Source organism: Crinia signifera, chromosome 4, assembly GCF_055691185.1.
Source record: "Crinia signifera chromosome 4, ASM5569118v1, whole genome shotgun sequence".
NCBI lineage: Eukaryota > Metazoa > Chordata > Amphibia > Anura > Myobatrachidae > Crinia > Crinia signifera.
In genome coordinates, this window is record NC_139220.1 from 81,443,178 (window position 1) to 81,587,356 (window position 144,179).

Sequence of the window (144,179 nt, forward strand, 5' to 3'; positions counted from 1 at the left end):
TACTGACAGCCATGTGAGGTAACATGTACCTTCCAGTATATTAAAACAACAAAAATTGTTTACAACATATCCTTGTGTCATGCTATGGTTAATGCAATGCAGTGAGCAGTCACCACCCACTTTTGATGACCTCATCTCTGTGTGCCTTTAAAACTGTCCTATTCTTATGACACACAGAGTTTTGCAGGAAAAATCTGGCTTCTGTGTGAAAGGGGTCAACACGGGAAATACCCGGGTTTTTGCTCCGGTGTGAAAGGGGGTCAGCCCCTTGCTGCCTAGTTGTACCCGGGTTTTTGTATCCAGGAAATACCTTTACACTCTGTTCTTTAGTTGCAGGATTTAAAACACTTCTGTTAATTGTCTTTACTTACAAAAACAGTTTGCATCCCCTATGCTAGGAACATGAAAGGGCTGCATTATAGCATATAGTTATGCCAAAGATAAGCCAATATATTAGTGTATTATGATGAAATAAACAAATACATCTAATGTTTAGTGATATTTAAAATGATACATTAAACAGTTTACACTGTTACTTGTAATACTTATTGTAACAGTTACTGTTTTATAATAACAGACTGCAACAGTTATTTCTTATTAGCAAGATCTGACATCCAGACACTCTTATTGATAAGACACAATGGGGCAGATGTATGAAAGATCGTTATGGGGGAGAAGGGGTATAAGCACACGTTATGTGCACTGATACAGCTTCTCCCCCATGTATGATGGAGCCATCATAATACACTTCAACGTATTTAACTGTTAATATATTGGCTTATCTGTGGCATAACTATATGCTATAATGCAGCCCTTTCATGTTCCCAGCATAGGGGATGCAAACTGTTTTTTAAGTAAAGACAATAAACAGAAGTGTTTTAAATCCTGCACCTAAAGAACAGAGTGTAATGCATTGTTACTGAACTTACTGGAGCATTCAGTAAAGAGTTTGTTGGACATTAGAAGACACATAGGTGCACTATTCTATTAAAGGCAAACAAAAGGGATTTACCCTGTTTTTTTTTTTCCCACCAAGTTTCTTTTCCTGATCACATCAATTACAGAGCATCCCCCCCCCCCCCCCCCAAAAAAAAAAACACGTTCCGGAGAAAACACCATATTCACAATTGAAACCATTTATCAGGGATTTTTCACTTTGCAGTAGGACAAGCTTGTACTCTCTTTCACTAAGCTAAAGTATATTAATAATCCACTCTAAGACATCATGACATAATTATAACTAGATCGGAGCATCTTCATAGTTTTCATCAATTTCACCCAAAAAATGAAACTTCAGGCCTCTTGCCAGAACAGAAGATGTTGACTCAGATCAAAAAGCTTTTGCACGTTTCACAACTTTCCCATACTAGCCGATTTTGAATTTCTCAATTCCAGTTTTTTCACTCCGCCCTAATGTACATGCACACGAGATCCTCCATAGGATCGCATGTTGCATACACTCCCACAATCGGGCTGCAGCTTGTTGCAATGGCAATGTGAAAGGGTGCAAAATTTATGGTTTGCAGGAGGGCGCCAAACACCCTAGCACCGGTCCTGATTTGGGTGGGATGTATTTAAACTGAAATATAAAGCAGTGGACAAATAGAGCAGTCCGCATTTATACTGCACAGAAACAAAATAACTTACCCAAATCCAGGGGCTGGCTGGCAACTTTCAGCCTGGGGGGCAACACAAGCAAGTGGCCCACCACCATCGTTTCACCACCCTACCCTCTCCCCTCTATGTAGTATGCAGCAATTATTAAACAATCATTCCCCTACACACACAACCCCGAAACAGGGACAGAGCGCGCCGGAGGCGCGCTGCAAAATTTTACACTGTAATGCCTATTACACATAAACAATGCCCATTACACATAATGCCAACATGGATATGCCCATTACACATATTGCCGCACACCGTAATGCCTATTACACATAATGCCAATTACACATAATGCCACATACCGTAATGCCCATTCCACATAAAGACAACACCGCAATGCCCATTAAGCATAATACCAATTAATCAATGCCCATTACACATAATGCCAACACCGCAATGCCCATTACACATATTGCCACACACCATAATGCCCATTACACATAATGCCAACAACGTAATGTCCATTACACATAATGCCACACACGGTCATGCCCATTCCACATAAAGACAACACCGCAATGCCCATTAAGCATAATGCCAATTAATCAATGCCCATTACACATAATGCCAGCACCGCAATGTCCATTACACATATTGCCACACACCGTAATGCCTATTACACATAATGCCAACAACGTAATGCCCATTACACATATTGCCACACACCATAATTCCCATTACACATAATGCCACACACCATAATGCCCAATAGACATATATTTGCCGGCTTTAACCTGTGGAGTGGCACGGTTTGTTCATTACTGATATATATATATATCTCCACATACATATATACACATATATATACACACACACACACACACACACACATTCACACCATGTCAAAGTCTAGGCAGAACAATGTACTTACAGTACAGGCAGTTTTTTCTAGCAGGGTCAGCTTGAGCTCAGCCTCCATGAGCTCCTCCAGGGCCCCCTCACTACATGCAGCATGAAGAGTTCCATGTACCTGCCTGGAGCAGGGCCACCCACGCTCCCGCCGGCGGCCTCCGCAGGTACACTGCAACCCCCCCTCCCTCCTCCTCTCGGCAGCGCAGCCTAAGTAAATGCTGGGGTAACGGGTTCCTTTTAAACAGCGCGCCAGCGCTACCCGAAGCCGCACTTCCGGGTAGCGCTGGCCGCGGCGTGCTGTCAGTGTCATCCTCTGACAGACACTAGAGGTACAGCAGTACCTCTAGTGTCTGTCTCCTCCTAGGCGGCAGCCATTTTTGGAGGGGCCGTCGCCATGGAGGAAGCCTGTGTGCGGCACTGCAGCAGGACCCGACGAGACTGCGGCAGCGTAAGTGAACACAGCCGGCCCCGGCCCAGACCCAGCCACTACATACCGGCCCGGGGGGCATGTGGCATCCTGCCCCCCGGCCCAGCCCGCCCCTGCCCAAATCTAACTCTCTCTGCACATGGCTTTGCCCATTAGGGGAAGATCTTGCTTTTGAGATCCTAACTAAAAAAAACAATATGCAGAAGTAAAACACACACAATTTACAATTGAATGTAAGTTTGCAGACATATCTTTTTACACTGCCCATGTGTGAAGGTCGCTGGGTTTGCAATGAGGTCAGATCTGTCTTTAAAATGACAAAATGCAGTATTGTACCCCTGCATTCTCTAGATTCTGGATCACACAGCACAAACTTAATATATTTTACACAGCATGCAATGTACTGCACAATGTAACAATGGTAACTATCTCTTATATAATAGCTCAGAACAGTCAATCTGTGAGTCTGTGTATAATGCTGGGCGGAGTCACTCTATGACTCCGCCCAGCAACAGTCACAGATTGACACTCGCTTCCCCCAAACATTAGAGAGTGGCTCCCCCTCCAGCAGCCTAACCCTAAACCTCCCCTCCCGCAGCCTAACTTACTCCTCCTGCAGCCTAACCCTAACCTCCCCTCCTGCAGCCTGACCCTAACCTCCCTTCCTGCAGCCTGACCCTAACCTCCCCTAATGCAGCCTGACCCTAACCTCCCCTAACCCTAAGCTTCCCTCCCACAGCCTGACCCTAACCTCCCCTAACCCTAAACCTCCCCTCCCACAGCCTAACTTACTCCTCCTGCAGCCTAACCCTAACCTCCCCTCCTGCAGCCTGACCCTAACCTAGCATAACACAGTCTGACCCTAACCTCCCTTCCTGCAGCCTGACCCTCACCTCCCCTAATGCAGCCTGACCCTAACCTCCCTTCCTGCAGCCTGACCCTAACCTCCCCTAATGCAGCCTGACCCTAACCTCCCCTAACCTTAAGCTTCCCTCCTACAGCCTGACTCTAACCTCCCCTAAGGCAGCCTAATTCTAACCTGCCCTCCAGCAGGCTAACTTTAACCTCCTGCAGCCTAACTTACTCCTCCTGCAGCCTGACCCTAACCTCCCCTCCCGCAGCCTGACCCTAACCTCCACTAACACAGCCTAACCTCCCCTAATGCAGCCTAACCCTAACCTCCCCTCCCACAGCCTAACTTTAAAATCCTGCAGCCTAACTTACTCCTCCTGCAGCCTAACCTTAATCTCCCCTAACGCAGCCTGACCCTAACCTCCCCTAACGCAGCCTGACCCTAACCTCCCCTAATGCAGCCTGACCAGTGCCAGATTAAGACTTCGGGGGGCCCGGGGTACTTTAGACAGGGGGGCACCCTTGCACTTGTCATTACTGGCCGCAAACTGCACGGGAGAATATTATACTGTCAAAACACAGAGTAAAGGAAGAATAAACATGGTCAATGGTTAACTGCAGGGGATATATATCTATATATATCTATATATATATAGATATATCTATATATATCTATATCTATATACATTATATATATATATATATATATATCTAGGCAGAAAAGAGGAACAGAGGGGCGCTCCATAGTGCATAAAACAATTTAATATTTAAAAGGCACACAGCACAAAGTACAAGTCATAGGAAATGCTCGTACCAAATAATACATCGGCAGTGGGCTGGATACCACAAGATTTTAGAAATGTTACCAGGCAAGTTCAGCACACCATCCGGAGCACAGTCAGGATACACGCGGCCCACGCGGCTTCTCTTTGAGGGATAAACAGCGTGCCGGGTCCTTCTGCGTCGCAGTCAATCGGCGGTTGACTGCGACGCAGAAGGACCCGGCACGCTGTTTATCCCTCAAAGAGAAGCCGCGTGGGCCGCGTGTATCCTGACTGTGCTCCGGATGGTGTGCTGAACTTGCCTGGTAACATTTCTAAAATCTTGTGGTATCCAGCCCACTGCCGATGTATTATTTGGTACGAGCATTTCCTATGACTTGTACTTTGTGCTGTGTGCCTTTTAAATATTAAATTGTTTTATGCACTATGGAGCGCCCCTCTGTTCCTCTTTTCTGCCTAGATATCCATTGCTCCTGAGGATCCCGGGAGTCTCCTTTCTGAGGGTGCTGCAGTCCAAATATTCAGGGACTTGGTGAACTTTATGACCCATTGAACTTTTTGGTCAATTATATTGCTGGACTGAGACATATTTGTAGCGCTGATATCCTTTATATATCTATATATATATATATATATATATATATATATATATATATATATATAGACACACACATACATACCACATGAAAAGCCTGTGTTTGTCCCTCTGCCCCTTACTCTGTAGGAGACCTCACAGTCCTAGTGCTGCCTCTGATTAAAAACCCTCCCATGACTAAGCTGCTGCTGTTCTCCATGGACCTGAGAAGCATGTAATGAGCTCCACCAATCAGAGCTCAGCACAAACCTCTCAGCCGCTGCCCACTGGTGCAAAGTGTCATGGGACTTAGTCAACTCCCAGTAATACACAGCACACTTGTGCAATCAGTGTGCATTGGCTCCCAATGCTCAGCACCATTAATCATTGTCACATTGGCAGATAGGTGAAGCTGCAGCACTACCCCCACTCCCATGCACAATACTTTTAGCTAAAAAAAAAAAAAAAATACATGCCAACCACAGGGGGCCCCTAGCTAGAGGGGGGCCCAGGGGCACTGACCCCTTGTGCCTCCATTATAATCCGGCCCTGAGCCTGACCCTAACCTTCCCTAACGCCGCTTGACCCTAACCTCCCCTAATGCAGCCTAACTCTAACCTGCCCTCCAGCAGCCTAACGCTAACCTCCCGCAGCCTAACTTACTCCTCCCACAGCCTGACCCTAACCTCCCCTCCTGCAGCCTGATCCTAACCTCCCCTCCTGCAGCCTGATCCTAACCTCCCCTAACACAGCCTAACCCTAACCTCCCCTAATGCAGCCTAACCCTAACCTGCTCTCCAGCAGCCTAACCCTAAACCTCCTCTCCCACAGCCTAACTCTAACCTCCTGCAGCCTAACTTACTCCTCCTGCAGCCTTATCCTAACCTCCCCTCCCGCAGCCTGACCCTAACCTCCCATAACGCAGCCTAACCCTAACCTCCTCTCCCACAGCCTGACCCTAACCTCCCCTAATGCAGCCTGACCCTACCTAACCTCCTCTAACCCTAAGCTTCCCTCCCACAGCCTGACCCTAACCTCCCCTAATGCAGCCTGACCCTACCTAACCTCCTCTAACCCTAAGCTTCCCTCCCACAGCCTGACCCTAACTTCCCCTAATGCAGCCTGATCCTACCTAACCTCCTCTAACCCTAAGCTTCCCTCCCACAGCTTGACTCTAAACCTCCCTTAAGGCAGCCTAACTCTAACCTGCCCTCCAGCAGGCTAAGTCTACTGCAGCCTAACTTACTCCTCCCGCAGCCTGACCCTCCCCTCCCGCAGCCTGACTCTAACCTCCCCTAACGCAGCTTAACCTCCCCTAATGCAGCCTAACCCTAACCTCCCCTCGTGCAGCCTAACTTTAACCTCCTTCAGCCTAACCCTAACCTCCCGCAGCCTGACCCTAACCTCCACTAACGCAGCCTGACAATAAACTCTCCTAACCTTAACCTGCACCCACCGCTCTCCCACTCGCCCTACTAATGCACTCACCCACGGCACCCCCGCACCCAGACCTCCTCAACCCACAGTACCCCCCAACCCAGACAAAGCAACACCGCACCCACCCATCACCCATTCATAGTACATACGCCCCCATACCTACCCCACCACACCATCATTGTTACCGCACCAAAAGCACCCCCTCAACTGCCCCTTTACTCAACTGGTGCAACCCACACGAGGCACACCCACCCCAGCAACTAAAAGGCCCACAGTATCCCTGCACCCACAGTATCCCTGCACCCACCATTCTCCCACCCTCACCACCCCCAATCAACCTCCCCCACCCACGGCACCCTTGAACCCAACCCTCACCCACCCACGTCACCACCGCAACAGTCAATCCACCCACCAAAGCCCCACCACATCCACCTGTCGAAACACCACACCTGCCCCTCCCGCACCCACACTACTTCCCCACCTGCCCCTCCTGCACCTCCCACACAAACCATAGTTTATGCAATAAAGGCATTCACAGGTTAAGGGGGCACAGTATACCAGACCCACCCCTCCCGCACAAACCATACTGTATTTCATGCAATAAATATGCTCACAGGTTAAGGGGGCGGAGACTCTTACGATGGTGTGAAGAGCGCCAGTAGGGTGTGTTGAATCACCTAGTACACAATATATACTGTACACACACTAAATCATACCATCATGCAATGCTGTTTTTGGCATGGAATTAAGAATATGACAGTCCATCGCTTACGTGTCCTGACAGTGAACGTACTGCTGATAGGGAAGGTGCAGATAGATATTTACTTGTGTCACTAAGGTGCAGTTAATTCTGAGAATCGCAGCCACATGACCATGGTCTCAGTATGCTGGTATAGGATGAATAGGCGATCTGTCATCCCACATCTGTTGGGTGTACAAAACACACAAAGTCTGCGTATGCATCACATCAGTATGCCACAGGATATGAAGGAATGGATAAAGACCCAACCACATAAAGGAGAAAAGCGGAGATCACATTGAAACATCAGAGTACACCAAAAAGAAATCACAGAAATATATAAAATGCAAAGAAGGCACTAAAACTCCATGCTATATATAACATTCTGAGATGAACATCTCACAAAAAGTATCCCAGTTTAAAGTCTTCATTGAGTCCATGGTGTGCTAAGCAATTCAATTTATAAATCCATTCAAGCTCACACTGGCATAATAATTTCTTGTTATCTCCCCCTCTTCTGAAGTGGCATATGATCTAAGAAAGTCTAAGATCTAAGAGTTGACCCATGGTGTGTCTTTTCACCATAAAATGTCTCGCCACAGGTGAATTCTTTAAAACCAATTGATCACTACTGGAGAATAGAGCTTTCTTAATGGAGGACCGGTGCTGTCCAATCCTTTCTTTCAGCATCCTAGTATTTTTTGCCCCCATACAGCATGTCATTACACATTATGCCACACAATTGTAATGCCCATTACATATACCACACACCGTAATGCCTATTACATATTATGCCATATAAGTGCTGCTTACCTACATGGTAATTGATAGTGGTTTCTTGCTCGATGCCAGGGCCTTCATGCTCGTTGCCATGGGGGAGTTCAAATGCCTATTGCCAAGGGGGAGAGCAAATTCCTATTGCCAAGGGGGGAATGTAATCAATGCTTGTTGCCAAGGGGGAATTTAATGTTCGTTGCCAAGGGGGAATTTAATGTTCGTTGCCAAGGGGGAATTTAATTAATGCTCGGTGCAAAGGGGGAGTTTAATTAATGCTTGTTGCCAAGGTGAGTTTTAAGCAGACGGCAGGCCGCAAGCCACAAACCAGCAGGGCAACCTCTATCAGGCTATCTCAGAGGCAGAGCACTGCCCGGGATACAGGAGAGATTGCCGCAGACCTGGCTGCTTGCTGGCTATTTCAAATATCATAAAAGTATTCAGCCTGAGGTGGGACAGGATAAATGATCACATATGATGGCAGTAGGGGTGTCTCACTTGTTCGTAGAAGTTCTCTCCCAGATTGGGAATGTCGTAACCTCCAACTAGTAATCAATGGAAACTGGGATGGCGGGTGTCTATATACCTGCTGGAGATGTTGGGACCTGATCCAAAGTAGGAAGGATCCTGGGTTTCAGTCCTTAGTAGAATTGCTCCAGATGAAATGGCAGGTGGTGGTGTCCCTTAGAATGTCCAGTAAACGTCCAACAGTTGGAAGTGTGGGGAGGTGGAGAGTTGGTCCAAGTGAGAGTTCCTTTTTGCAATCCCAATGTATCGGGCTGTACACGCTTGACCTGACGCGTTTCGTCGTCCACAGACAACTTTTTCAAAGGAATCTAACATACCTTTGAAAAAGGTAAATTAGTATATAAAATATTTGTAATACCCAATTGGTCATACGTATATATTTTGTGTTAGCGCTCCACCATCTGTTTTGTCTTCTTCCATTTCCATTTTCAGGGAGTTGACCTCCCCACGGTGTGAGCAGCTTTAGCCAAACGACTCACCTCAAAGTGCCTGTATATACTGTTCCACCAAGGTGGTCCAATATATCAATTCTGTTGTTTGGCTACTGGACCGCGAGCTGGCATGATATTTGAAATACAAGAGCCACCACTCCCGATTGGCTGCTATTGCAATAGTCGACAATAAGCCAGGTCTGTGCAGTGGCTACCTCCCATGTCCCGGCGCATCTCCTCACCTCAGCATGGCAACGTGGTTCCCGGACATTGTATAATCTGGGAACGCCACCCGTCCAGACACCTGGCTTAATTACCGGACTGCCTGGAGTAATCCCTCTCTGAGTAATCCCTCTTGGAGTAACCTCTCTCTGCACATGTTACATCTGCCCCACCTGCAGTGCACATGGTTTTGTCCATTAAAGAAGGAGTTTGCTTTTGCGAGTGAACCAGAATCCGGCCCATTGTGTATTACAGAGGCATATTTATGAACAGAGGAGCTTGTGTTACACATTGTGCAATATTGAGGCATATGTGTTAAGGTTTGTAAATGTACAAAGGCATTTGTGTTACACATTGCGCATCAGAGAGGTGTATGTGATAAACTGAGAATGTAGAGAGACATTTGAGTTACAAGTTGTGCATTACAGACACACTTGTATGAGCAGAGGCACTTGTGGTACACATTGTGCATTACAGAGGTACTAGTATAAAACGATGCGCTTGTGTTACACATTGGCCCTTATTCAGGCTTGCGAGTCCACCAGTCGTCGCCCACCACACGCACAGCCGCCCGCCCCCCTCGCACGCAACTATTACCTGCAAGCATGCAAATGGATGATTTGTATACTCATCCATTCACAGCCTTGTGTTAAGACACAAAATCATTCGATGGTCGCGGACCATCGAATGATTTTTGAAGCGCTCTTCAAGCACCTCTTTGGTGTCTTACATCTGCGAGTGCCTGTACAGGGGGGATTGGGAAATTACCATGATAACACCCAGCGGTTTCATGGGAACGCCCATGAAACGTTGGGCATTCCCATGTGCGAATCCCCGGGCCCGCAAACCCACACCCCCCACCCACACTGATGTGTGCCAGCGCCAGCAAATAATCTATTCGCCGGGGCAGCTCGCACACGGGATACGGTCACTAGGTCTGCAAGCATTAGGTCGACACCACTAGATGGACATGACTGAAGGTCAACATGCAGAAAGGTTGACATGCAGGAAGGTTTGACATGCAGGAAGGTTGACATGCAGGAAGGTCGACATGACTGAAGGTCGAAATGGGTTAGGTTGACTGGGTCAATAGGGTGACATGTATTAGGTCGACACGAGGAAGGTTGACAGTCAAATGATCAACATGGGGTTTTTCCACTTTTTTTTGTCCCGAATGCACATGTCGACTCAAAAAAAAAAGTGAAGCACCCCATGTTGAACTTTTGACTGTTGACCTAGCCCATGTCAACCTAATGCATGTGTCAATGTACATTGACCTAACCCCATGTCGATCTTCATGCATTTCCACCTTCAGTGGCCGACACAATGCATGTCGTATTCCCATAGCAATAGGGGCTTTATGTAGTAGCTTCCCAGTTATTAAATTAAGATATGGTAACACCATATTCCAAAAGTGATTCATCTTGTAAAAGAGGCTGTGTTGTGTTTGCGCCTCACTTTCCAGTCTCGGTTGGCACCATAGGCGTGCGCACGGGGGGTGCCGGGGGTGCACAGGCACCTCCTAATGACCTGACCGGTCAAGCACTGCATACAGGCGTGGATTGGTCTGCCGAAAATCCGGGCTACATTCCAGGCGGCCGTTCCATAAAACATTGGAACCGGCCGCTCTGCGCTCTCCTCCCCCTGATTGGGCTGCAGTGCGGACTGCGCGGCTGCGGCTCCAGCTTTTTGCCTATATCCAAAAAAGCCATGGGAGGTAACAGGAGGGCTGCTGCAGCCGCGCACAGCTCCCCCCATGGTCCTTTGCGGCTCTGCCTTCCTCCCTCTGATCCCCGGCAGGCAGCGGCAGCGCAGCAGTGTTCGCGCACTAGCCTCCCAGAGGCTGAACGGCGCAGATGCCAGCTGTGACTCACCACCACCTTCCCCGGCCGTGACCCATCGCCAGCTCCCTTTGCAGTAAGTTACCTGTCTCCAGCTTCCCTGGCCGTGACCCTTCGTCAGCTCCTCCTTGCTGAGTCTCTTTATATCTGCCTGCCAGTGCTTGTCTCCCTCAGCTTAGCTCTCGCCACCAGCTCCCTCAGACCTATTTAGGCTCCTCACCACTGAATCTCACGTTTATCTTCCTTCCAGCGTCCAGCTCCCTCGATTTGTTCCTCCCTCTCAGCAGCAAGTTAGTTAGTTTATATTATATTACTGTATATTGTATTTTACAGAATTTGCTAGCATTAAAAAATTGATTCTTATGCAACCAGTGGCATAATAATGGGCCCGCAGACCCAGCAGCGGTTTGGGGGAGCCATTTGAGGTGGAGTCTGCCAGAGCGCAAGGTCAGGAATGCTGCTGCGCTAACTGGTATACTTCATGCATTGCAAATGATTATGATGGCTGTACAGTGGGTCCCACTTAGTCGCTGGCTGCAGAGTGGACAGCCATTACACCCACTCCCTGCCCGCCCACCCTGTGGCGTCACAGATGGTGGACCTTCGCAATAGGCAGCTGCACAGCGGATGCGGACCTCCATTTTCACCTTCCCTACCCGGTGGGTGCACTGCTGATGACCCTCTGCAACCCTCTCCCCAACCGCCAACTTGGACCTGCATACCCCTTTCCCTAGCATCAAGCTTCAAACCCCTCTACTGACCCACCATGACTGACCTCCATTCTCCACTCGCCAGGCTGAACTTCCATACCCCTCTCCCCACTTGCCAACTACAGAGCTTTTGGCCTCCATTACAGTTTGTCATAATCTGTAATGGGCATTAATGTGTGTGGCATGGTCTGTAAGGGCATTACGGTGTGTGGCATATATGTAATGGGCATTACGGTATGTGACATATGTGTAATGGGTATTACAGTGTGTGGCATATTCTGTAATGGGCTTTACGGTGGGTGGCATATAATATATACAGTATATATATATATAGATATGGTATTGCAGTGTGTCATATTCTGTAACGGGCTTTACGGTGTGAGACATATATATATATATAATGGGTATTGCGCTGTGTGGCATAATCTGTAAGGGATTACAGTGTGGCATAATCTGTAAGGGGCATTATGCTGTGTGGCATATTGTCCAATGAGCATTACAGTGTGTGACAAGGCCACATGCCTTGCAGTAATGCCACTTAGCCTTTTCGTAATGGACGTTTCATAGGTTTGTGCAAATTCTCTAGTACAGCCCAGAAATTGCCCTGTTTGTTTTACCAAAATGTCATGGGGAGAGGGGCGCCAAAAACCCTTTTTGGCAGGGGGAGCAAAATTTTGAGATACGCCACTGTATTCAACTGCAAAGTCAAAACGTGTGGACAGGTTGTAAGTTAAAATCGAGAATTCATGTTAGCTCAACTCTAAATCAGTGTTAATATAAATCTGCCAAGGGGCTTGGCCTTACCACAGTGCTGAGCAGGAGTATGTTGCAGGCAGTCACCTGATACAACTAGTCCGACTCAGCCGAGTTCTTCTTTCAATCTGAACTGCATTTTTGCATCTAAATATGTACCCTCCAATCTCTCTGTAGGTATGCAGTTAGTTTCCCAGCGGACGGGATTCTGTCAGTCAAAATACTGACACTGGTATCCTGACTCCCAGCCAAAAGATCAACGCCAGAGGACCGACATCACTGGACAAGCTGATGCCAGAATTCCAGGTGCCAGCATCCTGATCCTAATTTTGGAGAGGTGTGATAGTGTAGGCTGGGGCGAGGGAGTGTTAGATTAGGCTCTAGGGTACTGTTAGGGTGCTGGGAGGGGGTCCCCAGAAGGTTAGGTTTAGGCTGTAGGAAGGGTTAAGCTCCATACACACAGTGCAATTTGGTCGCTGATGAAAACAGTCACTGAAGGAGAAAGCCGCTGGTCAATGGAGCATGCCCTATTCATATACACACACCTGTATCCTAATCCTATACACACATACACACACACACACACACCCTAACCCTATTCATTCACCCCCCTGGCCTGCAGCATAACTGTGGTGGGGAAATCTTGTGAGGGGTCGTGGTCAGCCGGAGAGTATCCCCTCCCCCTTGGCAGACCACGCCCCCTCAAGAGATCCCACCCTCCATTAGGGCTGCTTTTTGAAATTTCCCAGGGTGGTTTAAAATCCCTATCCGCCCCTGACTGCATATATTTTTTTTATAGAGCCCGGCACTCTGAAAGCACTTGCTCACACACCAGTCTGACCGCGTGCACAGCAAGTGCTAGCAAGAGCCGAGACAGGGGGTCTCGGCTCCTGCAGCCTGCTAGCGCTTCCTGTGTGCTGTCAGGTCCACCGCCGGCTCCAGAGTCCCGCCTCTCCTGAGAGCCTGGAAGCCACAACCCCCTCACAGTCCACGCCTGGCCTGTGATCCACAGTAGGGATGGCTGCTGTACGCAGAGGACGCAGTCCAGGGCAAGTGGTGATGTCAGTAGAAGCTCTGTCTCCGCTGGATACTCATGAATCATCTGTCCCCTGCCTGCGGCTGCTAGCTAGAGCAGGTAATGCATACACAGGTCAGTGGTGTGGCATGGGTGCTTGGAGGGGATTGTACAAATATCAGAGCCATGACATTTGTCACACCAACCTGGCTGAGAAGCACATCCATTTAATAGATATTTAATAGATGTGCATCTCAGGCAGGCTGGAGTGACAGATGTCATGCAGGGGACACAGTGATATCAATGGGTAGGCGAGAGAGGAGCATGTTCCTGCTGTGTGTCATTACTCAGAGACAAGTACAATGCCTGTCCTCTGTATACACTGGGGCCCAGTGACCACACATATGCGCTATAGTGCCTATTTTACTTTAAGTTGCAGACAAGAGACCCACTTTTACAAAATGAGTGTGTCCCGGGGACACGCTCTGCCGGACATTTGCAGTGGCGGAGTAGAGAGGGAGATGGAGACTTGCAGGGGTGTTGGGGAGCCCTGCGAGCCAATGCTAGTAAAAGAAAGAGACATGCCTCCTATCACTAGCCTCTCCTCTTCCCCCTCTCACCCCACATCACCTCATCCCCTTTTGCCCTGTCACCTCTCACCTGCCAGAATGCATAACGTCAACAGACCTCCTCTCGCCCCGTCACCTCAAACCCCCTGTCACCATACTACCCCCATCACCATACCTGTTCTCACCCCCCCCCGAACACCACACCCACTCTCACCCCCGTTTATTTAGTCCTTAGGGGACCCCTGTGTGATGGGCATAATGTGTAATGAGCATTATGTTGGGTGGCACTATGTGGAATGGGCATTACTGTGTGGCACTATGTGTGACGGGCATTACTGCATGTGGCATTATGTGTAATGAGCATTACAGTGTAAATTTTTGCGGCACTGTCCCTGTTTATTTGTGTGTAGGTGGTGGTGGGGGTTTGATTCATTCTGAGGTGCCTATACATCAATAAGTCACCTTCTATTTAGTTTGCATTGATGCCCAATAGGAGTTGATAGACACGCCCAGTAGGCGGTGATGGAAACGCCCAGTAGGCGGTGATGGACACGCCCCTCCCATGGTGCACCCCCTAATAAAATGGGCTGCGCACACCTATGGTTGGCACAAATGGTCTTTGTGAAGGGGAGATATATGTTCGGTTTAGTACCTTGATGGCTAACCTTGACACTCCAGCTGTTGTTGAACTACACATCCCAGCATGTTCTGCTTCAGTTTTTGCTATTTGGCCATGCTAAATCTGATGCAGGGCATGTTGAGATGTGTAGTTCAACAACAGCTGGAGTGTCAATGTTAGCCATCAAAGGTTTAGTACATCTGTCTCAATATGTTTCTACACCTGTGTGCTAGTCTTTGTACATGTATGAGAATATGGTGTTATAAGAGGCTGCTCTTATGAGCGCACTGTATGCATGCTGACAGCTGTAGTGTAAGCATATAGGGGTGCGCATCCCAATAACATTAACACGTGAGGTCACATCACCAGCATAAGCTCCTGCTGCGCCCCCCATATCACTGACATCTGGCACAGAGCACCCAGCACAGCTCCGGCTGCCGCCACGCAGGGACACCCCATAGGGCTGGCATGACGCGGGCGGTGTGGCCGGGGGCTGTCAGTCAGAGCAGCAGTGGGTATATAAGAGGGAGAGGTCCCGGCAGCAACTACAGGTGGAGTGTGGAAGCGGCTCCGGAGATGGAGAGCCGGGCGCACGCCAATGCCAGCAGCAGCACCACGAACAGCTCCCTGCCCGGGCTGACGCTGGGCGCCGGCGGGCTGCAGCCTCTGGACTTCGGGGAGTGGACGTTCCTGATGCCCGCCGCGCTGCTGCTCATCTGCCTGCTGGGGCTGGCGGGGAACCTGTGCGTGGCCGCCGCCATCCTCCTGCAGAAGGCGCCGCCGTCCCCCGGCTGCTCCCCGCTGCTCAGCCTGAGTGCCGCGGACCTGCTGCTGCTGCTCTTCTCCCTGCCGCTCCGGGCCGCCGCCTACTCCGGCTCCGCGCTGCCCGGGGGCTGGCTGCTGTGCAGGACGGCGGGCTGGTTCGCTCACTGCTGCATGTCCGCTAAGAGCATCAGCCTGGCCCTGGCCGCCAGAGCCTGCGTCCCGCAGCAGCCGCCTCCTCCCCCCGGGGGGCGGCTGGCCATGTGCGCGGTGACCGGGGGCACCTGGCTGCTGGCCGCCCTCCTGCCCCTGCCCGAATTGTACTTCACCCGAGCCGGCCTCACCGGGGGCGCGCCTGTCTGCCTGGTGCGGGTGCCGGCCCGGGCGCGGACGCTGATGGCGGGCTATATGACGGTGTACCCGGTGCTGGTGTACTGCGCCCCGCTCTCCGCCGCCGCCATCTACCTGTGGAGGGCACATGGGCAGTGCCGGGGCAGCAAGACGCAGAACCTGCGGCAGGAGATCCGCTCCAGGCGGCTGCGGGTGGCGCTGCTGGGCGTGTGCGGAGCCTGCGCCGTGCTGTGGCTGCCGGAGTGGGTGTGCTGGATGTGGTTCTGGCACCGTGCCCCGGGGGCGCCCCCACCCCCCGCAGCGCTGCTGGCCGCGGCCCAGGTGCTCATGTCCTCCCTGTCCGCCGTCTGCCCCCTCCTGCTGCTGCTCATCCCGGACCAGTTCCAAGAAGCTCTGAGAGACGCCTGGGGCCGCCTGACCCCCGCTCTGGGGCCACCCCTAGCCGCAGCGCCGGAGGTGCAGAGCTCGGAGGCCCTGCCGGGATCCAGCACCCCATCCCCGGCCCCCGATCCCGCCCCGCAGTTGGCCGGCTTCCTGCAGCAGTCGCCCTCCCATCAGCAGTTCGGGAGCCAGGACAGCAAGGAGAACCCGGTGCTGCCAGATGTGGAGCAGTTCTGGCATGAGAGGGAAGCGCAGCCGTCCGAGCCCGGCAGTGACCCCATTCCCTGGGAGCACCCTGACCCGCCGGGCTCCAGCATGTAATGGCCCCATGTGCAGCAATCGCTGCTTCCCCGGGAGAGGGGACCAGTCCGGGGAGAACATGATGAACATGGGCTCTGGATTGCTGTGACCCGGCCTCTCCAATTCAGGAGGCATCACTGTTGTGCTCACCATAGACAACCTGACTCTGGCACATTGTTCTGTCCCGTGTACACGTGTAGATGACGAACATGTTTCCAGTATGTGATGGAGGAGTACAGGATCAATCAGGCTGCTGCTCCTGCCACTATATTACAGGTCCCCCCAAACAGGTCGTGAACTTGTGGATTTATTTAGGCATGCACAGGTGACCTATGTTGCAATGACCACCCCAGTTGTTCCAGACCGGAATCCTCACAGCATGATATACTGGGGATAGTGAGGGTTGTGATCATTATTTATGGCTACATTGTATTGTGTCTAGTACAAGTTACACTAATCAGATGAGGAATGGGAAGAACATACAGCAGGTAGGAAAGTATTTGTGAAGAGGAGCTGGTCACTGTGGCTGAAGTTCTGTGTTTTCATTTTAACAGTCTCATGTTATATTTGTAAGTTATTTTAAATGCTATTTAATTATACAGTGTACAGCATTATTCATTACTTTATACCACTTGTTAGAACTGTTGTATTACGTTATTGTCCTCACTGCCAGACAGATGCCACCATGGCTGCTTCCCAAACAGCAACTATATGTACCACAAAATACTCAGTCTACATATAACAAAACAAAAACCATTCTATACGGACACTGCCTTTAATTTATACAAGGTGTAAATGTCTTCAGTTATTATACAACACTTCCCAAAGTATCACATGATTGTAAAAAAATAAATGATACACTAAACAAAATGCCAGGATGTAGTAAGTGTGACACATTTCAAATTGTTATGTATTTACGAATTGAAAATAATTTGGAAAGTCTGATTCAAGTTTACAAAATCTGGTAATGAGCTATTTCTATACACATTTGAGCTGTAATCTGTAATCAAGTTCCTGATCTTCATGACAAATAAGTATGGAGAACTTATCATTCATTGGGCTGGGTACTCTAATAACAGCGGCAGCACATCTGCGGCATTCGCATTGTTAATAATCACATATGCACTAGCACAGGGATAGCCAACTCTAGTCCTCGAGAGCTACCAACAGTTAACGTTTTCCAGGTCTCCTCACAGAATCACAAGTGAAGTAATTAGCTCTACCTGTGGATCACTTATAATGTGTCAGTGAGTAATGAGTGCACCTGTTCCCCAGCTAGGTGATCTAGAAAATGTGAACTGTTGGTAGCCCTCGAGGACTGGAGTTGGCTACCACTGCACTAGCATATGCAATTATTAACACTAAGAACAGCTCTTGCATTAAGAGCTGTCTTTTGTGTTGTGGCCGGCGATTTGCAGCGGGTCCCCCATCCCTCCCTGGACCCTTACCTGGCTGACAGGGCTTCACTTCCTCCTCCCTGCACCCATAAGAGGTGCCGGGAGGAGCAGGTCACTGGTCCGGGCAGCACAGCAGAAGACTGCCCGGACACAGGGGGGTGCACGAGGCAGTGGGGAATGCGAAGGGAAGCCCATAGACATCTATGGGGTTACGCCATCTAGAACTGGAGCAACCCCCCCCCCTGCAGCGAAGCACCGGCGGTGGGGCTTTGCTGCATATGAAAATGCACTCAGTTGTGTGTATTATAGTACTTACTATCCTGTAATCCAGGCATCCCCAACCACAGTCCTCAAGGCACACCAACAGTGCAGGTTTTAGTGATATCCAGGCTTCAGCACAGATGGTTTAATCAGAATCACTCAGGTACTAATTAAGTCACCTGTGCTCAAGCCTGGATATCTACAAAACCTGCACTGTTGGTGTGCCTTGAGGACCGTGGTTGGGAATGCCTGCTGTAATCATTGCACTAGAACACACTAAATAATAAAAAAAAAAACAGCAAGTAGCAGTTGTAAAGTTTGCTTCAATTCCTGAATGTTACCTGCCTTCTTGCCAAGAGACAATAAAGCCCCATACACACTAGGCCAGTGGTTCTCAAACTCTGTCCTCAGGACCCCAAACAGTTCACGTTTTCCAGGTCACCCAGCAGGTACACTCATTACTGATTGACACATTTGAAAAGATCCACAGGTGGAGCTAATTATTTCACTTGATTCTGTGGGGAAACCTGCAAAACATGCACTGTGTGGTCATGAAGACCAACTTTGAGAACCAGTGCACTAGGCGATATTGTTCACAATAGCTCATAAAGGGCTTTTTGAGGGATATTGTTTACAATATTGCCTAGTGTATACACTCGATATAGTTAATCATGCACGCCGTTACCGACACTTTCCCTCGTCTGAACATCTACAGACAAGGAAGTCCTCCTTAACGACAGTCATGCCACAACGTAACTCACTGCACACCGTCGCTCCCTTTTCCCCCGTGCATCGGAAAGTGTGTGTATGCACTTGCTGATGCTCGCACCCAGCCACCGCCAATATCGGTCTCGTCGGGTACTTGTTTAATGTCTATGGGGCTTAAAACCATTGCAAAATAATTTTTGTGCTGATTCTTGAATTCAGAGAGAATAAGAATAATGATTCAGGATTTTGTGTCACAAATCAGGATGATCTTGGAAACTTTACTGACATATTGTCTGTATCTACTGTATTTGTACAAAGGGCCTGACTCAGAGACAGCACAATGAAGGGATTTGTTGTCACTACGCACGTGCCACAATGGTGATGTCACAGTGTGGAATTAGTAATTTATTGTCAGGAATCGTCTGTGGGCAGTAATATGGAGATAGCCACCCAAACTCAGCATTTTTGGCTGGTGCCTGCAATCATGTACATAGATAAAATACTGTAGCTCTGGATTCATACTTCTGACTTCTGGTTACTCAGAAGCTCAATTATTGATGAATACTACGTCATACAAAAATAGCAGCTCTATGGGCATCTCTGAATCAGGCCCAAAGCTGTTATATGTAATGTGCTGTGTATTTCTCACATGTGTGACTTCTGGCCTTTGTACCTGCACCCTGGCGAAGATCATGGTTTTGTTTACTGGCTTCCTGGACATTTTGTTACACAAGTGAAACCTGTACATACTGTAAGACGAGAACTTGTGCTATGCTGCATTTGCCCAGGCCTGTTATGAATAAACTATATATAAACAGTCAAGTTTTTACATGATATTGTCATACTTCCTTTGTAAAGGCATATATAAGCATATATATAAGCTCATTCTTTCTATTTATTTGGCCTGACAATGTAAATATACAAATGGTCTTGGTGCAGATCTTCCAGCTTCGAAAACTGTATTCTAACACTGAATGTCAGCAATGCCCAGGCCCTCCTATCAGCCTGAGGGGCCCATTTATCATATAATATTTGCGGCTAATTCCCCCCAAACTTCCATTTTCAGGGATTAGCTGCAAATATTAAGTATCACCCGAATGTGTGTAGGATGGACAGCAGCAGAAATCTCCCTCCTGCCATGCCCGCAGCCACTTCTCCCATACGTTGCTATGGGGGATGCAATGCTGTCCGATGTATCAACATCAGGCAGCAAGGCAATGGGTCCCTGGGCTACTGCCATTCTGAGATGGCTGTAGTCCATGGTGGCTGGCGGTAGCCTACAGGCTACAGACCACACTGCCAGTGAGGTCAGCACTAACCACACAGGCACAGACCCCCCTGGCACCTGGCTAAGCAGAGCGCAGGGATGGGCTCCCCTGTCCCTGTGTCTTCTTGCCGTTCCCATGGGCGACACCCGTCCCAGCCGCCGCATGCCCCCGGGCCACACCACTCCGTGCGAATGACTCGGTGACTATGCAAGTTGCCATAGTCGTTTATGCAGGGACCCTGTACATCCGCATAAACTATTATGTGCATGTGCAGTACAAAAACAGTGGTCCCCCGTGCGAAGCAAATCCGTCTGAATAACCCCCTCATTCTTGATTTATTCTTGTTATTTTACCTAACTGTAAAGCACAAATATCAATAGTCATACAACACCATTAATTTAATGTAATAGTTAAGCTCACAATCACATAGAATTAATTCCCACTACACCATTAACTTAATAACACAGCTCTCCGTCTCATTAAACTAGTAATCCCCACCATATCATTAAATTAATGACCCATTACATTACCTCCAACAACTAAATAGGCTTCTTGCCTATTGTTAGCCTCTATGATGGTTGCACTGATAACAGTAAAAATGCATACACACATGTTTTTGCCCATCATGTATGCACAGTGATGAAGGGGAAAATAGCTGGGCTGAAAAAAATCGCTTTGTGCATACACACTGAGCAATTTGTCCAGAGGTGGATGGCTTTTCATAGCAGAACGCTATGAAAAGCCATCCACCCTGCCACTCATCTGCTGGTAATACCAGCAGGTGAGCGGTGGAGACCGGTGATGATGGGGTAACGATCCCACATCTAAATATAGGTACAGGGTGAAAAAGGATACAAAAACAAACCAAAAAGTACAACTACCAAAGACCTAGAAAAAAATAACAAAAATAAGAGTGAATTTACATTAGTAGGATAAGAGAGATAATATCACCATCAGATATATTCCTAAATATAGCAATTAAGAGACTGAAATTAATTAAGACCATTGGCAGACACGCTATAGTATATTGCGATTCTCGTCTCTCCAAATTGGTGGAATGTGATCGATGGGCATAAAGTGGAAGTCAGTGTTTCGCAACAGGAGGAGTGTTGGAGTCAGGGGCGCAACTAGAGCTTTGTGGGCCCCATGGCAAAATCTTGAAAGCCCCCCCCCCCCCCCCCCATGAAAAAAAAACCCCATAGGCCTCCACATTAAAATTAATAAATAAAACATACTCCGCACTGCAGTCACCCCTTTACCACTATACTGTGGTGCAGTACCAGTTTTTATCTGCTGGAGGGGACAGAGAGATGTAGGACAATAGGGAGGAGATAAATGATAAGTGGTAGGGAGGGGATAGAGAGATACAGGGCGGTAGGGAGGGGATAGAGAGATGTAGGGAGGGGACAGACGCAGAGTGGTAGGGAGGGGACAGACGTAGGGGCGATAGGGAGGGGACAGAGATGCAGGGCGGTAGGGAAGGGACAGATGTAGGGAGGTGACAGTGAGACGCAGGGCGATAGGGAGGTGACAGAGACGCAGGGCGGTAAGGAGGGGATAGAGAGACGCAGGGCAGAATGGAGGGGACAGAGACACACTGGGTGGTGGGGAGGGGATAGTAAGATGGTAGACAGTGGGGAGGGGATAGTCAGACGCCTGGCGGCAGTTACGTTCTAGCAACCAATATCAACAATCCCCAATTTCATATATACATATGATAAATTAATTGAAATGACATACACAGTACAAGTGTGGTAATTACATAGCCATAAACATTTACTCACCTCAACCTGTAGCTGCTATTCTGAAACCGCCTGGCTGTCAGGCTCTCTCTGGTAGTGCTGGCAGACAAGGAGAGCATTACCACCTCAGCCTGCCATTTTCAGATACTGTGTGACCCAGATGGGCCATGGTCACCTCAACTGTCTCCCTGTAGAATACCCTGCCTCCGCTGGCCAGTGGCCACCCGGACACCCCCCCCCCCCATGTGCGCCACTACTCGGCATCACATGGCCCTCCCACCGGCTGGTGCCTGACATCAGCGCTGCGGTCCCCCGCTGGCCGGCATCAGTCCACACAGGTCACAGCCGGGCATCAGTCACCTGGATCCTCCCCCCTCACAGGCCACAGCCCGGCATCAGCGTCAGCCGAACCGACCACCTTGCACAGGCTGCTGCCAGTGGTCAGCATCAGTTTACAGTCACCCGGACCCCACACACATCTACTGAGAGCATCATAGTCTGCGCCGCAGTGACAGGAACCTCCTGCAGGCCGCTACCTGCTGTGAGTGCCAGTGGTCGCCCGCCCGCCCCTGCTAGCGTGCACTGCTCTCTCACAGGCCACAAGATAATTATATATATATATATATATATATATATATATATTTATTATATACATTACCGTTGTTGTAAAGTTTCAGTTATTAAATAAGAGCAATTCACACATCCTTGAAACTTAAACACACCATTCTATGTATGTAACCAAGATTTAGATCTATTTATGATAGGTCCTGTATCCGACTTGCCCAAGTTGTCCTTAAGGTTATTACTCCTCTTATAACAAAAAAAAAAAAAAGAGGCATTTTTTTCATAAGACGTCCAATGGTGTCACCAGATGACATAATATGCCAATGTTTAGCTACCGTGTTGCGGATTAATTTAGATGCAATGGAATAGGTGGTTGAAAAAATTTATCTATCACCCTCCTCTCTTCGATCCTTCTAAATAAAGGTGTTCTTTCTGGGTAAATCCAAGCAGTGTTATTGCGTTATCAATTTAAATTTTACTATACCCTCTCTATTTAAAACGTGAGCCCATTTCTTGAAGTACTAATGGAAGTTTGTCCTTGTCTAATGTTATCTGAACCACTCAAAGAGTGTTTTTATCCATCTCTATTCTATAGATACTAATGCCCAAATGGTCAGCCTTTTTGAATACACAAACGTCCAAATAGCTAATAGAAAGATTGCTAAAACAAAGTAAATCTATTTAGAGAATAAAAAAACAGTGAAATCAGTGAGCAGGACAGCCCCCCCCCCCCCCAGTCCACACCATAAACAAGTAATCAATATAACGAACATAAAAATGAATATAACATGAGAACAAAGGATGTTACAATGTGTTGTTTCTCATACATTTGCATTAAGCGCCGAGGCTGTGGTGGTGCTTGCAGGATCCCTATTGTTGCTTTCACACCGCAAAAACAGCAAGGACCCGGTATTTTAAAACGTTTCTAAAAACAGGTAAGACAGCTAAAACCCCTTTCACACCGGTATTTCAATGCAGTTTTTTATCCTTAAACGGTATTTCAATGCCTTTTTTCCCCCCCTTCACAACATTGAACCTGTTTAAACCCATAAAAAACAGTGGATGAAAAAAAAACGGTTTAAAAAACTGAAAAACCTTGGGGGAAAAAGTGCGGTCTGAAAGGGGCATTTCTGTTTTCACAATCTATTTTAATCTTCTTAAAGTTTTCTCATTTTTCTAATCATGGATTCAATAGATGCCATGTGGCTAGAAGTTAAATCAGAGGGCTCCTTAAATAGAAATAAGTGAATAGAACTTTTTTGAAGCAGAATACCGATCATTCTCTAAAGCAGGGGTTCTCAAATTCGGTCCCCAGGACCTCACACAGTTCATCTTTTCCAGGTCACCTGGCAGGTGCACAGGTGCATTCATTACTCACTGACACATATTAAAAGATCCACAGGTGGAGCTAATTATTTCCCTTGTGATTCTGTGAGGAGACCTACAAAATATGCACTGCGTGGGGTCCTGAGGACAGAATTTGAGAACATGTGGTCTGTGGTCTCTAGACTGTAAACTCCTTGGAGAAGGGCCCTCCTTCCCTCCTTGGAGAAGGGCCCTCTTCCCTCCCCCCCTATACCCACATCTCTTCTCACTTGCATTCATTCATTACTACCACTGACAACCTACTCCTGGTAACACGCAGACCACTTCTCTGCTTCCCTACATCTCAGCTGTATTGTGTACTAAAGCTGTGTACACACAGGGGCGATAGGGGCTGAAATCGCTGGGAATATGGTCGCAGGCGACCATATTGCCAGTGATGGGAGTGTGCCCCGGCGATAAATTGCCGGGTGTGCGCTCCCGTTTTCAGCCCCATTCTAATCACTGGTCGCAGGATCTTTAAGGCATACTTACCTGTCCCCTGGTGGTGTCCCGAAGGTCCCCCGGCGTCAGTGGCGTAGCTACGTTTTGGGCGCCCCCCCCCAGTCACCGCCCCGCCAAGCACCCCTCCCCCGCCGCCCATGCAAACCCCCCCTCAATCCCCCACAGCCTTACCTATCGCGCTGGTCCCGGCGGCTCCGTTCTTCTGCTATGGACCACCAGAAAATGGCCGCCCCCATACAGCAGATAGTTTCAGAGAACAGTGTGCTATATGGGGGCGGCCATTTTGTGGTGGTCCTCAGCAGAAGAACGGAGCCGCCGGGACCAGTGCGATAGGTAAGTCTGCAGGGGATTGAGGGGGGGGTTAACTATAGCACCGCAGCCCCCGGCGCCCCCACATGCACAGCGCCCCCCCACGGTGGCGGGGGCTGCGGTGCTATAGTTACGCCACTGCCCGGCGTCCATGGCAGGCCTTCAGCACCGTATGCGGCGTCTCCAGCGGTCCCAGGAGTGCATTGCGCGAGTTCCCAGGCGCGCCAATGACGTCACGTGCACTCCTGGGACCGCTGGAGATGCCGGAGAAGATGCTGAAGGCCTGCTGTGGATGCCAGGGGACTTGATAAGTATAAAAAAAAGGTTTAGGGGAAAAAAATTTTTTTGAATTGTTCCAAAAAACCACAGTTTTTGGAATAATTCGGATACGGGATACTGTACCTGTATAATGATACTTATTCCCAGTGACCAAAATTGCTCTGCCAGGAGTACCATAATTTGATTTTGTGAATACTGAAATGCAACAGACCTTAAGCAGTGATCGCGAAACCACCCAAAAATAGTGGGTCCCTGGGACCCCTCACTTACAAAAATTGGGGTCCTACCTGACCTTTTCTGGGTCCCAATGGAATAAAGCCTCCTCTCCCCTTCCCCCCAGCATGGCACATACAGAAGCCTCCTCCTCTACCCCACATGGCATATACCCTGAGCTGAGGGCCGATTTACGCAAATACAGATTTGGGTGCCTCTCACTGTGGCTATTGTGGGTCGGGGGGCACTCACATAAAGCAAGATAGACAGATTTATAGTAGAAAATACATACTGCGCCAGCTAGAGCCAGTTGAATACACTGCAACAGGATTACACACACCATAATGCCCATTATTTATTCATATTCAGCTACTTATATAGCCCAGCAGATTCCGGTGCACTTTACAATTGGAAACAACAGTGATTAAACAAACTGGGTAGAAACAAAGTGACAGAGGTAGGATATGCCACACATCGATATGCCCATTACGTAAAATGCAACACACCGATATGCCCAATAAGTATGCCACACACCGTTATGCCCTGTACACAACATGCCATACACTATAATGCCCAGTACATATTATGCCACCCACCGTAATTCCCCAGTACTCTTAAGGCCCCAATACATCGAGGCGATTTGGTCCGATTTCGGCCGATTGTGACCAATCGGCCCGTTAAATTGGACCAAATCGCCTATCCCTGACATGCCGTCGGGTCCGATGTGCGGTTCCGTGTGCATTGGACCCGACTAGGTGGTCGGACCAGCAGGCAATCCGACCACCCGTTCCTCCAGGCGGCGAGGTGGGCGGGAAGCAGGGACGTATGCGATCCATCATAACGGATCGCATGCGTCCCTCCCGCCGGGAAGGTCCCGGCGGCTCGCACTCTGTCGGGTGTCCGTACACTGCTGCAAGATGTCGCAGGCAGTGTATGGGCACCATTACCTGCTGGGATGTGTAGTCCCACAGGGTTCCTGTGTCTGAGCTATACCAGGGCAAACCCAGAGGACTGGGATAAAACTAGTAATGCACCCCCTTTCCCCCAAAAAATGCCAGTCTGGTCTCTTACCATCAACTGTGCTGGTGGGTGTACTCCAGGGTCCTAAGGTAGTGCAGGAGCTTGCCCAGCTGCTGGTTCACATCCCTGTGGTCCTGGCTGCTGCTGCCGCCAGGATTGGGCAGGGGACTGGCTGATGTCTCCTTGGCTGGCCGCCTTCCCCAGTGTTCATGAAGCAGGTGCTGCAGTGGAGGCCAGACACCTGGGACCTGGGAATGAGATGCGGGACCTGCAAAGAGGCTGGGAATCCGGGGGATGGGGGCCGTAAGCTGCGGGGACAGGCTGACTGCAAGGAAGCGCAGCTCATTCCTGGGTGCTGCTGTGGCAGCAGAGGCCAGGCACCCGGAGGTGAGAGCCGGCAGCTGAAGGGAGGCTGATTGGCTGCGGGCTGGGAGCACAGCTCATCCCCGGGTGCTGCGGTGGCAGCGGAGGCCAGGCACCCGGAGGTGAGAGCCGGCAGCTGCAGGGAGGCTGACTGGCTGCGTGTGAGGAGCACAGCACGTCCCCGGGTGCTGCCGTGGCAGCGGAGGTCAGCCACTCGTGGGATGGGGGCCGGGAGCTGCAGGGAATCCTTCTGGAGCATTACTGTATCACAGCACATTATTTCCTCTTCAGCTCCCGGACCCCCTTTCACCCCAGTGCTTCTGTGTTCCCGCCATCATCCTGCTGCCGCTGCGCAGATCTACAGTAACTGTCCCGCCCAGGAGCCCGTGTCCATCCTGACACACTGCCCGCCAACCTATCCGGAATCCGCGCTGACCGCGTCCCAGGGGACCCGTCTATTTTAAAAAAGTGAGTCCCTGGCCGGGGTTTGCGGGTAAAATACGCGCTATAGCGCGTATTTGCGAACCCTGCTTAAGTGAAAATGTCCATCAACCATGGTCAACCTGAAATGTCAGGGACAGCTCGTCCAGATGAAAACATGGAGGTATGCATCTTAAATATTCAATGTGTTTTACTTTTTTCATACCATTGCCACTTTCAAAACATCTTAAGCTTTTTCATTTTAACATTGGACCAACTGGTCTGGTTTCTGTACCAAGTAATGGTTCAGTAGAACCAGACCTTTCTTATTGTTTTGGAACAATGACTCCAGAAGGTACACCAAACAATTCTCACTAGAATTTTACGTTTTAAGAATTTGGTATTTAGGTGGAAGAGAAAATATAACCCCTTCCTGATGAAACCTACCAGCCAGTGGTGGATAACATCTGCTGGTGCCCCACTACAAGAGAGTAATCCAGGGGAGAACAGACCTGGTCATACAGATTGTGGTTTCAAAATAGCATAAAAATAATGTAACCCCCTCCTCAGTGCTTACCTTTCCGAGGACCTCTTTCTCACCTGGAAAGGTTCTGGTCTGATTTCCTTTAATGGAAACGGGGACCCATAAACTCTGGGCAGGTTTAGCAGTATAGAGTCAGATGTACCTAATGTATCAACAGCATTAAATCTTGAACATAATTTATATCTAAATCTATTATCACAATTGAATTTTTTTTTTTCATAGATCAGATCCATGAGGTTCTCAAAACTGTGGCAAACTCCCAAGGGGCTAAGATCCGAATTCAGCCTCTGCCCCGATGGTCAGAGTTTGTGCATGCAAAAACCCTAACAGCAAACAGTTCCACAGTCAACACACAAAAACAAAAGTTCCAGTGTCACCAGGCCGTTCACAGCGGGATGGGAGGGTTGGAGGCATAGACAAGGATCAGCCAGCATTTTATGGGCTTTTCCATGCCTGCTGGGGGCGGGTGGCTGACATCATAAGGCATCAGCTGCATGCCCTGTCTTTGGACAGGTACAGGCAATTAAAATTCAGTTCAGACTGACTTATTTGCGGCAGGAGAAATCATATAATGGTCGGTGTCTTTGTTACACATCGCCTCGTACCCAGCGGCAGCCGTGGGGGGCCTCAATTTGCCGGGTGTACTCTATACCTTCACAGCTTACATAGCCAACTAGAATCAGGCCCTAAGTCTCAACTATTTGTTAAGGCTGTGAAGGAGCCAGAAACAAAGTACCCATTAAACTGTTAAAAAGGAAAGTTTTGCAGTTCACTTCCCTTTGACAGTCAGCTTACACTATGGCAATCTCATGGAGTATGCACCAGCACTTTCAGCCAAGGCAGCTCCATAGCATCAGACTGGTCCCAATCCAGATGGAGGCAGCAGTGGGTCCCAGAAACACAATCCATACACAAGGCTTCCAGACTCCAAACAACCCCAACACTATCTAAATACACTATATGGACATAAGTATTTGCCACACCTGTTTATTATTGCATTCGGGTATTTTAGACCCGTTGCCACAGGTGTATAATAAAAATCATGTAGCCATGTAGTCCCCATTTGCTATACAAAATGAGTCAGTCATTCGGAAGAGCTAATATGAGGTAAGTATCCTTACATAGTTACATAGTAGGTGAGGTTGAATAAAGACTTGCGTCCATCTAGTTCAACCTATGTTTATAGTAGCTTATCGATTGTTGTATAGTATGTTATGATATTTTAAAGACAGATTTTGTTACTTATTCGTACCCATGGATGTTTTTAACCAATAAATGTTTATCCAACCTTATTTTAAACATATTTATAGTGTCTGCCGACACCACTTCTTCAGGAAGAGAGTTCCAAAGTTTGACTGTAAAGAAATTTTTTCTTATAGATGAACAAAATATTTTTTCTTCTAATCTAAACTCATGCCCTTGCGTCCTAGATTCCTTTCTAGTAGAAAAAAGGGTGTTAGACAGATCCTTATATTGGCCCCTAATATATTTATACATGTTGAGCATATCCCCCCTTAAACGTCTTTTCTCTAGTGTAGATAGTCCCAAATTGTTCAATCTTTCCTCATAGCTTAAATTCTCCATTCCCCCAATAAGCTTTGTTGCTCTTCTTTGGATTTTTTTCTAATTCTATAATGTCCTTTTTATAGTGAGGGGCCCAGAACTGCACTGCATATTCAAGGTGCGGTCTAACCAATGATTTGTACAGAGGCATAATTACTTTTGAGTCCCTAGTTTCCATGCCCCTTTTAATACATGCGAGAATTTTGTTGGCCTTTTTTGTTGCTATATTACATTGAGCACTACACCCCAGTTTGTTGTCTATTTGGACTCCTAGATCCTTTTCGAGTACTGATTTACCCAATTCATCCCCACTTAGGTAATAACTAGCACACTGGTTATGTCTCCCAAGGTGCATGACCTTGCATTTGTTCACATTGAACCTCATCTTCCACTTTTTTGCACACTCATCTAGATTGTCAAGATCATTTTGAAGCGTGGTGACATCTTCTGATGATTCAATAACTTAGCTCAAAGATGGTTACATTGCTGAGTAACCCCATCCCAATATCGTTAATAAAAATGTTAAATAAAATGGGCCCAAGGACCGAACCCTGTGGCACTCCACTTAGTACTGGTATCATATTAGATATGGCACTGTTCACGACCACTCTTTGTTCTCTATTACACAGCCAGTTCCATACCCATCTACAGATATTTGCCCCCTAATCCCATGTCCTCCATTTTATTTATCAACCTCTTGTGTGGTACTGTGTCGAAGGCTTTAGCAAAATCTAGGAAAATCACATCTACAGCATTTCCATTATCAAGGTTTTTGCTAACCTCTTCATAGAAACCAAGTAGATTAGTTTGGCATGAACGATTTTTAACGAACCCATGCTGGTTATTACGGAGTAAACTATGAAGGTCTAAATATTCCTGGATACCATCTCTTAAAAATCCTTTAAATAGTTTACCCACTATTGATGTTAAACTAACAGGTCTGTAATTAGCGGGATCCTCCTTTTTTGAATAATGGCACTACCTCTGCTATTCTCCAGTCTTTTGGTACCTTTCCTGATGATAGTGAATTATCAAAGATATAATGTAGAGGGGAAGCTAATTCCTCCCTTAATTCCATTAGTACCCTAGGATGAATCCCATCTGGCCCAGGTAATTTATTTGTTTTGATTTTGCTGAGCCTCAATATTATTTCCTTAGTAGAGAATTAAATATTGAGGTCCGGCTTGTTCATCCCATTTGTGGTATGTGTGCGTTCCACAGTCTGCTCTCCCTTAGTAAACACTGATGAGAAGAACTCATTTAACAGTTCTGCTTTTCCCTTGTCCTCCGTAAAACTTTTTCCATTGATATCGGTTAGTGGGCCTATGTTGTCCTTAATTATACGTTTACTATTTATGTATTTGAAAAACTTCTTGGGGTTAATTTTACTTTCAGTGGCTATGCGCTCTTCAGAATCCCTTTTAGCTACTTTGATTGCCTCTTTGCAAATTTTGTTTGATTCTTTGTATTTGGCAAAAGCCTCCTCATTTAAGTTATTTTTATAGAATTTAAATGCTGACCTAATTTTTTTGTCCAACCATGGTGGCTTTTTTTTAATTGAATTTACCCTTAGTTACTTTAGGAATGTATTTAAAAGTTAATGATTCGAGTATATTTTTTAGAGTATCCCACATTTCCTCAGCATTTATCCCCTCAAAAACGGTTTCCCACACACCTCTTTTTAGGGCTTCTCTGAATAATTCGAAGTTAGCTTTTCTGAAGTTTAGTATTTTTGTCGATCCTTTATGATGTAATTTACTGAAGTTGATTTCCAGTGAAACCATATTGTGGTCACTGTTCCCTAGGTGTTCAATTACTTTTGTGTTTGAAACTAAATCTATATTATTTGTTGAAACCAAATCCAATAATGCCTTATTACGAGTTGGAGCTTCTACCGTTTGTGTGATAAACTGGTCTTTAAGTAAGCTTAGGAACCCACTGCTTCTTGCTGTTTTACAGGTTTCATTTTTCCAATCAATATCAGGTAAATTAAAATCACCCATAATTAATATCTGACCCTGATCTGATGATTGTTTGATTTGGTTTAAAAGAATAGACTCATCCCCTCCGTTTATGTTCGGTGGTCTATAGCATACCCCTATTAAAATTCTTGTTATTAGGTTTTTTTGTTATTGTTGGTTATCTCTGCCCACACGGCCTCCGTGTAGTCTTCCTCTGTGCCTGTGCTCATTTCTTTCTCACACAATGTTAAGTTATTTTTTACATATAGGCACACCCCCCCGCCCTTTCTATTTTCCCTGTCTTTTCTGTAGAGTGTTTATCCCTCTATGCATAATGCCCAATTGTGCGACTCGTTACACCATGTTTCTGTAATACCAATAATGTCATAATCATCTCTAGTGACCACAGTTTTAAGTTCCCCTATTTTACCTGCTAAGCTTCTTGCATTAGCCAGTAAGCATTTTAATTTATGTTTATTTTTATTTGCGTCTCTAACATTGTGTTGAATTTCTCCACCGGACTTATTTGTATTCCTTCCTAACTTCCTCGTACCCACCTCCCTCTTAGTAGACTCTCTACAGGCCTCCCCACCATTCCCACTGTCCGACCTATTTACAGTTTTGAAACTTCTTCCTATGTCAACTCCTTCCCATACCCTAAGGTCATCTGTACTTAAGAGCTGTAATGAGGTAAGATTACTGTTATTACATAACATATTACATATTCCTAGAGCACCCCTTGAATTACCCACAATATTACCCTTATTAGTCCCCCGGACATTGCCTGTAACTATGTCCTCCCCTCCTCCTCCTCCCCAAATTGATTCTTGACCCCAATCCTACTATTCTCACTATGTGTCCCATAGTATCTAGCTATCCCCCCCCCCCCATCGCCTAGTTTAAAATCTCCTCCAACCCTCTAACCATCCTTCCCCCCAGCACCGCAGCCCCCTCCTCGTTCAGGTGCAATCCATCACAACAAAAAAGATGGCGCCTGACCGAGAAGTCCGCCCAGTGTTCCATGAACACAAATCCCTCCTTTCTACACCAATCCTTTAGCCACACATTTACCTCCCTGATCTCACTCTGCCTCCCTGGGCAAGCTTGTGGCACTGGTAATAATTCTGAGAATATTACCCTAGATGTCCTCGCCTTTAATTTCATACCTAATTCCCTAAACTCTTTCTTGAGGACATCCCACCTACCATTAACTTTGTCGTTGGTACCGATGTGTACTAAGACAGCCGGGTTGCTCCCAGCCCCTCCCAACAATCTGTCTACTCCGTCCGCGATGTGCCGTACCCGAGCACCCGGGAGACAACAGACTGTACGGCGATCACGGTCCCGATAGCAGATTGCCCTGTCTGTTCTCCTGATGATAGAATCCCCTACCACCACTATCTGTCATCCCGTTTGAGCTAGAGGGACCGCTCCTCTGGTTGCTAGAGGGAACAGTCTCCTCCAGCGCCATCATTTCGTCTCTATCCTCCGCCGAAACATCGTCCAACCGGGCAAATTTATTCGGGTGAGAGAGATCCGAGATGTCGTGCCTGTCCCTCGTCCCCCCTTCTGACCGTGACCCAGCTGGCTACCTGATCCTCCTCATCTACCGGTGGCCCCAACTGCAACTCCTCCACCGTTCTATCCAGGCTTTGCTCAAGATTGGAAATTTCTCTCAGTCGCTGAACGGCCCGCTCTAGATCAGTGACCTGGGCTTCCAGGGCTGACGTTCGCTCACATCTCTTGCAGATGTATTCGCACTGGGACTTTTGCTCCAGGTGCACATACATTTTCCACGACATGCACTGAGTGAGATTCTCAATCTGGGCCCCACCCATTTTATCTACCTCCCTGCGACTAACCCCTTAGTGTACAATAAAAAATTTAATTACAATGCAATTACACACTACAAGTTAATTTCTATCAGAATATAAGAAAGTTGATACTTATCTGTTCCTGCAGCTGTGTCACACTCCTGGTGTCCTCACACCTGATGTGTCTGCAGCAGCGACAGTAGGGCTCTTATCTTATCCTCTGGTCTCCTGCTGTTACCGGCTGTCTTGTAGTCTGCTGACACACCACTCTGTATCCTTGATGTCTATGGATGCAAAAAAACCTACTTCCTGGCCTCCATAGTGCTGTTACAAAGCGAAGAGACTCCCATCTTGAACTTTGCCTCAAAACATAAAAAGGTTTAACTTCTTTAGAAACAGGATAGGACAAAAGTATCAGTTTCTCCAATAGGAAGGGTCTTCAGATTCAGGATAGGACAAAAGTACAGATTTTTCCAATTAGAAGTGAAGAAAACCTCTAGACCTGAAAGAAATGTACTGCTTCCAGGAGGGCACACAGTTTTTTCATCACTCTTCTACCCCAAGATCTGGCCAGACAATGTGGCATGGAACAGTTCAAGGCCAGAATGTCCCACTTGACCACAATGCCATGACTGATTGATTCATAGGAGGTGGGGCCTCATAACTGAAAAGGAACCATAACTGATTTAATGAGCCATTCACAGTTTCACTGTACCGGCCGTGTATAGTTACACATGCAACCAGGTAGTTCTCGGTTGGGGAAGACAGTTAGGCCACCAGGTTGTCATGCAGAGGGCATGTCTGTGGGCTTTGTGACACACTGGCAGGTAGCAGTGGCACGCCTGCATAACTGAACTTACCTCAAAAGGACTGGAAAGTCCATTGACATGGAGGCCGAAATGAATGAATCCTAGGAACCTTTGTCTTGGGAATAGAAACTGGAAGGTAAATGCTCTTACAAATATCTCCTTACAGGTTACTCAGAGTTAAGTTCTAATCCAAACACAAAATCTCCCTCAAAAGTAAGGTATCACTGAGGTATGCTTTGATTCTGGATGAGCATTCCAAGACTGAAGCCAGATGAGCCTCCAGGCCAAAACGACCAATGTGGAAACCCTGGCCAGCACAGACACCACGTCCAACAAGGTATCACCTAAATAAAACCAGGGCTTCCCAAATCTGCTCTGCCCATATAACCAGATTTCAGAGTTTGTATCTTCAGAAAGGAGACAATAAATGATCTGTACTAACTAGATCTCAATAGCACAAGTTCTGGCCATGACATACCAAAGAGAAATTCCTGCAACGCTAAACAGATTTTAGGACAGCATCAGTATTCCTACACATGTGCTCTTTTAAAGTGCACAGTGGTAATCATGGTAACCTCCCAAGGTTTAGTGTCCTCATTGGCATATGGAGGCTTGAAATTGTGTGCTGGGTTTTAGCCAAGCATCTTTCATTTATCCAAAATGATAAAATGCAGAAAACACTAACATCTCGCCTTCTTATATTTAAAGAAAGGCAGGGTCTAACAGGCTAATGTCAAGTAAATGACCAACTCCTGAAAAAGTAGGGAAATCATCCTCCAAATCAACAGCAGGAGGAGTCTGCCGATTAGAGTTCTCAGGGAAATTAATGCACACATTGTAAATATACAATGTGTGCACCCAGCAACATCTAGCATGAGGGGTCGGCATTAGAAAGTACATACACACTTGCTGATGCGCACAGCAACAATCAACATCTGTATATGCAGGACAACCAACATTGTTAATGTATCATAGTGCACGTGTCAAATTGTACAGTGCGTACACACATTACACCATATGCACGATAATATAGTTAATGATTGATTGGCTTTGATAGCCTTATCCAGCTTCACTGACATACTGTTACCAAACTGGGCAAATATAAATATATAACTGCATGCCTTATTCCTCAATAAGAGTCTAGTACAATACAACACTTGGAGCATGACTAAAGTGGCACCTAAGTAAGCCAAAACGCCTGCTTCAGGCCAAACCGCTGCATATTAAAGCCCACATGCAGTGCAGTAGTGATGGAATTGCTCCAAGATAGCCGTCAATGGCAGGAAGAGTAGTGGTGCAACGGACAATGAACAAAGCAGCTTAGAGTACATCAAATAGCCTGAAAAAGGGTAATAGAAACTTAGAATTTGACAGCAGTTAAGAACCACTTGGCCTGTCTAGTCTGCCCCTTTCTTAAAAATGTTCCATCGCTACCAAAGTAGCCTGTGACTGCACTTACCAAACCCAGATCCTCTGTAGTTGAAGATCCCGACATGGAGGTATCCCTAGACCAGCAAAAGCTGGTTCAGTGACCTCCAAATGCAGGTGATCTAGAGAAAGATAATACCCAAACACCACTGAATCTCCTGTAAAAAAGGTGCTTAAGCAGTTAAAAAAAAAAACAACCTAAGCCTATAGAAAAAAATGCGGACCCCTGTTTGCACTAAAGAAAAACAGATGATATGGTGGAGGTGGGAAGGGTTGGTGGGGTAAAACTTAAGTAGAAAAGTGACAAATCTCCTAAACCAAGACCTCTATCCCCATTAAGCTAATGCAGTGCCAGGAGGGTCTGAAGCTTGTCCTCTGGCAGGAAAACCCTTTGAAGGTTGGAATCCAGGAGAGCACCCAGATGGACCATCTGCTGAGCTGGAAGGAGGGCAGATTTGGACCAATTGATAATCCAGCAGTGCCTCTGCAGGAGGAACACTGTCTGCTGGATGTGATCCCGGAGTACCTCCAGAGACTGAGCCAGCAGAAGGAGGCTCTCTAAGTAAGAGAGGATCCTGATCCCCTGTCACCTGAGATCTGCTGCCATGATCTTCGAGAACACAGGAGGAGCAGTCACGAGACCAAAAGGCAATGCAGAAAACTTAAAAGTGCTCGCCCAGTAGAGCAAAGCGCAGGAACCGCTGATGGGCCGGACAAATGGAAACATGAAGGTCGGCATCTTGGATATCCTGGGATGCCAGAAAGTCTCCCGGTTCCAAGGCCAGAATGATGGAACATAAGGATTCAATCTGAAACCTTGAAACCCAGAGGAACAGTTTGAGGTTGAGTATCGACCAATATGCCCCACTGGGTTTCCGAACCAGGAATTGTGCAGGGAGAACCTGGACTGCAGGAGGGACTGAATGAATTCTCTGTGGGCCCTTGCTTTGATGGGATCCCTGGGTAGAGGGATGGAAAAGAATTGAGAGGTGGGCCGATGGCAAAATATGAGGGCATAACCTTGCCTGACTACATTGCAGACCCAACAGTCTGTTGTGTCCAGCCATGCGGCGGAAAATCTCAGCAGACGATCTCAAACTCTGGGGTCCCCCAGGTGATAGTCCGCCCATCAGGCTTGTCAGACTATTTGGGCTCTGGACAATGAGTAGACCAAGATGGTCTCCCACATTGCCTAGGAGGTTTGAGACTGATCAAGGAAAGGACTGTCCACGCGCCTTACTCTGTGGGCGAAACAAACGAAAGGAAGCAAGCTTAAGTCTAGGCCCCGCTGTAAAGGGTAGAAAGGCTCTTTTAGATGCCGCCAACTATTTTGTCAAATTCTGGACCAAAGAGGATCATCCCTGTAAAAGGCAATGCCTCTAGCACTCTTAGAGTCCACAGAAGCAGAAATCTTCGAAGCAAGAACCCCTGCATCCAAGGCAGCTTCCCAAATAAGGGGCAGCCTGTTGTACGCTACTTGCTAAGGGCAGCAATTCCTCTCGGAGGGACAATCCCAATTAAGGAGTCCACCCACTCAGTCAGAGCCCATGCTACAGCCAAAGTAGGGCTGGCAATTGCATAAATAATGTTTAGAAAGATCTCCAACTTCCTGTCCATAGGTTCCTTTAAGGAAGCAGTATTCGGTATGGGCAAAGTAGAGGCCCTCACTAAGCAAGCTACATGCACATCCACAGGGGGAGGAATTTTCCATTTAACCCAAGCCTCCTGGGGGGAGGGCATAAAGAGGGGAAAACTGCCTGGGAAGCTGAAATCTACGATTAGGGGTAGCCCTGGAATCTCCTCTAATTGGTCTGACTTAGGGAAAAATTAGCAAATTTTATTTTTACGTTTAAAGACTGGGGCCTTGGGTACCGGTACATAGTCCCTGTCCAAAACTTCCCTGACTGCTCGGACCAGAGCCTCTACATTAACACTAGGTGAGGAATCCTGAGAATCTGCAGGGAGGTCAACCTCAGCGGGTTCAGGGTCCAACTGCTCCTGATCTGTGTCCCCAAGGAGCGGAGATGGATCATGCCAGACGTTTGGATGGCTTCTTGCTCAAGAATTGTTGTAGGCCCTGAACAGACGCGGCCAAGGAGCTAACCCAACGGGGCAAGCTTGCCTGGACCGAGGCAGAGGGAGCCACTGGTAAAGCAGGCTGTGCAGGGGGAGCAGACGTATGGCAGTCCACCAACTGCGTCATGACCTGAGTGAGGGAAGAGGCTCACACCAGCTCAGTAGTAGATGAAGCGGCCGCTACCTCTTGCAGACGAGTATGACAGCATGCGCATAGGTCGCCATATACTTAATCATGAGGGGACAGACCCGCGACACAAGGTGCAAGTGCCAGCATAGGAGCTCCCGTCTCCTTAGGTGCTTTACCCCTGGACATATTTATTTACCTCCCACTAATGACTCAACACCCTGCACCCTAAGGTGGTGTGAGATATAGGCTGAGCGATGTGCTGCAAGTGCAGAGAGGGACTGAAGCAGCAGCAAACACCCACACAGCAGCCCCAGCACACAGCAGTACATACAATGCCAGAAAAATAATAAATGCAGCAGCAGGAGGCAGCAAGTATAGTCTGTCCCGTGGAGGAGAGGTATACTGGGGACAGCCCAAGTTCTCCAGCGATGCAGCATTAAGTGTGGACCTGGCAGCAGTGGGCATTCTGCGTGCAGTGCAGGGAGGAAGAAGGGAGGAGAAAGCCTGCGGAGCGAAAATTTCAGTAGTTTGGGGCCAGCGGAGATAGCAGCGCAGGTGTCCCTGAAACACACAGCGCTACTAGCCCAGTGTAAAAAAATATATAAATAAATAAAAGAAAGGTGCTGCTCCTGCCGCACCAAACAAAAACACTGGTGGCCTGAGGTGGGTTATAGAAGGGGAGTAGCCCGGTTCCTGGAGGCAGAAGAGTTTTTAACCAGTTTGCCTGCCAGGTCCACACCACCTATACCCAGCGTAGCCTTTGTTTCCGGAGGACTCGAAGAAGAAATGTTTTTCACACTTTTTTTATTTGAATGTGTGTGATGCTGACATTTTTTGTGGCTATGTTGCGCATCCCTGCCAAACTTTTTATTCTGCAGTGTCTAGTGTACTTCATAGTCTGCCGTGTGTGTGTTTAAGTGAATGAGGAATATCCAGTCCAGGGTACAGAGCAGCAGCTTGACTGGTTAGATCCAGTCCAACCTGTATGCTGACTGCTACCAATATAGAAACAGACTTGCAGACCTGGATACATGGACCATGCTTATATACCATATTCTGACCACCTTAATGCTGCAACAGCAGCCAACATTTGCCAGACCGCTCAAGGTTTTAGTTTTCCGCTGTCAAATTGTGTTGCGCCTGTGTCTATTGTAGCTTCTGCCTAATAGCCTTAGCTGATGGGAGTGGAACACATTTTGGCTCTGCTGTTGTAGATCTTCCACTGCAAGGTTAAACATGGTGTGTTCATAGATGTGTTTTTTTACCACTGTTATGGCACATTGGGGCAGATTTATTAAGCCTTAACAAGAGATAAATGCAAGGGTGATAAAGAGAGATAAACGTCCAGCCAATCACCTGCTTACTGCCATGTTACAGGCTGTGTTTGAAAAAAGTCAGTAAGGAGCTGATTGGCTGGACGTTTAGCTCTCCTTATTACCCTTGCATTTATCTCTTGTTAAGGCTTAATACATCTGCCCCATTGTTATTTGATTTATGGTGTCTGCCCTTTCACATTGAAGCACATGACTGGTTGATTAGCTATTTTCATTAATGAGCAAATATAGTTAATAAGGTGGCCTCAGGCTAAGATATACCAAATTTGGTTTAAATGCATCTAATTCCCATTAAGAAATAAAAAAAAAACACTAGTACCATAGCAAATTTGGAGAATACATTCATACAAGCATTAACATTTATATTATATATCTTAAAAAAAAAAGTTTATTGTACTTCAAATACATTAAACTGAGCAAATCCAACGTTTCAAAATTAAAACTTTAGAAATAAAGTTTAATGAGAATAAGAATTACTTTGATGAGTAATTCTCCAATCTATTGCAAATAAAATAAAGATCAGACCATGGTTAAAAAAAAAAAATTATAAAAGAAAAAAAAAAAAATTGAAAGAACATTTATACAACAAAGCTTACTACCAGATCTGTTTCATAGCAACAGATGAAGGCCTCAAATCTAAAATGTGACATTTTCTGGAGTAAACAAAAACCTACCAAGAACCGAATAACTCCACAGTTGGGATGCCAGCAATGTATTGCCTGTTCCCCCATTTGACATGAAAAAGGGGAATAATTATGCAATAAAATACTGCGGGACTGGAGTCACTCCAGAGTATTAAGGAGAAAGAACCTGAAGAAGCAAGATGGTAAATGACATGACAGGAATCATTATGCTAATCAAGCAAATATGACAGCTGTAATACATAAACACTAGGTTACATTTCTAGAGTGTTGTACAGATAACCATTTTGTAGCACAAATGCTGCTTCTGCTCTTCATACTTCTCCCTCCTTGAGTTCGTGAAATCTATTCTGTGTTTGCCGACAGTAGTTGGTTTCAGTAGAATGACCTGATATAAACCTTGCAGGTGGCTCATGCAACTGTTATGAACGGACATATACTTGTCTCTGCAATATCCTATTATTTAGTTGATCTTCGCGCAGGCTCTGAGGCTGTTGGTGGCGGTGGGGGGCCACGCCTGTCAAGATCGTCTACATAGGATACAATAAGTTTACGCCTCTCTTCGGGAATGCAGTCAAGTACTAGATAGCGTTTGTCATTTTGCAGAATTTTTTCAACATCCTTCAGATACTGGTCAGATTCTTGAACTAATTTTTTTGATCTGTTATGGAAAGAGATAAAAGAAAGTTAATGGTCCATTGACTAAAAAAAAAGACCAGGAAATAAAAATAATAAAAGATGAGAATGCAAAATCTCAATTGAAGATTAAAAACAAATTGAACCATCACAAACCTGTATGTGATAAATTTTGTCTCCTTTAAGAGAGTCCTGAAGTCAGCTTTGGCAGTAATGTGTTTATCTCTGATATATTCTTCAAATTCCCGCTGTCTCTTCTGTGGATACAAACAAAAACATTCACTGCATTTAAAAAAAAAAAATCCTAACTGCTTAAAAAAAATATTTTCAGTTTTTTTTTTTTTTTTTTTAAGTACATCTATATTTTGTAGTTAAAGACACTTTTGTGCTGCATGTAGACTGGTGTGTTAATGCATGAAAAACAGATAGAAAATCAAACCAACTAAACTCCCTTGGAACTGGGTGCCAGAACAATGAAACCCCCAGCCAGCCAGGGGAGTAACGGTGGGTACCCAGCATCCCCTAATAGGCAGAAAGCTCCAGTGCTGAAATGACCAAAAGGCACCTCAGCAGAAGAGATTGTATCAAAACTGTAAAATGTGATCAATGTATGGGCAGATGGCTGCCTTACAGAACTGCGAAAGAACTAAGAAACATTCAGCCTCCTGAACCTGATCACTGAGCAGCTCTGTACAGCACAGGACACCACTACTCAACCTATATGGCAGCACCCCTAACAGCACCCCACCCCTGGACTTATACAGCAGAAGTACTGAAACACCCCCACCACTGCACCGGCAGACAGCTCCTTCCACTACCCCGTCCAATGCTGGAGTGAAAATGGCACTGATCAGCAGGGACTTCGATAGGACCCAAAACCAATGAATAACAGACAGTGGGATGACAACGTTTTGCCTCAATCTGGTATCAGAGTCTGGTGGGAAAACCCAGGCCGGACTCTGATCCTGGCTCGGATCATGATGATTTTAACCATGCATCTGACGGCATGTCCCAAGTGTGGACCAGTCCTGGAATGCCTCAGGCTTGTCAGCTGGTTTAGGAACTTGGTGGGTGACTGAAAAGGCCTGTTGACCTTTGAACTTGGGACTTTTGGAGGAAGAGTGCCAAACTCACACCTTTCCATGTTGTCAATAGTACGCCTTTGATTCTCATAGCCACTGAAGGAATAAATGCCATTTTAGATGCCGTTACTGTGGCAATGAACTTATCCAGTTAAGGGCCTTTCTGGAATTGCAGTCCACTCTTCATGTGCAAAACCTTCTAGCTGCCACAGATGAAGTGGAGAACTTATAGAAGATGTATCAATCAATGGCATCCTTTACACAATAAGCACCAACCTCAGTGTAATGTAGGAACTTTAATATCAGAATCATCTTTATTGGCCAGGTATACTTGCGTATGCTTGGAATTTTTTGTGGTAACAGTGCAGCATCAATCAGGGAACACAAAGGGGGTGGAAAGAGGCGCAGCTATATAAATAGGCAGCTGGCGATAGGGGTCGCATAGGGACTCCGTGAGCCCTCTCCACTGCGAAATGTGTAGATAACACCTCCAAGCCAAAGGTATCCAAATGCGGTGTTTCAAGAAATTTCTCAGGTGCAGTCCCAGTCCCTTCCTCTCTAAGGCAGGCCAACAAAACTGACATTGTATCTACCAAGGCATCCTTCAAGATCTCTTGGGTGCATCACCAATGCATTGTTATTGGCCGTGAGCATCAACATTTAACTGTTGGTTTACTCATTATTTCTTGAATAATTTATCATAATTCAGACAAATACTGTGTTGCATCAACAGCCTCCTGTTTCCAATATATTTCAAGATCAGTTAAGGCCCATGATAGTTTGGTGGTAGAGCACTGGATTCTGCTACTTACTCCATGCATGCATGCATGCATGCATACATACATGCTAGTTACCAGCCATTCAAAATGATGAAACATATCAGTCAAGTCTGTGCCATCATCACTTGTTCCCTTGGGTGGATCTAGTGCAGAGCTGGGCATTTGCGGCCCTCCAGATGTTGATGAACTACACATCCCAGAATGCCTTGCATCAGTTTCAGCATGGCCACATAGCAAAACTAATGCAAAGCATCCTGGGATGTGTAGTTCATCAACATCTGGAGGGCCGCAATTGCCCAGCCCTGATCTAGTGACTGCTGGCATGCAATACACTCGAACACCCCACACACAGGTGGAGAGTAGTGCTAGTCTTTTATTATAGAAGATAAACACACACACAGACAGACACATACAGATATAGATAGAGGTCTCACCCGGTCACTGGAAGAGAACTTAATGAAACGAGGGTCTTCTTTAATTACTTTCTTTACTTCTTTCCAAGTTGATGTTAAAGTAATCTGAAAACAGACATCATAAACCATTGGTATCAGCTAGTACAATACATGTAAACATAGTGATCTATGGAAATAGGTTTGGGGTTTAAAGAAGAGAAACCTTGAATTGCTTATAGGAAAATAACACCCCAAAACTGACACCAATGTAACAAAATAAAAGACATTTGCTTTATGCGAGGGGAATAAAACATAAGTTGTGTACATGTATCTATTTACTTTCGATTCGGCCTTTGCTTTTACATTCGATCTGCACTTTTACATTCAATATCTATTTCAATTTACATTCAAGGCAGTGTACACATTCGATTTACTTGATCGAATTCTATATGTCCTTGCCTGCACAGTCTATTTATCTTTTCGATATAGAGAAAATGGGAGCGCGCATCGAATCGATTTGCAGATCGAAAGCATCTTAAAAACCATTCGATTTTGCTTCTATAAGCAAAATCGAATCAAAAACCTGTCAAAATCGAAGCGTGTACACACCCCTATGGACTGATCAGGTATGACAGCTCTGGCATTGGGAATAATCCAGCAAGGACATTGTAGAGGAGACTCACAGTGTAGGTTTCATCGAGGAGCTGTCGGAAATTTTCTCGCTTCTTCTTAGTAAGCGCATCAATGTGTTCATTGAAAAGTTTTTCCTTTTCTTCCCTTTCCAACAATGACCCGGACTCCCATCTGTGATCTTTTCTCAGAGTCCTCCTGGTATCAGACCATGAAACGTCTGCCGAACGTACCTGTAACAGAATAAAGCCGGTTGGAAGATTATGGGGTACTTGTGGAGTATCACGGCTCCCACGATGTGCATCGCATAGCAAAAAACCGCATCGCATGCATTTAACAGAAAAGCATCCAAATGCATTGAAATTAGTATCAAACATGTTCAATGGCCCCCAAATGTAATTTTTGAGGCTGTACCACCCCCACTATCAATGCGAACCCGAAGCGTGGCGAGCCCGCGAGGGGCGTCGGTATGCGTCCTACGACCTTTTCATACCCCCACTATCCACATCGGCGTGGAGTTGAGAATAGAAAGTGTGGCGAGCCACTGAGTCCGAAGCGCAGCGAGCCCCGCGAGGGGACACGAATACCTTCACAGGTATACGCGTCCACTCGCGGGCTTCACAGGTGTCCACTGCGCTCGCCACGCTTCGGGCTCGGTGGCTCGCATGCGATTTTGTAAAAAAATTGTAAAAAACTGCAAAAATCGCATGCCACTATATATGGCATGCGATGGGAGCCGTGATACTCCACAAGTACAGATTATGGTGACATTCTCTCAGGCTGTGAAGACGGATTTTTGTTCTTATATTACAGGACACTAGTTATGTTCTTTGTTTACTCTATTCTCATAATACAGGTATAAGCAGCATTATATAAGTATATAGCAGTATAAAAGGGCATATAGCATATAGGGTATATAGCAGTATAAAAGGGCATTCACATAATATTAATTCAAGTGGAAGCTGCTCAGACCAATAAATGTGTTAATTACCATATCAGACAGCAGAGCTTTAAAATTCTGTATCGCTTCCTCTCGCTTGTGCTGCTCGCGCTCCCTGTCAATCTCCTTGGTTTGCTCAGATCGGGCTTTCTGCACCTCCCGCTCTCGTTCCCGTAAACTGGCCTCAATACGAGCTTGTCTCTCAAGTTCCTTCTCTTTTTCCGTATCTAAATTCTAGAAGAAAAGTGCACAGATTAACTTACTTCCAACAAGCAAAACATAAAAAAAAAAAAAATCCTTAAAATTCCCTCTCCCTGTAAACACTTCCATTTATGTCCAATTTTGTTGATTACTTTTTAGCAGTTTATACCACTTTCACATCGCAGACACGTTTTAAAAACCGGTATTTTAAAACGGTAATTAAAACGGGTCAGAGCCTTAATAGTGACCCAGATTACCGTTTTAAATACCGGTTAAGTGTCATTCACATAGCAGTTGAAACGTTTCATCCAGAACACGTTTCAAGGCAGAGTGTGACGATTGCCTGTCATTATGTGTCTGCAGAGAAAGCTGTGCATGTGCTGGGCTGGGGATGGGACACCTTCCCCTTACAATGCCCTGTACTAGGAGAGAGTTGCCCTTCAGCACATACTCAGAACAGGGAACAGACACAGTATTGATGGTGGTGCCCCCTTCCTACACACAAACAGGCACCTCGCGCCGCCCCCCCCCCCCCGGAGAATGTACTAGGCGGACGGGGATGGCAGTTCGCGGTACAGCTGAGACAGTTTTCTGCCTGCCTCGCCGCTCCTGGCCACAGTGATCAGATAGGCTGTCTGATCACTGTGGCCAGGAACAGCGCGGCTGGTGGAAAACTGAGCTGTCAGCACGGACGCGGTAAGCAGGGAGACGGGGGAGAGGAGAAGAGAGATCTCCAAGCCCCAGCGCTCACCTCCGCTGGCTATTATCCCCCGACAAGCTACCGTGTGTGTCACACGTATCAGCGTCCAGCCTACCCCGCTCGATCCCCGGTGCCTGCTGACATATAGGAGGGGAGGGGGCGCCACAAATTTTTTGGACAGGGGCCGCAAGTTACACCACTGCTGTGCCCCCCTGACCACAGGACAGCACATGGCTACACCGGTATGTTGGACTGACCCCTGATGTACCTCTACTAGTGCAGGCTTGACTGTAGGAAAATGCTTTTGTTTGTAGTTGTAGCCTATCAGTGCTTGTGTTGTTTGCCTGAAATACCGTTTCAGACAAACTGTACACATTCACATTGCAGAAAAAACGGCAAGGAACCGTGTAGGACTCTGCTTTTTACACGGTTCGAAATGCCAGTTAACTTGAAACGGTAAATCGGCTGTGGTGCATTCACAGTGCAGGCTTAAACGTTTTAAAAAGGGAAAAAAACGGCAATATACCGTTTTAAAAGTGCGATGTGAAAGGGGTATTACTTGGATAATTGGAGTGTGCACAAAGCCATAAACCCAACATATTGGATGATAGGACCAGACCTGCTGTATGTATACATATTATAGTGGCCAACAATTGAAATGTGTGTGACATTGAGGCTGACTGCTTATTCATTACCTCACTTAAGACTTTATTTTAGGACACAGAGAGAAACAAAAACTCTAGTGTAAACTCAACACTCTCAGACATTCATATTTGTACGTAGCATGAGGCTTCATGAGTAATGAGATGCTAGGGCAGACAAGGAAATTATAATTTAAAGTGATAAGTAGTTAAAAGCTACAAGTCTACGCCTTCAGAAATTGATCTTTTCAGACTTAATATATCCTGGAACTGCAAGCAAAGTCTACTTAATCATGTTGACAGAACTACGTACTTTTACTACTTTCTCAATGTAATGTTTAAAAAGTTCTTCCCGGGCAGACGAGCTTTCTACAGCTTTGTATCGGGGATCACCCTCTATTTTGTCTTTTACTTTGCTCCAACGAGACTGTGCATCCAAATGGTGATTCGACAACAAGTCAAAGAAGTCAAGTTTCACCTTCCCAAAGAAAAAAAATCCACATTAGAACCAAAAAAGAAAGAATAAAAAATTCATAAATTATATTAAATATTACAAACGTGCTGAAAAACTAGATGTTATGTTTATGGATTTTACTGTTTTATTTACACACACACACATATATATATACTGGTAAGTATCAACTGATACAATGCGGCGGCACTCAACGGGTTAATTGCGAGTTGATGAGCGCTTATTATTAACTCGCAACTAACCCGTTGAGTGCCGCTGCATTGTATCAGTTGATACTTACCAGTGTGTATATACCTGGCTGTATTTCACTATTTGAGTACATACATGTACACACACACACATATTTACACAAATACACACAGTTCGACATGGTATAGATTAGCAATAAAACACCAAGTCTGGGTGCCGTGGTATACCTCCAAAGTTTGCCTGTCTGCTGAGGAGGTTGTGGATTGTGCAGAAAACTAATTTGATGCCAGCTCGACTGAAACTTAACAGCCAGAATTCAATGTTTACAGCAGTCGAGTGCCGGCAAAACTGCCGCGGATTGTTGAAAACCGGCGATGATTTTTGACAATCCGCTGCCATTTTCACAGATCCGACTTAGTTGGATCTGTTTTGTCTGAATTGGTCTTCAATACTGTCGGAAACAGCAGCATTGAATAGGCGGTGGCCACTATTACCCCCGGTAGAAACAGCGGACGACATTGAATACACCCCTCTTACACTAGTAAGATTTGGGACGATTCCACGCTATAAGGCCAAGAAAATCTGCCACATCGGATGTGTTTAACATACCCTCAGAGCCGATGTGCTGATCTTATGTGCATCGGACCCTACAGATTGATCCTGCTGCAGGTTTAATCTATCGGATCCATCAGCGGCACATCACGGGTGCTTTAGCACCCACGATGTGTTGGGTCCAGTGAGCCTGTTAAATGTAACAGCTATGAACTGCACATGTGCATAAAAGCAATTGAGAAAGACAATTCGGTTCTTTAAAGTAGTTGCACTTCTCACATAGCTGTATGTTATTCATGTTTTCTTAAATGGAGTTCCTCTTACTCCATCTTGGGGACACTGCACTTCCATCCTTTGTTGTACACAATTCTCTCTCTCAGATTCTGGTAGGACTGCTTAGTCTTTTATGGGCTTTGTATAAACCTGCTTGGTTGTAGACTGGAGGGCTTAGCTACAACCTTTTATATTTGATGTGCCATGGATGCGATTTTTACATTGGAATCAATGTAAAATGGTCCCTGAGACCCGATTTAACATTGACCCCAATGTTAAATGGCCCCCAGACCACGATCAATGCCAACCCGAAGCGTGGCGAGCGCAGCGAGCCTGCGAGGGGCGGCGGTACCCGTCCTCCGACCTTTTCATACCCCCACTATCCACGTCGGCGTTGAGTTGATATAGCGTGGTGAGTGCAGCGAGCCACCGAGCCCGAAGAGCAGCGCATTACTTCACAGGTATTACGCATTCCCTTACACGTCGCCTCGCTGCGCTCGCCACACTATATAAAATCAACTCCACGCCGACGAGGATAGTGGGGGTATGAAAAGGTCGGAGGACGTGTACCGCCACCGCTCTTCAGGTTGCTGTTCATCGTGGGGTGGCGTTAACAATGGGGGGGGGGGGGGGGGGGGGGGGCATTTCTCATGTAAAATACCCATAAGGGTGGGTATACAATGAAAAATCGGGTCCATTGGCCCATTTAACATTGTTCCCTATGTAAAATCGCGTTCCATCGCATGACTTGACTTAAGGCATGCGATTTTTTTATTGTGGGAAAAAAAGGCTAAAAATAGCCCTAAAATAGCGGCGGTCGCTTCAATCGCATACCTTAACTTAAGGTATGCGATCACCTACGATGGGCACCGTGCTAGGAAACAAGTACCGAAAAAAGTAACACGGACTTAATAGCTTCCTGACCAAAAGATGGCACCCCAAGAATAAATGCATCCATTTATATATCGACAAGACACCATAGTCTCTCATGTCCTCAGCAAAAACAAACAAATTGGAAACAAAATGTCAGCGTATACAAAACAAATGTGTTCCGGGTGATAAAGCAGTCTAGCCAGACAGACAATTATTAAGACTTTCTAGGAATTACAGCTACACAGGAGCTGGGGGAGATTCCCCCCCTTGTAGCAGAATGGGTCTGCACTTGCTGCAGTAGATTAGAATATCTCCAATGGTGATCTCTGCTTCCCACCGATGACTTCTTATTTAGGTGACATTTAAGCACATTCATTTTTCATGCATGACCTTTTGCTCAGATGAGCAGTAATTTATACAGTTCTGTTTAAATTTATGTTTACCAAAAAGATCACATACAGGCTTCTTAAAAAAAAAAAAAAAAGGGTACCAAGAGAATACTGGAAACCGTTTCAGAGGGTTTTTTTTTTTTTTTTTTTTTACAGAGCTGTTTTCTATTACAGCTGTCAGTAAATCAGCAGGACCTACTTTATCACTACAGGTGAAGGAACATTAGGTCTCAATCCAAAATCAATGCATTTCTGGGGGCACACAAACTGACAGCAAAAGAAACAAGAATTCCTACAAGGGGCACTCTGGACTGACATATGTGAATTTGATCAACATATGTTCCATATTTTGTGTTTCCAGTGTCCCAAGAAAATTTTAAAACTTAACTTTTATTTATTCTACTGTTAAGAACTGCGAAATATTAAAATAAAGTGAAAAAAGTGTATTAAAGTGATCAAAAAATTAAAATAGAGCTGTCCGTCTCCAATGTGTCTTAATGTTTTTAAGTCAAGTGACTTATTGGCTCTATTGCTGTACCGCAAGAAGGCAGAAATCAGTTATAATTATTCCTTTGATGGTATGAGATCTCTCACGTTAGTTACTATGTGGAGAGGATTCCTTGACACTATATGTATTAGATGGAAATGAATTTCTATAGTGTGGTCGTCTGTCATTCACTGGGTACCTTATAACTACTCTTATAGTATACTATAGAGTGAGTTTAGGTGTAATTGTGGGTTGATTTACCCTTTTATGTTAGCATATCACCTCAGTATATGATTAAATATTCACCCAATGATGTTACCTGATGAGTGTATGGCACCTTAAATTAGCAGTATAAGTGCCTGCAATTTATCACCGAAAGTGATTTTATATGAGTGTGTGCCATTTAACAGGGTTGGGTATTAAGAACTGAGACAGTAGTCCCTATTTAGTGATGACTGTCTTCCACACTCCGCTGGAAATCAGTGGTTTAGTAAAATTAATATTGCAATGGAGGATGTATTATTTGCCAGTCCTCCATCAACTATATAGTAGGTTGACAAAGATGTCCTTGTTACAATATCAGGTTGATACAATAAGTGTCAAGGCATCCACATAGTCGTATCCTCTGGTGAGTATATAGCAATAATTTGGCAGTCTAAATATCTGCAGTTTGTCACTGGACATTAATTTTATAGTCCCATATATTACTCATCAGGGTTAGAAGTTAAGATTGAGAGAAATATCCTTTTATGATAACTGATAGCTGCAGTACATATTAGACATTCCACCTATTTTTTATATATATTTTGTCTCTCCGGTCAGTTTTAATAACTATAATTAGCGGTGTAAATACCCGCAATTATTTACTGACAGTCGGTTTGATAATCAAGTGCACAAAGTGCCGAATAGGTGGATGTGGGTGGTATAAATATCAATTCTATATGTATTCTATCCTCCACTTATCACAAAGAATTTCTGGATATGTAATATTAACCATAATTAGCGGTACAAATATCCGCGGTTTTTTAACAAACCAGGTAATGTGGATTAGGATACTATTATAATCAATATGTACTGTTATTAATTTATCACAGATAAAAGGGTGCTGTTCATGTTTATTATATCACTTGAATAAATTCATTTGCCAAGCCTATGCAATATTAAACACTGTGTTTTAATGGTTTCTAAAATGTGGCTGTGCTGTCCTGATCAATTAATTATTGTCAGGGATATCACACAGATCGCAAATCCATTCCCATTCACAGGATAAATGTCAGACAGTGATTAGCAATGTGGTTACAATGTCTATGACTAATAGAGAGTCATTTGTCACATTGTACTAATATGTATCCATTTATTTCATTTGGGAGCGCTCACAAATCTCTGCTTTATAGTATCAGCGTTTCCCTATATTGCAGGCTGGTTCATACATAAATTTTAAACATGAAGGCAATTAATTTAAGACTCTGCAAACATTTACACAGTAGTTTTAATTGGCAGCGGGCCACGTGTATTGAGCCCGCTGTGCACACATAGTATATTCTGTGTATTATTAACAAGCGCGGTACAGCGCAAATAGCCTTTGATTAACAGCGTGTGCTGTAGCACATTTCACCGGCGGACAGACTCTAACAGGGCGGGTCGGTCACATATACATCAGTGCCGTATCCCCCCTGTATCTACTCCTAACGTACGTTTCGCACAAGGCTTACTCATAGGACCAACACGACTGTCGGGCTGGACGGGGTTTTTATTAGCAGGAGCCGCCAATCAATTGGCTTCTTCCTGAGTGACATGTTAATTGTCCAATAGTGGTTTGGCTTTATTTCTCAGTCTCCCATTCGATGGGTAGTTTGTCAGTGATTAATGATTGACGGATTTACTAGCCTATGAAGTTTTTTCCTTTTTTCCGATCTTGCTGAACAGTTATTTATCAGCCAAGTACATGTGCAACAGTAGTCCAATGGATTAATCATTTTAAAATTAATTTTTAAATTTGTAAATAATCAGGATGTGACTTCCCATCATAGTCGAATATTATTGATTTTTATAATAATTATTTATAAATGTGCTAAAGAATGCCTATATTTTATGCATTGTTTTTTATCCATTTATTTGTTTATTGTTTATTAATTATTATTAGTTTTCATTATATATAGCTACTGTGGTTATTAATTATTTCTTATGGATTATAATTATTACAAATATTTGTCTCCTTTTCATGGAGATGTTAAACATGATAAAGGTGATATTCTTAAAATTATATATATTTTGAGTTCATATTATCATGTAGATATTATCAATTTCATTATGATTTAGAAAGTTTTTTATTTATTGTATCTGATTCCTCCCCCACATATTCCAGTGGTTATTCTTCTGATGGGTGGTATATGGAACTATTTTCTCTATATATGTTTGTGAAATATAAGGCTATTTATCTATATTTTCATTGATTTGAAGTGATAAATGTACTGGTGATTGGTAATAAATGTGTAAAGAATTAAATAAAAAAATGTGCACCAATAAGTGATCAATGCACTAATAGTTTGCACTGATAAGTGATAGATGCACTAGTAATTTGATAATAATAGTGCATTGTGGATTAAGTTGATTGTGTATTAGTAGGTGATCAAGATATACAAACATGATCCATAAATGTTGACCATGTCCATAGTGTTTGGAAATAGATAAGTGAATTATCGAATTGTATCTATATAGTCCACACATAGTGGATTAGTGATAAAATAGTGCTAAAAAGTAATCATAAACAGAACAATATTTATTAAATATTAAATATTATAAGATAGGTATCAATTATGTCATCTTATATGACAGGAGGGAGTGTAAAGTGTGTGGTGACAAAAGTAAAGTCCAAAAACAAAAAGTGATAAACTAGTGAGATAACATAGGAAAAAAGGGACAGTATACATTAAGTATTAATTATTATTATTAACATATATAGTGCCTTTTACCACCACTTCATTTTCTTATGTACGTGTTATTATTTCGAGAGAAATCTGAATTTCCGATTAGTGATTGGTCTTTATATCATGGGAGTAGCACATCATTCGTTCTCCATATAGTTGGTCTGTTGCCAGTGGTACAAGTTAGATACTATATATCTGTGTTGGTTCAGGATTTTGCAGTTTAAGATTGGATGTTTATAAAAAGGCACCATAGTTAATGTGTTCATTCATCCCTGAGGGTTGTAATCCCCCCAGGATGAATGTCCAGTAACTCTCTCTTTTCAGCAGTTCTTGGTTGATATTACCTCCTCGTATTCCTAAGTGGATTTGTTCAATCCCAAAGGCTTGCAGTAGTTGGGAATCACCCTGATGGTAATCATGAAAGTGTTTGGCCACTGTCGTCAGTTGTTTAAATTTACCAATATCAGTTTTGGAGTTCCTCACCGTGCCGACATGCTCCAGGATCCTCTGCTTTAGAGGCCTAGTGGTCATACCGACATAACGTCGGTTACAAGGGCACAGAACACAGTACACCACTCCTGTGGATTTACAGTTAATGTAATCTCTTATTGGGTGGATTTTGTTGTACTTATCTGTAATTTCTGTGGTCTTAATCATGTGGTGGCACGCCTTGCATCCACCACATCTATATGACCCTTGTATTGTGGTTTTCTTGTTCCTGGAATGTTGGAAGTGGCTATGGACAATCTTGTCTTTCAGATTGGAAGAACTTCTACAACTGATATTGGCTCTTGTTCCCAGACTTATGGCCAGATCCGGATCTATACTTAAGATGTTCCAGTGCTTATTGATTATATCCTGAATCTCTTTCCACTCAGAACAAAAATCTCCCACCAGTCTGATGACTTCTGGTTCTGATGGTTTGTTCTGGTTGTTGTATAGGAGGGAATTCCTATCCTTTCGTTTGGCTTCATATTTAGCTCGTTTCACTGCCCTTTTGCTATATCCCCTGATAAGTAGCCTAGATGTTAATTCTTCAGCTCTGATGTTAAATTGGCTGGGATTTGAGCAGTTTCTTTTCAATCTAAGAAACTCGCCATATGGAATTCCCCTCAAAACTGGTGGGAAGTGGGCACTGGATCGGTGTAGAACACTGTTGGTAGCGGTCTTTTTCCTATATAGATCAGTTTGGATGTGTCCACCTGGGTCCCTTTGGATTTTGAGATCCAGGAAGGTTACTTCCTTGTCGCTCGTCTCATAAGTTAATTTTAAATTCATATCATTGTCATTCAAGATATTAATGAATTCAATGAATCGAGCTACTGGGCCATCCCACACAATCAACAAATCGTCTATGTAGCGTAGCCACATTAGGGCGTGTTGGGTGTACTGTTCGTGTTCTTCACAGAATACCATGGTTTCCTCCCACCATCCTAGATACATATTTGCGTAAGTGGGGGCACAAGCCGCCCCCATAGCTGTGCCCCGCACTTGTAAGTAGAATTTGTCATTGAAGACAAAGACATTTTTATTCAAAACAAAAGTCATAAGTTCCACCAGGAAATCTGCATAGCATGAATTGGTTTCATTTCTTAAAAAATGTCTTAAAGCTTTTATACCATTTGGATGTTGAATACTGGTATATAGCGATTCTACATCGCAAGTTATTAGGAGTACACCATCATCTATGTGGATCTCATCCAATTTCCTCAGGACATCACTGGTGTCTTGTACATAAGATGGTACACTGGTGGCATATTTTCGCAAATGTGTATCCAGGTATTTGCTGGCTTGTTCAGTGAGGCAGCCGTTCCCAGATATTATGGGACGGCCTGGAGGAGTGGTCTCACTCTTATGAATCTTCGGCAACATGTAAAATGTTGGTATCTTGGGGTCCTCAGTTGCCAAAAATTGATGTTCTGATTTTGTAATTGTGCCTTGATCATAAGCATTCTGGATAATAAGGTTATATTGTCTTTTATAATCTTGTATTGGATTAAACAATAGACATGTATAGCATGTGTGATCCGTCAGTTGGTTCATGGCTTCCCTGATATATTCATGTTTGGGCCAAATAACGACGTTCCCTCCCTTATCGGAAGTTTTAATTTCGACGTCGTCCCAAGTTTGGATGTCTTTGAGTGCTCTACGCTCCTCTGATGTTAGGTTGTCATGAATTGTGGTGGTTTTTGTGGTCCAGAGTGTGTCTAAATCTCTGGACACTAATTCGACAAAAGTCCCAACTACTGGACACACATTTGTGGGAGGATAGAAGGTTCCTTTCTTTCTGCAAATGGGCCTTGAAGATGACTGGGGTCCTTCACCCGTCATCAATTCTTCCAAAATTTCGACCGCTGCTTCATCGTTAAACTGCACACAAACTGATACAGAACTGGTAAGATTATACAACCATCGGTAATTAATGTGAACATAGATATTTATCAGCAGAAAACCATTATTTATGGATTCCATGACTTTATATGAAAGATAGATTGTGTTGTAAAAAATAAAAAATTCTATATTATACTAAAAACATTCATGTTTATGCAATTCATGTTAAACCCCTAAAATAAAGGTTTGCGGGCGAATGGGGACTAAAGGGTGACTATTTATTTTTAGGAATTAAAGTCTCATTTACAATTAGTCTGTAATACAGGTTTACCTTTTCGCCTTTGTTTTTAGAATCTTCTTTTTCTTTCTTCCGTGCAGCAACCATGAATTCATTAAATAAGGTTTCACGGTCCTTCATTTTCTCAATGGATTTGAACCGTGGATCCCTGGCATGTTTCGCAGCAAACTCACTGAAAGTAGTTCTGAATAAAGGAATAGTACATTAGTCTCCATGGAACATGAGGTGCACCGTCTCGCAACACACAAAAAAACCCAGGGATGGCACTCTCCGGACTTGTTTTTTTGACTGCCGTAACTTAAAGGTCTGCATTGCCCACACTGGAACAGCGCTGGGGCCATCGATCACAGACATCACTGAGTGCCAATCCAATTCGCACACTACCATATATACACACATACATATGTATATAAAAAAAAAAGTAGCTGCCCTGGTGCCTTCCTTAAACGTAATATACATACAGGGATTCCTGTGTGAGGTGTGTTTATAATCCAGACACACGGTCCATGCAATCAGGAACGAGGCGGCACGCTCTGGTCAATGGTAGATGGATGCAATACATGCATGACAACACTAAATAGCATCCATCTACCAGAGTGCCACCACGTTCCTGATTGCAAGGGTCTGGATTATACACATACTGTACCTCACACACTAAATATTCCTCCCCTCTATCGGGTGGAGTACCGCCAGTGACCGCCAGAAGACACTGGACAAACAAAAGCACTTCTTAACTGAAAGTGAAAGCAAAACTATATTTTTAAAGCTTGTTGGATATGGAGAGGGAGCTATGAAAAAGCATATCATACAGTAGCTGCTGTAGATTCTTGTTATCCACATCTGATTAGTCTAACTTTTAATAAGTACAATGTAGCCATGGTTTTGAACCTCAACCCACGTTTTTCCAACGCAAAATACTGTGAACATTTCTGTCTGTTGAAGCTGGTGGGACAATCACCCAGCAAAATGCATTACCTAACCAGTGCATGACCAAACACTTGTACCCCTTTCACATCGCATCTCGGAACGGGTTATTGACAGGTTACGGACGTGTTGACCCAGGTTATAAGAAAAGTTAATGTGAAAGCGCCAGACCCAGGATTGGTTTTGCAATCTAAAAGCTGTATTGGTGGTGTATGAAAACTGGAGCCTAAAACCACTGATCTAGATATGAACTGGTCCAGAGGTAGGGCAAATTGTAGCACACCTAAATTGTGGCAAAGAATGCTGGGATATGTAGTTCCACAGCAGATAGAGTTGCCTACCCCGAACCGAACAATAATACCAATAAGTATTTGCTTTTACGGTTGCTTAGGCCACAATTTCGACCGATTTCAAATCCTGCGGAGATTGTTACTCCATGAAAAATGAAAATACACCAGGCAGAGACAGCCTAAAGCAAAAAACAAACTGCCATTTGTAACTGTCACTTTGGCAAACAACCATAATCCAAACAGGCAACCCATACACGGCAAAAGCAGTGTCTGCCATGGAATTGGATAAATGCATTGTACTAGAAAATATCCTTATTTCTTCTTCACCCAATAGTAGACACTGGAGAATGCAGCTCCTGAGACGGAGCATGCTGTGGCTACACAAAGCACCTGGCCCAAAACTACCCTCATTGGACCAGTGTACTCTCTAGGCTTTATTTTTCAGGAAGTTTGCCCAGCAGGAAATTCCCCAGGATAGAATAGGATGCTGTGACTTCAGCACCACAGTATATCTCACAGCTTGGAGCCACCCTCACCAAGAGGAGAACGCTGGCCTCCTCAAACCACTCTGTAGGAGCTGCTCTTTGAGGATTATGGCTGCCACTTCCACTCCAGCCAAACAGTACTGTAACTGTGTACACCCTGTCCGATGTAGCCTATTTTTCTATTAGATTTTGCTTATATAAAAGCAAAATCAAATCAAAAGCATGTGATTCGATTGTCATGTGTGGCATTAAAATCTAATAAAAAAATAAGACTTTGCAGGCAAGACAGTATATAACAGATATGTACTATATAGTCTAAATTGAATATGTACACAGCGCTGTGCGATTCAATTCGGGATTGACTATAAAAGTAAATTGCACCATTTGTACACTACTTATGTCAGATTCCGTCCCCTTGCAACGTGACAAACAGGAAGACGTCGTTTATGGGTGACCACATTCCATTTTCTGGGTGTCGCAAAAAACACAGTTGTTTTCAGGGACGTCAGCTCCGGTTTTGATGAGCCTGTCTGTCACACACTTGTGGATAGGTCAAGTTTACGCACAGACTGCACACATTGGATAAAACTAATTAGATGGTGAGTGAGCGGTGTATTGATTTACACCTGGATGTCTGTATCATCATAAGCTATTAGCAGTTTAACACGGGGGTTCCACGCTGTCTGGGCAGTGACACGCAAGCACCCACTAGGGAAAGAGAAGAGACAGTTGCACTTTGGGCCCATCAGGTGCAGTTACCCAAATGTCAGAGATACCTTACCAGAGGCAGCCAGCTAATCAGGAGTGAGGAGGGCTGAAAATAACTAATGAAATGGCTTCCCAGGAATCTCCTACTATAGGCTGATAAGGGTTTTATGTTGACAGACCCTACTTATCACTAAAAGTGGGCACTACCCCGTGGCAGGTCCACAGAAGGCGCCCATATAGGTCAGGTGGGCTATAGAGGGGAGGAATTATTATAATTAATTTAAACCAGACTGAATTGAACTGCAAAAAGTTAGAGTACACGGTTTATTTGGCATCACAGCTGGTACAGGGTAACAGCGGCAAACAGTGGGTTAGTGAACAGTAATAAGAGGAGAATGAAAGCCTGGAGAAAGCAGGTTCTGCTGGGCATTGTAGTGTTTGGAGCAGAAGGTGCCCCCAGGCTATCCACTTACAGTACCTGTGGGGCTAGTGTAGTGCTTGGGCTACTAAATGGTGGTAAGTGAAGATTGATAGCCCATGTGGCTGTTGAAGCGTCTGAGGAGTTTGGGTTTGCACATTTATATGTAGATTTTCTATTATACTTTGTATTAGTTTCTATATAACCTATAATGCTAGGTTGCTTAGTTGCAGTCTAAAACAGCGTGGCATCGCCGTGCATCCGCAGCAACGCATTTAGGAGGACGGACATACTGTAAGATGGCTGTTGGACCAGAGGTAAGGCGGCCTGAGAGTACTTGGTCATTTCCCCTGCTCTTACTATGGTGGCAGCAGACGTGCACTGAGCCCATTACGATAACTGCTCTAACACCAGAAACAACAAGGGGGCCCAGGCCTGAATAATTAGACCTAGGTATCACAGATAAGTCATGCAATTTATAGACAGACTAGGAGTTTAAAAGGGCTCAGAAGCATCATGCTCACTATATGATCTGGCGTTCTAAGGGAACACTTATAAGAACATGGAACACAGTGCTTACACTCTGCTAAAGCCAAGGCAAAGGGAGAGTTTGGCCTATGCTGCAATTAGTGGTTTTAATGTAATTTTTGGAACACTTGCTCTCGCTTTGTGGCTCTTTCAACGCCATATTAAAGTGACGTGCACATAAAAACTAAACATGGTCACTCTGTATTTATGGTTAGGATTAATCTTCTGTAACATGTATGACCAGTGCACAGCTTTTCAAAAAATGGGACAAACCTTGCATTAATCTTCCCTTCCTCCACCATTTTCTTGAAGTCTTCCTTTGATTGCATAATCTTGTTTTTCTTTTCTCTCCTCTCCTCCTCCGCCCTAGTTTTCACATACTGATCAAACACCTATGGATATGGAAATTGGCATCACTGTGAGAGGATTTATGTAACAGTAGGCAAAAGAGATCAGTGACTAAATATGAACAATTACTGTAAAATTCAGATAATTATGCTGGGAGGGTGTTACAAAACAAGACTACAAGTTGTTTACTACAAGTACCAAATGACCTAATTATTTTATCCATAGGATAGCTGTCAAGTAACAAAACAACAGGTATCACCAAACTAATCAGATGCCAACTAAACAGTTATGGGTGGGTTATTCACATGTGCATACAGGTACCTATGCATGCAGCCAGTGTAATACAGCAAAAGCCATTGTTTTCTAAATATATACAATCTTTGTAGGGGTTAATGATTTTACGACACAACAGACTACATCAAAAAGGATATGAAATACCAGGAAATCATTAAAGCACAGGGGGACTATATTAGTAAACAATTTGCTTCAGATAATTGATGAGAAAACATTTTCATATCTGACAAAAATCAGATAATCTATGGTAATACAATTCGTTACTGTATTTTGGTTTTGTGGGGCTTCTAAAACCTGCAACGTTTGTCCAACAACTAGCTCCTCTTCCCAAGATGCTGTGTTATTTTACCTGTTTTCTTTCCTTGGGATTGAGGAGTAAATAGCGAGGGTCAAACACAATCTTGTGGAGCTCCTTTTCCCAAGTGGAAAACGCAGATACCTTTATAAAGAAACGGTATAAAAGACAAGAGCCAAAGCATTAAGATTGATTTATACACTAAACCATAAACTAGGAGCATCAGTGTGTGGGGTTGGGATGTAAACCTACATGACATCTGTGGAAGGAGGACAGAGCAGAGAGCGTTTACATCTTCATCACTAATAAATGATGACCAGTGGGAGGTTAGGATGGCAAATTTCCAACACTAATTGGCTTTGAACACTCTATAATTATACAGAGGTAACAAACCGCTAATAACTCATTAAAATAACCACTACTGAGCGACATTTAAAAAGCAATCCTTGAAGTTGAAATAATGTGCCTGGTGAGGGCTGAAGACACATAACCCTTTCATTGCCCATAAAGCCAGAGCTGTAAGGCTATTCATTGCGGGTCTCTCCTGGCTGGGCAGTACAAAAGTACATTTGCACTACAAACACATGCCAAAACTAGCTTTTAAGGCTAAACCCAATTAAACTTTTCATTTTATTTAAATGGCTATCGTGTAGGCATCATTAACATTTTAAAATGGAGTGTTCCTTACAAACAGAAGCTTTTCAGCTACATTACAAAGTGTGTACTTGGCTGGAGACCACAACATGAGCTAATATGGATGAACTAGATAAGAGAAAAGGTCTTCAGCGCCATGCTCCCAAACGCCTCCGTTACCGCACTTCTTTTGCATTAGGAATGTCATGAAATGGAACAGATGGGGAGGATACATTCAACACCTTTTCTATTAAAGCTCATACTGTATGTTATTTTACTTCACGTTCAAAGTTACATATGATGCAAGGAAATAGTGTCTTAATACATAGAATCTCTCACCCATTGTAAAATGTTAATGTATAAATCAGGAAAATGCATGTCACAAATCTATATGCAAAGTTAAATTAATATTAAGCTTGTGCTGTTTAGGACTACAATGTTAAAATCTCTCTCTATATATGATCAACTTCTTCTAAACTATCATTTTCAAACCAAACAAGACCTTGGCCTGTTTTCATTCTTCGGGACTGCAAAACAATGTCCAGCCTGCTGATCAGCGAAAAAGGGGTGTGATCATGTAAATGGCCGCGGATTGTCAAGACCCACCCTTGAGTGCCAAGTGAATTTGTCAAAATAGGTGTAAAAATTGCCAAGCAAACAGTTTATTTATCATAATAACCTGTAAAGTTTACCTTATTTAGGAATTTATTTTTTTACACAATATTGATTTTAATTTATATAACAAATGTGAGGGACTACCGGATATTTTTAACATCTCTCACAAATGTTGGCCCTCAAAAAGGTTGATCCTATTATACCCGTTGGGTGTGGATGATTTGCAAATCATTAAGTCACTGGGCACACTTTATGGTGAGCCGAATTCGCTGAAAAGTGCTCACACATCCATAGTGGTGCGAGTAATTCTCAGTGAGTTCGGCCCTGCGTTAGGGTTAAATCAGGTGCAGTTTTCAGTGTTAAAACGGCACATGAATGGCAACTCGCACCCTTCGGGTGTAATAGGATCGACCCCAAAGGGTTAATGAAAATGGTATCTGTTCTCATAGACCAACTGATAATGTAACGGTGTTGCAAAGGTTAATGAACACTGGCAGAGAATGAATCTTATGCTGTTAAAGTAGTGTTACAAAATTATGAAATTAAAAAAACTTACAGGACTTGAAAGGAACACTACAGCTAATGTACAAATGACCATGACAAAAAGTAGATTGGGGGAAGATGTATCAAAATCTAGCCTGAATCTGGTCTCCAGGTCATGGACTTCTCATTCAACCAATTGAAAAAATGTTTCACCTGTGTCAGTACTCAGCACTATATGCTAAATCTGTGGCAAGAAGCAGAGTTACGCATACAGACTTTCCTTTGCAGCTTACCGGATAAGACATCTACAATGAATTTCACGGGAGAACAGAGTTGTGAGTCTCCCTGGACTGGAATTTACACCTAGACTTACTAACGTTACCATCTGACTGAACTTCTTCTAACAAAATCGAGTTTTTGAAAGCTGACAAATTAAAATGAGAGTCTGCATCTTCCATTACTCTGGACTAAAGATGCACTTTTTTGATGGGCTTGTAGTCTCATAGTTAACAAATTTACATATGTTTAAAAGATTGTCATGAATGATGCATTGCATTTTGTTCTAAACTGGTATATTTCTATCAATTATTTAAATGCAACAATATGATTGTGATGGGAGTGTGAATTTTATATATAACATTATACATATTATTGCATAGTCTACAGGTTAATTTGTACCATCAAGTGCTGTGTGTGGTGTTTACCATAAAGCTACATACAGCGTATCTGAATTCAATTGATAATCCAATGTGAATAATCCAACTACAAACTCCAAATAAGCCCTACAGTATGCTAAACATTACTTCTTGTACATATGTCAAACTACATTTCATATCTGCTGCGTGGTTTCTCATAACAGCTGCACACATTCATGACAACTCCTAAAAAATACTGTACAGTTATTATCTTCTTAAATATGGAGTGGATGGAGAAGGGAAATTCCTAAGGTGATCACAAGGAAGGAATTGGTTACCTTGGAAAGAAAACCCTGTTGTAACTAAGGATTTAGTGACTCGTGTGTGCAAAAATCAGAAAAGATTTATATACATCTCAAAAGATGGTTTTCTAACCCCTCTCTCCAGCAACATATCTCTAAATTGTTTCATTCGGGCATCCAGGGGAACGATGGCTCGCTCACGAGCTGCTTTAATTTCAGCCTCCATAGTGGTCTCCTTATCAGACTCTGTCTCTTCTTTCCTGTTCAAATAAAAACCAATATATAAATTGGGTACATACAGTATGTAAATATATATATGCACATATTGGATCATTTGATCTACAATTCGTTTTTACGGTACTTGTTTCCTAGCGCGGCGCCCATCGGATACCTTAAGTTAAGGTATGCGATAGGACCCGACCGACGCGATTTCAGGCTTTTTTTAACCTTTCCCGACAATTAGAAAACTGGGTCCATCGCATGCCATTATAATGGCATGCGATGCGACCGACGCGATTTAACATTGTATGCATTGTACTCAATGTTAAATTCCTATGTAAAATCGGGTCCATTGTATCCCATTATAATGGCATACAATGCGACCAATGCGATGGACCAGATTTTACATAGGGAACAATGTAAAAATGGCCCACCATACCCGATCTTTGATTGCATACCGACCCTGATGGGTAATTTGAATGTGAAATGCCCCCCCCCCCCATTGTTAACGCCAACCCGAAGCGTGGCGAGGGCCGGCGGTACGCATCCTTTCGACCTTTTCATACCCCCCACTATCCACGTTGGCGTGGAGTTTATTTTATATAGTGTGGCGAGCGCAGCGAGCCACCGATACCGAAGCACGGCAAGCGCAGCAAGCCCCGCGAGTAATGTGAAGTAATGCGCGGGGCTCTCTGCGCTCGCCACACTATATTGCTGTTTTAACCCTTTGAGTGCCAACATCTGAAAGATGTTCAGGATATCCACCAAAAATGCCAGAAATTTGTTATAGAAATTCAAATAAAAATTTGTGTGTATAAAAAGGATTAGATTTCCTATATAAAAAGGTAAGAATTACAGGAAATTATGATGAATAAAAATCATTGCTTGGCAAATTTGACACCTATTTTGACAAATTCACTTGCCACTCAAAAGGTTAATTACTGACAGAGCCAATACTGTAATGATCAGGTTATTTTACTTACCTTGGTCAGCACAATTACTTTCTATTCTCCTTACCCCTAATACATGAAGAAATGATATGCACACAGCATAGTTACTTCTTCAATAGCCTGCATATTTACTCACTGCACAATATCAAGCGTGTGTAGGCGTATGCTACATTTTTCGCAATAAACTTGTCAAATACAGGATTCCTAACATGGCCCTGGAAGGTGGCTGAGTGGGCTGGCCAAGTTGGACCAGGGCAGGGTGATAGCCGCGTCATTTCATTTACAGATTACCGCAGATCTCTCCATTCACATTGTCCCCCACTGTCTGGGAGCCATTGGTGGGGAAGGTACATACATTGAGCTCAGGATATTATTTGGAGAAGAATAATAAATTACATTTTTTAACCTGGAGTTGGTACCCTTCTACTGGCGCAAGTCTAAATTGTATCCAGCTCAGACTCAACATACCTTAACAAACTAGGTGTGAAAATGGCCCAGCTAACATTTTTACTCAATATAATGAACTGTAATGTATACCTTACATAGGAATTATAATTTTTTTTACATTTTTTTTATTTGAATTTATATAACAAATGTGAGTGGCACTGGTATTTTCAGGAGAGATTTTGCACGTCTCAGATGTTGGCACTCAAAAGGGTTGACAAGTGTTGCAAAAAAGGCAAACAAAAACCGGTCGGCTTTAATTATGCAGACAATAGTACTTACTTCCGCTTTTTGGCTTTTATAGGCTCGTCATCATTAACATCTTCTGAGGATTCATGATCTTCTTTAACTAACAAATTGGGGAAAAAAACAATTAGACTGATAAAAACAATCCAGTCAGGAAACATTTCCCCCTGTATATAAAACATTCTGGAAAAAAATATAACAGCACCCAAGTTTATAAAGCTATAAATCAGGAATACGATAAGGGTTATTTAATTTTGAATATAAAACCTTTATATTGAAAAAAGAAAGAAACCTACATTAATATACAAACTTAAGGCCCCTATACACAGGTCTGATTTAATCAGATTCTGACGGATCGGGCAGACATATCGGATGAATTTGGGCCAAATCGGATGTGTTTTACATTGGGTTCAATCGGATGTGCATTCCCGTGCGCATTGGATCGGATACTGTATATTATATAGTAATACTGTATATATTAGAATAGGTACATCACAAATGTACATATGTTGCAACCATAATGGTTCTGCCATGTAAATGATTGTCACTTACAAACTACTACACCATGAAAATGACAGCCTGAGGCAATACAGCTTATGTTAATTTGTTATACCTCATACCATCTAGTCACATTATTAAACTTCTGCATTTATTTAACTTACAATATTTCTTGTCATCGTCTAATCCTCTTTTATGTGGAGGCTCCTGAATGATTTTGTCAACATCAGCTCTTCCAATCAGATCTTCTGGTCTGTCCCACATAGAGAGGCGTGTAGTTGGATTGTAGAAAAAGACACGCTCGTCCCCGGTCCACACCACACACCTAATGGTGGAAAAGCAGAACGTAAGAAAGCAATAAAAGACACAAAGAACCCATCTGCTGGTGGATAAATGGATTTAATTTCCGCAGTTAACATTTTTGGGCAAGCATCTCAGATTATGTTTAATGTGGTAACGGTAAAACAAAACCAATTGGCCACGCTTACAGTCACAGATCAAAATTCAATATGCATGTATCCAAGTATGTACGATGTATTTAGACAGCATTATGGTGAAACAGGAGATCTATTCATACCATTCATTGTGTTTACTATATGATAATCACACAAAACCAAGATATTATTGCTTCTAATAAAATATACAACAAAAATAGTTTTGGGATTGGGAACAGACAAATGTATGTCATTGTAATATACTAAATAACAGTATTTTTTTTGTCATTGTAATATACTAAATAACAGTATTTTTTTTTCCTTGAATGAAATACCTTTCTCTGAATAAAATGAAAACATTGGTATAGAGCTTCGCTTCCCAACTCCAATCCTCAGGAAACTCTAATACTGAGTAAAAACTTGAACAATCTATCGTCCGGCAGACAATATAACGGTACACACCTGACAGGGCTTGATGGAGGAACCCGGCCGGGTCCCTGGTCTGACCACCCCCCTCCCGGACAGCAGCACACCTACAGCATGTGCTGTGCTGACACCAGGCAGCATGAGCATATCACTGACCGTGTGAGAGCTCATGCTGAGCCTGCTGTCAGCACAGCACATGCTGCAGTTAGGTGTGTGCTGCTGCTGAGGGGGGGGGGGGGGGGGGCGCATTAACACTACCCCTCTACTTGAGTGTTTTTTCACCTCCCCTAAACATTTGGGGGCGTGGCCTATTTGTGGCAGGTGGCCACGCCTCCCACGATTAGGCCATGCCCCAAAATATTCCCAGGGCCTGGCATACCTCACGGCGGCCCTGCTGATATGTCTGAACTAGGTTGTTCAAGAACTGCCGACAATGGGGGGTTATTCAATCTCTGACAACATTTCCCTATGGAGCAGAGTCCGTATTGTCGGAAACTGTTGCGGTTTGTCGAATTTGCAGCCATTTTTCAACAAAACATCAAAGTTTTCACTGATCCATAGACTTTGACACCCAGAACATTGAATACCAACTGTTGAAATCAAGTCAAAAGTGGGATTTGGGGGAGTCACTATCTGAGGCATTAAGACAGGCTCACCTACCAGTTCCAGTCTCACACACCACACAAAGCAGGGGCATCAACTAACAGAAGGTAAAGGTGCCCACACACTAGAAAGATCTGCGATCTTAAGATGTGTGCATAAATTAGCCTTCAAATCTTTTATCCGATCTGGACAAAAGATTTCAGGCAAGCGCACATCTTTACCAAAGATTGTTCTTAAGATCCCGTGTGCGTTCCTATGGATCTTTTGTTAAATCTTCTGATCTTTTGTGCAGCACGTAAGATCAGAAGATTTAGCAAAAGATCCACGGGAGCGAGCATCGGACGATTTTCGACCGATTATCGGTAAATATCGGCCGATATATATCGAAAATCGGCCAATCGGCCCAAAAATCGTTCTAGTGTGTGGGCACCTTTAGACCGCCGTTGAGGCGGCTGATATAAAGCTATTCTAACGATGCCATAGACAGCACAGTGTCAACACTCCAGCAAGCAACTTGGAGAAATGTGTTCACAGAAAGATAGGGTAATGGAATGATTAAATTGGGGGGGGGGGGGGGGGGGGGGGGCGGTGCTGTAAAACCTGTAGATGAACAGGTTTACAGAAACTTCATTTATTCTGTCCAGATTGGTCATATACAACAGGGAAATGCGTAATAACCAATACAACTCCCAAAACAGAGTTTCTTAAATTTATAACCCTTACAGACATACGCAAAAATCCCAGGTTTTTTCACATGCACAATCTCTGGACCAGCGTATGTCTGAAAGGGTCAACCTGGGACCTGTGCACCTGCAATTGACCTGGGATTTTCAAAAACCTGAGATTTAACCAGCTTCAAAATACCAGGTAGTAAGTCTGAAAGGGGTATTATTAGGTGGTAAAGGAAATTTATAGTGAGGGCAACTTTATCTAAAAATACATTCTTTAGACCAGGGATGGGGAACCTTCGGGCCTCCAGCTATTGTTGGACTATACATCCCAGCATGCCTTGCTCAAGTTTTGCTATTTGGCCATGCTAAAACTGTTGCAGCGCATGCTGGGATGTGTAGTTCAACAGCTGGGAGTGCCAAAGGTTCCCCAACCATGCTTTAGGCTGTCCATCAAGTATAATAAATACTTCATAAAAACATGTCTGTCCTGTGAATATGAGGATTCCGTATTTCTGTGGAAATATATAACCCAGCAGAGAAAACAAGCTTCTTACCAAACACAAGCAAATAATGTAATAAAATGAAAGCCCTTGCCTGTATAGATGTAAAATCCAGGACTAACACAAAAGTCCCTGCAAACATTGGCAAGAAAACAGGCTTTGGGTCATAAGTACCATGGAGTGCCAGGTATTGGTGTGGTAGCCACCGGCCTGGCTTTTTGGGCAGCTTTTTCCTCCTCCGTCATTTCCTCTTCTTTTGGCTCCTGTATAAGAAAACTATATTATATTAGCAATGGTCTCAAAGATTTTCTGAACATAAAAGCAAACGTCTCTAAATTAAGTGAAAAACTATAGATTACTATGAATACTGTACCCACTTCCAATCTGAGTAATGCCTACTTGATTTTGTTTCAGGTGGACAACCCTACAAACTGCTTATGTCATGAAAGGTTACATTGTATACAGTTAGACACCTTTTTTAACCTTATAACATCTATTTAACCCTTTGTTCTAAAGTTCCCCTTAGACCTATTATTTTTTTATTAGGTTATTTATATAGCGCACACACTCCGCAACGTTTTACAAAGTATATTTGAACATTCACATCAGTCCCTGCCCCAGTGGAGCTTACAATCTATGATCCCTACCACATGTACACGCACACACAGACATTCTATGGTTTATTTTTTTTGGAGCCAATTTACCTACAAGTATAATTTTTGGATTGTGGGAGGACACTGCAATACCCATAGGAAACCCAAGCTAGCATGGGGAGAAGATACAAACTGCTCACAGTTAGGGCCATGGTGGGAATCGAACCCATGGCTGCACAAAGGATTTTTCTGATCCTGTGGCAGTCAATGGCATTGCATACAATACTCTGTATGTAAAAGGAGCGCATACAGTGTATTGTATGTGAACCTTCTGCCCAGGAGGGTATAGCATACATCACAGTAGTGTATGAGGGCCTTTACGCCTGCTCGTACCCCTTTTTCCATCTGACACCCTGTGTCACATCTCGCTCTCATTCCCTCTTTTGTCATGACAATGCCTCTATATGGGGGGGGGGGGGGGGGGGGGTTCCCAAGCTTAGGAGAGTGATGATAAATTGGAGAGCTTAAGTAGCAGCCAATCAGCTACTAAGTGAAAAGTAGATTGTTGTTGCTTTAGCTTTGTACACTGTATCAATCTCCAAAGCTTAGTACATCTGCCCCATAGTCCGTTCCATGACTTTAAAAATATTCCATGAGGTCTGAGAGCTTAGAATGTTATTTTGTGGAGCGAGAAAGCGGGTATCCAGGGAAAAGAGCGTGTGTGAGAGGGAGGATGGGCTTCATTGTAAAAGAGGGAATGAGAGAGAGATGTGACACAGGGTGTCAGATGGAAAAAGGGGTACGAGCAGGCGTAAAATGACAATTGCAGTGGGTCTCAAGCTCCACCCTCTAGTTTTCACAACATGTTTTCTAGATTACTTTCTCTGAAAATGGTGGAATATTTACTGAACCAGCAAAATGATTAACTCACCTGTGCACGATCAAAGCAAGCCACAAAACATTACCATGACTCTTTGAAAAAGGGGATTTTGGTCCTACCTGTAAAATCCTTTTTTCTGAATCCATGGTGGACACTGGGACAGTGGGGTGTGGGTGGAGCTTCAGCTACAGGCACCAAGAAGATTGACAATGTTTTTGTGCAGCCCAGGCTCCTCCTCCTCCACGCCCCCTACAGGCTTCAGTTTGTTCAACAGCTTATCCGCAAGGAACAGGAAGAGGAAGATAAAAGAAAAAAGGAAACCTAGCTACCATGGAAGTGTAAGGTTCCAGAGAGTAACGTATACACCCTCTTATTGCAGATTAGTGCGTTAGGGTGGGCGCCCAGTGTCCACCATGGATTCAGAAAAAAGGATTTTACAGGTAGGACCAAAATCCCCTTTTTTCTATCATGCCAATGGTGGTCACTGGGACAGTGGGACGTCCCAAAGCTGTCCCTTTACGGGAGGGGACGCACCTGAGCTGCACTGAGGACACGGCGCCCAAAAGCAGAGTCTGCTGAGGCGAACGTGTCGAATTGGTAAAATTTGATAAAGGTATGAGGTGAAGACCAAGTGGCTGCGCGACACAATTGTTCTGCAGAGGCTCCCTGGTGAGCCGCCCAACTGGCCCCCACGGAACGGGTGGAGTGGGCCCTGATGGAAGAAGGGACTGGTTTATTTGAGGATAAATAAGCCTGTTTGATTGTTAACCGCAGCCAGCGAGCCAACGTCTGCTTTGTTGCAGGCCAACCTCGCTTGTTAGCATCATATAAGACAAACAACGTCTCAGTCTTACGAATGCTTTGTGTTCTGGAAACATAAACCTTCAGAGATCTCACAACATCTAGAGAAAAAAGTTCCAAGGAGTCTTCCAACGGGGAAAACGCAGGTACAACAATGTCCTGATTAATATGGAACTTGGACACAACTTTTGGTAGGAACTCCTTACGAGTTCGCAAAACTGCCCTGTCCTGATGGAACACTAAATAAGGAGAAGCATGTGACAGGGCTGATAGGTCGGAAACTCGCCTTGCCGAGGCTATTGCTAACAGAAAGACAACCTTCCATGTTAGCCATCTGAGATCTATTGACTCAAGCGGTTCAAACGGAGGATGTTGTAGTGCCGATAAAACCACGGTCAGATCCCATGGTTGAATTGGGGGTGTAAAGGGGGGCTGAATGTGGAGGACCCCCTGCAGGAATGTACGGACTGCCATCCGTGTGGCCAGCCTCCTTTGGAACAGAATTGAAAGGGCCGACACCTGAACCTTTAAAGAAGATAGCTTGAGGCCTAAATCGAGGCCTGATTGCAAAAAGGCCAGGATTCTGGCTAAACTAAACTCCCGCGGGGGGAGGTTTCTTTCCGCGCACCAGCCGAAAAAGGCATTCCATACTCTATAATAGACTCTGGAGGAGGCTGGTTTTCTAGCCGCGATCATGGTCTTAATGACCGGTAAGGAGAACCCCTTTGCTCTTAGAACCTCCGTCTCAAGAGCCACGCCGTCAAGGAGAGGCTGTGCAGGTTGGGGTGAAGGCATGGTCCTTGTGACAGCAAGTCTGGACGTGCTGGTAGAATCCAAGGAGGTTGGATGGACATTTCCTGAAGGTCTGTGTACCAGGCCCTTTGAGGCCAATTGGGGGCCAGAAGAATTGCTGTGGCTTGCTCCTGCTTGAGGCGCCTGATGATTCTTGGAAGGAGGGCTACTGGAGGGAATATGTATATCAGGGAGAATGGCCATGGGGCTGAGAGCGCGTCCACTAGGCAAGCTTGTGGATCTCTGGTGCGAGCCCCGTAACACTGGAGCTTTTTGTTTGATCTCGAGGCCATGAGATCTATTTGTGGGAGTCCCCACCTGGCCACCAGCTCCTGGAAGACTTCTTTGTGGAGAGCCCATTCTCCTGACTGGATGTCTTGCCGACTTAAAAAGTCGGCCTCCCAATTCTGGACCCCGGGAATGTGGACCGCTGATAGGGCCATCAGATGGCGTTCTGCCCAACTGAGGATCGAGGATACCTCCTTCATTGCCGCCGAACTCCTGGTCCCTCCCTGGTGGTTGACATATGCCACCGCTGTGGCATTGTCTGATTGAATCTTCACTGGTCTGGAGTGAACCAGTGGTCCTGCACTCTGTAGAGCCCTGAGGATCGCCCTTAGTTCTAGTATGTTTATGGGAAGTTTTGCTTCTTCCCCTGACCACCGTCCTTGGAAGGAGTGTTCTGCCAGGACCGCCCCCCAACCTCTGAGGCTGGCGTCCGTTGTCAGGATCATCCATTGGGGGATGACGAACTGGCGCCCTTTTTGTAGGTTGTGTGGGATGATCCACCAATTTAGGGATAGGCGCGTCTGCCTGGATAGAACAAAGGTCTGTGCTTTCAGATTTGTTCTGGAGCGGTTCCAGTGGCCTAGCATCTCCCTCTGGAGCTGACGGGAGTGGAACTGGGCAAATTCTGCCATGTCGAAACATGACACCAGCTTTCCTAGGACCTTCATGCATTGATGCACTGAGACTCTGCGCTGTTTCAGAAAAAGCAGTAGAAGATTTCTTAGCGCCACTCTTTTGTCCTCCGTAAGAAAGACCCTTTGGGCCCTGGTGTCTATCAAGGCTCCCAGGTGCACCATTCTTTGAGATGGTGTTGTGGTGGACTTCTTCCAGTTTATGAGCCACCCGTGCCTCTGGAGGAGGGACACTGTGAGCTTGAGATGCCTTTGGAGTGTCTCTTGGGACTGGGCCAAGATCAGGAGGTCGTCCAGGTATGGCAACAGACGTACCCCCTGGGTCCTGAGTGCTGCTGCCATTACAGCCATGATCTTTGTAAAGATCCTCGGAGCTGTTGATAATCCGAAAGGCAGTGCAACAAACTGGTAGTGGCAGTCCTTGATCGCGAACCGGAGGAAGCGCTGGCTGTCTGTCCTTATTGGCACATGCAGGTAAGCATCCTGGATGTCCAGGGATGCTAGGAAGTCCCCTGGCTCCAGGGCCTGAAGGATGGACCTGAGAGACTCCATCCTGAACCTGGGCACTTTGAGATACTCGTTTAGTCCCTTTAGATTGAGGATGGGTCTGTAAGATCCGTCCGGCTTCCCTACCAGGAACAAGCTTGAGTAGAAACCTGTCCCTTGCTGAGAAGGCGGGACCTGTATTATCACTCCTGCTGATAGCAGGGAGCTTACAGAGCCGGACAATGCCCTTGCTTTCTCCGGGTCTAAGGGGGTGCCTGTTGTGAAGAACCGAGCTGGAGGGCGACCCTGAAAGGAGAGGGAGTATCCCTGAGCAATTATGGTGTTCACCCACCTGTCGGTGGATGTGGCTTGCCAAATCTCGGCAAATGACAACAGGCGACCGCCCACCGGTAAGCCCTGGTGAGCCGCCTCCCCCTCATGCTGCGGGCTTGTCTGACTGCTTAGGGGCCTGACGGCGTCCTGCCCAGGACTGCTTTGGCTTGGAGGCCGACGAGCGCTTTGCAGATGGCTGAGCTCTCGAAGAGGGCTGACCCCTGGGCCTCCCCTGAGGTCGGAAGGACCGAAAGGACTGGGATCTTGGCTTTGTTGGTGCTGAGGGCAAAAAAGCCGTTTTGGACGTGGCTATTGTGGTTACAATTTTGTCCAACTCGGGACCAAAAAGAACCTCTCCTGCGAAAGGCAAAGCTTCTAGGGCCCTTTTTGACTCGGAGTCAGCGTTCCATGTACGCAGCCAGAGAGCGCGCCGAGCTGCTACTGATGAGGCTGAAATTTTAGAGGACAACGCAGCTGCATCCACTGCAGCCTCCTCTAAATATGTGGCGCCTTCTCTGATTAGGTCTACTGTGGACAGCAATTCAGAGCGCCGGGTACCTGAGGTAATTTGATCCTGCAGGCTGTCTGCCCATGCGCCTATAGCCTTTGCAACCCATGCCGAGGCCATGGCTGGTCTGGCTGAGACTCCTGCGTTGGTGAATACTGCCTTGAGGCAGTGTTCAATCTTCCTATCAGTGGGGTCTTTAAGAGAAGCCACTGTAGGTATGGGGAGAGTGGTTGCTTTTACAAGGCGAGCTACATGTGCATCTACCTGTGGAGGAGTCTCCCACTTCTGCCGGTCTGCCTGTGCAAACGGGAAGAACGAAATAAGGCGTTTGGAAACCAGAAACTTTTTATTTGGGTGTTGCCATGCTTCTGACAAAACTTCCTCTAAGTCTGAATTAGAAGGGAAGATGGCCAATTCCTTCTTCTTCTTTTTGAAGTGAAGGGCATCAGGCGCTGAGGCTTGGGAGTCCTCTATGTTAAGGGACATCCTAACCGCTTTAACCAAAGAATCCACCCTGGTTTGGGTCATTCTTTCCTCCTTATCAGGTTCCTCTATGTCGACATCATCGTCTGTGTCGACTATGTCCTGGTCAGCTATGTCATCACCAGAATCTGAGTTATGGGCTACCACTGGAGCCTGAGCTCTGCGCTTAGGTGGGGCCCTCAAACCTGATTGTAAGGATGCCGACACCTGAACTAAATCCTGAACGGTGGAGGAAAAACCCTGCACCCAGGCAGGTTCAGGTATCACAGCGGGCTGTGGGAGCTGAGGTGGCTCTCTGGATGCAGCTAACTGTGAAGCTAACTCCTTCATAGCAGATGAAAGAGTGGAAGCCCAACTGGGCTCCACTGCCTGTGGGACTGAGGGGCCCCCAATGGGGTCCTGTGCAGAGCAGCGCTCACACATACCAGCCTGGTCCTGCACAGAGGAATAATTTTCCTTACAATTTGTACATGTGTACGCATGCAGCTTAGGCGCTTCCCTGACAGGCTTAGCTTTGGAAGGTTTCTGTGACATACTGTCGCAGAATACACCAACACACTAATGCAATGAAACAGTGTATACTATCACCCTCTGACCCAGAAAAGGTATACAGATGGGGGACAGAAGCAAGACACGATACTCTCTGACCAGCGCTAATATAGTGTGGTACAGAGGCTGCTGAAAAACCTGGTCCTGTAGCGTGTAAAGGAGCAGGAAAACCTGGTGCGCTTCTCCCTCAGTGAAGTCCTGTAATGGCGCTTACTGTACGCTGCGAGGGCGTGGAGAAGCTGAGCTCAGGCGGGAAACAGTGACTGCGCCCGCTCTGAGAGTGGAGGCGGGGAGCTGTGGATCAGGCCCGCCTCCCCTGGAACCAACAGTGCCCTGCGCCAAAATGGCGCTCCACAGCGCGGCATCCTGGTGGTCTAGTGGCCGCGCAGAAATAACTGGGTGCCACTGCCAGGGTCACCGGGCTGCACCATGCCCTGGTGACATAGCTGCTAGCGGTGTGCGCCGCGAACGGCTGTCCCTCAGAGGGACCCGCTTACCTGTGGGTGGGTGCAGCTTCCTCCGTGTCGTGAGGAAAAAACGGCAGGTCTGGCTGTGAAAGTCAGCGTGCCGTTTCCATCCACAGGGGAGCAGCGCTGCTGACGCAGGCTGTCTCCCTATCTTGTAGTAAAAATAAGTTAAAATCTGATGAAAAGTCTGACAGGGCACGGAGCCCTGTCTCTAGGTACCTGTGCCTTGAGGCACCAAGAAAAAACTGAAGCCTGTAGGGGGCGTGGAGGAGGAGGAGCCTGGGCTGCACAAAAACATTGTCAATCTTCTTGGTGCCTGTAGCTGAAGCTCCACCCACACCCCACTGTCCCAGTGACCACCATTGGCATGATAGAAAAAAGCTGTTTTAGAGGAGTCTGTACCCGAATCCCAGCAGCAAGTGCCCCGCTGAGACAGAGCGCCAGCCACTACACGCGTTGAACAGCTGCATGTAGGAGACGGCTGCCACCGGTGAGATTCGGTCAGCCGTAAAACCAAGGACACAAAGTATGGGTCAGCAAGACAGAGCAAGCGCTGCCAGTCAGCCCGAAGTCGGCCTCCTGCACTGAACTGTGCGAGTTCATTAGTGCCGCCTGTCACTATCATTAGCGGACACTGCCGCCGATCACAAATTGGTGTCTACACTTATCCTATTGGAGGTAATATAACGATTCTTGTTTTATTATACAACAGAGACAGTATTACCCACACCTGTGTGGTAGAAGATACGTTTATAATACTGGATGGATTTAAGTCAATTCAAAGACATTTGCCAATTAGTGCAGCCAAGGCTGAGTTCGACAAATTAAATTATACCCCTTTTACACCAAAAGCCCTGGTCGGACCCTGGTCTTTGAACGCTGGAGTTTCCAGGGTCTAACCCTGCTTTATACACCATTTACACAGCACTTCGACCTGGGTCCGACCCAGGTCTGCGCTGTTTACACTGAACCTGGGTCAGCCTGCTTTTCCCTATGGATGCCAGGGATTCCATGCTTGTTGCCAAAGAGATTACATGCCCATTACAATAGGGTGGCAATGGGCCCCCAAAGGGTACATTTTATCCCCCCCCCCCCCCCCCTTCCCCCAGGGTGCTGAGCATCTTCAAGCCGATACACCAATTGTAATATACTGAAGAAAGACGTGGTTAATGTCCACTATAAGTCAAGCAATAAAACAGTGAATTCTGCAGGGATAACACTGAGAGGAAGGGGGGGGGGGGGGGGGGGGGCTGCTGCAAATCTGGGGGTGTCAATAGTTTTCCCCCATAGTTTAGTGGGAACACTATGTATGCAGGTTACAGTGACACGCTGCCTGGCCAGTGGGGAGAGTGCACAGCACAGAGCATGAAGAACTTGCAGCTGCTTTTTGCAGCATGGTCGACTCTTTCAGGTCCCCCACTCCCTACGCTGAAACGCCGCTAAGGCTCAGCTGCGTGTCAGGCTGTCAGCACTGCGGGGTGGGCAGCTCTCCCGAGCGGATGGGAGCAAACTACCTGTGCCCCACTCCCTACTCACAGTGTACGGCTGGAGCTGGCTGGCTGTGTTCAGTGGCTGCTCGGCGCTGTCTCCCTGCTCTGCCGCCAGCCTCCACCATGGACCACGCAGCCTCCCGCCTTCACTTCCAACTGTCACTGCAAGTACCTCCCCCTACCCCCTGATTGGGCAGCGGCTACTCGGATGCAGCCCCCCTGACTGCCCGTTCTGCTTGTATGTCCCAACCCGCAGCGGGACCATTTACACCGGCCTCTAAACGGGTCCTAACCGTGTTCTACCCAGGTCAGGACCTGGGTAGAGGACCCGTGTAAATGGACACGGGTTGACCCCATTTACACCGCCGGTGATCCGGGTCTGACCCGCCGCTGACCCGGATTTTTCGGCGGTGTAAAAGGGGTATTAGTCTCTAATTGACAGCCCACCAATGATTGTATTAAGGGACTATATTTACCTTTGATTATAACAATTTATCCCATACTGGGAATATTAAGCTATAAGTGGTATATGTATTAATTGTTCTTACTCTTTATTATATGATATGTATTGTCTACTGTGTGTTTGTTCTTAATAAATGTATTCGTTTGTTGTGTACCCATGAGCGCCCCACGCTTCTTTCTTCTGTTGTACAAAACATTACCTGACTGGTGTATAGTGCAACTAATATGTAATTAGCATAGACCATTTCAGAGCCGTTTTTTATGCAGTGAGAATGGCTCTGAAACGGTATTTAGTAAAAACAACAGATTACAGACCTGTGATAGGCTGTCCCCTGCATTCTGCCTTGAAACGTGTTCAGGGGATTAAACGGGTTGACTGATGTGAATGGTACTTAAACTGTAATCTACTGCAATGTGAAGGCTCAGACCAGTTTTAAATTTTGTTTAAAAATACCGTTTTTTAAACTGTTATTTTTAAACAATATTTAAAACTGGTCTGAGCCTTCACATTGATACACAGTAGATTACCGTTTAAGTACCATTCACATCAGTCAACCTGTTTAATCCCCTGAAAACGTTTCAAGGCAGAATGCAGGGGACAGCCTATCACAGGTCTGTAATCTGTTGTCTGTAATATCAAGCTGGCAAAACAATTTAATTTCAAATGTCTGAGGGTTATGGCTCCCACTCACTCCCCCAATTTCAGCCAGGTCTGCCGAGAGAACAGCAGTGGGAAACAAAATGGATGAACAGAGCAAACTTAGGAAAGAAAGAAAAAAAAGGAAAAAAAAAAATGCAGGTGCACACTGAATTTATACAAAATGTGTAATTTTTAGTGAGTAGCTCAGGGCACTGGGGCCCCCCTGGGTTGGTGTGACTTAGCTACTATGGTATTGTAACAAGCTGGGTAGACAATATAAAGGGCCATACACATGGGGCGATTACAGCCCACTTTCTAAGTGATTTTTCTAGATCGCTTATAAACGAAGCACAGATCGCTGAGTGAGTATGGTCCCAGGTGATGGCAATGCACAGTCCTACATGTCAACTATAGCTGCACGGCATGTGGTATAAAACTAACAATTCTCTCAATTGAGAACACTGGCTGTGACAGACCGCTCAGCCTACCTCACTGGTGCAGCTCTGTGCTTACATAGATTGCTCAGCACACATCACTCCTTCCGCCACCTGTGAGCGTAAGATTATCTTTCCGATCTGACTGGTTGGAACAAAAATCTGTCAATATCTGGGAACAAATTACAATCAAGCATTTGCTCTAAAAAGCTGGAAAATGGGAAAAAAACATTTGCATAAATCAAAAGGCTTTAACCCATTTCTCTGATTGATAATTTTTGTCTGTTTTCCATGTTTGACTGTCAATTATCATCTGCTCCCAGATATTACCAGATTCCAACCACTCAGACAATCTAGCATACTTTTTTTGTAGCACACTATTTTTTATTTATTAATGTAACATTTAACGCTAATTATTACCTTTTACCTATGTATCACTCTGAACATAGTTGCTGATGCTGCTGCTTAATGTAACTGTAACCTCTCACTAGTGAGAAGTGGCTTGTGCTTGCCTGGAAGTTCCCATGTCCTGGACTAGAATCTTTGTGTTAGGGTCCCACCAAATAAGGTCACCTGGTTGAATATGGTGGGCCCATATTTTTTACCCAATTATGCAAAGCACCTAAAATTGAGTGTTATATTGCAGAGTTTATTATAATTAGTGTTAGTAATTAGAGTGCGCACCTGCATTTTCTTTGGTGTGAAAATACAAGTCTCTCCATAGCAGCCCCTTTCTTTCCCACAATTAAAACAATCAGATTATTCGCCACACAATAATATTAAATTAGCATTGTTATTGTTAGATGAGCACACAAAGGTATCACAAATGTAAGGCTCAATCCAATTAGCCATGAGTTTCAGTTCCGTCCAGACATGCAGATTTTTGTTTGGCAGTCCCACAGGACAGTGTACAAATATCTGCAAGTCTGGGCAGAGATTGTACCACAAGGGGGCATATTGCGGTGCCATTTTCAGTATTTCTATGCCATTGAAATGGCAACTCCTTTACTTCGCTGCCAACTGCATTGAGCCATTACAGATGAAGAATATGAAATCAATGCTAGTAATGTGTATTTTTGTGAATCAATAAAATTATACAAAAAAAAAAGGACATGAAATCATGCAGAGGACAGTACTGCAGATATCCTAGCCACTAATATCAAACAAATGAGAAGTACATTAACCCTGTGAGCGCCAACTTTGCTGTAAGTAACCCTCAAAAGATCCGCTAAAAATGCCAGCGTCGTTCAGTGACTGATCTTGTAGTATAAAGAAAAACACAGCCAAATCAATTAACCCTTCGTTGCATGATTTATTTTATTGTTAAAATATGTTCATGTTTTTGTGTATTGCACAGACAAGGAAAAATAATGGGAAAAAAATATAAGATTTATTTTGAAAAACCGCTCTGTAGCAAATAGTCCACAACATGAAACTGTTTACGGTCAGAGTTTCAAGTGTTTTATAATGAGATGTTTGGGTATGTAGCAAATCTGCAACAGTATATAAAAAAAGGGTTAACTGAAGCTTAGTTAGATAATGCACCCAAAAAAAGAACTGTCGCTGTGACCAACCGCTGGCATGTTTAAAGGAAATTTTGAGGCGCTCTCACAGCAACGTCTCACACCTATTTTGACCAATTCCCTCGGCACTCAAAGGGATAAGAAACCAAACATCAGACCTGTAATTATGCCTTAAATTCCGGCAACACCAACGAAGTACCTTAAATCCTGTAATGACTGCTGCATCATGTACACCCAGGAACCATTAGCAAGACTTTTCAGTGATGGTTAATGTTATTTGTTTATCTAACTATGGGGTGGATGTATTAAGCCTTAAGAGATTAATGCAAGGGTGATAGAGATAAACCACCAGCCAATCAGCTCCTTACTGACTTTTTTCAAACACAGCCTGTAACACCCCCTGTGCCCCCCCTTTAATCTGGCCCTGCTGTAACATGGCAGTAAGGAGCAGATTGGCTGGATGTTTATCTCTCTATCACCCTTGCATGTATCTCTTGTTAAGGCTTAATACATCTGCCCCAATGTATTGTGTTTACATAAAAAAAATATTAGGGAAACCGTTCAAAGTAAAGCCCAAACCCAAATAGGTTTTCCAATATCCCATTTAGCCAGTGATTGTATAGTGCCTGTTCATGGAAGTGTGATACAGGTCAGTTGAACTCAGACTGCGAGCTACTGTATGACGGTAAGCTATTGGCACAGCTCGACCTTTGGCATTGAATATACCGCTCAGTGTCCGCAATAGCTGTTTTGTAGCAATATGCAATGACAATTGACAGAGAAAACATCACTGCACAAGAAGTTCCCAGCAATGGTGGCTTTAGAGATAGAGCTGCAGCACAGTTCAAAATTCAAATAGAAAAAACACACCAACTGCCACTCCACACTCTGCCAATCATGACTGTCCAGGACTCACTGGCAGTGGGTGTGGCTCTCCTACTTGAATTTTGGACCTCTGGAGAAGCCACTGGCTATCAGCCTGTCATAATGATGGAACGTCATAACAAAAATGTCAGTATCAGCTGCTGTGTGCAATTGAACAGAGCAGCACTTTAATTCCCCTCCCCCTTAGAGTTGAGGAGCATATATATATATATATATTTTATAATATATGATGTGGAGACCTTAAAAACTGAGTGATGTCCAGTGCTTTGGTTGCATAGTTCTAAGAGGATCCAGAAAACATGGAATGTACACGTCATAAGTGTGCAAAACACTGTACAACTCCAGAGTTTATTTCTAAACGGCTATCAGCAGTGACAGACCCCATCCACAAACACACCCCATCCCTCCGAAAAAGTAATTAAAAAGGACAATACCAAGCGACTTGGTTGCAGGCTTTTACCTCCTTTATCTCCTTTGGAGGTTCTTCCTTTGGCACCTCTTCCTCTGCCTCCATTGGCTGTGGTTCCTCAACAACTGGCTCAGTCTTAACAGGCTCTTTAACTTTCTCAACTTCTTTATCTAAAGAAATGTGTTAGAATTAACAACTGAAAAAGACTTTCCTCACATGTTCAGCAAAACAGTATGTGGATCATGGACTGTTTGGTATCCTAATAAACTAACTAGAGATGTGAGGGTTCGGTATTATCCGGATTGACTCCAAAGCGGGATCTTACTAGCTACAATATCCTAAACATGCGACAGCCAATAAGATCCCGCTATGAGACCCTAGTAAACCTATTTGTTAACATCGCAAGGAGCCTAATTCTAGATTTGACCACACTATACCGATGAGACCCCACATTTGGATCTCTCCAATCAAAATTGATCCGACTAGCCCTGGTAGACTAATAACCAAATTTAGCCATCTAGTAGAAAGGAGACAAAATTATGATGTCCTGTAGGGTCACATAACAGATAGACAATGTCTAGGTCGACAACTAATGGTTGAAAGTGACTAGGTCGACAAGCTTAAGGTCAACATGGGCATGCTATTTTCCCACAAGGTCGACATGCGGTTTCACGGATTTTGGGTATCTATGTCGACATGGACAGCTTACAAGTGTACCGCGTCCCCTCACATGGCACAGTAGCTCGCTGCGCCCGGCACACTATTATATTCTCACTCTATATCCACTTGGATAGTACAGTATAAACCAAGCCGGGCCTTGTGGGTGTTGACTGTGCCCATGTCGACCTAAAGCTTGTGCCGACTTTGTCAATGCCAACCTTTAGTGGATTTTAGACAATAATTCATATGTATAATATGGTGATGGGGGAATACATACCCTTTTCCTTCAGTTCCTGAGGTTTGTCCCACGTGGACTCCAGAGTGCGGTTATTATAATAGTATGTTTTGCCATCAGCGGTTTTGTATTCGGACCACTCTGACACTATGGTGGCTCCTGCTAAGGTGGCCGGAGTAGCAGCAAGAGCCACTTGAGGATGAATCATTGGAACAATTGGAGAAGCAATTCCAGGCAAGACACCTACAGACATGGGTACTAGATTATTACATTACTTGTTAGATATTTGCATTGTAACAAGTCATATCTTAATCAAATCTAATTAAAAAACGGTTAGATAATCTAAATTTGACACCGTTTGCATTTACATGTCTTTAAGAACAGATTCTTAATAGGGAAAAAGTATTCAGTTAAAAAAAGACATGGCATTGTGTGCACAATGTACTGTACATGGTTACTGGCTTAGTACTGGAAGATGTGCCAGGGTCGTCTCCTTTCTCAGTATGCCTCAGTGACTTATCTATCTGTATGATCCCATCTTATTGCTCGGTTCTGACACGCCAGGCAAGCAATAGCACTAAGTAAGGCCAATATAATACAGAAGCATAGCACTTTGCAGTCCGATTCCAAAAGGAGTCAGGTTTTATTTGTTACATTAAAGGGATGCTTATATAATTTTTTGTTCTGTATATGGCAGTATCCTTTAAAGACACACGGCACAGAAGTCTCACTTCCCAGTCTAAGAAGGCTGCCACTCCTGAAACTGCTGCAAGTTATATTGCTAAATGTCCTCATGGACATAAATTATTTACGGTGATGACTTTGTGACGTCAGAAGGACAGGAGTTGAAAGCCAAGCAGCAAAACACACAGCAGTGAAAGAAACAGCTATGAGTGTACCGGCACTCTACTTCCGTGGGGATAAGTACAGTATAGAAAGAGCACTGAGGCAGACATGCAATAGAAGAGTCCCTTGTATAGGTATAAAAATTAGGACATTTGCGGTGCAAAAAGACAGACATTTTTTTAAAGGACAGTTCCACTTTCAAATAGAAAACCGAGAGATTAGACATTCTATACACTATCATAACACAGCTTCAGGCCACTTATACTGCATATCAGTCCTAGTGGCCTATTTGTGACGCACTGAGACTATTAACTGATGTTTTTACCATCTGCTGTACGAACAGGTGGGTGCGGTGGTTATAATCAAACCTACGTTTTGGTAAGCTAAGTTTCAACAAGGAACCACCAGGTCCCGGAAAAGGACTCAAAGGGGCATATGTAATAGGCTCCAAGGTTGCCGGAGGTATAAGATGCTGGCCATTTTTTTATTTTGAGCAGCAATCATTTACAAGGCAAAACAAGGCTGTCTTCGCCTTGTGATTGAAGAAAAAAAAAAAGATTAACTGGGGGTTCGGCATCCCCATCTATTGCATATGCCCCAATGTGTTTCAAATATGGTTGGTGGGTAAATCATTTTAGAATGTAGAACTGTCCTTTAAGTCAACAAAGCACAGGCACACACATGCAGGTAAAGTAACTACACTTAGGCCCTTATTCTGGTTCACTCACAAAGGCAAATTTCTTTTCAAATGGACAAAACCACGTGCACTGCAGGTAGGGCAGATGTAACTTGTGCAGAGATAATTTGATTTAGGGGAGTTATTTTGTTTCTGTGCAAGGAAAATACTGACTGCTTTATTTTTACACTGCAATATAGATCTCACTTGTTTGAAGTAAAAACCACCCAAATCGAATTCTCTCTGCACGTTACATCTGCCATCACCCCCCCCCCCCTCCAGTGCACATGGTTTTGTCCATTTGAGAAATAATTTGCGAGTAAACCAGAATAAGGGCAGTGTTGGAACAAGTAGTAAGTGAACCTACTGTACATGCTTCAGTCAGATAAACCACATCTAATTACCATCTAAATACTGATAACTACACTAATGTGCAGCGGAGAGGAGGAGGGTGCAAACACTGTACTTGCAGGTATGGGGATTAAGTGCACCAGCATTCACCACCATGCCAACTGTCAAACAAAAACAAACTAAAACAGTATTAAAAAAAGTTACCGGTTTTGGTGGTAGCGACTGTCTTTACATACGGGCAGCTTACTATTTGCATCATTGCTACACCTGTAAAACGGACATGCAAACATGTTTGAATCTGGCTATAACTGTCTGCTACCACTGGGGCTGGACACTGAGAACACTACAGTCGTCACATCATTAAGCCAACTCAACATTGGACACTACTCTGGGGATCATTTAAGGAGAACAAAAATAAATTATCTTTTGACCTCTTCATATTTGTGTAAATTTATTTTGTCTAATTTTTAGCTGGAAAGCATACTTTTAATGAATAAAAAAAATTGTACTTGACAAAAGGTCCACTTAAGCGGAGGTGTATTGGCTGATTTAGTGTAAGCTGAGATTGTTGATCATTTGCAGAAGGCTCAGAGTCTGCTTACTATTCAGCAACAAATAAATTGCTGTTCGAAGGAAGTGCTCACATTTATTTGATTACATACCAGATATTAAGTATATGTTTGTATAAACTGGGGGGGGAGAAGATAAGAGAGAGAGACCCCCTGAGTGGCCAAATTATTATGACCGCTTGACATATATAAGCAGATTGACCATAACTTCACTTTGTTGCTGCTAGAGTGCGAGATGGTTATAAAAAGGGAATGCAGGGCAAGTGAAGCATCAATTGCACTGTGTTCCTTGCGAAGAAATGGGCAAAAACCATAATTTAACGGAGTTTGTGTGCGGGATGATTGTAGGCGCTCAAACAGTCTGAACCAGTATCAGCAAAACGGCTCCACTTGTGAAGAGTTTCAGAGCAGCAGTTATTAATGTTTACAGAGAGTGGACTACCAAGCAGGAAACTGGGTCTCAACGTCAGGCTTGTGGTCGTCACAGGCTACTGAATGCTCGATCTGAAAGAAACTTGCCAGAGTTGTCCAGTCCAACAGCAGAGCAACAGTACGTCAACTTGTGGGGAATCTTAGACAAGGAGCAATTGCGAAGGTCTCTGAACGGAATGGGATCATTCGTCAGACTGCATTTAGGTCTACAGTCATTAGGTCGACTGGCAGGAAGGTCGACCTGACTTAAGGTCGACATGGGCCAAGGTCGACATGACTTAAGGTCGAATTTGCATAAAGGTCGACATGAGGAAGGTCGACTGGTCATAAGGTCGACACGGGTTTTTCACTGTTTTTTTATCCGAATGTCGACACAGTCGACATGGACACAGTTGGCAATGAGAATCGGACCCTCGCATCGCTCGCGATGCTTCGGGCACGGTGCCTCGCTGCGCTCGGCACACTATTTTATTCTCCCACCACGCCCTAGTGGATGGTAGGGCATGAAATACCGCCTGTCGGCACATGTCGGCTCAAAAAACAGTGAAAAACCCATGTCGACCTTATGACCAGTCGACCTTCCTCATGTCGACCTTTATGCAAATTCGACCTTAAGTCATGTCGACCTTGGCCCATGTCGACCTTAAGTCAGGTCGACCTTCCTGCCAGTCGACCTAGTGGGGTCGACCTAATGACTGTAGACCTAAGTTCATTCTAATAGATGACCGCATCCCCTCTGAACAAACTGTTCATCGCACATTACACCGTATAGGCTATGGAAGCCGACAACCTGTTCGAAAGCCTCTGTCTGCCTTGAACAAGAGACGTCTCCAGTTCGCAATGGAGCACAAGGATTGGACAGTAGATGACTGAAAAGGGGTCATGTGATCCGATGTTTCACGGTTTCAATTACACCATGCAGATGGCATGGTGCGAATATTGAGAAAACAGCACGAAAGCATGGACCCCAACTGCATTGCCACCACACTTCAAACTGGTGGAGGCAATACTATGGTTTGGGGGATGTTTTCTTGGCATTGTATGGGTCCTTTGATTCCTAGTGTTCCCGCTAGGCTGTTTTAGCAGGGCGCTGCGCCCAGCCCGATTTTTAAAGGGCAAAATGTGCACTGCCCCTCTAGCAGCGCCCCGCTAAAACAGCCTGGTGCCTGCCCGACTCCTTGCACGGGGAAGCCCAGCGCCGCCTTAGACGGCGATGCCCGGCATCAAGGCACCTACCCCCGTGGTGATGGCATCTTCAGCGGGGCCGGGCCCGCCCCCTGTACTGACGTCGGCGGCCGGGCCCGCCCCCTTTAGTGACGTCGCCGGCCTGCCCACTTTAGTGATGTCGGCGTTTTGGGACCGCCCACAAGTGTGCCGTCGCCGCCCATGGATCCACTACCATCAAGTCTTAAAGATTGGAAAGTGCAGTTAATCGGATATGGTCTCAAATTCCTCATACCACCTACCAACATCTCAGACTCCATGCCAAGAAGAATCCATGCAGTATTAAGGGCAAAAAGTGGCCCAACATTGCATTGAGGGGGTGGTCATAATAATTTGGCCACTCAGCACACACATACACAAAAAGTTCATACAAAAATACACTTGTTAAAATCTAGTATGTAACCTAATAAATGAATTGAGCTTCAGCAATAATATAGGCTTTTTCTCAATATGGGTGAACCACAGCATGTAAAAATCACATTTAGCACAATTATGTTCATATACATTGCATATATAACCATATTATCTCTTAATATCATAGCACAAGAGCACAGTCATCTCATCTTTGTGATAAAAGTTCGGTCGAAAGCAAAAAATGAACAAAAGGGAATGTTCCACAAAACTGTCCGTAAGGAGACAAATATGGGGCTTGATTCAATTCAGCATGATATGAAAAGTGCAGGGAAGGATGTCCAGGAGCTATTCAATTGATGGGAAATGTCCCTTAACTTGCCTGGGATAGTTGCTTGTGATGTGATTGAAGCCAGAAGTAGGTTACTTGGCCAGGTCGCATCAACGCTGCATTGCTATGTCCAGTCTTCACTTATAGAAATTCTCCTGCGGCCTGGTGGAAGTGACTGCCGACATCCCTCTAGAATGTCTTTCATTCAGTGGGGCCCCATTTTTTTTACCCTAAGGGGGTGGGGGCTGCTCTCTTGTTTTTAGCTGGAGTTGGGGAGATAAAGCTATCTATCCTTTAATGCGATATTTGGGTCTCATCCCCTTCTTCAAGGGAAGTGAACGAGATCCCCCGAAATGTCACATTGAAAGAACCAGCAATTCTTCCCCAGCCATAAGTCTCGTGAGTGCCGCTGATTACTTCACAAATCTACATCGATGTGATACCCCTGGGAGGAGGGGTATATTTTTTATATGTTTATAAAATATTATTTAAACACACTTTTTAAATTGGAGAAAAAGAAATTTGTACAATTTCTGATAATTTATTGCATCCTTGTTTAATTGGTTAAATCAGGTGTTTAGTTTTGGTAACCGATGCTGTTGGAGCTGTGCAGAAGACAGCAAGGGGACACTAGTTTAGGCAGATTTCTGCTCACACCTCTTTACCACCATCCCGTCTCTGAATTAAAATTCAGTCCCCAGTCACAGAATAGGTTCTTACAAATGGCTACTCAGGATTCCAAATAGTTTATGTTTTCCACCTGTGGATCTTTAAAAACGTGAAAAAGTTGTCGATACAGGACTGCAAAATGTCCTGAGGACTTTGAGAAACACTGGTTTACAATATTGCTCAAGTAAATGATACTATACTGCCACCTCCAGACATTTCTCAGAATTTCAAGATGTGTTTAAAAATAAAGATTCTACAAAATACCATATATACTCGAGTATAAGCGTACTTTTTCAGAACATTTTTTATGCTGAAAAAGCCCCCCTCGACTTATACTCAAGTGAGGGTCCCAATTGAGTCAATAAGTTTTCGGTTGTAAAATTAGGTGCCTCGGCTTATAATCGGGTCGACTTATACTCGAGTATATACGGTATACACAATTTTGCCAATTAGATATTACCAGAAACCCAAATAGAGGAAGGAATATCAGTTGACAAAAAAATATATTGGAGATCAATATTTTTGTTAAAATCAATCAGAAAAATAGTACATTGTCCACTTTTAGAGATCTGTTACCTGTTATACCAGTATCTGAGATTCTTTGAACCATACTGATTTTGCATCCATATCAAGTAACAGAGCTTGGCTTTTACAGTGATGAATATCTGCCTTACAGCTAAGCATTGATACATTACCTGGTAGTGGTATAGGCATGCCAGGAAGGGGAACACGAAACGGGGGTACCATAACTGGAGGGAAGGCTGAAATCGCTGCTGTGGGTTGTGACAATGCGTGAGAGATGGTGGGTGGCAAAGTCTGGCACAATGACTGGGGCAGAGTTTGCACTGAAGAAACCGTAGGCAGAGAGGCTGCAACACTGATGGTGCACGTTGTGGTCACAGAAACAGAATTATTTTGGGATTGCTCGGGAGCAGACAAGCCTGTTCGGAAGACAAACGATATATTTTAGCAATGGAATATATTGCTGTTTATTAGACACATTCTATGGTACTGCAGACGTAAAAGCATTTCTAACTGTATATAACATTGACCTATCTAGAAAAGCTGTATTTCACAGAGGTCATTTGGATTTTGTCTTGTTTACAAAGACAAATTAAACAACTAGCAAAACTGAATCAACTAACCAAATTAGTACAGGTTGAGTATCCCGTATCCGAGTATCCGTTATCCGAATTATTCTGAAAACCATACATTCCAGAAAGTGAATAAAAAATATTTTTTTTGCTAAAAACTCACTGGGGACATTTGTAACAGCACTACTGGTGACATGATATGTAACTGGCACTATATATGTGCAAGAAAATGATTGCTTGGCATTCAAATTCAATATCTGAGATAGTACACACATTTTTGTTTCATGTTTTGAAACCTTGTTTTTTGAACAAATAAAATATATTTGTGTGTATTTTATGTGGTAATAAAATATATTTGTGTGTATTTTATGTGTTTATACAGCATACATGCAAGATACTTCAAAATATATAATTGAAATATAAAAATATTCCGAAATACAGAATAATCCGTTATCCAAAATTCTCCTGGTCCCGAGCATTTTGGATACGGGATACTCAACCTGTAATTATTTTACTTTTCATGTAACAGTTGTGTTGCCCAAGCCAGAGAACTACTAACTTAGGGGTTTTGATACGGATGGCAGACAATGTAACTGGATTACAGTAGTCACACGCACTTTCCCCACCTGCAGCTTTGTTATGTTACCACCAAATGGTGCAGATGTACTGGGACTTGGAGAGTGATTAAGCTTCTAAATGACATTTTTTCAAACACACAGTTAGGAGCTAATTGGCTTGTTCATCTCCCACTATGCAATTATACCCTGTTCTCACTGCTAGGCAAATTGCCGGGTCTAGCATGTAGCACCAATACTTTGCCTTTTAACACAGGTTTTATTTCAGTGTGAACAGTTCAACCCGTGTCGAAATTCCCAGGTCTCCAACCCTGCTTTTTACCCGGGTTGGAGACCCGGGTTGACCCATTCACAGTGCAAAAGAAGAAAAGTGTTAAAAGACAAAATTACCAGGTAGAACGGATTCACCCGGGAATTTGCTTTAGAAGTGAGAACGGGGTCCGGCGCTGCAGTCTCCGGCATTAAAATGCCGGGTAAAAGCCGCGTTGATCCCCCTGGCAGTGTGAACACGGCAAAAGTGTTCCCTGCTCTTCATGTTAATGTTTTAAACATGCTCCCCTCAATGTATTATGTTACTGAATAGGTCAGCTCTTCAGGAACAGCAATATTTCAATCTGTGAGAAAATTTATTGTTTATCTTAAAATGGTAACATTTTGCAATATAACAAATCTATGTTATGATTTAAATAATGTAAATAAAGCATTCAAATAAAAAAAGTGTTGAGCAAACATTGGCCTGATAGCAAGAGATTACTAGAGGGAAATAAAGGAATAAGTACAGTACTTACTAGGCAGCACCTGTGAAACAGAGTTTGATGTGGTAGTATTAGTTGAAGACGACTGACTAGTTGAAGATGCTGACGTAGATACCATTAATGAAGGGCTGCTAGTTGTTGGAGAGGCGCCAGTCACAGCCTGTGTATGAGTAGACTGGTTCTGCACTTGAGTTTGACCCTGAACTTGGGCTGCTTGAGCTTGTGCTTGGGCCTGGGCCTGAGCCTGGGCCTGGGCTGCCATCATTGGAGTCAGTTCCGATTGCTGGATAACCTTCACCCCATCAGGCTTATTCCATATAGATTCACGGGTGCGGGCATTATAAAAATAAGCCTAAAAAGGAAATAGGGATGATTTTTCAATACCAATATACATACACAGATCAAGGAGTTCATCAGCAAGTATCAATACAGGTCTTGTGGTAATTGAATAGGATTGAGTTGGGGAAAGCAAAAAGGAGAAAAGTAATGGTACACCTCACCAAAACCATGCTGCACTGCAGGAGGGGCAGATGTAACATGTGCAGAAAGCATTAGATGCGGTTTGTGTGTGGTGGTGCAGAATCCCAGGTTTTTGGGCAATTTTTGCCAGGATCTGAGCCTACAATCCTGGGATCAAAATGTGCATGGGCATTTAACCCTTTCCTGCCGGGCAAGTTTTTCAATCCAATATAGAAAAATAATGGCTTGGGATCGGCCTCCTTAATATTTACCACACGCGCATCTGTTAGCTTTTTTACTAATAGATATAGCTTAAGATCACTTGATCTGTAAATATATCTCTGGATGAATAAGACCGTGTGTTCTCCATACACACTGACTAATCAGTTGGGATTGTAGGCGCAAGCCCAGATGTGCTGTCAATCTGCACCAGCTTGTGCAGCGGATGTATGGGCAGTCGGCGTACCACCTGTAAACACTGTACCATGCGCCAATACATCTTCATATATATATTTATCCGGAACTGGCTCTGTATTGCTGGTATGTTATGGACGACTGATTACGAATCACCGATATATTGGCATTTCAATTGAACAGCGAATATAAAATCGGGCAGTGTGTACTCCGCATAACAGGGCATGTTTAACAGACCTCCTAGTTGTGCACAGGTGTACGCATTACTGGCTGACACTTTGTAAAAAGATAATTATTTTAATTTCAAGACCTTCTCTTTTACGGGGTCCTTGAAAACTGGAGTTGCTAAATAGTAGCTTAGACGAGGGCTCGACAAATATCTTTAAAATCTAGGAACTAGGATAAAAGTGTAGGAGCCAAACTAAAGGGACAGTGCTCGCCAAAAATTTACTTCGTAATGCTCATTACACACACCCATTACACGTTATGCCACACACCATAATACCCATTACATATAATACCACACGCCATAATGCCCATTACATATACCACACGCCATAATGCTCTGCCAGGCGGTTAACATGGGCTGCCAGGGGTAAATGCTCATTGGCATGGGGTTAAATTAACTTTGGTCTGCCAGGGTTATGGAGATGAGACTCTGGAATTTGCTGGCTGCTGGACCCGGCAAATTCTTGACACAAGTCTGTAAACAGCATAAATGTGACTGCCAAGAGCAGGGGACAATACTAACATCTCCATACACTAGAGAAGAGAAACCTTGTCTACTGACATAGCCGAAACTTACCTCTGTCAAAAAAAACAATAAACAAAAAAAAAAAAAACATATTACTGCTGGTGTAACAAGAGAGCTAGAAATGTCCGCCTCTGCAATGTACTCACCTGAAATTATAGAAAACTGACCATACACCCAGAGTGTGCAGTACTGACTTTCATATCTCCTATCTGCCCCATCCTTTAAAGGAGGATGCATTAGAAAACAATGACACAAAGGTGTAGCTGACTTAGCTGGCAAGACCAAGCTTTGAGGGGTTGAGGGCAAATAAACAAAAATGAATATGATATCCTATTGGATGTTTAGCCCATGTGGGATGTAGAGGGATTAGTTTACCTTACAGTTTGAAGATGAATCCACTAGTGAACCCTCTAGCACCCTGCATCTTCCAAAACCAGTGGAGTTCATCCTTCGTGCCTGGACTGCTGTGGTGCTTCTAGCACAGTGTGGTCTGTATTTAAGCACTGATATGCAGACCTGTGCTAGAAGCACCAAAGCACCCCAGGCAGGGTAGCTTTTAAAAGATGTAGGGTGCCAGAATGAACACTTAACCCACAATTTAAAGGTTCCCTCTACACCAAAATAGCAGTGGTGCCAATTTTGCAACATACATGCCAGAGCGGACAAAGACAGCAATATAGACTACACATGCCCCTAGAAAGTACTTTCAACTTCTCTTCCTTATTCCACCAATTTAGCTTCAGAAGACCTTGCCCTCTCTCTTACACCTAAGCTTGGCCCTATGCATCAGAAGACATGTGGCCTAAACAAACAAGAGGCGATTTAGGGCTATTTTCTAAGCGATCCGTCAAGGTCGATTAGAAAGCAAGCACAGAGCGCTCCATTTGTACAGGCCCTAGCACCGGTGATATACGATTCTGACTACATGCAGTCCAACTGCCACTATTCCCACCAGCGAACACTGGTCCGCACACATTGCTGGTGTATCAAAGGTGTGCCTTCAATTTGTGCTTAAGCACATTGCTCAGCACGTGGAAGCTGCCCGCCCCCCATTATGTAATGGAGTACCCTGCTCTGTAGAGATCACAGGTTTCATTCATAGTAGAACAACCTCAGTAAGATCTGACCATATAATACAAACATGTATTCCCGCATCCTGGCTCCCAGCCTCTGAGCTGCCGCCATCACGCACATCATTCATCTAGTTCCAGTACACGACACAACGGCTTCACAACACCGTGCATGCCAAGCACACTACAGTACCACCACTTTACACGCTGATAATGCAATGTATTCAAAAGTGGGTATTCCGTCATTAAATTACTCTACATAAGCTTAAAGTGGTAGGATTACTAACCTTGCCATCTGGAGTCTTGTTCTCTACCCAGATTTCCTCATTTAGCTGCAATGTTGGTGCCTGTGTAGGAGCACTGTTCTGGCTGGGAGTTGATGTTGTTACAGGTGAAGACACTGGTGGCATCCCTGGTGGAAACAGCATTCCAGGAGGTGGCATGCTTCCAATATGTGGGGGCATGAAGGGAGGTCGCTGTGTATAGATAAATGGTCAAAACTTCATAGATGCAATATTAAAGCTTTACAAAGGACAGATTAGAATGAAATAAATTACAATCCAAAATATTATTACCCAATTTTACATTACTTATCTGTAACGGTAAATGTGAAAGTTAGCTGGTTCAGTAACTTGGAGGACTAGTTAGCACGGACTAAAAGTTTATACAGAAATTCCTATGCTATGTACTTATTTATATTACATAGCACAGGAATAGGAATTAGCACATTGTGCTATGAAATGTGTCAACGTTCTCACTGGATGAGGAATGACACAGGCAACACTGCTTCAAATTTCATGGCGGCAGGGAAATCGTATCGCATCACATGTGAGATGGTACTTATGTAGTTTCAAGTGCCCCCTACCTGTGGATCGCATTGCATGCAAATTGCACATGATGCAATGCGATTTAGCACATCCCCACTATCCACGTCACCTCTCGACCTGTTCATTCACCCACTATCCACGTCGGCGTGGAGTTGATCTTATAAAGTGTGGCGAGCGCAGCAAGCCACATAGCCCGAAGCGTGGGGAGCGTAGCAAGCCCCGCGCAGGGACGATGATAACAAGCCCAAAGCGCGGCGAGCCCTGCAAGGAGACACGGATTACTTGAGGTGTATATCACATCCCCGCACGAGGCTCACCACGCTTCGGGCTCATTTTCAATGTCCCCTCACCACACTTTATAAAATCAACGCCACGCCAACGTGGATAGTTTGGATATGAACAGGTCGGGAGGACACGTACCGCTGCGCTTGCCATGCCCTGGGGTGACGTGGATAGCGGGGGGGGGGGGGGGGGGGGGGTGGGTGTTAAATCGCATGCAATATGCGAGTAGGGAAGCCTTGAAACTACACAAGTACCAATCACCTGCGATGCGATTTCCCTGCCGCTGTGAAACTACACAAGTACCTATACAACTTCTCTACTCCTCCAGTGTATATGCCGTTTGAGCGGATAAAAACAATGCAGACAAGTACTAAACATGTGAACATTGACCCAAGGTGAAATCCCGTCTCAGTTTTTATAAAAAAAAAATAATTTCAGACTAGCATCTGCATCCAGAGGCCTGTGCCATCACTGTCTCTGTGCCATTACACCGTATTGCAAGGACACCTTGCTAATCAAATGACCTATCTGATGGACTCCCATCAGCTGTGGGTAAATACTAGTCACCAGCTGGGCAATAGACCAGGACTATACCCTATTGAAATTATTCAGACACCACATTCCCCCTACCCCCAGGGGATTGGGTTGGACTATGCTTACTCACAAATCAAAAAATTAGTGGTGACATTGATAAAACTAGTACCAAGGAGTTACATACTGATTTAATGTGATTTTTTTTGTATGAATTCATTGATTTCCTCGTAAGGATAGCTACCCTGTTTTATTGCAATACATTTTTATTATTATGAAATTCTGGTAATATATTTTGTTTTCAGTGAAACTGGGAGCTGTTCTACCTTTCTTTGGGCCTTATTCTGATCGGTGCGGATATTCCCGCATGCGGACGGACCGCTGATGTTGATCGTCTGCGCATGTGCAGAGGTCACTCTGCGCATGTGCAGGCGATTTCGCCGCACGGATTCTTTATACGCCGCACAGGGGGCGTAGAGGGGCGTGAGGGGCTACTTAGCCTCATTACCCTATGCATACGCCCCGCGTTTCATGGGCGTTCCCATGCAAACGCGGGGCGTATGCATGGTAATGAGGCCGTGACGCGTGGGTACGGGGCGGGCATCTGACATCGCCGGATGTCAGCTGCCCGCCCCCATACATGATTTCACACGGACAAGTGTCCGTGTGGTCTTGTGTTGCGGGACCTGGTGGAGCGTGCGGCCCTGCATTCGATGTTCGGCGACCATCGAATGCAGGGGCTGCTCCCAAGACGGAGGAGGCGTATCCCCGTCCAATTTCATGCGGATCGCCACATATCCGCGTACGGACGGCAGGTGGCGATCCGTATGGAAGGCGGGGATTCGCCTGCACGGTTGCGGCCGCATATTCTGATCGGGCCACACCGATCAGAATAAGGCCCTTTGTTTGAATATGCTCTTTTTACCTGAAGATGTGGAGGACCCATTGGAGGAGGAATGCCACTTGGTGGTGGCATTGGTGGCATATTTGGGTCAAAAGGAGGTCGTCCAAACGGAGGTCGTGGTGGTGGTCCTCGCATCATTCCAAAAGGAGGTGGTGGACGCAAAAGAGGAGGGGGACCTCTCAATACACCAGTGGGAGGTGGTGTAGGACCACGGAATCGCAGGGCTTGCTGCTGCTGCTGTTGTTGCTGCTGTTGTTGTTGTGCCATCCTGAAATAACAATAACAAAGTTTTGCAGGAAAGCTTTTATTTCTAAAATTGCTACATGTATGGACCAGTTAACCTGCTATTAAATTGGAACATGCTTTAAGTATTGTCCCCCCTATTGATACGGTCATCTTCACTCTCCGCTATTTAAAAAACACTGGTGTAACCAAACATTCCTTCAGGGGCTTGTTGGAATATATTGAAAGAACATAGGGCCTGATTCAGACCACTACGCTGGGCTACCCAAGCTTTTATTGAATGTGAATGCAACTCATGATCAAGCCATCTGTCACCAGCCATCGAAGGCTAGCCTTCACTCGCTGCTCGTAGAGTTACCGACACCCTTTGGGCACTTGGAGGCGGTAAAGCAGCGTTTCTTGGGAAACACAAGCATTCCCCGGCCGTTGCGTGGGAGGGCCGCTGACATCAATGACCACCTGCCCACGGCCTTCCCAGTACGGAGTGAGTCTAAACTTACAGCTAGGGACAGCTAGTCCTGAAACATGTTGGTTTGGGGACCGTGTCACATCCATTTTTAAAGAAGGTAGAGAAGAAGGTAAGACCCGCAGTGTGGCCAGTGTGTGAAACACCTGTGCGTCTGGATCCAATCTGTGTGTTAGCTTACTCTGCAACACCACCTATCTTCTACCCCTACATTTTTAAAGTTAGTTTTACTATATATGTTTTGTAAATCATAAGAATACATTTTTTATCTACACCAATGAGAAAGATACCTTTATGTGAGGACTGATATACCATATCTACGTGAGTACGGGTACGCTACCCATTTACTTAAAGAAACCATGATATATGTCATCCTACTGTCAATTCTGTAAGTTATGTACGCCTCAAGTGAGATGCACTTAAACGAATCAGAAATATACAAAAAAGGAAAAAAAGCTGATTTACACATTGTTCTTTTAAATTTGTTTTATTACATTATACAAACCTGGGATTGGAGGAAAAAGATCGCAACAACATCAAAAGAGGAGAAAAAATACTTCAAGCATCCAACATGAGAAAACACTACAGGGGAGTCTATACCATCTTTATTAAATCTACTATTTTTTTCATGCCTTTCTTTCCCTTTTTTTTCACACCATAAAAGGTGTTTATTACAAAGGTAGCACCCAATTTTTTGTCACACACCAATATCTACACTGTAACAGTTTCTAAATATACAGCATGGCCATCGTACCGACATAGCAGAAATAGACTGTGCTGTTTAGTCTATTTCTACCTTCGATTCTGCATCTGGTGCAGACAAACAAGGTGAAATATGCACTAACTTGCTACCGATTTTGACTATATAATCAAAATCGATAGCACCGTGTGTACACACCATAAGTGGAGAATGCACCTGGAGTCACTCTTTGAGCAAACATGCAGCTAATATAAGTTAAATGCCATGTCCAGGAAACACATTCTATCACATTCATACACTTGGTGATTTACCTGCAATTTGGGCTCTTTTACTGTGATTGCACCATTAACACAAGAAAAGAACCCAAATTGCAAGTGAATGGCAGTGGGTCCAATGCGATGTGCAGTCCCATACGCATCACACCGAACTTTCCGAGTCGCCTCTGTGGCAGAAGCAATCTCTAAGTTTGAATGCAATATATCACATGGATCGCATGCGATATTGGTAAGGTCCGAGGAGCTCAAGGGAGCATTAACTTATACGGTTTCTACTTTTGGGGGCAGGACCTGACCTATACATCTTCAAGCACCGCCCCCAGTTCTGCAAATCCCACAATTTGCAGGTCTTCGAGAAGGAGCGGGGCTAAAATGATGCATCTGCATAATTAGCCCTGCCCACTCCCTCCCAAAAAGCAGTGTAATTAAAGGCCGTAGCCGGGGTGTTGTGGGGATCTGAGTAATCTGAGAAGTTTGCCCACCTTTCTGGGGGGTCAGGAGGAGGACCAGATTTTCGGTAGCCTCCCGGCCATTCAGGGAGGGTAGGCAACCCAGCTTATAGCTGATAGCTTTTCCAGGTAAAGGGTGCAATTTGCTTCTTTAATATTGCAGCAGGGAGAACAGATTAAACTTGGAAAGGGTGCATGTTCTATAAATCACAGTATGAGACCACATCTAAGTATGTGTGCCTCCTGTGTTATCAATGCATGCAAAGTCTGCTTTTCCAGAAAAGAAATAGCAATATAATAGCAATGATAGAAGCCCTATTCATTGACTTCAGCTCTGCATTTAACACAAACCCCCCCCCCGCTATCCTAAAGCCCAAACTTCTCTCCCTAGGAGTTCCAGAATCTACCTGCTCGTGAATTGTGGACTTCCTGATGGCACAGAAACAGGTGGTGAAAGCCGGAGCCATCCACCATATGTACGATCAGCACTGGTGCTCCCCAGGGATGTGTCTTCCCCCTTGCTATTTTCCCTCTACACTAATGACTGCATCTCGAGTGACCAGTCAGTAAAAATCATAAAATTTGCCGACGACACCACCATCATCATCGGCCTAATCAAGGAGGCAGATGAGTCTGCATACAGAGGGGAAGTGGACAGACTTTCACAGTGGTGCTGCAGAAACAACCTGTACCTAAACCCCATTAAAGCAGTTGAGATGATAGTAGACTTCAGGAGAAAACCAAATGTCAAGGTCCCACTGGTAATTTCCAACACAGTGGTGTCATGGGTATAGACCTTCAAATTCCTTGGGACAAAAAACTCTTGCAACCTCAGATGGGAGCCCAACATGACTTCCATTGTAAAAAAGGCCCAACAACGGCTGTTCTTTCTGAGGCAACTGAAAAAAAATTCAATATTCCGCAGGAGCTGCTGCAACTCTTTTACACTGCTATCGTGGAGTCCGTTCTATGTTCCTCTATTACAATCTGGTATGGAGGGGCCAATGAATCTGACAAACGAAGACTGCAAAGAGTGGGGAGGACAGCAGAGAAGATTACTGGGACGGACCTCCCCCTGTAAGGGAACAATACTTAAGTAGGGTCAAGAAGTGAGCTGAGAAGATCGTGGCGGACAAACTCCACCCTGGCCATAACTTGTTGGATATTCTACCATCAGGTAGACGCTTCAGGTCCATTCCTGCCAAGTCGTCAAGAACCGCAAAAAGCTTCTTCCCGACAGCTATTCAGCTATTGAACAATGTACTCTAAGATACTGCTAATCTAAACACCTAACTGCTCTATCTAACCTTGCAAATCCTAACACGTGAATTGTCATTTGTATGCGCAACTGATGCAATGTATGTATGTCCTGTTATCCCTCTTGTACCATGCTTGAAGCTGCACTGTATCCACAAAAAATTCCTAGTATACGAGAGTATACATGGCCAATAAAGTGATTCTGATTCTTTATTAAGACCAAAACACTTCCATTAAACGGATCAGTGGAAGCAGCATGTACTGCAGCACACATCACTCACAAATTCCCAAGGTAAAACATAGCTGCACTACACATGTGCTTCTGCACAGCGCTTATTATTATTATTATTATTATTATATTTGCTTATTTTTTTATATAAAAGTCATAAACCACAACTATTGCATTATGTGTCACCCTTCCCTGCTTCTATTCGCTACCATAGGAGGCGGGGAGGGTGTGTGACAACTTGCACACTTACTTGCACCAGCTGTATGCCAACACTTATACTGGATAGATGCTGAGCATAGGCGACCCCGATGGGCCATCATCATCAACACCACCACCTTGACACGTTCCTCATATAGTCTTACATAGAGGGGTCACACACACTGACAGACATGTGCCCAGCTGGAGGCTGTACACTCCGCACCGTCCACCCATTCTCCTTTCCTACCCTCACACGTACACCCGCAGCCGGAGTTACCCACCTGATCTCATTATTGTATCTCTCCACATCGGGGTCCCCGCGTTCCGCCATTACAGGAACAACCGACAACCTCACGCCTGCTCCACCCACACACAGACCACCTGACTAGCATATCTCCGGTGCTATTGGCTGAAGGATACGTCAATCAGGCCGGGTTCCGGGCAGTGCGGTGACTATTTCCTGTGGGGGCGGGACCAGCAAGGTGGGGAGGGTGAGAGACACCAGCGACTCCCAGTGGCGCCTGCAGGGCGCATGCGCAGAGCTCCCTGAAGCGGGCAAAGGTCTGGTCACTGCTGTTGCAGCTGCTTCTGCGACAGTGTTGCACAGCGCACGCACGTTGTTGTTCCAGGCTGCCTGCCTGTGCTGCAGGCCGCACTTTCCTGTCACCTGTGCATCCCCAGCACAACTCACTCGTTCACGTTTTCCTGTTTACATGGAGTAAACGTGTTGTCGTCATAAATAACCAATTTAAACTAGGGGCAGAACTGGTGTCTATGGTTTTCACCATCATTAAAAAAGAAAAAACATTGATAGCTCCTATGGGCATATTGTGCCTGCACATTTGTATAGCGGTGTTGGGCAACAAGCGCCCCCCTGTAGTTGGCATGAATAAAATAAAAAAATAGGCTAAAGGTGCACACAGACGCATCAATTATCTAATGCGTTTTGTACTTTTTAAGTACAAAACGTATCTTATGTACAATTATTGGGTGGTGTTTATGGGCTTGTGCGATGCGCGTTCCCAGGAGCCCGATATTGTATGTCTAAAAAAGTACGTGCTGCACGTACTTTTTAGACTACATCTGAAAATTAACATGGGTTCATCGCATCGCATCGCATCGCATGCATCCAAGTGCGCATCTCATAGCAAGCTGGAAGAAAAATTGTATAGAACCATTGTACAGTCAAAAACGCATAGCACAGTAAAATTAATGCGTCTGTGGGCACCTTAAATGTTATGTGCATGGCAGTGGGGTAGTCCTGCAGCTTCACCTATCTGCTGATGTGGGAAATAATGGTGCTGAGCATGGGGAGCTGAGGCACACTGAGGGCATTATTCTAGTTCACTCTTAGAGGCAAATTCCTTCTCAAAACGACAAAAACATGTGCAGAGAGAGTTAGATTTGGGTGGGGTTTTTCTTCAAAGTGAGATCTATATTGCAGTGTAAAAATAAAGCAGTCAGTATTTTCCCTGCACAGAAACACAATAACCCACCCAAATCTAATTCTATCTGCACCTGTTACATCTGCCCCCCTGCAGTGCACATGGTTTTGTCCATCTGAGAAGGAATTTGCCTCTAAGAGTGAACTAGAATAAGGTCCTGAGTGCACAAGTGTGCAGTGCATTACTGGGAGTTGGCTAAGGACCTTATTCTGATCAGTTCTCATGGCCATGTGCGTTCGTATGGGGCCAATGTTTTCGCATTGCGCATTCACAATTCTGCGCATGTGCATGCGAAAACATTGGCCCCGTGGGAACGCACATGGCCATGAGAACTGATCAGAATAAGGTCCTTATTGGGGCATTAGCATATGCGTGGATGTTCTACATAATTTGATGGTCTGCGACCATTGAATGGTGTGGGTGTTACCCCGTATGCTGTGATTGATTGGGTTATGTAAAACATTCACAGCCAGTGCGAACATACCAACATTCGCAAGGCGGGATCTGGTTCACTCGCAGGGATGCAAATTCGCATCCAAGTGAATCAACCTAAATATCCCCCTAAGTCCCATGAGACTTTGCACAAGAGTATTTATAGAGGGAAGTGCAGTTTTGTGCCTGAGGAGCTACTTTTTAATAAGGGGTAATATTGTTTTATAAGGAAAAAGCGCTTGTTTTATTGTGTGATTATGTGTATATGGGCATGCCATTTAAAAATCTGCTTTAAGCAGTAAGTAAAATAAATTACAAGACAATTTCATTCAAAGCAGAAATGTGCCAAGAAAAAAAGGTAATGTTTACAGCTCTCTCTGGAGCAAGTTGGAGGTGCCCAAATTTGCCGGTCCGCGGTGCTTCACGTCAGCTTTAGAATGAGGGAGGCTAGCTAGCTATCCCTAAGCTTACCTACACCTCTGGCTCTTGTGTCCAGGCAGTGGAAGAGATCTTTCTAGCTGCTAGGTGTTATCAGCGGCTTCTTCGGCTTCTCCGTGACTGGAAGTTCGGTACTCGTGGCTTCCTGTCAGCGCGGTTGCTGATTAGGTGGCTTCCTCTCGTTCAACCAACGCGTTTCGAGAGCGTACTCTCTTTGTCAAGAATGCATTCTGGGAGTAAATGTTTTCTTTTTATTCTCCTCAGAATCAGGGGTTATTGTTCCAATTCTGGTGCCGCAGAGGTTCCTAGGCTATTACTCCAGCCTCTTTGTCGTACCGAAACTGGACGGTTCGGTCAGGCCGATTCTGAACTTAAAACATCTCAACGAGTATGTAGTTTACAACAAGTTCAAAATGGAATCCATCAGGACTGTAATTGCAGGATTGGAAACAAACGAGTTTCTTCTATCTTTAGACATGAAAGATGCCTATTTACATGTCCCGAAGTTCCTCCGTTTTGCCCTCAGGGATCAACACTTTCAGTTCAAGGCTCTTCCATTTGGATGGTCCTCTGCACCCAGGGTGTTTACCAAAATCATGGCCTGCATGGTTTCCACTCTCTGACTCCAAGGGGTGACCATCGTCCCCTATTTATACAATTTACTGCTGAAAGACCCTTTCAGGGAAAAATCGCAAGTAGACGCTCTTCTGACATGCCTGTTTCTCTTATGTCTGGGTTGGATTATCAACTTCAAAAAATCTCAGCTTCTTCCGACTAAGAAGTTAATTTTCCGGGATCTTGTCCTCGACACAAAAGAGAAAAGGATTTTCCTACCACACAAAATTGTGACCTTACAGAAGGTAGTGCGGCAGGTACTTTAGCAACCAAGGGTCTTGGCTCATCTCTGTACTCGGCTGTTAGGCCTCATGGTAGCTTTGTTCGAAGCAATTCGTTTCGGGCATTTCTACACACTCTCTTTTCAGTGGAGTCTTCTCAGCCAATGGTCGGGGTCCCACCTCGATATCTGCAGGAAAATAGTCTTGTCCAGGGAGGCTCGAGTATCCCTTCAGTGGTGGCTACGGACGCCCAACCTTCTCCAGGGGCGCAGTTTCAGGACTTGTACGTGGACTGTTTTGGCAACTGAAACCAGCCTCCGCGGCTGGTGGGCAGTGATGGGCGGCCACGTGTTCCAGGGTCGGTGGACACTTCAAGAAGCGTCTCTTCCAATTAACATCTTGGAGCTGCGTGCCATTCTTCTTGCTCTATTTCATGTGCACAACCTTCTGGCAGGGAAAACAGTTTGCATTCAATCGGACAATGCCACTGCGATTTCGTACATCAATCACCAGGGATGTACGAAGAGCTGTGCGACAATGAAAGAAGTCAGGCCTATTCTTGAGTGGCCAGAAACTTATTCAGATAACTTTTCCGCCATCTTCATCCCAGGTGTTGAGAACTGGGAAACAGACTTTCTCAGTCGCCAGGATTATCATCCGGGGGAATGGGCTCTGCAACCAGAGGTCTTCCAGCAGATTACTCATTACCCAGCAGCAATGGCAGTGAATGCACTGTCAATCAAGTGGAACTTTGATCTTGCTTATCTATTCCCTCCATTTCCTTTAATTCCAAAGGCTCTCAAACAGATAAAAAGAGGGTCAGTTTCCGTGATTCTAATTGCTCCGGATTGGCCGAGGAGGTTGCGGTTCTCCGACCTGCGTCCTCTTCTCGTGGAACCTCCTTGGCGACTCCGTCTCTGACCAGATCTTCTTCTACAGGGTCCGTTCACCTGCCCAAACTTACCTCGGCTGTATTTAATGGCCTGGCTGTTGAGACCGACCTGCTAAAGCGGAGAGGTGTTCCACCGGCAGTAATTCCTACTGTGATGAGTGCTAGAAATGCTATTACCTCTCGTCATTATCATCACATCTGGAAAGCTTATGTCCGTTGGTGTGAGACATAGAAATGTCCAAAAGCTTTATTCAATCTTCCAAGACTGTTGGAATTCCTTCAGGCTGGCCTTGCGGCTGGTCTCCATTTAGGATCCCTAAGAGACCAGGTCTCAGCGCTTTCGGTCTTCTTTCACAGACGACTCGCTTTGATACCGGAGGTCCAGACTTTTCTTAAAGGAGTGTTGCGGATTCACCACCTCTTGTTCCTCCTACGGAACCCTGAGACTTGTCGCTTGTTTTCCTTTTTCTCCAGTCAGAGGTTTTTGAAACTCTTGAATCGGTAGATTTGAAGTTCCTGTCATGGAAGACTATCATGTTGTGGCCCTGGTGTCAGCACGCAGTGTTTCCGAACTAGGGACCTTGTCTTGTAGGGCTCCTTTCTTGATCTTTCATAAGGACAGGGCTGAATTAAGGACAAATAAGGATTTTCTACCGAAGGTGGTTACAAAGTTTCACGTTAACCAACCTATTGTAGTTCCGGCCTTCACCGATGGTCCGGTTTCCTTGGATGTGGTTCGTACCCTAAGGGTGTATGTGTCAAGGACTGAGTCTGTTCGTAAATCAGACGCTTGTTCGTACTTTACGGTGCAGAGAAGAGAGGTTGGCCGGCATCCAAGCCAACGAGCCAATCGTTGGCTCGTTGGCTTTGTTTCACTATTCAAGAGGCTTATCGCCATGCCCACAGGCAACCTCTCTCCAGTGTTTCTGCACATTCCACTAGGTCTGTTAGCACCTCATGGGCTGTTTCTAGGGGTATTTCTATCTTGCAGGTTTTTAGAGCGGCCACTTGGTCCGGCTCTAATACTATGTACATATATGTTTCTGTGTGATGATATATGTTGCAGTTATGCATTTCTCTAACCATTTACTTATCCTCCTCCTTCAAAATGCTTGCCTGTCTCTCTCCTCTCGGACACCGTTTTTCTAAGACTGGGGTCTGGGTGGGGATAGAGGGGGAGGAGCCAGCCATTACAAAAGTTTAGAAGGGCCTACTCCTCAGTACACCAGCTCTATCCCCATCAGTCAACCAGACTGCAGTGTCCCCTGCTGCCTTGGAGGAAGAGAATTATCGGTAAGTACCAAATTCCTCTTTTTTGTTTATATTCTTTATTGGTTTTATTTGAAGAGAAGGTTAAGGAATGTTTTGTTGTTTTCTTATTTATTGTTTTGCAGCTCATACATGCCAAGCATGGGAAGAAGCCATTTGAGGAATTGGTTCTCTCTTTATTATTGATGCACAAAAAACTGTGGGTTAGTTGTTGTTTAAGGTTTTTGGCATGTGTGCAGATAATTTGTGGTTTTTGAGGTAGTACTTTATTTAATTCTGTATCTAATGATTGGATGTGCCAATGCTTAGTTAATATCCCTTCAATCTGTTTATGATCTGAGTTGTACTGAGTGATGAACTGAATTGGTCTGTCATTTTCAGAGCTGTTCTTTTCTTTTTTATCAAATCTTCTCTTTCAATTCTTTTGACCCTATTCATTTCTCTTGTGATATTTTTTTCTGAGTAGCCTTTTTTTCATGAATTTTTCCTTCAGTTCTTTACTTTGTTCCATAAATTTGCTGTCTCTTGTGCAGTTCCTCTTGATTCTTCTTATCTGCCCTCTGCGGATGTTGTTTCGCCAGTTGATATGGTGATTGCTTTGGTATGGTAGAATGTTATTTCCATCCACTTCCTTTATGTGAGTTTTTGTCAGTATTTGTTCGTTGTGATGTAGATCTCAAGGTCCAGGTATACCACTCTCTGTTTTTCTGTGGTTGTTGTGAATTCTAATCCTACTGTATGTCGTTCAGATTCATGTAACTGATGAACTGATGCAGACAGGGAAGGATGTAGAGTCCTCTGCTAAGGCCTGTGTAGAGTCCTCTGCTAAGGTCTCCACTGCTTGCTAAACCTGAGGCCTGGAATGTAAACAGCCTTTATTTGCATTGCCTTTGTATGCCCCAACTTTTAGTCCCAAGCCAAGGCTTTTCAAGCGTTGGATGTGGTGCAGGTCGGTCAGTTCTCCAGCTTGTACTAATTTTGCGCTCGTCCCGCTGTAGAGGCACAGAGCTCCGGGGTTCTGCTGCCAGATGGGACACAGTGTCAGGTGCTGGCCCCCGACTGGGGTTGTATGTCATGTGCACGTATCCTGCAGAGAGGCTGAGCTGCAGGAGCTCTAAGTTGCTGAGCAGGCTCTGTTTAAGCTGTTAGGTGGGGAGGTACAAAGACTGCACAGTGGTCTGGTAGCAGCACTGGCGATAATGTACCAGTGCTGCTAGTCTTATTAGCTTGTGGAATCCCTCGTATTTTTAATACAGTGGGGGGCAGGAGGGCAGAGACTGCACAGAAGTCTGAAGTCTTGAACGTTATTGTAGAATTTCTTCCATTGTTATGAGTAAGTTATGCAATTATTTTTAATGTTATTATGCAATGCATGAGGAGACGCATATTTCAGTGGAGAGGTATGTGGCACCCCAACACAGTAATTACATTCGATTTGTAAACAAACAATACAATGTGCAATTGTAAATTAACAAATCGTCAGAAGGGGAGAACTTTATCCTTAAAATGGTACCTCATTTATTGGGAATAGAAGAAAGAAAAGTGATAAAGTTGTGCTAAATGGCAGCTGGTGTTCAGGAACACAAATGTGGTGACCCTACACCACAAATCAAACAGGTTCTGGTAAGTGTAAATGAATACACAGTACTGTATTCCTTCCTCCGGTGCTCGGATATGAAAAGCTAAATATCTATTTTTCAAAAGATTTTCATCTGACTTTGCTTACGCCCCGAGTCTCAGTGATGTAAAAGATATATATGCCAAATTTCAAGAAGGATTGGATAATATTTCAGGGTTGCACACTTTTTCAGTTTTGTAAAAGTAGGCAAAAAAAATAAGATTTTTCAATGTTAATTACTTTTATTGGGAAAACTAGAAATCACAAACTTAAAATAATACTAAAACTAGACACTAAGATTAATAGGTAGTATGATAGGCAAAAAATGTGTTACATTAATCAACTTTGAACAATGCAATCCCTTCTTTTGTTTGCTTGGTGACGACTTTTCTGTGATGCTCGACTACTCTAAACAAGAATTGTTTTTGTTGTTAATTTATTTCCCCCTCTGCTTACATTGGCTTCCATCATATGCTTCGGTTTCCTCCCAAAATATACTGGTAGTTCAATTGGTACAAATAAACCCTAGTGTGTATGTATTTGTACAGACCTGATCGCCTGGCTGCAAAAGCACATGGCAGATGATTATTGATTTGCAGTCTGCATGCGTGAGGCCATCCTGTGATGAAATACTGCAACTAATTCTATATGGAAGCCGTAAGCAAGATGGTTGACAGTAAGTTGGCGTTTGGGGGTGGAAAGCATCTGTTTAGTGGGAGTTCTAACAAAAATGCCGCTGTGCCAGAAAAAAATGCTGGGAATGTCTGGGAAAAAGTTAGGCGTGCCTGAGTATATTAGGGGAGGGTGTATGACGTCAGCTCCAGGCCAAATATGCTGAGTAAGGTGATGCCTGTGATGACTTGTGCCCAGTGTAAAAATCATTAGATGCTAAGCCTGTTACGATGGGTTTTGGACATACAGTATTCTCACCAGTGCAAATCATACTTGCCTACTTTTGAAAACTAGTTTCAGGGAGATTATAGTTGGTAATATAATTTTGCAAGGCGCCCCATTGGGGGGGGGGGGGCATGTCATGCTCCACCCAAAGAGCATGTACAGTTCCATATATGCACAGTCCAGAGTGGGCAGCACGCTGTTAATAAAGCATAGAAGCAGGTGAACACACGGTGCCTCCTCAATGGCTTGGGAACTCACAAATACAATTCTGTCAGGCGGCACTTGAGAAAGAAACTCCACACCACACGGCAGAGAGATTGTGAAAAGAGATTGTGAACATGGCACTTAGAAGCGTGGGTGTCTACTGCTACATTTGAGAGGAATCTTGTAAAAAATATCCAAATGTAGATGAGCCCCAAAGCAATTAAGGCCCATACACACTGGGCGACTTTGAGATGAAAGCCGCTCAAAACAGCATGTTTGAGTGGGTTTCAGCTCAAAGCCGCCTAGTTTGTATGCCCCAGCTCCCACATCATCGCTGGGAAAGCCGCTCATCTGCTGGTGGCACTGCACTATGCAAAGCCACCCTCTCCCCTCCATCGGCGCCGGGCAGGGGGAAAGCCATTCTGTGTGTATGCACTGAGCAGCTTCCCCCAGCGATGAACCCGATCATCGCTGTCTATACATGCTGGGCATAGCCGCCCAGTGTGTATGGACCTTAAGAAAGAGCTACTATACTTGCTAAAAATGCTGGGAAATGGTGCTAATGATTCAATGTAAATGTATCTATCTCTCATTCCTTTTTTCCACAAAAATGTAACAGTGTAATGTGGGCTAGGGGAAATGAGGGAGATTGTTAGACTAATGAGGGAGAGAGGGAGATTGCTATTATTTCAGGGAGTCTCCTGCAGAATGCAAAAGGGGAGGCAGCTATGGTGCAAATATGTATGTGCTATATAAATAGCTGATAATTAATCATTACGGTACATTTGCGAATGACAACTGTTTTTAGCATCTAAATCTGTTCCATAACCAAAATAAAATAAAATGAACTGACAATTATATTCAAGTGCCTAAATAATACATTGCACATCTAGATCTTTGGTGTATGCTAACACCCAAACTTTCCCCCCAGAAAACCACTGGATAAAACACATCTCCGTGGCTCAGGCAGCGAGTACAGCTTGCTGCGCCGTGTCACATTGTGTTAAACAGACTAAAACAGAGGAGAGCCCAGCCAGAGAATATGTGACCTGTGCCAGGAAATGCATTTGCAAGTGCTCATTACAATGACATTTGAGAACATGGACCAGGAAAGTGTCAGGCATGAATGATTTTATTGTGCCTCTAGCAATCATGCTCGTGCCTCTGGGATCACTAATGCTTCTTAGCACAATGCTAGATAAAGAAATGTTTAAAAAGTAGATATACAGTACTGTTTGTAACAAGTGGTGGCCATGGAATCATATAACATAACCGTATCATTTATTCTCAAGGAAATGCCACTAAGCATTAAAATAGTGAAAAACCTGCATTGCTGCATTCACACAGAATGAGTGATGTTCTATTACCACAAAAAAAAAAGTAGTTTATTTAATAAGTTGGGAGTTCTATTTAAGATGGGATGTTTCCCATAGCAACCAATCAGAATCTACTTCTTATTTATTTAGTACCTTCTAGAAGATAAAAAAAATAATCTGATTGGTTGCCCATAGCAACACCCCATCTTCAATAGAACTCCCATCTTATTATTATTTATTATTTATTTATTAACAGTTTCTTATATAGTGTATACATATTCTGCAGCACTTTACAGAAAATATTTGAACATTCTCATCAGTCCCTTCCCCCTGAGCTTACAATCTATATTCCCTACCACATGTACACGCACACAGACATTCTATGGTTAATTTGTTGGGAGCCAATTAGCCTACTAGTGTATTTTTGGATTGTCAGAGGAAAACGAAGTACCCGGAGGAAACCCACACAAGTACTGGGAGAATATACAAACTCCGCACAGTTAGAGCCATGGTGGGAATTGAACCCATGACCTCAGTACTGTGAGGCAGTAATACTAACCATTACATGGTCCATGCTGCCCATCTTAGTCAATAAACCCCTAAGGGCCTGATTCAGGTTTTTTTTTTATTATGTAGTTTTTATATTATCAAAATTTGATGTACAGATTATGCAGTAATTGTACAGGTTTGTTAAAATGTAAGACAAAGTACAGGTATATTGGTAAAAAAGGTACATACTGTACAATACAAAGGGATTTATGTATACAGTCCTACAGTACATATTTGAAACATATACCTTATTACACAATGAAGCATGTAAGATGTATATAAATCACTAAGCAAACCAATTGGTCTCCAAGGGTAAAACATAAGACAAAAATACAGGTGCATTAATATAAATAGAAGCAGAGCCGGCCCTAACGAGTTTGATGCCCTAGGCAAGATTTTGGCTGGTGCCCCCTTACACCAAACTGGGACGCTCGCTCCTTATTCTCGTTACCCCACCTCATCACTCCTATTCATATTACACCCCACCATATCACTCCTTATTCACATTTAACCCCACCATATTGCTCCTTATTCACTTTACACTCCACCATATTGCTTTTTTTTCAGATAACACCCCACCATATCCTTTCCTATTCACATTACAATCCACTGCATCATTTCTTCATCACATTACACCCCACCCTATCCCTCCTTATTCTCATTACACTCCACCATTTTGTTCCTTGTTGACTTAACACCACTCAGTAGTGATCTTTATCCTCGTTACACCACACAGTAATAAAACTTCTTATGCACATAATGCCACAAAGTAATGCACCTTACACATATGCCCAGATTAGTAATGCTAGCAGTTTCTTTTTTATATAAAACTTACTTTTGCTTGCTGGAAGCCCGCTCCCTGAATCTGTGACCATGCTTTCTATGCTTTGTGGGGTGGGGAATGTAGGCTCGGCAGCATCGTGGCTGCAAAATACATACATACATACATACATACATACATGCCTCTATTACTCAATACACACACACTTAAAAACACATGCTCCTTTCCCCTCTGTCACTTAAAAATACATTGCACGTAAACAAACACAGATAACTAATATCACATTAATTATAGATCATCCCCCACACAGCTTCTCCCGGCAAACAGTCAAAGTGCCATGCAGACTGCTGCTTGTGAAGGCCTACGCACTGCAGGCTGGCTCCCCCAAGATAGCCAGCTGCTAAATGCTCTGTGCAGTGGTGGATGCAGAGAAAATTTATAGCGGGGCACCATGTTAGGGGGAGGTGGTAGGGATAGCAGCACTAGGCATATTTATCCATGCCAAAAAGTGATATGGGTGTGGTCTCACAAGGTATGTTGTCCGTGTGAGCCACACTGCTCATTTTTGTCACACTAAAAGCATGGGGTGCATACAGAAATCAAGGCCATCACTCTTATCTCCTTTCCATGCTCCTAATACAGGGTTTCCCAATCTTTTTCGAATCATGGCTCCCTAGAGTATCAGAATTTTTCCATGGCACCCTTAGGCCCCCAAAATGTATATAAAATTAAGTTAATTGTGTTTATATGTGCTTGTTAGGTTCAGTTATGTGGTAAAGGGCATGATTTGCTTCTGATTGTACACATTTTATGATTGGCAGCCACCAGCACTGGTTTCGTCCATAAATAATTGATCATAAATAATTTGAATTGGTCCTGGACCACCAATCCGTGGCACCCCTGCAAGTGTCCCGAGGCACCCCAGGGAGCCACGGCACACAGTTTGGGAACCACTGTTCTAATAGATGACTGAGTGGTGGAACTAGTGAGTGGGGGTCCCAGGTGCAACAATATGCTTTGGACCCCAGCCCTGGACCCTGAATTAGAGATTCTTTATGTGCGCCAGTGGAAAGGGAGGTGGTCTCATGGCACACAGGGTATCATAATTATTCATGTACAGTGAAAAATAATCTTCAGTTAAAACAAGAAGACTATTTTGCATTGTACAGTACAAGAATAATACTCACACCTTGGGCCTGATTCAGACCCACTTGGGTCAGTTTCTGATTATGCAGGACTGCGCATGTACGAATATGTGCATGTACAGACCCCCTGTGCAAACACATTTGGCGAGTATCACACTAGCCGAGGTGTTCGCAAGGGTAGGGGGAGCAGTAAATGTTTTATGGGCGTCAGCACCCCCGCCCCCTTTTCGGAATTAAAAGTCACTCCAGACTGACTTTATTTGGGAAAGGGCAAAACATTATTTGATGGTCAGTGGCCTTTGAATGATTTTTCACTTGCGTGGCCCCATGCAAGGGGATGTGTAAACGTACACATACCCTTGCATGCAAATGCAGGGATATGTGTGGTGTTGGGGGGGGAGGGAGGGGGTGTTTAATTGTTTGCTAGACTCTGAACAAACACAGCCTAGTGAACTGGTTTGAATCAGGCTGCTTGTGTGCAGTGAATGCTGTGTCTGTAGGGATGGGTCAGGTGTCACAATGCAAATGGCAATGACTGAGGGACACAAAATACTTTGTCCAATATCAGGGGCGGATCCAGGATAAAATGACAGGGGGGGCACCATAATAAAAGAGGGTTTAGGTGGGGGAGGGGCGGTGTTAGTGGTGCCAGTGTACATGCTAAGAGAGCGGCAGAGAGAGGGTGGGAATGGGATTAAAAATAGGCCCTGGCATTTAAAGTAGTTAAACTGAATTGGAGACAAAGAGGCCTCACATAAGTAGCAAATATCCTAGAGTATGTTGCCCCCCTCCACCCAAAACGATAAATGCACCAATTGAGCAGAAAAACAATAAGTACGTAGGCCTGGGAGAACCAGTCCTCCATTAATCTTGGCTTTAACCAAAACCCTCAGCACCACCCTAGGTATCTTTTCACCCCAGATAAAAGAGGAGATAATCAATTTTTGTGAAAAATATTTTGGTCTATCTATCTATCTATCTATCTATCTATCTATCTATCTATCTATATATAGCCCAAAATATTTTTCATATATATAGTGTTGAAGGAGGTATACATATTTTGGCTGTATGGCTATCTTTAACAAATTTATACGACCCATAACAGTGAGGGGGTAACTTCTGCCATAAATTAACCTGACGCTTGAGATCATCCATGACCGGATCAATATTTTTTTTGTGCATAGGTTTTAGTGTCTGAGGTAATACAGACGCCCAGGTATCTGACACGAAGGGTCCATTGTAATGGAGACATAGGGGTGCATTTATCATTATAAAGCAATGCCGGCCTGATGACACCGCCGGCCATCGCATTGCGGTATCATCTGATACCGCCAGGATTTATCAAATTGAGGGCGCAGGGACGTGGCCCCGATAGGAGCCCGTCCCTGCGAAGCCCTAACCCGGAAGCCGGGGGATCTGCACATGCGCGGTTATGCGCTGACCCCTGTGACCGCACTGCCCCGCTCGGCAGTGCGATCCCGTAGCCATAGGCTACAATGGGCTATCGCCATATCAGAATGGCGATAGCCCAGGGGTGCGATGCCGGGCTGCCCGATGTTGATACATCGGGCAGCTTCGCATCCCCCATAGAAACCTATGGGGGATGCGGCCGGCGGCGGTGAAGGGGGGGATCGTAGCAGGGATTGGAGATTCTTGCTGCGGTCCAGTGGCACTGGAACGTTTTTAGGTTGGGGGGGGGCAAGATATAATCTCATTTTGGCGCCCCCTAAATTGCTATATGTTACCCCCTGATAGTTAATGAAATATGTTTTCATCAATAGTAATAGAGTAACAGAAAAACACTATAGTTTTATTAGTAACAAAATAACATTTGTCCAGCACATGTCCCCACATCCCTCATATGTCCAGCACATGCCCCCACATCCCTCATATGTCCAGCACATGCCCCCACATCCCTCATATGTCCAGCACATGTCCCTATAACCCTCATATGTCCAGCACATGCCCCCACATCCCTCATATGTCCAGCACATGTCCCTATAACCCTCATATGTCCAGCACATGCCCCCACATCCCTCATATGTCCAGCACATGTCCCTATAACCCTCATATGTCCAGCACATGCCCCCACATCCCTCATATGTCCAGCACATGTCCCCACACCACTCATTTGTCCAGCACATGTCCCTATAACCCTCATATGTCCAGCACATGTCCCTATAACCCTCATATGTCCAGCACATGTCCCTATAACCATACCTCCCAACTGTCACGATTTCCGCGGGAACGTCCCGATATTCGGGGACGTTCCCGCGTCCCGCCCGGGGCCGCCATTGTCCCGCGGTGGGGGGGACAGTTGGGAGCCCCCCCAGCTTGCCGAGAATAGACGCTGTGCGCATGCGCACAGCATCTATTCAGCGCCGACGAGCGGCGAAAACGGGGGCGTGGCCGGAGTTCGCGGCACCCCGTGAGGCCACGCCCTTTTCTCGAGGCCACGTCCCCTTTTCTCGAGACCACGCCCCCTTTTCGGGAGCGCGGGCGGCTGCGGCGTCGGACACTGTAAGTGTCAATCAAACACCGCTGGGCAGGGCGGCCGGCAGGGAGGGGACTGAGTCTGACAGGGAGGACGGATGGAGAGACCCGGCGCAGCGGCGCCAGCGCGCATAGCACTGCAGGATATGTGAGTGTAGAAAAGACCTCACACATACATCAAGACACAGACGGGCCCCGGCTGGGCTCTGGGGCCCTTCAGATCGCCGGGGCCCGTCACACATGTCCCCCTTGACCCCCCCTGTCGCCGGCCCTGACAGCGCCCCCAGACAACGGTACTTTAGCGCCTCAGTAATTTGGGGGGGGGGGGGGCAAGCTGCCCCCTCGCCCCCCCGTTCCGGCGCCCATGCTGCTGTCCCCCTTTAATACATTTGGGGGATACTAAATATTTGTGGATTTAACCCCCGAAAAGGATGTTTTCGCGGATTTAACTACAAATATTCCTTGATAAATGCAGCCCATAGTAGGCAGCATGGCAAGTATCACAACCGATAGAGGGAAATACTGGATTTATCCTAATTTATTAGTAGGCCAGAGAAGGTGCCAAATACAATGACAATATTAAGAACAGCGTTAAGATAAGTATCATCATTAAGAAACAGAAATCGGCATATAATGCTACAACATCCACATGGGTAGCAATAGGTATACCCCTAAGGACAGGAGAACCTATAATTCGGCAAGCCAGAGGCTCAATTGCTAAGGCAAATAGAGCAGGTGACAACAGGCAACCCGGCCTAATTCCTCTGCCCAGAGAAATAGGGGACATACTGTAACAGAGCAATTAATATACAATCTGGCCAACGGGGAGGAACATAAAACTTGAACCCAGCAAATAAAATTATGACCGTAGGGGGCGTGGCCTGGCGGGCATACTGGATGCACGCACACACTCACAGCTCCTGCACCCTATAAAAGAAATAGGCCATATTTTGGGTCCTGTGCCCTATTCCTACCCCCTACCTGACTTGCACACCCCTCCAGCATTGCCCCGAACGTGTCTGCCGCTGGCTGCGGAGCCGGGGTGCACTTTTCAGTGCGCCTGCAGGTTGTGGCCTAGCAGACGACCGGAGACCGGGGACTAGAGTGACGTGGACGCGACGTGGAGCCCGGGGGGACGCCGACGTGGATACCGGATCACCTGCCTGGACGTCAAGAGGAGGTGAGCGTGTCCACTCCTGGCAATAGACCCGGACACCCGCCGTCACACCCGCTGTACGCCGCGATCCCCAGCGTGTCGGACGGCTGAGTGAGGGAGAGCCGCGAGACGCGAGGGGACGCACTAGCCGCTGCAAGGGGGTACAGGAAGAGACGGGCTGTCACCCGGTGCTTTGGAGGCCGCCACCTGGGACCCCCGAGTGCCCGACCCCCCCCCCCCTACAACTGAAACGGAGATACCGCTATATTCTTTCTCCCCTGCGGCAAAACACAGACCAAAGCTGTGTACATCAGACAGCCCCTAATAGAGAGTCCCTACTAGAGGGACCAAAACGCTCTACAGGGGGTTATTTAGCTGGAGGATTAGGAAGAGGGGAGACTGCCCCCCAGACTGCTACTCCTCTGAACAGACCTCCATTGCCTGAGCTATTCTTTTTCAGAGCCCATACTTCTATCTATCCCTCCTATGGTCCCAGGAGGCCATCTAGTGGTGTAAAAAAAATACAACACTCCCATAGCATATATTTAAATCTTATGCCTAAACCAGCTTACATACCAGACTAGCCTCACAGGACTGCTATATACAACCCCTGCTGGGAGTGACGCTACCTATTAACAGTCCCCTGACTCCAAAGGCTCACTCTCAAGAAGCCACACTACCAAAGGCCGATGTAACAGCACGTACTGGACGAGGCATCTAAATAATAATGAGATAATAACAACATCAGACCGCAGGCCATGACCCCCTAACCACCCACATGTATGGGGAGGTGTGATCGCTGGTCGCTCACCGGGCATACCTTAATTTGCAACCTTGTGATGTGTCACTAAAATACCGAAACGGCGGAACCACTCGCCATCTGTCTCTGTCCAGTTAACATATGGGGAGGACCAAGAAAGGCCTGCAAACGCCGGTGCCTAAGCGTTCGGGCAACAGTCAGCCTAACCCTACTATCTTTCAATACCTCACACACGCCTCAGAAACCAATGTAGATGATACTCAAGCAACACTAGACTGCTCTCAATCGCCGACAGACCCCTTACAAATGGCTTTCTCTCCTGGCCCCTCCATCTCGCAGAACTCAGAGGCCACGCTGTCAGAGGTTTTAGCACATCTGCGCACGCTGCCTACCAAAGCAGACCTTCCATCCAAAAAAGATTTCCTTGACCTAGAACAGACGCTACGTGAAACAATAAAAGTGGAAATCTCGTCCATTCAATCTGACCTAAACCAAACGACTCAACGTGTCGCTGAACTAGAGGACCTGACAGGAGACGTGGCCAAATACCAAGACAAACTCTATGAAATAGCTTCTGTCCATGCACAAGAATTAAAGCTCCTACAGCGCCGTCTAGACGACATGGACAACAGGGGAAGGAGGAACAATTTACGGGTCAGAGGTCTGTCTGAAGACATACAAGGAGCTGGTATGATTGATGCCCTCACGAAAATCTTTAATGAAATAACTGAGGCCGCACCCGATCACACCATCCTTTTTGATCGTGCCCACCGTGCTTTGAGACCCAGAGGCCTGCAGTCTGAAAAGCCTAGAGATATCATCTGCCGGCTCCACTACCATAGGGAACGTGAAGACATCCTAAATAAAGCCCGTAAGCTAGAAGCTATTGAATTCAACGGCGATAAGATTCAAATTTTCCCAGACCTTTCCTGGAGCACCCTCCAACAGAGACGCCTACTCAAGCCTCTTACTGACCTGCTCAAACAGAAGAACATCAGATTCCGATGGGGTTTTCCATTAAGTATTCAAGCGTCACACGAAGGCAAACAGGTGACACTACAGACTCCGGAGGACCTGGACCCGTTCTGCAGGGTTCTGGACATTCCTAGACCACACCTTGCCGACTGGGTACACCTGACTAACCGTCTAGACCCTCCGTGCCCTCCGACCAGCAACTCCCGTTGGCAGACGGTAGGTAAAACTGCCTGTTCTGCCTCATCTTCTCGACAGGATCAACCTGATGCCGTGACCTGATATGGACTCCCCCCCCACGGAACTGACTACCAGTTGGTACAAAGAAGGGTTTGTGAGAATTAATACCTTAGCCCTTTCTTCTGTTTTGTTATTGCTATGTGGTCTAGATTAGTTCTCAGCTTTTTACAACCCCTCGACTGGCGTGAGTGTTCAAAGAGAGGCCTTATGTTAATCTCTCGAGGTTAAGATGTTTCAAAGTTTGCCCCCTGTGGTCCTGATTGTAAGGCCAACCACTACTCCCCCCCCCATTCCAATAATATAATATAGTGTATTGATTACTTCCCTTATCTCTAAAGGCCTCTGCCCTCCATTCCACTAGGGCTACCCACAATCTTTCCCCTAGTTTAAACCATATCCCTTGTGGTAGGTCACTATAGACCTAGATGGGGTTGTTGACAGGCCATAATTAGTGGGAGGGGACCCTCCATTATGAGAACAACTGTGACCACTGGATTGGGACAGTACTCGTTTAACGTATTACACGGTTAATAAATGTTATAGAACTATTGACTTGACAATTTACTAGTATTGTGCTCACTCCATCCTCACCATATGCCCGGTGGGGACTGTAGACACCGACCCCAGTTAGGGTGAACCACACTTCCTTTGGACTGCGATGCTCCGTTGTAGCATCGCAAATCCCAACAGTGGTTTCATACTTCTTATGTTGACAGTTTATAGTTTTCTGTTTCTTAATATGTCTTCTTTCTCTCTGTATCCTCCCTCTCTGTTCCTCCCCCCTCTCTCCCCCACCTCTTTTGTCCAGAGACCTTCCTACCTGTATGGGACAAATCTTGTCGTGGAAACAATATGTATAGGAGTGCCCAAGACAGTTTAGACATGTCATCACCAAATACAACAACACTTAATCTCTGCTCCCTAAATGTAAAGGGTCTAAACATCCCTGAGAAGAGGTCCAACCTGACCAGGGAACTAAGGTCCAAAAAGATTGACGTGGCCTTCATACAAGAAACCCATTTTAAACAGGGAGCTGCTCCTAGATTGAACAGCCATCATTACCCCTTAGTATATTCTAGTAACAACTCGTCGGGAAAGACTCTGGGTGTCGCCTTATTACTCTCTCGCAGATTGCATCCTTTAGATATTTCGCACCATACCCTTGTAGAAGGGCGCTGTCAAATATTAAAATGCACAATTTCCTCGCAGAGATACACGTTTGTGAATGTCTACTTTCCTAATACTAAACAAAGACAATTTTTTAGTAGGATTCTACGCCTTACTGAGCCACTCAGAGAAGGTTGCCTCGTGGTAGGTGGGGACTTTAACTGGTCGTTAGATCCACTACTGGATTGCAATCCAACCCCAAGATCCCCCCGTATCCGTGATCATCGCAAAGTCAGGCAACTTTTGCATGACCATCAGCTAGTAGACGTGTGGCGTCTCCTTAACCCTTCAGCGAAAGACTACACCTTTTTCTCGCCCCCGCACTCTGTATACTCCCGACTAGATTACTTTTTAGTAGACCATCAGTTTCTGCAACATTTCACACATGGCGACATTGGGCAGATTACATGGTCTGACCATGCCCCCGTCTATATATCAGTGACGACCCCCTCCACCTCCCCACGCCCATGGACATGGCGATTTAACGAACTCCTCCTATCCGACCCTAGATTTAAGAAAGAATTAGCTTCTGCAATAGCGGAATATAAAGCCCATAATGATGACTCAACTTCTCAAATAACGGTTTGGGAAGCGCATAAGTGCGTACTTAGAGGGAAGTGCATTCAAATGGGGTCCTTAATGAAAAAGGAGAGGGAGGCGGGAAAGAGGAAATTACTTGACCAAATTAAAGCCTTAGAAACATCCCATAAATCCACACTCTCATCAGATACGTTAAAAGAGTTAACGGAGGCTAGAACGTCACTTAACCAATTAATGCATGACAGGACCAAACTTGAGTTACGTAAATGTAGACACAAATTTTACCTCTGGGGGAATAAACCAAGTACGATGTTGGCAAGAGCTCTAAAAGCCCAAAGGGCAGAAAACTACGTCCGGAATATTATAGACACTGACGGGAAAAAAGTGCATACCTTTACCCAAATTGCACGTGCCTTCGAGACATATTACACCCAACTTTATAATTTGAAGGGAGATTCCACTACATCAGATAAACTCGCACTCAAACAAGAAATCAATGACTATTTAAAATCGGTCCAGTTCCCACTACTCTCAGAAGCCGATATAGCAGCCCTTGAACGGCCCTTCACTATAGAGGAGCTAGAGCAGGCCCTTTCGAATACCCCCTCGGGAAAGAGCCCAGGCCCTGACGGGTTCACGATAACCTATTATAAGGCTTTTCGTTCGACACTTATGCCCCTCTTTTTAAAGGCATGTAATGCTATCTCCAAAGAGAAGGCCTTCTCCCCTCAGAGTCTTGAGGCTCATATCTCTATAATTCTGAAAGATGGGAAAGATCCGGCACAATGCTCAAGCTATAGGCCTATCTCCCTATTGAACACGGACCTGAAATTATTTGCCAAACTCCTCGCCCTAAGACTAGGATCCCTTCTCCCTGGGTTGGTTCATGGGGACCAGGTGGGCTTTGTCACTGGCAGAGAAGCAAAAGATAACACAACTAAAGTGATTGACTTGATCCACTTTGCTAGACTGGATGGAGCCCACGTGGTTCTCTTGTCCACTGATGCAGAGAAGGCCTTTGATAGGATAAATTGGACCTTTATGGAAGCCCTCCTTGAACATATAGGTCTAGGCCCGAGTTGTTTACACCGTATTCTAGCACTGTATAGCACCCCATCTGCCCGTATTCGAGTTAATGGGGCTCTTTCCAATACGTTTCATATTCAGAATGGCACGCGACAGGGCTGCCCCCTGTCGCCTCTAATCTTTGTACTATGTATGGAGGCTTTGGCGCGTGCGATACGAATGAACAAAAATATTAATGGTATTGAAGTTGGCAGAAATGAGCATAAACTAGCTTTATATGCAGATGATTTATTGGCAACTATCTCTAACCCTGTTACATCTCTGCCTTCTTTGATGCTGGAATTTGAGAAATTTGCTCACCTATCTAATTTTAAAATTAATTTTGCCAAATCTGTCGCCTTGAATATCTCTGCTCCAAACGATCAAGTAGAAGCACTTAAAAGGGCGTATCCTTTCCACTGGCACCCAACACACATCAAATATTTAGGGGTCCTGTTATCTGGGGACGGCACTAACCTTTTCCGACTTAACTTTGTACCTTTACTTGCCGGGTTAAAAACCACCATCTTGAAGTGGTCCAAACTTAAGCTATCCTGGTTAGGTAGAATTAACACGATAAAAATTACCTTCCTACCCAAGATTTTATACTTACTTCAAACCCTTCCAATCGAAATACCCTCCTCCTTCTTTAAGGAATTACAAAGTATTGTAAGTAAATTTGTGTGGCAGAACCGTAGACCTAGGATATCGCAAAAGGTCCTAGTCCAAAATCGTGATAGGGGAGGTTTGCAACTCCCACACTTCCTAAGCTACTACCACTCGGTTCACATCACCAGGATTGTGGAAATGTCTAGGCCCGTGCAAACTAAACAATGGCCTGCCATTGAGGGGCATGCAGCCGGTGTATCTCCCCGGGTCATTCCCTGGCTCCGGAAGATCCCCCGGATTCAACATCCAACCTTGTCCCCGACATTATTGTGTTGGAACAGGTATAGACATCTCCATTATTTTGACTCTGGCACGACGCTCCTTACCCCGTTAATTAATAATCCTGAATTCACCCCTGGCTTTAACCTACGGAATCTCCCTAGTCTTTTCTCTATAGATGTATCTTATCTGGGTCAACTAGTGGACCGCTCTGGCTTGCGCACCTTTGAAGACCTCCGCGGAGCTGGCTTCCCGCCTAGCCTTTTCTGGTTTTATCTGCAAATCAGACATTACGTTGCCTCGCTTCCCAAGAGGAATAAAAGTTGGGAACCAACTCCTTTTGAATTACTTCTCCTCTCCCAAGAGCCTCCAAAACATCTGATTTCTACGTTTTATCAAGTATGCCTAAGTAATCTACCTGACCCGGTACCTGGCTACACTAAGGCTTGGCACAAGGAATTGGGAAGAGAACTATCGGAGAAGCAATGGATGCAGATATTTAAATATACCCTTGCTTCCTCATCGTCAGTCCAAACACTGGAGACCCAGTATAAGATACTGTCCCGTTGGTATAGATGCCCATCTATATTACATAAACTAAACAACTCCCTACCAGATCTCTGCTGGAGATGTGGTCAATCACCAGGTACACCTTTACACATTTGGTGGTCGTGTACTGAGATCCGAGGATACTGGCGGCAGGTTCATAATATCTCTGAAAAAATCACCAATTCTTCCCTGCCCTTCAGCCCCGAATTCTGGCTATTAAACCTCATGGATATGCCTATCTCCCGATTCAAGAAATCTTTGCTTAGGCACTTGATGAATGCAGCCAGGGCGGTAATACCTTGCCACTGGAGATCACCAACCCCCCCTCCCCTATCACACTGGTTTAGAAGAATAGACCTGTATATGTCTATGGAGGACCTGACTTCCTTCTTAAAGGACTCCACCCAGAGCTTTACCACTACGTGGCTAAGCTGGCTTACTTACAAAGAATCCCCAGAACACTCCCGCCTTGTTTCCCATGACCGGGTCCCCATGGAGTAGAAGTCTCTGGATAACCCTCTCCCTCCCCCCCCCCCCCCCCCCTCCTTTCTCTTTCTTCTTACTTCCAACTTATCTTTTTGTACCCGCTTTCACTGTTATACTTTATTCTTTCTTCTTTCTTCTCAAAAAATTATACATCTTTCTATATTTGACAAGAGGAGATTACCTTGATATATCAATGCCTGACTGATAATTATAACCTCATTATAATTTGTTTCTGAAATATTACATACAATTTGTGTAATTATCCTTTATTGCTGTTCCTCGGAAAGTATATTGTATTGTAACATTTTGAAGATGTTCTGTAATCTTTTTCAATAAAAATTGATTGGAAAAAAAAAAAAAAAAATTATGACCGTAAATTTTCCGAAGAACCTCTCATACTGTAAGTGAAGGTGCCCATACACGTTACAATTATTGTATACAATATTGTATACAATATCGCATCTCATCGCATATCGGTTTTGTGATGAGATCAGATTAGATGAGATCTAGTACAAAAAGTATGTGCAGCACATACTTTTTGTACTAGATCTCATCTCATCGCAAAACAGAGATACGATGAGATGCGATATTGTATACAATAATTGTAACGTGTATGGGCACCTTAAGACCACTCAACAGAATCAAAAGACTTAGTGGCATCCATTTTATTTATTATTTATTTATTAACAGTTATTTACATAGCCGCAGCGCTTTACAGAGAATAGTTGAACATTCAAGTCAGTCTCTGGGCCTTAATCTGATTGACTCGCAAAGCTGTGAAATTCACAGCCTTGCAAGTCCATCAGAAGCCGCTCCTCCGCCCGCAGTGCTGGCCGCCCCCCCTCGCACGTAGTACCACCCCACACAGATGTGAATGGATGATTTACATAATCATCTATTCGCAGGCGGGGAGAAATCATTTGATGGTTGTGACCATTGAATGATTTCTCCTGTGCACACAGTTCAGAGTGACCTATATAGTTACTCTAAACTGCCAGCGCCCTGTGCAAGGACAGGGTGGGCAGCTGATATCTGGTGATGTCAGCTGCCCACCCCCTGCATGTCCATCACGGCCTCATTATGCTGGGAACGCCCAGCAATCTCATGGGAACGCCCATGGAACGCTGGGCGTTCCCATATGCTAATGGGGCTGGCCGGCAGCCCCCGCCCTCCTCCCCCCCCCCACTCGGCGTGTAGGGTGCACATGCGCACAAAACATCGGTACTCCGTGCGAACGCACGGAGGACCGAATTAATCAGAATAAGGTCCTCTGCCCCCGTGAATCTTACAATCTATATTCCCTACCACATGTATGAACACACATTTACTGTAGGGTTAATTTTTGTTGGGTGCCATTTTACCTAAATGTATATTTTTGGATTGAGGGAGGTAACCAGAGGAAACCAGAGGTGTTTGTACCCTGGAACTCAGAGATAACATTTTATATGTTTTGATATCTACTCTCATATTCACTATTGTGAGTGACTAATGAAGGGGACATTCCCCATCACAGAATTTATTTTAAGAGCAAATTATCACCAGCAGTATTACAGGAGGATCTGTATGTTTCTTCCCTCCCTCTCAGTACTGTATGCTCATGAACTTGATTTGAGACGGACAACGGATCAGATGGGATTCGTTCCATACTAGGGGAGTAATATCCCTTTGGTAAAACCAGAAAGAAAAAAATGCATTTGTAGATCCATTCACAATTCCCAGAACATCGAAGAGTACTTGTCGTATGAGCAAATGTGAGTAAGTCCGAGGCTTACCCTAATTTGCGACTGAGATTGACTAGAAGTGGTCAGCACTGGCATCAGAAATCCACCGAAAAACCGCCTCGGTATGTCTGCAGGTTTTTTAAGCACAGCCAGGAAACGCCATATTTCCACCCCCAAACGTCGGTTTCCTGTCAGTCAAACTGCAACTGGATTGCGATTGCTAAGACTGAATTTTCACTTGCAGTTTGAGGCCACGCACGCAATGCAAATGCTGTGCATGCAGAATCGTTCAATTATCGTTTGATTTGGGAATTCTCTAATTAGCGATCCATCCTGAATTAGGTCGCTAGTGGGGATTTCAATTAGTTGGGGGACTTACTACAGTAGACTTTTAGCTTCTGGTTCAAGAATCCTTATTTCAGTTTACCTGCAACTCCCATCAGTGTGCAGTGATACTGTGCATGAGGGAATGTGGTCCTGTGTGCTTTCAATGCAAATAGTCTTACTCTGACCACAGCTGCTTAAATCCATGGTTCCCAAACTGTGGCCGTGGCACTCTGGTGTGCCTTGGTATACTGGTCCAGGGCCAATTCAAATTATTTATAGTCAGTGTAATAGGCAAAACCAGTGCTGATGGCTGCCAATCATAAAATATATGGAGAAACGGAAGCAAATCTTGTCCCTTACCACATAATTAAAACTAATTCTAAACACAATTCACTTAATTTAATATTTTTCTAAATTTCTCAATAAGAAACTTTTGGAATAGGGGAGCCGCGGAATATGATTTGATGCTATACGGTGTCCAGGGCTGGATTTGTGACTAGGCCCTTGAGGCACGGGCCTAGGGGCAGCACCTAATATGGGCGCCAGCCGCTGCCTGTGACTATTTGTTACCAGAGTGGACATCAGCGAGTGACATGCGGCGCCGCTGCCGACATGCTTCAGTCGGCGGCAGAGCCGATCATTACTTGCCGCTGCCCGCTCACTACTCACATGCACACACTTGATTAATCACCTGCCGACCAGTCCTGGATGCTCCTCCGCCGCTCAGGTTCACTGCCGCGAGGCGCGCATTCCTTGCTGTGTATAGGGGGGACAGGTGTAACAGGGGGACAAGTGAGCCGAGCGGCGCCCGTCTCTCCCAGTGTGTTTGTGATGTTGTTCCTCCACCTCCACGCCACCCTCCCTCCGGGTCCGGCCCCTCACTATATATACCTGGGTAATACAGCTGTTACTGTCTACATGATGCTGACTTATTAAATCACCTATTCTTCAACTTTGTAAGTGCTTTTTGTGTGTATATATATATATATATATATATTTAATCATGAATATGTTAAAATGGGAGGGGGGCGGCAAAATGTTTTGTGCCTAGGGGCACACTGACCCCAAAATTTGCCCCTGACGGTGTCTTGAGTCAAAAAAGTTTGGGAACCACTGGTTTAAATGCATGAGCTGTGAATAAAGTTTATCGCTTGCTCCATCTTGTGGCAGCTTTGCAGAATACCACATTATATAAATGGTTTCACCAGTTATTTATTTTTTATATAAATACATTTTATCTTTACAAGCTACAACAAGCAATGTAGGCTGATTCCCAGACTAAATATCCCTGCCAAGATGAAGGGCCAAATGTAATATGGTGTGATTTTTTTTTTTTTGAACAAGAATTTTTCCTGTATTTCAAAATCCAGCACTGGGCTCTTGGACCGGTTCTGGTTTTAAAAATACAGGAGACAAAAGGAGTAGGGGTCCCCCGTCATTTTTTAATTAGCTCCAACAGCCAGCAGGGTAATGCCACAGACAGGGGACACTTATTATGTAAGTGCCCGCAGCCCAGTACCTGATTAACCAATAGGCTGATTAGGCTGTGCCTAGGGAGCCAGGACTGGAGTGTATGAATGGCGAGTCCCAGAGGGCCCATACACATGTTTTTAGCAGCATTACAAGGGAAGCTACAGGTGTATTAGCCTAGGGCACCTGGACCCTTTAATCAGGGTCTGCCATGGCCAAAGCATTACCCCCTGACTGGTTAGCCCTGACCATGGCTCCTGGGGGAGTGGGGACCATCCCAATAAAAGGGTCTGCACCCAAGGCCGGGGCTGAACCTGAGGCTATCCCCGACACCTGCAGTGCACATGGTTTTGTCATTTGAGAAGGAATTTGCCTTTGCGAACGAACCAGAATAAGGGCCAAAGACCGTTAGAATCCTGTGTCTGTGTGTAGAAATAACTTCATGGCAGCTTCTGCTGGGAACTTGCATGCTGAGATGCAGCATCCTCTTATAGCAATATAACCCTTGGAAGATGTATCATGGAAACCAGAGGGCAACCACCAAACACATTGTATAACCAGGGAGCACAGTGTGTGTACATAGGGGGGAGGCAATGAATGTCTGTGTACCCCAAATGAGTGGTGCAATAAAATGTCTGTAATGTTGGAATAAAATTAAATCCAGGAACATTAGAAAAGGTCAGACTATATAGAATAAGTAAAGCACGAAAAATCACATTAAAGCCAAAACAATGAGCACAAACCTGACCACAATACGGAGAACATGGGCAGGAAACTACAAGCTGGCACTTCTGTAGTTGCCAGGTACTGGGGAGGCAGTGGCTGCTCTGTATCCAGGTATGGCTCATTGGGTCGACCAACCCAAGGTCCACATGCATTGGGTCCACCACTGAAGGTCGACATTGCTTAGGTCGACACCTAAAACAGGTATACATGGATGGTAGGTCGACACAAGCATTTGTTCGACAATGGCTAGGTCGGCAGTCAAAAGGTCGACATGGTCTTTTCACTTTTTTGTCCCGAATGTCAACATGGTCGTCATGGACACCATGGGTGACATTCTATGTGCTGCGATTTGCGTTTTTTTGCGTTAATTAGTAAAAAAAATGGCGATATCGCATTTGTCCTTCAAAACGCATATTTAATAGGATGCGCTAAGGGACAGAAATCGCATATTATGTGCGTTAATGCATGCTGACCAAAAGTGCGAGATAAATTCACATTTTTATCGCATCCAGATGTTTTCGTACAGAACAGTATACAACTCGCTTATTTAATGCAATGCGCATTTGCAAATCGCACTTTTTAGGTGTCTAATTATCGCACTTATTTCAGACCAGGTTCTGTTTGGCGAATGAGCCAGAACCCTGCACAGATCGCAATGTTCTGTGCAGGGTTCTGGTGTTAAAGTTAAAAGAAACGGTTAAAATAAAAAAAAACGAGCGCGGGGTCCCCCGCCAGAGCATAACCAGCCCCGGGCTCATTGAGCCGGTGCTGGTGACATAAAATCAGGGTCCCCGACAAATCGGGGTCCCCTTGATTTCATGAAACCAGCACCAGGCTCAAGGTCCGGCGCTGGTTCCCAAAATACGGGGGACAAAATGACTAGGGGTCCCCCGTATTTTAAGAACCAGCACTGGACCCAACCAGCCAGCAGGGTAATGCCACAGCCGGGGGACACTTATTATATAAGGTCCCGCGGCCAAAGCATTAACCCCCTGGCTGGTCAGCATGGGCAGGGGTCCTGGGGAAGTGGGGACCCCCCCAATGAAGGGGTCCCCCCCCTCCAGGACTTACCAGCCCATGCTGATAGTCCGGGGCTGTCCCCGATGCCCCTGGGCGGTGGGCATCGGGCTGATGGATTGTGTAAAAAAAAAGAAGAAAAACTATTGTTTTCTACTGGCGAACTATGAGTCCCAGCAAGCCTACCCCGCATGCTGGGACTTGGAGAACCACAAGTCCCAGCATGCGGGGCATTAAAGGGCCCGCTGGCACTTGTAGTTCTACAGTACAAAAAATAGTTAAAGAAAACACACTGACACCCTGAAAAATAAAAGTTTAATACACACTTACTGATACTTACCTACCTTGAGCCCGTCGGTCGGTCCCTGGATCCTGGGTCCGGGCTCCGGGGCTCCAGGGCAGAAGAGTCCGGTTCCGGGGCCTTGGTCCTGGTTCCGGGGCTGGTCCGGGGTTCCGGGGCTCCTGGCCTGAAGAATCCGGGGTCCAGGATCTGAGGTAGTCCCCAGGGGTACCTAAGGAAGGAAATCCTACTCACCTGGACCCCGGCGACGACCTCGGCATCCTCTCCGGCAGAAGCGCTGCTCCCATCTGGTACCCGGCTTACAGGACTTTCACCGGCGCAGAGATGTTTCTTCCTCGGCGTCTCTAGACAGAATGATTTCTGGCCAATCAGGAGCCGAGAAAGTCGGCTCCTGATTGGCCAGAAATCATTCTGAATACAGACTCCGAGGAAGAAACATCTCTGCGCATCTAGAGCAGAGATGTTTCTTCCTCGGCGTCTCTAGTCAGAATGATTTCTGGCCAATCAGGAGCCGACTTTCTCGGCTCCTGATTGGCCAGAAATCATTCTGTCTAGAGACGCCGAGGAAGAAACATCTCTGCGCCGGTGAAAGTCCTGTAAGCCGGGTACCAGATGGGAGCAGCGCTTCTGCCGGAGAGGATGCCGAGGTCGTCGCCGGGGACCAGGTGAGTAGGATTTCCTTCCTTAGGTACCCCTGGGGACTACCTCGGATCCTGGACCCCGGATTCTTCAGGCCAGGAGCCCCGGAACCCCGGACCAGCCCCGGAACCAGGACAAAGGCCCCGGAACCGGACTCTTCTGCCCTGGAGCCCCGGAGCCCGGACCCAGGATCCAGGGACCGACCGACGGGCTCAAGGTAGGTAAGTATCAGTGTGTGTGTGTTATGTGTGTATTAAACTTTTATTTTTCAGGGTGTCAGTGTGTTTTCTTTAACTATTTTTTGTACTGTAGAACTACAAGTGCCAGCGGGCCCTTTAATGCCCCGCATGCTGGGACTTGTGGTTCTCCAAGTCCCAGCATGCGGGGTAGGCTTGCTGGGACTCATAGTTCGCCAGTAGAAAACAATAGTTTTTCTTCTTTTTTTTACACAATCCATCAGCCCGATGCCCACCGCCCAGGGGCATCGGGGACAGCCCCGGACTATCAGCATGGGCTGGTAAGTCCTGGAGGGGGGGGGACCCCTTCATTGGGGGGGTCCTCACTTCCCCAGGACCCCTGCCCATGCTGACCAGCCAGGGGGTTAATGCTTTGGCCGCGGGACCTTATATAATAAGTGTCCCCCAGCTGTGGCATTACCCTGCTGGCTGGTTGGGTCCGGTGCTGGTTCTTAAAATACGGGGGACCCCTAGTCATTTTGTCCACCGTATTTTGGGAACCAGCACCGGACCTTGAGCCTGGTGCTGGTTTCATGAAATCAAGGGGACCCCGATTTGTCGGGGACCCTGATTTTATGTCACCAGCACCGGCTCAATGAGTCCGGGGCTGGTATGCTCTGGCGGGGGACCCCGCGCTCGTTTTTTTTAATTAATTTGCGCTTTCCTGCAAACGTGCGATTTTCAGACATGAAAATCGCACATTTTCAGGACTAAAGACAGCGCACCACTTCGCTGCAAATCGCACCACTTCGCACTTTTCAGCCTCCAAAACGCATCACATTAAATATGCAAATTTTGACAGAAAAGTGCGATTTGAAAAAGTGCGATTTGCGGCGATGTGGTGCGCTAAAAAAACATGCGCATTTATCTCAAAGCATAGAATGTCACCCCATGTCTGTGCACCGCATCCCCTTGCATGGCACACTCCGCTCGCAATGCTTTGGGCTGCACTCGGCACACTATTCTATTCTCCCTCCTCACCATAATGGATGGTAGGGCATGAAATACCGACCATGTCAACCTTTTTTACTGTCGACCTAACCATTATCGACCTTCCATCCATGTCGACCGTAGGCATGTCAATCAATTTCAGGTGTCGACCTAAGCCATGTCAACCCTCAATGATCGACCTATTGCATTTAAACCTTAGGTGTGTCGACCTAACGACCGTGTACCCTGTATCCCTCTCTGTATCAGCCAATGAGCCAGGTTATCTCTCTAAAAGATGGCAGTGTGAAAGCACCAGTCTTCATTTACCGGTTACAAATAACCGGTATTTGCAAACGGGTAAAAAGCAGAGTCCTACACGTTTCAGAGCCGTTTTTTATGCAATGTGAACGGCTCTGAACCGGTATATAGGACTCAGACAGTAGCTATGAGAGCGCAGTGCATATGTAATGAGCCGCTCATTACATATGTGCATATGTAATGAGTGGTTCATTACATATGCCCTACGCTGTCTTATAGCTACTGTCTGTCCTGCTTTCACACTGCAAACCTGCTTGAGACCCGGTATTTATGTGCAGTGTGAAAGGGGTTTAAAACGGTAATATACAATTTTAAATACCGTTTAAAAATACCGGGTCTCAAACATTTAGGCAATGTGAAAGCAGCATAAGCCTACAGTTCCCCATTACCAAGCAATCCTGCTGGTCTGGTGGGAGTGTAGAAAAGACAAATGGGCAAATGGAAACAGTTCCAGAAACTAATGAAGCTTAAAGTGCAACTAATTAAGCTTAAGTTTCAGGGCCCCAGAAGAGGTGAAGCTATTTTTTTTATTGAGTGAATTTTTTTTTACAAAATCAATTGAGTTTTTTAAGTGTGCGCTATTTGCTGATATAATTATCACTCGTCTCCCTTGTCCCATTTTAACACCAAAAATCTGATTTTCACCTCTTTTTTTATGCTCTGTATGGTTATACTGTAGCTCGTCACAAATATCACCGTGACAACCAGGCATCTAGTCAGGCTTGCCTACTTTTAGGCTGCCCTTTCCATAAGTGGGCAGCCAGCTCTGAGCAGCGGCCAGGCGTGGCCACCGGAGGGTGAGATACAAGAAGTAAGTGGGGGTGGATCTTATGGGAAGATCTATTTTTGGGGGGCATGGCCAGCATAATCGCGCCATCGTGGTCACAGCCCCTGCCGTGCAATGCCAGTAATACAGGCATACTGTATGTGCCATATGTGTGTAAAAATCAGTCCCCATTGCGAATTCGATGACGGAGCCTGACAGAGCCAATCATAGGAAGGAGCCTGGGAGCAATGATGGGTACTTTTCGGGTGATGAGGGGTGTGTGCTGGCATGTGCTGTCCTTTCAAGGGCAGCAAAGCCCCTTGGACCTTGTTGGATGTTGCCCTATTGTTGCAGATTGCGAAGGAGCCCCCATAACAGTTCAAGCTTTAGGGCGGGAGGTACTAAGACGAAAATGCGGTAAAACCCCAGTTTTACCGCATTTTCAAATGTACTAATACCTGGCTGCGGCATCATCGCAGGGCAGGGTATCGCCACCTTTGGGCTTCTATCGACGCTCACTGCCCACCGTCCGCCACAGACTCCTTCCCTCCTCCCCGTCCTCTATTCTGCTCCTCCTCCTCCAGCAGCATGTCACAGCTGGGGATGTCCTTCCGGCTGCAGGGGGGAGGAGGAGATGCCGGGTACCGCCACAGAGCCCAGGAAGTGACAGACATCTCATCACAGGTATCCCGGCGGGCCTCCATCACCGCACCGCGATGCTAGCCGCATATGTTAGTACAAAATCGCTAGCATCGCGGCGGGGGCGTGGTGAGCGGCGGCGATGTATGCTAATACATCCCTTCCTCACTTAGGGCCTTATTCTGGTTGGAGCGGCCGTACGCGTACGTCCCGGGGTTTTTTATGATCTGCGCATGTGCAGATACGCTAATGCGCCGGCGCGAACACTCCACAACGCTTACGGCCGGTGTCTCAACGTGCGAAAAAACCTGTACGCGAGCGTACGGGTAATGGGGCGGCATAGGGGCGTGTTGATGGGAGCGGCCGAAATAATGAGGGAAAATGGGCGTAAATATGGGCGTACACGGGGGTGTGCACAAAAAATGAGCGGTGCTACTACCGCACGATCGACTAAGGCACCGTTCATTTCGGACACCAAACAGGCGGCCGCCAACCGCCAGCTCAAACCACCCCTACAGATACCGCATGCCAGCGTGCGCCTGAGTTGGCTAATTTACGCTGATTACTACTCAAACACATACACCTGAATGTAATAAGCAATGCTGCAGTCTATTAAGTCCAAAGCATGATTTCACTACCTGCAAGCCACACACACAGCACGCAAACACATTGGAAGCTTATGTTTTTATACTTCTCCACATTTAAAGGTTTGTTTAATTTGAGGTAAGAATCTTTTTATACGCTAAGGTAGGTATTTGCTAAACAGTTAGACACATTCACTACGTGCTTTCATAGACTTTACGCAGTAGCACACTCAATCTACACAAGTCGACATGTGTCAACGTGTTCACTCTAATACTAACATAGGTTTTGTATTTAGGATACAATAACATAAACCACATCTAACACCTACAAAGGATGTTTCAGCAATGTTTGAAGCCCATGACCACTATTTTCCACACAATCTTTGTATAGTACCCAAAATAATGACCTGTACCACTATCTCATCTGCTATGATTTGGATTTGACTACACTCTGGATGTAAGATGCCACCAATCACATTATTGCACTCTCATCTCTCTAACAAAGGATTCCTACATCTGCTTATGACACTGTCAAATCATATATATTTAAAAAGTTATGCATGTTTGTTCACAAGCTAATTTATCATGTTTGGCCCATTCACACATCTTTTTTTAGGGAGGACACATATGCATTCCTACACAAATGTACCTTTTCACCCTTGTTTGTCTGCCTCACCCACTCCATGAGGAAAGCATTGTTCTGGACCTGCTTTTACCTACTACTGTAGGAGCTACCTCACCTGCACACAAACTGCTTTCTCACCTATTAAGTTGCTCTGCACATGTGCTGACACAAACTAATTAGCAGGGAAAAGTTGGATAGGAACATGGGAATGGCCATGGAGAGGGTTACACATGGGAAACTTCGACCACACTTCAACAAATGTTCAAAAATACCCTGGTCAGTAAGTACACATAAATCTAGTATTTGTTTCACACAAGAAATGACACATACCACAATTTAGATTTAATTTGTAAAATAAATTTATTTGCTGTTCAGCATCACAGCTTGACACTTTAATGTGAGAAATCAAATAAACAAATAAAATAGACACATAAATAATAAAACAGCCAGAACAAGAGGTTGCATATCTCCAAACATGTGTTACCCTGCAAATGCAATGGTGAAAGAAATGGGGACACCAGAATACGTACTGCAACAACCAGGGTGAATACTAAGCAAGATACACACCACCAAAAAAAAATTCCCTGCATTTGTAGAGGTCAAAATACGAACTTTCATGCCCATGGCACGCAAATGGATCGATGGCCAACTCAGGAAGCGGATGTCCAGTGCAATTTAAACCTTTGGCCTCCAACCACAGAGGAAGTGAACCAGGTCTCATTTGGGCCCTTTTTTGCCCCTTTTAGATGGGGCCTTGGGGACAGGGGCCTTTGGCTCAGCTGGCTTTCGGCGTCTTCCCCTAGTCGACACAGGAGGGTCAGCCGAGGTGGAAGGTTGGGGAGCAGCTTGGGGTGGGGCAGCAGATGGGGGATTGTCCCTTAGGGACCTGGCGGTGGACAGCTGCTCCGCAAGAAGTTCATTCTGCCAGCCGCCAGAGTTTCATTAATGCGGTTCAAGGCCTCAACCTGCACCTGGTTTGTGGCCTTCCACTCCGCCAGAAAATCCGCCACCTGCTGCTGACGGATCGCAGCATCCACCCCTTGCTGCTCGATCCTGTCCAGCGTCACCAACAGGCTCTCAGTCCATGTTTCCTGTGGCTGGGGCTGGGGGCGACGTGTTGGTGGAGGCTGGACCACTTGCTCCACCTGTGGCTCTGCAGAGGAAGATGCTGCCGGTACATACTGTGTTTCTGCTTCTTCTAGGATAAGAATTGAAAACAATGTCACCATCACATACGCAATAAAAATATCTTTCTAAATACAATGCATTACTGTGACTTACCATCAAAAGCAGCAGCAAAGACCTCCGCCGGGAGCTCACTGTCCATATTGGAGATCCCCCTGATCTCCCCCATATCAATCACGTCACAGGAGTCCAGCTCCAGGGGGGTATACTCCAAATGGTCAGGCATAGGACCTCTCCCGGTGGACATGCTGTGGTTGTACCGGTCAGTCATCTTCTTCTTCAGTGCACTTTTGAAGTCAGTCCACCTACAAGTTTAAAAATACAAATATCACCATGAGATATGTGCACCACTGTGCTACGTGTAGGGTTACCACCTAGTCCCTTTAATTCCGGACACATGTTACTTACACAGGTTCTGTGGCAGTTTAAAATTAGGTGAAGTGGAGTCTTGAAGTCAGCCAGCCACAGAACCTGTGTAATTAATATGTGTCCGGAATTAAAGGGACTATGTGGTACCCCTAGCTACGTGACATTTGCTAGTGTGGGTGATCTTATGTTTTTTTGCCATATGTGTCCCACACACACATTCATGTCTCAATTAGGAGGCATTTCAGTGTCTCATCTCATTCATTAGGCCACTAAATGCACATACATACATCACTATGCAGAAATGACATCATCCATGGCCAAATTAGGCACCTCCACCTGGTGTGAAACTACACATTTCACCATAGCTTGACAATGTGGTTATTATGGAGTAATTTAACTATGGAATGGCATACTGGGATGTGTAGTTTTTCACCAGCTACATGTGCACAGTTTGCTCATTCTTGTTTCAGTAGCATCATATGGAACATGTTACAACAACTCTTTCAAAAACACACTTTCTCTTGTCCCATCACATACTTCACATGAGCAGAACTGTGCCCATAACCTCACATCACACCAATGGTGCATGTTTCATATATCAATGTGGGTTATTAGACATGGTTGTGTTCACATGTGACATTGAAGTGTAGCACTATCTACAAACACACCTTTCTATTAGTCTCAAAACATACATGTAACATATGTACACACATATGACATTATCAGGGGGACAAAGACCAGGGCAATTTTTCAGCAGTCTCCAGCAGGAACTGAGGCCCTTATTCTAGTTCACTCTTTCTGCCCAAATATTTCTTAGATGGACAAAACCATGTGCACTGCAGGTGAGGCAGGTGTAAAACCCCACCCAAATCTGATTATCTCTGCACAAGTAACACCTGCCTCACCTGCAGTGCACATGGTTTGGTCCATCTAAGAAATATTTGGCCAGAAAGAGTGAACTAGAATAAGGGCCTCAGTTCCTGCTGGAGACTGCTGAAAAATTGCCCTGACAAACACACTAACCTTTTCTTCACCGCGTCCCAAGTTCTGACCACTGGTGCCACCTGGTTCACTTCCTCTGTGATCTTGTCCCAAAGGTTTCTCCTTGCACTGGCATCCGGCTTCCTGGTTGCCAATTCAATCCATTCGCGTGCCCTGGGCACTAGAATTCGCATTTCGGCCTCTACAAATGCAGGGTTTCTCTTTCTGGTGGTGGTATCCTGCTCAGTCCTCACCCTCGATGTTGCAGCACGTTTTCTGGTGGCCCCAGTTCTCTCACCATGCACCTGCTGGGTCACACCTGTTTGGAGAGATGCAACCTCTTGTTCTGGCTGGTTGCTTGGCCCTTGTGGAGCTGGTGGAGGTTCACCAGGGCCTGTTACTGAGGGGCCCGCTTGATCTTGCAGGCTACTCCTCTCTTGGGCCCTCCTTCTCCGCTCCTGTTCCCTCTTCTGTAATGCTTCAAGCAGGGATTCTGCTTGTGCTCTCTGCAGAGCGTCCTCTGCTGCTGAATCGTCAGAGTCAGACATGTTTGCAGCAATTGTGGCCTGCATCTGACTGAATATTTATATGTTAATTTCCCGCCATGAACAAGGGGGCGTATATTTTTCCACGCAATATAGATGCAAATTTACGCCGATATTTCCCGCGATAATTGCCGCTTAAATTACGCAGGTCTCAACGCACCTGACCAAACACCTGAATATGCACATACACAGGTTGTGGAGCATTGTGCTACATCGTGAAATGTGGGCACCTGTCATTCCAATGACGAGTGTTGTCAGCTGGTATCTGTTGGAGTTCGTGTATGCTTTGTGAGTCACATTTCAAAACATCACGTTATAATGCTTTCCTTACATATGTAATGTGTATGAAATTGTCATACAGCAACATGTTGCATCGTGCCCCCTTTAAGCAGCGTAGTTATAAGTAGAGGGTTGCGTGTATTATTTTCCGCCTACTGTATATACAGTACTCCTCTCCATGCATATCGGTGCATCGTGCCCCCTTTAAGCAGCGTAGTTATAAGTAGAGGGTTGCGTGTATTATTTTCCGCCTACTGTATATACAGTACTCCTCTCCATGCATATCGGTGCATCGTGCCCCCTTTAAGCAGCGTAGTTATAAGTAGAGGGTTGCGTGTATTATTTTCCGCCTACTGTATATACAGTACTCCTCTCCATGCATATCGGTGCATCGTGCCCCCTTTAAGCAGCGTAGTTATAAGTAGAGGGTTGCGTGTATTATTTTCCGCACACTGTAAATACAGTACTTCTCTGTTCATTGAATGCATGCTGTTGGTTGTGGTGTGTGTATATCGGAACGGTCCGCGTAAGTTTCTATTCGCATCCAGTTTGTTAATGTAAGAGGGATTAATAAAGTTAATACCAAACAAACAATTTTTTCGACCAATCAGCAAGCACCAAAAGTGATATATGTACCTGCAATTAATAACTGCGCCATTGCCAATATGACTTGTCCTAGAGCTAGGCCCTTTTCCACCTCAGAGCTTTTGGCCCTGGTGGAAGTGATGGACCGTCACCTGGGGCCCAGGGGCCCATATGTCAGTAATGCCGACAAGCGGCGGGCGTATACTGCTGCCCGCCGCCTCATCTTCTCTACGACCGGCGTCCGCAGAAGCCTGGGGCAGGTTGAACGGCGCTGGTCAGACCTGCGCCGGCGGCAGCCGGTTCTTCTCAGCAGCCTTCGCCGCCATATTGCCCGATGTAAGTTTTGATTACTAGTATGTCAGCGTTTTTTAGCAATGTTTTGTGTACTTTTTATAAATATGTTTCTGAGTATGGGGGTGTATGGGGGTGTATATGGGGGGTATATGAGGGGTATATGGGGTGTATATGGGTGTATATGGGTGTATGGGGGTGTATATGGGGGTGTATATGGGGTGTATATGGGGGGTATATGGGTGTATATGGGTGTATATGGGTGTGTATATGGGGGTGTATATGGGGGTATATGGGGGTGTATATGGGTGTGTATGGGGGTGTATATGGGGGTGTATATGGGGGTGTATATGGGGGGTATATGGGGGGTGTATGGGGGTGTATATGGGGGTGTATATGGGGGTATAGGGGGTGTATAGGGGGGGGTTTAAGTAGTTGATCAGTTTTTGGGTGTAGGATATCAAATAGTTTGCATGATAAATGTCTGAAATATCACAGCAATGATAATTTTGAAGGTTATGAGCATGACTAATGTGAATTTTTCTTTCCCCCTTTTTTATGAAACCCAATCTTCGATTTCTATGCCATCAACATGAACATTTCAGCACGGGCAAGGGCACGTATGGAAGCCCGGGAGCAGGCAGCCCGGGACCAGGCAGCCCGGGACCAGGCAGCCCTGGAGGAGGAAGAGGAGGAGGAGGAAGAAGAGGAGGAGGAGGAGGAGGAGGAGAAGAAAGAGGAGGAGGAAGAGGAGGAGGAGAAGAAAGAGGAGGAGGAAGAGGAGGAGGAGGAAGAAGAGGAGGAGGAAGAAGAGGAGACACTGGGTGCAGTTTGGACCCACACCATTTCCCCATCCCCTTCCCCCTCCACAACCCCCACCCCCTCCACAACCCCCACCCCCTCCACAACCCCCACCCCCTCCACAACCCCCTCCCCAACCCACACCCCCTCCCCAACACTGGAGACAATGGGTGCAGTTTGGACCCACACCATTTCCCCATCCCCTTCCCCCTCCACAACCCCCACCCCCTCCACAACCCCCACCCCCTCCACAACCCCCCCCCCCTCCCCACCCCATTTCCTACCCCCCTACACCTCTCCACCACCCACCCCCAAACCTCTCCACTCCCCAGTCACACCCACTACCTCGGTCCAAACTCCAGGACCATCCTCCTTGCTCCTGCCCCCCCCAACCACTGCACAGCCAACCAGCGGCGCCCAGGATGGCTCAAGTAGCCGTAAGTAAATAATGTGTCTAATGTTGACCTACACATTTCTACACATAAACAATCACAACAACCACATATGTGTATCCAACATCAACATTAGTTGCAACATATCACTGCAGGCCGACCATGAGGTGTGTCCTGTCCTTCTCCAGGAACAAGGCTCCCCTTGGTGGTTTTTTTGAGTGTGGCCATGCCTCACCCCTTGAATAATTGACATAACAGTACATCCAATGAGATATCCGACATTAGTGGTGTGGTAGTTATGTGGCTCCAGGTGTTGGGTAACTCCAGTTCCCAGCATGATGTGCAACACAGGGCCGGATTATAATGGAGGCGCAAGGGGTCAGTGCCCCTGGGACCCCCTCTAGCTAGGGGCCCCCTGTGGTTGTCATTTTTTTTTTTTAAAAGAAAATGTTTAAGTTATGTTTTTTTTTTTTAGCTAAATGTTTTGGGCATGGGTGGGGTAGTGCTGCAGCTTCACCTATCTGCCAATGTGACAATGATTTATGGTGCTGAGCATCGGGAGGCAAGGCACACTGATTGCACAAGTGTGCAGTGCATTTCTGGGAGTTGACTAAGTCCCATGACACTTTGCACCAGAGGACAGAGGCTGAGAAGTTTGTGCTGAGCTCTGATTGGTGGAGCTCATTACATGCTTCTCAGGTCCATGGAGAACAGCAGCAGCAGCTTAGTCATAGGAGGGTTTTTAATCAGAGGCAGCACTAGGACTGTGAGGTCTCCTCCAGAGTAAGGGGCAGAGGGACAAACACAGGCTTTTCATGTGGTGTGTGTATATATATATATATATATGGTGTCTATTATTATTCCGAGTGCCGCCAACCCCCTGTCTATATATATATATATATATATATATATATATATATATATATATATATATATCCCCTGCAGGTAACCATTGACCAAGTTTATTCTGCCTTTACTCTATGTTTTGACAGTATAATATTCGCCCATGCAGTGTGCGGCCAGTAATGACAAGTGCAAGGGGGCCCCCCGCTCTAAAGTACCCCGGGCCCCCCAAAGGCTTAATCTGCCACTGGTGCAACTTAAATGTAGAGATTGTTTTGGTAATAGTGTGTGAGGCCATGCGGATGCATGCTTTACAAACATAGCTGTAGGCCTATAATTTGTACAGCAATGTCCTAAATTTAAAATAGTAAGGAGTGCTTAAGCCACAACAATGTCATAACCCTTAAATAGCACAGGCTAATTGTGAGGTTAGAGGACAGTCCCCCAAAAACAAAGTACCAATTGGGATACAGCATACATTCATTGATGAAGGAGTAATTGAATTAATGTTATTTACTATGTACAGTATGTGTGTGTTAACATATTTTTTTTTTAGTACTGTGTTTACAGCAGACCCATCTTCAATGTAGTTTCTAAATGTATGTGGCCTTCACACATAACTCTGAACTTTTTATTATGTACAAATACAACAAACATTTGTGTATGTTATATATTAATTTTTGGTACTTATGTAGTATCTGGGCTGCCGATTTTTTGATTGTATGCCTTAAGTTAAGGCATACAATCAGATGCGATGCGATGCGATATCGCATCGCATCCGATATCGGATGCGATATCGGATGCGATGACCCGATTTTTCCATAGGAATCAATGTTAAAATGATTCCTATGGAAAAATGGGTCCTTTTCATACCCCTACTATCCAAGTGGGCATGGAGTTGGATATAAACCTGTGGCGAGCGTAGCGAGCCACCGAGCCCGAAGCGTGGCGAGCGAAGCGAGCCCCGCGAGGGGACGGTATTCGTCCCCTCGCGGGGCTCGCTTCGCTCGCCACGCTTCGGGCTCGGTGGCTCGCTACGCTCGCCACAGGTTTATATCCAACTCCATGCCCACTTGGATAGTAGGGGTATGAAAAGGACCCATTTTTCCCATTGAATTCCATGTTAAAATGGACTCAGTCCATTTTAACATTGATTCCTATGGAAAAATCGGGTCATCGCATCGCATCGCATCGAATCGCATGGTCGCATGCGATGCGATGCGATCTCCCGATCCGACCCGATTTAGAAATCGGCAGCCCAGTTACTACATAAGTACCTAATTTTTTGTTTTATCCCTTCATTACAGACACTGAACAGCAGCAGGAGGAGGTGGCAGCCCTCATGCGGGAAATCATGCTGACCCTTGTGTACCTCCAGCTCCTTTTTGGCCTTCTGGAGGCCCGCCTTTAATTTTTTATTTATCCCCCCCCCCCCCCTTTTTATTTTTGTATCAAATAAAAGTTTGATTACAGTTCGAAATTGCCTGTGTTTTTAATAATAAATATGTTAGAGGGCGTGTAAGGGTAGGTACATACAGATGTGTACTGTAAGTTATACTTGTAATTTGAGGTGAGGGGTAATGATTGATGTGTGAATGTGTGTGTTTTTGAGTAAAATAACACATAGTGAAAATGCATGAATGTTTAATGTTGTTCGATTAAAACATCACACATAACATCAGGGTAGGTATACATGTTACACATTTTGGACAAAGTAATTACGTACATAATTTAGTACATATGCAGAAACACCAACATAACTTGATTTAAAAGTAACAGCAATATGGGGACACATAGATAGTGATTAAAATGCCACATTAGAACATAACAAATATACATGTCATGTGGGTTCAAATGTAGTTTTATTAGGTCTTTATTAAGGTAGACAATTGAGTTAATAGAAAACAATAAGTGAATAACAAATAGATTAATTAATCAATTGTCAGATTAGTAGTTGAGAGGCAAGATTTGCAGGTCCATATATGTGAAGGGTATGCCAGCGTGCACGGACGTACGCTCACTCTCACGAGCGGTGACATAAGCTGAGTTTTCCATTGAAAACAATAGGGACCCGTCCGTGCAAACTGGCGTACGCTCAGATCTCCGCAAGAAGTCGGTGGGGAGACAGAGGAAAGACGGCCGTACACAACGCCGTACGCTCAGTTGTACGCCTGTTGTCGGAGTGCAAGGGCTGGCCCGTCCGCGTACGTTGCCGTACGCTCATTTGTACGCCACTCCCCTTCTACGGTATTTCTGCCCGTACGTAAGCGGCTGATTTGTGGGTGGACTTAACCCTAACGGCCGCGTACGGCTAGCGTGCGGTAATGGCGAACGTACGCACGTTTGGCCGCTCCGATCAGAATAACCTCCTTAGTGCCCTAAAAAGGTCTGCTCTGCATGCATTTGCTTATGATAATACTCAATTGTACTTAGCAAGGTTTACCCTCCTGTGTAAAGTACAGGGATCCATTTAATTGAACCTACAGTACACCTAAATGTTGCTATTCTTTAAAATATTCTTAAGAAAAAGGTTTAAATTCAGTTTAGTGACTGGTGCTAGAGGGCCTGATTCAGAGATGGTCACTATTGCATAGCGCTTACAGTACGTCTTTAGATGCAGTTACTGTGGAAACACATGCTAGAGACTGCAGGAGGAGTCTGAAGGAAAAAGAAGCCTCCTGCAAGATCGCAGATCCGAGTGCTTCTGAAGAAGTAACATCAGATCACCATAGCGAAACTGATCACGGTGGTGGCAGAATCGTTCATCTAGGGCTAGGCTTACTCAGAGTGGCCACCTGCTGCCTGGCTGACCTGTCACACTTGCTGACATGCCCCTGTTTCCTGGAATCGCAGACAGAAAGCAATCTTGCAGAAGGAGACATGCACATGTGCAGTGCGCCATCTGCACATACGCAGATCTTTTGACATCAGAGATGTATGCAAACTATCAGGTTTTCGTATATTGCTAAATCTGTCCCAGAGAGCCCTATACTGGTGGCTAAACAAGTGGACACACTGAAATATTTATAACGTTACAGATGCAACACTACTCACAACGAAATCTAATTGGCATATACAGAAGGAGCACAAAGGTGTCAGACACAGACGTGTGTGCAGCTAAAAAAAATTTTTTTTTTAAAGATGCTTGTTCCCAACTTACCTCAAACTCCAGGAAAATCAGTGAGATTGCTGTAAGTATTAATAAATCATTATGTTGTGTCTCAATTGTCTTGTTTTTGGCATTTTAATAGAGATTTTAGCTGCAGTAAAACATGGAAACACATTACTGCAGGACAAAAAAAAATTATTATTTTTGGTACATATGTTAGTTGGGCGCCCAATTAGCATACGGACGGTAATGTAGAAAAATCGCTTTGCATGGGCCATTTTTTATTTTACACCACAATTTCGCATCGCACCTCCCGCAAAATCGCATGCGATCGCATGCGGTTTTATCGGGTGTGCAATGCCATTACATGAGGTATACAATAATATGATTGTATGTCCTAAAAATAGCTTTTACGCACCCACCACTATCCATGCCACCCCAAAGCGTGGCGAGGGCAGTGGCGTAACTATAGTCCCGCAGCCCCCGCGGTGGCGGGGAGGCGCTAGGCAGGTGTGGGCGCCTGGGGGGTCTGCGGGACTATAGTTACCACCTGGTCCCGGCTCCCGACTCCTGCCCTCCCCCTCCTTACCCCATTGCCGCCGGCGCCGCTGCCTCTAACCCGACACGCAGATCTGTGTCGTGTGACGGGCGGTCCCCGGCTCCGGCTGCAGTGCTAATATAATAAGAGACACTCGGAAAATGGCTGCCCCCATAATGCTGTATGGGGGCAGCCATTTTCCGAGTGTCTGTTATTATATTAGCACTGCAGCCGGAGCCGGGGACTGCCCGTCACCCGACACAGATCTGCGTGTCGGGTTAGAGGCAGAAGCGCCGGCGGCAATATGGACGGGTAAGGAGGGGGTTAATATTTCGGGGGGGGGGGGCGCCCGAAATGTCCGGCGGGGGGGGGGGCGCAAAAAAAGTAGTTACGCCTCTGGGCGAGGGGCGGCAGAACGCGTCCTCCGACCTTTTCATACCCCCACCATCCACGTTGGCGTGGAGTTGACCTTATATAGTGTGGTGAGCGCAGCGAGCCACTGAGGTCGAACCGTGGCAAGTGTAGCAAATTACTTTACATGTATTCCGCGTTCCCTTCACGGGGCCCGCTGTGCTCACCGCGATTCGGGCTCGGTGGCTTGCTACGCTCGCCACACTATATAAAATCAACTCCACGCCGACGTGGGTGGTGGGGTAATGAAAAAGTCGGAGGACTTGTTCCGCCGCCGCTCGCCACGCTTCAGGGTGGTGTAGATAGTGGGGGGGGGGGGGGGATAATCACATTATTGTATACCTAATGTCATGGCATCGCACACCCTATAAAATCGCATGCGATTTTGCGGGAGGTGCGATGCGATGGCCCAGGGCTGAGAGAGCAGTGAATAAATTACTTAGGAAAATTGCATCACATCGCACATAGCATGTCCCTAAAATGGCGTTGCGATGTGATTTCCCTACGCAGAATAGCCCACTAAGCAAATTGCTTAGTGGGCGCCCAACTAACATATAAGTACCTTATTTTTTGCATAGTTACAGTATGATGGCGAGCAGTGCCGATAGCTCGCAGTAAGAGAATTCGGTACTTGTGAGTTATCCGGGCGCCCGATTTAAAAATCGGGTCGGATCGGGACATCGCATCGCATCGCATGCGACCATCGGATGCGATGCGATGCGATGCGATGACCCGATTTTTCCATAGGAATCAATGTTAAAATGGACTGAGTCCATTTTAACATGGAATTCAATGGGAAAAAGGGGTCCTTTTCATACCCCTACTATCCAAGTGGGCATGGAGTTGGATATAAACCTGTGGCGAGCGTAGCGAGCCACCGAGCCCGAAGCGTGGCGAGCGTAGCGAGCCCCGCGAGGGGACACGGAATACCGTCCCCTCGCGGGGCTCGCTTCGCTCGCCACGCTTCGGGCACGGTGGCTCGCTACGCTCGCCACAGGTTTATATCCAACTCCATGCCCACTTGGATAGTAGGGGTATGAAAAGGACCCCTTTTTCCATAGGAATCATTTTAACATTGATTCCTATGGAAAAATCGGGTCATCGCATCCGATGGTCGCATGCGATGCGATATCGCATCGCATCGCATCTGATTGTATGCCTTAACTTAAGGCATACAATCAAAAAATCGGGCGCCCGGATAACTCACAAGTACCGAGAATTCAACTCCCTCCCCTTCACTCGCAGTTTCCACCTTGCAGGTTCCCTTTAGCGAGGTGTAGCCATCACCACAAAATGCAGCAAGCCTCGCCGTTTAAGGGGATCCTCACTGTCCTTTCACGGCGAGGATTTCTTCCCAATATTGGATACTGTAAGTGGGTTTCACAGCGAGGAGCAGCCATCGTCACCGTCAAACGCCCTCGCTGTATCCAATATTTCTCGCCGTAGAAAACCCCTTTGCCGCAGCATTGAATACAGCCCTTACAGTATATCGGTTACCATGTCTGCCATCTATGAGGCTGATTTAGACCTGTTTGTAATGGGCTATATTCTTCCCTGTACCCGATGGTCGGGGTTTGCGCATGTACTTGTGTGAATATGCCCTTGCACAAACCCCGGGAGCGAATGGCTTCAGCGAGTTTCACACTTGCCAGGCCCTTTGCTCCGGGATGGGCAGGAAGGTGGCAGGCAGGGGGCAGCTAACAAACACAGCTTAGTGAACAGGTTTGAATCAGGCCCTTTGTCCAGTGTTTGGGCCTGATCCAGAGGTGGATTCAGAAGCACCTGCATCTATCTTCAGTCGCTCGTCTGTGACTTTATGCAAAAAATACTACAATGTTGTTCCATGAGCTAAATGTGCTCGGATTGAGATGACCACTGTGCATGCCGCAGGTACGTGGGCGAAATTTGGGTGCATCTCCTCGCCCGTTTTGCTGCTGCCCCTCTGTCTGTGGGAATAGACACTCTGTTCATGTTCAGAGCGAAAATTCACCATTGCCCGGACGGGACGCGGCAATGTCCTCAAAAAATGGGACTTTCCCACGGAAAGTATGACAGTTGGGAGGTATGTGGTAAGTCAGTGGGGGGTATTCAATGCTGTGGGCGAGCGGTGACAGTGAGCAGAGCTTCCTGCTCGCTGTGACCACTCACCCTGTCAGTATTCAACACAGCCTCCTCATACGCCAATTTCCTCTTGCTCCATTTTTTGAGCGAGGGGGAATTGGCGTATGCGGCTCCAGAACCAGTGGGACTCGCGGCTAAATACAGCGAGTTTTCTGCATTAGCCGCGGGTTTCGCTGTTTCAGGGAATTCTCACCATCCTGTGACGGCGAGGATTTCCCCAGAACATTGAATAGAGCGAGTGGCCGGTGCGGGGGTTAAACAGCGAGGATCGCTGGTTTTCTGCAATCCTCTCTGTTTAACCCCCTCCCCGGCCGCATTGAATACCGGCCAGTGAGTGTAACTGAAGACACTAGCAAATGCTTGGACGTAGGGGGGTTATGCTGATTGATTCACAAGGCTGTGAATTCGCAGCCTTGTGAGTCAACCAAACCTTGCCTGCGAATGTTGTCCGAATGTTGACCTGCCCGCCGCCCCCCCCCCCCCTCGCAGCATGTGTTAACATAAACATCCCACATCTTTTGATGGTTGCCGACCATTGAAAGATGTGGAAGGTGCACGCATATAAAAGTGACTTTCAAGTCACTTACATATGCGTGCCTGCTGGGAAGGAAATGGGTGGGCAGCTGACATCCGGTGATGTCAGCTGCCCCCCCCCCCCCCGCACCCGCGACAAGGCCTCATTGGCATGAGAATGTCCAGCGTTCTCATGGGAACACCCATGAAACGCTGGGCTTTCACATATGCTAATGAGCTGCCTGGCACCCATGTGCCTCTCATCACACCCCGCCCGCTGTCCTGGGTGCGTGCACCCGGCGAACAGACTGTTTGCCGTGGGTGCACGCACCCTGCGTCTGCACATGCACAGAAATGGGAATGGATTACAATAACCCCCATAGTGAAGTTGCTGAAAATCCAAACTAAAATGATCAGTTATGAAAAAGAGTCCTCTGTCCCCAGGGGGGAACGTCATGTTGTTATGTCATACATGTAATTAGTGTTTCACTTTGTGTTCTTTTAGGCTGCTCGGGGTATTTTCACAATAAACAGTTCATAAAAATGTATTCTCTCTGTATGCCAGCACAGAAACCTTGTATTAAACTGCAGTGACAAGAACACGACAACATCAGGTCTTATTATTATTCCAAAGTCCTCTCCCTTGCTACACAAATTATCATTACAAAAGATTTGAAGCTTTCTCCCAAAGACTGTGATAAAGACAACACATTTTGGTGAGATTATTTGACCTCAGGGAGCAGTGTATAGAAGCTTTAACGACTGCTTGTAGTTCCAGGGACAGTACAATCTTGTCATCTTTTTTCACAGACTGAAGTTTGATGTCAAATTAAAATATGTGCCTCAGGCAATCTGCAGGGCCTGCAGGCTGGAGCGGTGGCAGCATCTGCTAGCAGAGAGCCAGAACTTCTATTGTGGACTGCAGCAGCTTTCAGATAGGCGTTCTCAGAAGGCTGAGCCAGAGCAATGCAACCGACAGGAATCACTGGCGACATTTACTCCCGTACTTCTGGCCTGTTACATCTTTATAGATATAAAATATAAAATTTGTGGAAGAAATTTCATTCCACTGTTTATACTTTAATGTCGAAGCAGCTGCAAGCTGTTAATGCGGACTGTATAAATGCCATTGATAGGAGAGAGGACGATCATTGATAAATTATTAACATTTATTTGTATATATATATATATATTGCTAGCTAATTGCATAACACCTTGCAGCTCCAGGGCTCCACATATAAATAGTCCCATCATGGTGACAGCTTAAATATCACCAGCCACCAACTGGCCAGAAGGTCAGCCATAAATCATAAGTGTTAAATTATATTTTTTATAATTTATTTTCCACACAAAATGTATGCAATTTTTGTACGTTTATATATTTGAGGAGAAATAGGGGCTAATAGTGTATGGGGTAATGTCTACAGGGCATGGGCCATGCCCACACTGCACTGGTCACTCCCCCTATGCTATTCATAATAGACTCTTGTAACATTGTCAGCACCAGGCACATGAGGTACTTAATCCATACCTCCCAACTGTCCCGCATACCACGGGAACGTCCCGGTTTTTGGGGATGTTCCCGTGTCCCTCCTGGGACCGGCAGTGTCCTGCGGCATGGGGGGCAGTTAGTAGTCCCCCCTGTAATCTGGAGAATAGGAGCTGTGCGCATGCGCACAGCGTCTAATTCCCGCAGCAGAGAAGCTGTGGGCTGGTCAGCTGCTCACAGAGTCGCTGGTCAGGTCCCCAGAGCAGCAAAAATGGGGGCGCGGCCAAGCGAGAATGATGCCGTTATTAGGGCACACCTCTTGATGGTAAGCCACGCCGCCTATTTTCATCCAAGCGCCGAAGGTGTGCACAGCTGTCCCTCCTTACTGGAAAGAAAAGTTGGGAGGTATGCTTTATTGAGCCCTGGCAATAGCCAGACATATTAATGATGAACTTAAATAAAGTTGGTTTTCAGCCACTTGGACTCATTCTCAGCAAAGTTTTCCCAATAAAATGTGGTACCTAGCATTCATAAACATATGTTTTAATAATAAATCCCAAAAATACACACGTGAAAGGGGCCGCTTTTCAGACTTTTTACTGTAGTCACATTGAGACAAACTGACCAATTTTATCTGTTTAATGTCTAGTGTTTTCTGCCATCCATCAAGCAGGGTCCTGGTTGCAGCCTCTTTTGACCTTTATAGGCCTGTGCACTTGCTGCCCTTGTGGCATTTGATATCTGATATTGTACCTTTTTGTTTTTCAAATTCCATATTTGATAATGCAGAGTAAACAAATGACATTTTGTTTG

At 45.4% G+C, this 144,179-nt stretch overlaps 2 protein-coding genes across 3 annotated transcripts; one reads left to right on the top strand and one right to left on the bottom strand.

Moving 5' to 3' along the window:
• Nucleotides 1–15,047: 15,047 nt before the first annotated feature.
• GPR151 (G protein-coupled receptor 151) lies at nucleotides 15,048–18,389 on the top strand. The gene has a single exon (XM_083181901.1). The coding sequence runs from the start codon at nucleotides 15,259–15,261 to the stop codon at nucleotides 16,603–16,605; it is 1,347 nt and encodes a 448-aa protein (XP_083038027.1). The 5' UTR covers nucleotides 15,048–15,258; the 3' UTR covers nucleotides 16,606–18,389.
• Nucleotides 18,390–39,020: 20,631 nt separating this feature from the next.
• Nucleotides 39,021–96,912, bottom strand: TCERG1 (transcription elongation regulator 1). 2 transcript variants are annotated; one of them, XM_083181904.1, is made up of 21 exons: nucleotides 96,759–96,912; nucleotides 92,682–92,928; nucleotides 90,404–90,592; nucleotides 87,453–87,771; nucleotides 85,691–85,936; nucleotides 81,624–81,686; nucleotides 79,589–79,789; nucleotides 78,703–78,821; nucleotides 66,171–66,259; nucleotides 63,527–63,687; nucleotides 62,901–62,967; nucleotides 61,139–61,265; nucleotides 58,392–58,481; nucleotides 57,674–57,792; nucleotides 54,081–54,231; nucleotides 45,570–45,734; nucleotides 43,766–43,948; nucleotides 42,828–43,007; nucleotides 42,187–42,270; nucleotides 40,048–40,148; nucleotides 39,021–39,916 (listed from the first exon to the last, which is right to left on the bottom strand). In XM_083181904.1, the coding sequence occupies exons 1-21, from the start codon at nucleotides 96,806–96,808 to the stop codon at nucleotides 39,715–39,717; spliced, it is 3,153 nt and encodes a 1,050-aa protein (XP_083038030.1). In that variant the 5' UTR covers nucleotides 96,809–96,912; the 3' UTR covers nucleotides 39,021–39,714. The 2 variants fall into 2 exon arrangements, with proteins under 2 accessions (XP_083038030.1, XP_083038029.1); XM_083181903.1 differs by having other exon boundaries at nucleotides 79,589–79,804.
• Nucleotides 96,913–144,179: the final 47,267 nt, after the last annotated feature.

What these genes read in the sequence shown, in the direction of transcription:
- TCERG1 (XM_083181903.1), bottom strand. Translation starts at nt 96,808, where the DNA reads ATGGCGGAACGCGGGGACCCCGATGTGGAGAGATACAATAATGAGATC. An exon ending in TCCTCGATGAAACCTACACT is followed by an intron (nt 42,271 to 42,827) that starts GTGAGTCTCCTC and finishes GTCTGTTTTCAG; the next exon opens with ATTACTTTAACATCAACTTG. An exon ending in AGTTCTCTTCCAGTGACCGG is followed by an intron (nt 40,149 to 42,186) that starts GTGAGACCTCTA and finishes TTGTATCCACAG; the next exon opens with AAGAGACAGCGGGAATTTGA.
- GPR151 (XM_083181901.1), top strand. Translation starts at nt 15,259, where the DNA reads ATGACGCGGGCGGTGTGGCCGGGGGCTGTCAGTCAGAGCAGCAGTGGG.